Raw genomic sequence first — 136,121 nt, 5'->3', positions numbered from 1 at the left:
AATGTTTCTGGTTCCAAAGCCTTTTGGTATGAAGTTTTATTTTCATAGTCTATGGCTGAAGACCACTGAGCTCAGACCTGCTTGAGCCAGCCAAGGACTTGCAGGAGGAGAAAATATTATGCCTTGGATGTATAGAACAAACTGGATATTCAAGAAACACTCATGCTTAGAAGAGTGTTTAAGTTTGTAGTTTAGTGCTGTTAACAGCACAGGCACACCAAATGTCAAAGTATATTGGGGCTATGTGTACTTTGGAGCAACCCTTTACATACTTACAGGCCTAGTTCAAGGAACTGGTTAATGAGAAATATTTTATTTGATTGTACCCCCTTGTGTATTCTGCCTGATTGTACCTAATTGTACTTAAAAGATAAGTCATTCTTAAAGCAGGTGAGCTACATCTACTCTTTGCCTAGATGTTACACCAAAATGTACCATTCCTGGTAGTTCATGCCCCCTTCCCTGCCACAGCTTTCACCACACCTATTCTTTTACTTGCTGTGAACAATTACAGCCTACTTAATTATGCTGGCCTTTGGAGAATCTTTCTGCACTCAGTACTGTTATTGGTTATACCTTGCACTGCTCATGGTGCTTCTGACTCTCAACCAGACAGTTCCCTTTAACTTCCTAGGGCAAGGGGCACCATCACCAACAAAATGGTAGTTACTTCAAAACTGTATGTCAGGACAGTTCAGCTGCAAGTGTTGGTGAAATTTTTAAATAAGAATGCGGGAGGAATCCAGACCACAAACCCAGCCTGTGAACTCAAAATGATCTTTTGTGAAAAGACCAGGCTCTGTCTTGAGAACAGTAAAGAGTTGCCTTCCCTTCCACTCCATCCATTTCTAAGGCTACTGCAAAAGATTCATCTTCTGATGCATAGGAACCTTCTTTTAATTCCCAGTCATGACCAAATTATATTCTGGTTTTGAAATGACAGGGTCCTTTAGCCTTAAAATTTTTGCTCTCCATCTGATACTTAGAACTCAACCTTGACCATAAATGAAGGCAGCACGTTTTTTTCAACGTGTTTTTCTAGGTCAACAAATTAATCATGCTTAATAATTTCTTGAAAAATAACCTTTCTTGATTCTACAGCACACCCTTGAAGCCTTTGGCCACAGTGGATCCATATTTTATCAATGCATATGGCTAAAGAGGTATAGAGTAGTTCAACTGTAATCTCAATGCCACATCTTGAAATATTAACTATTCCTTATCTCTAGCCTGGTCTAATATGCTCTAGGATTACATATAACCTTTTCAGAAAAGCATCTAGGTGTTTCATAGTTTTCTACAATTAATAAATACTCAAGTGGTCTTCTCAAAAATTTTCATCTAAGAAACAGAAATTCCTATTACTGGCCATCAGCTGTGCAACTTTCTATTTAACATCATGTTCCACTCCTATTTTGCCATTCTCAGGTTAATTCTTTTTTCCATCTATAATATCCAGCCTCTCTTCTGTTTAACCATTCCATCCAGCTTTGTGCCTTTGCTGTTATTTCAAAAAATGGAGCTGCAATGTTGAGCATAATATATTTAGAAATCTAGTAACAATGCTGAAAGCTGAAGAGACAGACTGGTGTCTAGCTGAGAAACCTAAAATAAATGTGTCTTGGGTCTTGGCTTCATCAAAGTTTGGATGCCTTTTAGAAGGAAGTAATCCTAGAGAAGATCTTAGAGAAAGCCTTAGAATCACAGCATGATTTAGACTGGAAGGAAATTGGAGCTCATTTGGCCCAATCCTCTTCAATTAAAGCAGGATTAACTTTCCAGTTTGTTGGTGTTGCTCAGGTCTCATCAAGTTGAATTTTGGATGGAAATTTCCACAGGAGGAAATTTTATCCTTGCAGAGAAAATCCGTGGTGTTACATTATGATTGTATCCATCAGATTTAAATCTGAATTAAAAAACCCAAACAATCAACATTGCTTTCCTTGCAATTTTTCTAAAAGGGTACAGTCAGGAATCACGTACTTAGCATTAACTACACACAAGAGATCAAAATTCGTGGTCCTATAACAGATGTGGGCCTCTTCTTCTCAGAGCTGGTGACTCTTCACGTCCCGTTGTGGCATGAAGCATCAACCATCCCCTTCAGGCAGGTTTCTTATACCATGACTGACATTTTCTAGTCACAAGACAGACATCTTGGCCCTTGTTTAGTGCTCTTTGTTCCAGAGTAACATACCATACTTCTGCTTATCTGTTGGTCCCAGGTGTTCCACCAAGGGCACCCACACCAACACCTGTGTACTCATCCCTCTCCAGAGGTGTGCCACAAGCTCCACTATTATGCATTGGCTATGTCAAGATAAGTATTCCCTGTTGTTTCACAAAGTTTTTTGATGGAGCTTTGCATTCCCAAGGTTTCATTTTCAGGTTATCTTCCGAAGTGTTAGCAGACCTACCCAATGCTTTTATTCCCTCTTAAACCTGAATATCTGAAAAGGGATGGAGCTAAATCTACTCTGTAATCTGAGAGTAGTAGAACCTGTAAAAAAAAGATGCCACTTTCTTTTTCCTGTAGTAAAAGGGGAAACAGTATTCCTTCGGTTTCTTCATTCTGACAAATGGATACACATAATTTTCTCTGTATTTTTCCTAATCCTGTATATACCATTAATTTGCAATTTTCCGGGAATTAAAATATCTTTTATATTTTACTTTCAGCACAGCTGAGAAGCATTTTTCTGTAATCAGACTGCTGCTGTTCAAGCTGCCTGTGGAAGCATTCACATTCAAAGCTGACTTCTTGAACCAAAAACTGTTGACCAAAATTAACAGGATGGGAAATGTGAAGTCAAATCAAAGACTGTAGTCTCACAACTGGAAAAAAAAAAAAGACATATCTCTTTTTTTCATCCAAGGCCCCCCTCCATATGACTTACACTGGCAGGCAAAAAGTGGATTATGATAGTAAAAGTCTCCCTAATAAGAACATTGACATATCACTAACTTCTGATTACTCCTGAGATTAAAGACAATCCTCACAAAAACCTCAGTAAATCACCTTTACCACAGGAGCTGGTTGCAGACTCCTCCAGGCAGAGGGTGGCAGCAGACTCCCACCAGGAGAAGTGGCTGCCAAGGCCCCCGTTTGCAGGGGTGAGCCAGGAGTAGCAGGGAGCAGCCGGCCAGGCAGAGGCCAACAACTGCAGTGGGCAGCTTTGATTAGAGCCCTTCTTATTCTTAATCCCTAAATACAGAAAATCGATGTGTTTCGAAATTTAACTCTTCGTTAACAAACTAAGTAAAAGGGATGGTGTGTGGCTAAGCAAATGTTAAGCTACTACAGGAACCCTGAGAAGGTGAAAAACCTTTACAATACTGGAAAAGGCTTCTTGGTGCTCCTGTCTCAGTGTGTCTGGTTTCAGTCTGATGCTGTAGAGCTAACAGGAAAGAAAAGCAGGCTGAGAGGCCGATTTGTTGTCACTATTGTAGCTACTGTCTGGGACTTGATCTTTCCACTGCTACGTGGAGCTTTTGTCTTTCATAAGAACTCAATAATTTTGTCATTAATTTCCATCATGCACCTATCTGGGGGATAGTAGAACTATCATGAAAACAGGATGAGCTGTCTTAATGATAGTTCTTATTTTTCTACTTAAAATTTAAAAGGTAGGTATTAATGCTGATTGTACAGTTTCTCCTTGCATTCAGTCTTAACCAGAGACTTCAGTGAATTGGAGTTGTTATTATAGATGCAGAATTGAAGTGTAAGTCATTGTCAGTGTGAGTACTTTAGACCTTTGTAGGGCTAATCCAAATGTGTGCAGGATCATAGCATAACAGAAACAAAAAACATTCACCCCTCAGGTGAAATCCCAGGGCAAACCCCCCATCACCTTCACACAGTCTGGAATATTACCTGAAATAACAGAACTGAAAAAATTGTTATGATTCACATAATTAAACACCTGACATTATATACAACACCACTCCACTGAGCTGTTCAGCTGCCTTGTTAAACCAGAGCAGATCTTTTACAAGAATGGTCAAGTCTTGATTTAAAGATTACACACGACAGGAAAATCTATTAGATGTCAGAAATGTGCTGAAGACCTGTTGTTCTAATGAAAAAATGTATCTTATTTCTAACAGAGTTTTATCTTGTTGGATTTCCTGGCACTGGAATATAGTTTACCTTTGTGTGCAGAGTTAAATAAGCTGACTGCATAACACTATCACAGGGTTTTTTTCTAGACCAGTCCCCATTTTTCAGCACCTTGTTTTAGAAGGATCAACAAGAGGGTTCTGATACCACTGTGTACAACAACGACCTTTCAAAATTACCATGCCTGACAGCCCCGAGAGAGAGTTTCCTGACCTGGTCACCATCCAGCTGTGAGAATGTGCTCCACTTGCTCTCCACTAAATCCTTTCCTTATTTACTCTCTTCAAAATTCAATGAACTGTATTAATTTGGGACGAGCTGTTGGTTAACTAACCTCCTGATACTAACCACATGTTGGTTAAGTAAGGTCCTTTTAATGAGCACTTTAAATTACCATTAAATGATCCCACATTTAAACTGCTTTCATAATTTTTACAGCAACTATGAACTTTCTTTTTTTCTAGAGATTGATTAGCACTGGATGAAGAAATGCCTTAGGTAGCACTTGCTTAGTGATGCTCCAGGTTACAAAAAGAGACAACCAGGCCGGGTCAGACCTATGCAACAGCCTTAGGGCTACATTACTAATAATTATTAATAATGTTTATCCATTTGCAAATACTTTTAAAAAACCCTGTGACTTAGCTACTTGCAAGTCTATGTACTGTACCCTTCACAACTTTTGTAAGTTCTAGTGACTTGTTTTTCTTTCAATGTTATGCAGAATTAAGCTGCATCAACGGTCAAACAAGCCAAAGCAATACTGTCAATATTTTCTCTCAAATTATACCAATTGCTGTTATTTAAAAGATTACAGTAGTTTTCTCATATCTTCATCAGTCTTACTCATTATTTTTGAGCACTTCAAAGAGGCAATCTATCATTATTCGGCCTGTGCATTCTTTTTCATACATTCACACCCTTTGCTCCCTGTTTTTTTGCCAATGCCCTCAGATTAGAGGATCATATGTAGCAATGTCATAGTGGCACAAGGACGGGGTCGCTGCTCCACTCTCTGTGACCCAAAAATACTTCACCCTACACTGATGTTTCTTTTCCCTCACATGCTGGGAAGGCATGAGCTATAGACAAATCATCCTTTTGCCTCCTTTATTTCTTAGAAGTTCTTGATGATTCCCTCCTGACACGATTAGAAATGATGTGCCTATAAGTAAAACATACCATGTCATTGGAGAGTTGCATTTTTTGCCAGGAGGTAGAGGAGGAAATGTGCATTGGCTCATGAGCCCCAGGCCTGGTTGCACATCCCATCATATGACATGGCCTGACACCCTTGCCTTCTCCTGTTCCACAAGCCCATCAGGTTCCTTGCTATAATATACCATTTTTTACATGGCATACTGTCCAGGGGTACTTCTCAACAAGGTTGTGAGTCCCACTCTGGCCTCAAAGGCAGACATCAAAGATTGGGTAATCACCTCAGCCAGTTCTTTTAACAATTTCACCTTTAAAGATGAAAAGCATTTGCTTCTTTAGTCTCATAATCGTGGTTTAATACCTCTAACTCTAGAAATAAAAGACCTAAATTTGTTGATCTTTTTTGAGACAGCACCTGTTGCAGACATAGTTTATAATGAAAAATTCTGATAGGAAGATCCTGACAGATCCAAATCCCTTAATGTTGAGACTATTCCTTCATGTATTATGACAAATCCAGAATATGTATCTCTAGTCAGGCACTCCTCCATGCATCCACTTTACTACTTGAGGTACTAAAATAAAGTATCAGAGTGGAAAATATTCTGAAATGGGAATTACATATATCTGTTATTGCTGAATAGTGGCAGGAAAAAAGTAGTCATTTTCAAACCATAATGAAAATAAGACTTACTGAAACAAATTCTTGTATAGTATTACTATGTGTAAAAAAATGGGATACGGTAGGAAAACCCACGCTTTAAAAGAATTATTTACTAAATCCAGGCATATATAAGCATGGGTGATAACCCAAGAAGTTGATTTTTTTTCCTGTTTTTTTTTTTTTCCTGAACTAGGGTATGATATGTTTATTTCTTTAAAATTCTTTATTTGTCTGTTGTGGTTTAGCCCGAGCCAACAACTAAGTACCACACAGCTACTCATTCACCCTGTCCCCCACAGTAGCATGGAGACAAGAATTGAAAAAAAAAGTAAAACTCATGGATTAAGAACAGTTTAATAACTGAAATAAAATATAATCATAATAGAATAATAATAATTGCAATGAAAAGGAAGACAACCAAAAGAGAGAGAGAGAAATAAAACTCAAGAAAGAGAACTAATGCACAATATAGTTGCTGACCGATGCCCAGTCCAGTCCCTAGCAGTGATCAGCTCCTCCTGGCCAGTTCTCCCCAAGTTTATATACTGGAAGTGACATTCTAGGTTGGGGAATATCCCTTTGGCTAGTTTAGGTCAGCTGTCCTGGCCATGCTTCCTCCCAGATTCTTGTGCAGCTTCCCACTGGCAGAGCATGGGAAACTGGAAAGTCCTTGACTTACGATAAGCACAACTCAGCAACAACCAAAACATCACTGTGTTATCCACGTCATTCTCATACTAAATCCAAAACACAGCACTGCACCAGCTACTAAGAAGAAAATTTTCTCTATCCCAGGTGAAAGCAGTGGATTTTCCTGGCACATGCAGAACTGCCTCTGTGAAAGCTTCAGCATCGCTGAGCAGCAGTGTCCCTGCCTGAAAACTTGCCAGGAATGATTCAAAAATTAGGAATCATCCCCATTTATCTGACACATATACAGCATCAAGCATTGAGTGAAATGCAGATATCCCTCCTTTTTTATCCTGGTTTGTACTTAAGTTGGGTTCCTCCTTTCTCTCACAGGATCTGACAGCTCATTGCTATGAACAGTGCCCTCCCAAGGAGGCAGTGGAAAGCTCCAAGCATCACTCCTGCTCCTGGATGCTGATGTAGTTTGATATTTTTTGCTGTTTTTATGATGATGTAGTATGAATGAGACCTGAGACTGGAATGCCATTTTCTGTGATTCACCCTAGCCACAATTCTCCATTTAGTCTGATACTCATAAACCTTAAAATTATTTTAATTATGTTTGTTTAGTTCAATATCCAATAACTGGCAAAGTGAACAGCCACAGCTCTCCAGCACCCCATTACCTGCAGCCTCTGTCACTCTCCTGAGGGGGATGAATTGCTGGGACAGGAGACCAAGTCCCCCATATATCAGGCTACTGCCTAAACAATCACCCATGTGGCAAATGATGGGTCACATGTGGCCTTCCTCTGACAACTGCATTTGCTCAAGGGATGGGTTTAAAGCCTTACCTTCTGCAGATATTTGGTGCTCCTGTTGAACAGATCAGGTAGTTCCTAACGGCATAGTGTAAACAATTAGCATCTATAAAGGCCAGTGAAACCCATTCTTACACGTGTCCCTCCCCATGCATCCCACAGGAGAGGCTCCACACCTGCCTCTGACCTGCACACCCAGCTCAGCAGCAGGGACCTACAGTCACTGCTGAGACACAAGTGATGTGATATGGGTTTGTTTTGCCAATATCATGGTGAAGGATGAAGCCTGTTCTCTGAAATCCTGAAAGGATATCACAGTAGTGCCATAACTATCTTTTTCAGTGCACGCTTTCTTGAGATATTGTTTGGCATTAAACAGCTCTCCAGAACCCAAACATATTTAAAACCAAATATTGACAGACTGCAAAAATGATATGTAAAGGGATACTATAATACATATCTTAGTTTCACCTAGAAAATACAACAAATTAAAAAGAAAAACCCCAAATCACTTTTAATTAATTTTATTTTTCCCAAGCTCTCCTGTCATAGATTTTTAAAAAATAAATCATACGTATCTTTTATCATGGTGTTATTACATTGAATAAAGTGCATGGAATTATTTAGTACACTGAGTACTAGCAAGTAGCAAGAAAATGCTGAAAACCTAAAAAAGCTCTATTTTATTCCAGTTTCCTTTGGTCAATACTCTTGTGGTCTCTTTGCCTGCAACGACAGCTTTTATTGCTGTTACTGTTGTATTACAACAGAGTTACTTGAAAAAGGATCCCTAACCACAACATTTGATGCCCTAAGTGTTATGGGTTGAATTCATGAGATGCCCAGAGCCTGTAGCTGATTTCACCTTCCAGCAAACCACCTTCCTCCTGCCCCGTGCCACACTGTTTGCAAGGGCGGGCTACGTGCCGAAGATGCCTCCACCTTCCAGGCTGCCAAGTCAGGTTTTGTGCACCAGCTCCTCCTGGGCTGGCTCCACGGCAGAGAGAGATGCATGGCAGCCTCTCCACTACCCCTCACACACAGGAGGGCAGCAGCAGCAGCTGTTGCAGCTTGATGAGGAGGGAGGGAGATGAGGAGCAGCTGCAAAAAGGGTTTCTTGGTGAGGGAGGAAGCTGCCCCTCCCCAGCCATAAGTACTCCCCTCACTCGGCAGAAAAATTGGTGAGCAGTGTATTCAGAGCTGTACATGTGCTAAAAATGGTTGTCTTTTCTTTTGGCATTTACAGTGAAAATTACACGAAGTTTAACATTTTCAGGGTGGATATTAAGATACTGTTTCACTGATGATGAATTTTTGCCTGGAACACCACTCACTGGGTAAAATCATGGTGGAGACCTCAGTCTTCCTAAAGTCTAGTCTCCTTTTCTGGCCAGTAAGTTGACTGAATTAAACAGTCACTATTGACAAAGTTATCTTTTCTGCTCTTTGTCCCACAGGTGCCTCTCTCCCCGTTGGCTGAGAGGGTCTCATCTGGTGGAGAAGACCTTTTCCGGAGAACCCAAAGGACAGCAACACTGAAGAAAATGGACACCGTGCCCAACACCAAAGTCAGTCCCAGGTACACATACCTGAGAGAGAAATGATTGATCAGAGCCTATTTCAAAGGCAACATTTGACTAGAAGTCATCAAGAACACATTCATATTCTCATGTGGTAAGGCTGAGTAAGAACACTCTTCCATCAGGAGGAATGACCCTGGAGAGGGGAGTTTGTCAGCTCATCCAGGTCAGGTGGGTGTGGTCTGCGGCCAAGAAAGCATCTCAGGCATTGTCTGATCTCCTCCACTCAAATGTGCTTCAGTAAGAATAGCACTAAAATTTTTAGGGCAATTCCTCTATTTTATGCTTGCCTCATAAAAAGTACCAATGATATCAAAACCATTTGATGGCATTTTTTCTTTTACAGGCATAATGACAGCAACAACAAGAGCAGCAACAATACCATCATTATGTTTTATCAGCAAAAAGAGTCACAACTGAGCTTTTGTTCTTTCCTTCCAATTTTCAAAACATTTTTTCCTGGGGGTGGGGGGAAAGCACAACGTTTTCTCCCATTTTCCTCTTACCCTCGTTATTCCATTCTTCCTTTCTGGTGACACCTTTCATGAATGCATTTCAGATAATTATTGTCCTCTAGCAATAAATTGATAAAGACAACACTGCACTTAAGGCCCTAGATAAGACAAACATGCTTTGTAGTACCTTTCCCTTCTGTTTTGTGGTTCAGCTCCAACATGGAGAAACAATGAGTTTTAATAACCGTTCTACTTATTTGCACATTACCACAGCAGAGTCATTGAAAAATGGGGGAAGCTTTAGCATAAAATTGAGGTCTCAATAGAACCTCAGTATTTTTAGGTGAACAATTAAGTGACAAATATTTCCAGCTGATACTGAAACAAGATGATCCCCTCTCCCCCTAAAAAAAGATTAAATCAAAAGAGAATGCCGAAACCTGAACATTATTGTTAATATTGTTAGTCAGAGTCTTTAATTCAGTTTCAAATCTTTCCACTCCAATTTTCTAACAGAAATTCTTCTGCCAGTGCCAGGCACAGATGCACTTAAAGGGCACAAGTTAAAGAACGAATGGAGAAGAGCTGTTACCTGAGTGCACTGGAGTCATAGAGTCTGCACGCTCCTCTTCCCCCACATCTTTTGCTGCCCCATTTCAGGCAAGTGGTATCTATGGCTACTCCAAAATACACTGGGGCTGGAATTCCCGCTGGGTGTATTTAACAAATAAATAGAGGTAAGAAAGTTACTTTCCAGGGTGATCAGTTCTGATCTAGAGACATGCTCGGGTAGAACATTAAATCACACATTAGAAAAGCAGTGACACTTCCACGCTGTTTGCCTGGTTTGAGGAGACGTGCCTCGTGCTGCCCAGGCACACACCACCCTTTCCTCCCTGTGGGAAGCCAGGGAAGCGTAACAGAACATCAAAAAGCCTGTGGAAGCCAGCGGAAGGAGGGCTGGCCATGATTTGGTTTCCTCACCCTGCGGGACACCTCTGGAGAAAAAAAAAAAAAGGAGATAGTTCTCCTTTCTCAGGAGCAGTGGAGCCTTTTCAGCTTGGGTTTAGGGGGTGTCCTGTGTGTGGGTTGGAGGGGGTGAGAAGGGGGAGAGACAGCGAGGCTGGGAGCCTGTAGTGGGGTTACAAGTATCCTGCAAGTATCCTGAGATGCTGCTGTGGCAGGGACAAACCTGCCACAAAGTGCTTGTGGGTGATGGAAAGGATAGGCCTTTTTTCATACGCTAATGGGATATCCTGGACTCTGTGCCACCTGGGTTGCTGGAGAAGAAAGTAAGCCAGAAGGGAAAAATCTTGGCCTGCAAGGGTGTGAGAAAGCAGCCAACAGTGTTGATCTGCTCTATTTAAGTAGGTGACTTGCTATTATTTTTTTTCTGTGAAGACATAGAGGATTTCAGAATCTCCAGTTCATTGGCATCTCACGGTACCCTTGATTTCAGTGACAACTTAGAGGTGACTCTACCACAAGGCTGCAGCAAAACCTGACCCCAGGCACACCTGTACTCAGAGTAATTCCCTTAGAAACTAATGAAAATTTGCCTGAAAAACAATCACACATTCTCAGCCATAGCAGTTCTATTATGCTTGTTGCTGAGTAAGGAGAGATAAGATGTAATTTTTCATAGTCTGAAGGAACACTTGTCATCTCTATGGATATTGGCCATGTATATCTTAATTCTACCTAAGTCACAGTTATACAATTTAGGAAGCTATTTCATTTTTACAACCCTTTTCCTATTTTTTTTTAATTCATATGATAATTACTTCTCAGTTAGACATTGTTCTTTCCAACAATCAGAGCTTAATTCTAAGATAAATGATTAATGAGGAGGGTATTAAAACAGACTCAAGAGTTCAAATGGACTTACCAAGCACTCTTATTGCCAGGGTATAGATACCAAGTGCAAATGATTTCAAGTGGGGTTTAATGCATCTAAAAATAATAATAATAAAAAAGATGTTACGGACAAATAAAGAAGCAACTGTGAATAATTTGAACACAAATAGAAAGCAAGAGAAAGGAATGTGACTTTTTCCTCCTCGATGTCACTGACTAAACAAGTTACAGAAATACGTAAAAAATGTGATAAAATCAGAACAGAACCTAGGAATTCTGAATATCATATTTTATAATGGTTGTGGATTTTCAGATGATATCAGCACTTAGGACTTACCCACACAGGACAAGAAAATTGATTGTGAAATCATGCATCCATTGGATAGCCTTATTCAGCTAGATAATCTCTGAATTTCAGGATCATGATCCAGGCTAGCACAAGGTATTTAGGCACTCACTTCTCATTGCACTGTATCTAGGATCAGGATCACACCTCCTGTAAAGGCAAATCCTCCAAGCTGTTCTCTGACTTTTCTGAGCTTCCAGGGGAGTCTAACACACACATCAGTCCTTCCAGCTCCAGATCAGCCCTGCTCCAGCCTTCAATTATCACCCTGGCCCACCGAGGAAGACAGGGGTGGTTGGCAGGAGAACAGCTGCCTTTCACAACCATGGTACGAGCAGTGTGTGTATGGACCCACTCAAATTCGTAGGACTCACCTGCTGCTCCCTCACCAGCTGTCAAGTGTGCTGTTTTCCCCAGCAGGTACCAGACTGCCAATTACATCCAGCACGAATCTGAGTACACGCTTGGCTTTTAATGAGTAGTCCCAGTCACATAATTAAACGGGGACATGTTTGATATGTGGGGTAACATATGTGTGTCAATACAGTAACTGATAACATTCCCTGTTGTCACAGTCATTATCTTCATTAGAAAACAGAAAAAAAATTGGGTGGAAATTCAGTTGTCACTATGGATGAACGCAGCACTCTGGAGGTCCAGTCTGTGTGCTCTGAACTAGGATGGGCTCAGCTTCTGCAGAAATTAATGTAATTTGGAATATATTTTTTAAAAAATAATAAAGACATCACAGGACTAGCTCTTTTGTTCCCCACCAGTGATTTTTTAAAATTTCCCAGAACAGCATTAAGAACCCATACTGCAAACGATATTTGGATCATCTTCCTCTAATTTACTGAAAATAGAAAGGACATGAAGGACATTTAAGGAAGAAGGTAGCCTGGAGAAGAGATGATTGAGAGGAGATCTGATGCATACACACATCTGAAGGGCAGGTTTCAAGAGGATGTGGTCAGAATCTTTTCAGTGGTGCCCAGTTTCAGGGCAAAGGACAATGGGCACAAACTTAAACACAGGGAGTTCCATCTGAGTGTGAGGAAAAACTACTGTGAGGGTGACAGAGCACTGGAACAGGCTGCCCAGACAGGCTGTGGAGTCTCCTCTGGGCAGATTCAAAACCTGCCTATACACCAGCCCATGCAACCTGCTCTATGTGACTCTGCCTTGGCAGGAGGGTTGGACTAGGTGATCTCCAGAAGTCCTTACCAGCTCCAGTCATTCTGTGACTCTGTGAAAAGAACACTGAAGTATCATAGTAAAATAAAAAAATTAAAAAAAATCGTGTGCAGCAAATTTTATAATGTCAACACTTTATTCTCTAATGCCCTGGTCGTGAATTATCATCACACAGTCTGTTCCATTGTGGCTTATACAAGCACTGCCATCTATGTAGGCATGACTGTAATATTATTTTAAGCTGTAAGAACAGTGACTTGCTCTCCTATCAGACACACCTTACACAAGCAAGCCTCAGTCTGGAGTCCTTCTAAACAAATCTGAGGGCATAGAAAGGAAAATTGGAAAATAAAACCAATAACTGGATATTTATTATGTGTTCCATAGGATTTATATCCTGCAGAAAAAATCTTCACTTTCAGATGAAAAAAAAAAAGGAATTGTTTGAGCATTTGTATTGTGTTTGCACGGAAACAGGAGTTCTTTGTGATCCTGAGTGATAGCCAGAGCTCTCAGGGAGATCTGAGATTTCCTTTTCACTGCCTGATCACCTGCTATTAATAGCTGGTGCTTGAACAACAGGTATCTGAACTACACGGTGTTTTTCTACAAAACTTTAGGGCTTTCCCAAGTTCCTTGGTGATTGCAATTAGGTTAATACCACTAAAAAGACATTTCAGCAAATGACTCAGTCACTAGCTGTAAGCATATTTCAGTGGCTCCAGTCGTGTAAACCCTTAAAGAAAATGTCACTAAATAGAAAGGCTAAAGGGATTTAGTTGTGTTGGTGCTCCATGGCAGGTGCAATGATATCTGCCCATCAGAAAACATCAGATTGCTTAAGTGCTGGAACTTTAACAGAGCTGACTGAATATTGAATAATTTTAAAAACAGATCATTGGAAAAAGTACTTAATGAAGTCTGCAGCTTGACCTTGGGACTATTTGTTTTCAAAGGAAATTTATTTTCCTTCTGGTAACAGAAGCACACTTTCAATTCAGCCAGATTTTCAGGGAATGTCAGTCAGTGATGGATTACAGAAAAGAGAAAAGTAAGCATGAGCTTAAAGTGGAATTGTGCCCACAGGTCAGTTGCAGTGCAGGAAAAAAAAAAAACAAAAAAAACACCCAAAACCAAAAGGAAAAAAAAGGATTGAACTTACTGAAACACCTTTTATTTAGCTGCACATCAGAGGTGGATGCCCTCAATCCAGCAGGAAAACACATAACTTCTCAATTTCAGTTAAATGTCTCTCAAAATAAAATGATTTTCAACAGCAATAAAAGATTTGGAGCCGAACCAATAAAACTGTTTTGCTGATTTCATATATAAAGTGTTTCAGTATTGTAATTGAAAACCTTTCTAAGCTTTTCTAAATAAATCCATTAAGCAATAAGATTCCCAGGAGAAAGTTCTTAGGGCTGAGAAGTGATGGCAACTCTGTGATTTAAACTTGTAGGTGCTCATTTATGAACATCTCCTCCCAAACACTTAATTTTTTACACAGTGGAGACAAGAGGAAAAGCAGGAGGTTGAGCAATGGCTACAACGGTTTTGAGGCCCTGTGTGGTACAATATCCATACACCTTCCACTCTGTGTCTTATGGATAGGAAGGAGACATCATGTAGAGGGAAAGAGAAAGGAAACTGCCTCCCTGCATAGCCCTATGCCCATATTTATTCAGTGTGTCAGAAGCAACCACAGAGAGAAATCTGGCTTTGCTGCAAGCTCTCAGCTCATGAATCGTCCTCATCTTGGCACATGGACAGTTCAGTGGTGCATAAGCTTCAGTAAAAATTGTCCAAAATGGATTATAATGTGATTGTTCTTGGAGTGAGGCCTTGGGGAGAGAGAGATCAGTGGTAACCCTGCAAGGTCCATGAGGAAAGCTGTGTGGCTGCTGTGGTCTAAGGCGTACACCTCACTGGCAGTGTTTGTCTAGGGCAGTGGAGAAGGATTCTCACCCCAACCATTTCTGAAAGTCTCTGTGTGAATATTGATTTTGGTTCAAGGACTGTGATGGAACCACAGCTGAAGTCACATTCTTTATCCATTTTTTTTCCATATAGCCTATATTGAGCCAGTTCTAGCACTGGCTTTGTCCACGTGATATAAAGGCACCAACAATGAGACAGAGCCTGTTACAGAAAATTTCATTCAAAAACAAAGAGAATTTTGGGGTAAGAAAGCACAATTATAATACTAAAGATTGGTTAGCCTGGGTTTACTGTTGTTTTGTTTGAGAAGTAGAATGTGCTCATCTGGAAATAATTTGGAAAAAGGAACTGAATAAGAAAGCTTTCCAAAACAGAGTGGAGCAGCACTTGGAATCCAAAAATTGCAGAAAGTTGACAAAAATCCAGATTAAGTCCTGGTAGTATTACATGCCTTTTGCACTTTCTAAAATTAGTTTCAAAGCTTACACTCAGTGATGGACAAATAGTCCCAGCAGTTAAATATGTATTGGAACAATCCATTAGGAAAAGCATTTAATAAATCTGCAATTATCAGAACAGAAAAAAAAATCTCTTTCTAAATCAATCTTTGTTTTGAAGAGAAAAAATCTGGAACAGAACCATCATATGGGATAATAAAATGGGCTAGAGGAGAAGAGTTGAGGGTATATAGAAGGTTTGGGTTAGAGTAGCTCCATGCAGTTGTGCATCAGTATCCATAGGAATTGAGGAAAACTGGCTGCTCATATACATATATGTGCACATATTGACACGTACAGAGCTAATTTCCATTTGCAGGGAGGTCATACAACACCATTCTAGTAATGTAAAAGGCAATAAGGGAAGGGGATTTGGATATAAACTATAACTAGGCCTCTTATGTCATGTTTGAAATCAGAAAGATATTGCTGGTAAAGATTATCATAAACACATTGTTGCATTGATGGTAAAAAACTTGTTGCAAAATTTTGAGGATGCTTTTCCATTGTAAAAAAAAAATAAATTTAAAAGCCACCTTGCATAGCTGAAAACATTTCACAATACTAGGAATACTAGGAGGGGAGGGAGACCCAGTCACATACATCAAAACACCTTGAAAAAATTTGGCAATGCTGGCAGAAATTATTTCTTACCTTAGAAGCAGGATGTATCCGGGTGTGCCACCTACTGACAAAGTGTAGGAAGTGATAACCGATATTACTAGAAAATACAGAAACATTTTTGGACACTCATTTCCTTTTTGACACGGTCCCACCACAGCTGAGGAGCTTTGTGAAGATTCAAAGGTTCCCACACAGCTGCAGTTAAAAAATACCTAGAAGAGAGCAGGTGAAAATGTATGAAAACTTAAACGGTGGAGAAGTGGATGTTCAGGAATTGCACATCAAGCTTTTCTGGGTAGCTGAAGGTTTAAATCCAAAGTGGAAATGTTTTGCAAAAGGAAAAGGCTTATTTTTTGAAGGATAAAATTATAAATTATCTGCTGTTGATGAATGTGTTTATTACATTTTTTTTTTCCAAGAGTCTTGGTAGCCAACAGCTAAATAAAACCCCCTCCAAAACATTCTCTGCTTGTGATTTCTGCCAGAAAGATAACTCGAGAAAGTTTTAAATGTGGGTGGCAGATTGCTAAAAAACCCCGAGGAGTTTAGGGTTGAAGAGGACGTGCCTTAGTAAATTTTAATCCACTTACTCTGACAGACCTGGTTGCATTTGGAAAAAATATCACATCACATCACACATGGAAACAAGAGATTGCCTTACGGTGTTTTTCCCACTGCCGTTGGACGCCTGGCAGCCGGCGAGACAGGCAGAAATGTAGGTAACTCCATTTTCTCCACAGATGGGGTCCCAGTCGTTCTTGGAACACGAGCAGCCGGAATTGCACTCTGAAAACACGGCTTGCTCGTAATCAGTCGTCTGTTTGGTTCTGAGGAAAAAGAGAAATTGCGAAGACCTTTTCTAGCAGACGTGGAAGAAATCATTATCAAATCACGGGCTGTGCTCTCTGACAGGTGCTCCTGGCCAGTCCTCCCCTCTGTAGTCCATTAAAGGTTGTCCCTTTGCATCCATGCAGCACTGTAAATTCTTATTTCTCTGTTATCCAAATGTCTTAGCAATATCACACCATCTACTGTGACATGGTAGCTACTTTATTAAGGGTGACAGCTAACAATTTCTATTCATGAATTTGCTTATATTTTCTAAGATTTTAGTTATCTGAGGCTGGATGCAGTTTTAACAAAACTGGACAAACGGCAAAGGGGGGATTGAGTTCCTCGTGGGAAATGGTCTCTGTAGAAGTTAGTGAGGAGTTTATCAGATTGGGATTCAGTTTTGTTTAACCTCTGCTGTCCATTTGAGATTTGTACCAACTCAGTGGGGCACAAACTTGCATGCAGCTGTCAAACATCAGTGTGTCATATTCCACCCCCACACCTCCATGGCATTTTTTTTTGTTCTGACCAATCCTGCACACGAGGTGCAGTGGAGGAGGCTGTGCAGGCCCTCTGCACCTCTGCTGAACTGAGGTCCAATACCTTGCAATCCGCCAACTTCAGTCACCTGCTGCTAAAGACACTAGTGGAGCAGCTCCTGGAGCAGCTGTGCAGTCAGTGCTGGAAACTCCTACCAAAAAGTGAGCTTTACAGAGTAATAGAATGGGCAAAAGTGACCCAAAAGTGACCCTTAGGTGTACCTGATGGTTAACATTATGGCTTACTCATGGTTAATCCAGGAATTCTGAAGTTTTGGGTTCAAAGGCTATTAAACATTTGTTTTTCAGCACACGGAAGCAAGGAACAATTAATGGAATCCCCACTACTGAGCTCCTCACATTTCCAGAAATCCCTAGGCTCAAGGGATGGGTCCCATGGAAATAACAATTACAAAGTAATCAGAAAAATAATCTGCACTTGTGACATGAACCCCTCTGGTTTATGCCACCATCATGAAAGTGTTCTGACACGATGTCCTCTGCAATAGATGGAGTGGTTTCCACCGCTTTGAATCAAATTTCTGGGAAGCGTACTTGGGTCCATCACTCTCTTTTCAAAAATATATGCACTTTGTGGGATAAAATGAGGAAGGAGTTTGGTTTGCAATAGCACTTGGTGCCGTAGGATGCCCTTCCCAGCATACCCGTGGTACGACACGGTCAGTCCGGCCACTTCCGAGTTCTCACAGCCCATCGCAAACAGTGAGAGGAGCAAAAGGTAACCAAAGAAAGACGATCCCAGGGAAAGTTTTGCGGCCCCTAAAACACCAATTCTGAATTTTTTCATGACGAGTCCTCCAGAGAATATGCCAAAGGCCACAGCAGGAATGTTGATAAGACCTGAAATGGGACAGAAAAATCTGTATTAATGAAAACCCCAGCTCAATGGGCTAACTAACCTTCCCAGCCAAAAAAACAGCTGCAGCAATAAGATGAAGGAACAACTTGAACTGATCCTTGGACTGTTACCAAGGTGCTGGAGCTGCTTTTAAAAATTGCTCCCAGGGACATGCTTCAGTGCTAGTTCTTTGACAGAAATAAAGAATTGGATAAAGTTTAGCTAACAATCTTCCAATTTCTTAATTTCTTAATCTAGGTGGTTTTCTCCACTGTTAGTTGGTCAGTGGAGGGATCTGCTCATTCCTAGAGGACTAATTTAATTTTACCTACAGTGTTATGAAATCTGGAGCAACACTTGCTTTTTCTCTCTCTCTCCTTTTTTTTTTTTGTTTAAATGCTTCAAATTGCTCTAGCAATTTTGAAATCTCTCAGAGAGATTGTGATAGAATTTGTCAAAAAAAATAGCAAAAGAGAGGGGGAAAGTGAAATAAACACTGTAAGTTCTAGTCAGCCCTCAGCAAGGGGGGATTTGAAGAGAAAGGAAAAGAAGGAAGAAAAACTACCTTATTGCAGGGATAGCCACTCAGTAAGGATCCTTCCCTAGCCAAGTCATTGCATGCTTTCTGTTGCATGTATTCCCTATGCTCAGTGAAGTCAAACTGTTCTTAATCCCCACTCAGTTTGCACATACCTGAAAGCTTAGCTCCAAAAAAATCTTTAAATACAATTGGAAGTGCTCTACTGAATGTAGGGATTGTTTTCTGGGCTTTCTCTGGCCATCAACTATACTTCAAGATTTCTCCTTGCTTTGAGGAGCTTCGTGCCAGGAAATTCCAGCTTCTATCTTTAAGGAATTAGCACATAGCACAATGGATCAATACAGCTTTTCTGCATATATATACCTCTGTTGCTGTGCAACTAAAGCTGCCCTGAAACAAGGCAGTTCCCTCTGTATTGGGTAGATGTAAACCTCTTTGCTGTTTTAATGCTGTTGAATCCCTGGACTTTAGGAAGGGAACTCAAGCCTGTGTGCAGGTTCAGCAACTGGGCATTTGAGTTCATGATCCTGAAGTCATCTACAAAAATGGCCACCATGGTACCCAAAGGCAGAAGCAGCATCTCTCTTTCTTGTGCTGTAGAGAAGATTTTGGAATATGACTTGCCTTCCTTTTATTTAACCCCAGCCTCTTCAGAAAGTAAGAAATCACTGGCAATATGACATTGCTTTATGGTTAATCCTTTAGCACTCACTGACATGATCTTTATTTTGTTGAAATAAATGGGATGCCAGCAAGGAAACAGATCTGTCTGATGACAAATTTACATAAAGTACTTTAAAATCAATTCTCTTCTCAATTACTTTCTTGTGCTGTACATATATAGTATTTTTCAAATTTCCAGTTAAATGGGAATTAAGGTATCAAATAATGTGAACTTTCACAGTAACTCTTGCATAGATAAACTCAGAGTTAACTAGTGTTAAGGAAGAAATGAAAGAACTTACCTGCTATAAGCTACTACTTAACTAAGGAAGAAATGAAAGAACTTACCTGCTATAAGCTACTACTTAAAGTCAGACAAGGAAGGAGAAGAAATAAACATATCCTAAAAAAATACAATTTTCCCTATATGAGTGTACATGCCACTCCTAAAATGTCCACTTTAAAGATATCAAGAAGCAGATATAGCATTACCTATAACAAAGTTAGTTTTTGAAGATGTTTGCCCGTACTGTTGTTCAATATACTTTGGCTTATATGTCACCATGCCGATTAAAGAATTGAACTGAATGATACTTGCACACAAATACAGAATGTAAACTGGATTCCCAAAGAGGCACTTCAGTGATGGAAGGAAGTCTGCAAGACAAAACAGCAGAAATGACAAGCAGACCAGAGAGAGAATAACTGTTGTGAATAATGCTTTGTGATATGTTTGCACCTTCTAAAAAAAAGGACTGCAGAACGTTTCAGAAGGAATCCATGAAGTTCCATGATGCTCCTAAGAGCTCTCCCATTTCTGGATGGAGGAAAACACTAAGCATCAATATCCCAGAAGAGGTACCTTGTTTTCTATTCCTTCTTTCGATCATAAACCAGGACTGATTTGGTTTCTATGTGTTCTCAACAGCCACAGCACCTTTCAGCTTAATTTGGGGCAGAGACTGCTCAGCACAGCTGACAGTAAGCACAGACATATTGAGTTACAGATTCAAGTACTGAGGGGAAAATGCTTTTGGCAAAGTAAGGCCATGGAAATGCAACTGTGCAAACCAGCTCCTGCCTAAATCCAGACAGCCTCCAACAGTACTGTAGTGAGTCAGTGCCCATCCTTATTCTGATCAGATATTGCATGTGTTTTTCTAATGAATGAACTTACAGAAAAAGGTTTAGCAAAAACCAAAAGTCTTTTTTGATCACTGCTTCTGCAACAGTCACTATCTGTGAATGAAAAATTTTTGCAGGGTTTCATGGGATTTGCTGGCCCACTAGCATAATTTTACAAATCCCAGATGAAGAAATCCCACATGCAAGAGTAGGTCCAGGAAACAATGAGAAGACCCATTATATGTCTGTTATTTAGGTGGAGAGTGACACCTGGGGGGAAAAATCATAATTCTCAGCCCACTAAAATAGGGCCTCAGAAAGTATAAAATTTCAAAGTATAAAAGCCTTTGAGAGAAAAACAACAATCAGGAAAGAAACTCCAGTGATTTGCCTTTTGCCATCTCAGCAATCTTCGTTTGTTGCTGATAAGGTTTGTGTTGGTCCTTGTTATCCTCGATGATGAACTTGGACTGCTCAGAAGAGGTGCTGGAGTCCTTCCTGCTCTCCGGTTTTGGGAGGTGCTTGGGCAGGAACCAGAAGGGGATGCCGGCCAGAACGCTGATCACACCGGCTATCAGGTAACCCAGCCACCATGCTCCCACCCACTGCACGTCCTTGGGAGTTATTGTGATGCTGTCTGGAGAAAGCCAACAGAAAGAAGAAACAAACAGATGCTTTTCGAGAGTGCTGATAACAGGGAAGGTGGTTTTTCAGGGGCTTTCTCTGCAGGAGTCTGTTCCCACCTCACCAGGTTTAACTGTGAGTCTCTGAGGGTGTTACAAGAGCAGCTGTGGGGATGCAACAAGGACTTGTTGATTGCTGTGACACAGCAGCAGCCTGGCCCTGACACTGCTGTGCCTCTTGCACATCCCCAGAGATGCTGCAAGGCCCGGGAGGTGGGGTAGCCCAGGTGGTCACTCCCCGGCTCCCAGTCAGGCTGTTCTGTACAAAAGCCCCAAGGAAAAACAGGGTGGAAAACGTTTTCTCAGGCAGAAGGCAATCAGGAGACCTGGTGCCCACTGCCAAACTATGTTTCCAGGCAACAACAGGATACTAAAAAATGCACACACATAAATCCTGAGCCTCAGTCTTGCCTCCTCCTGGCACCTGCTGTCTCCCCTGAGCCTCCTCCCCAGGGCATCTCTTGGAGGCACCCGCTGCAGACTTGCTGGGACTGAGGAAGAGTCAGATCTTCTAATTCCTCCACAACCATCCTTTTTTGTCAGCCTTTTCTGCATGGACCACTCTATTGCTGTCATCCTTTTTATTTCATAATTACAGAATATGTTGAGCTGGAAGGGACCCATTAGGATCATCGAGCCCTGCACAGGACCATCCCCAAGAGTCACACCATGTGCCTGTTCTACTCCTGTTAGCCCCTTATGCATAACCAGATAGTTCTTGGTCCAAAATAGGAATTTTGGAGCCTGACTGAATTTTTGAAACCCGAGTTTTCTGACTTACCCAGATCTACGAAGCCTATGTCAACATAAAGTTTGGCACACAGGGATCCCAGAAGAAAGCCAAATATTGGCCCTATAATTGCCACTGTCTGTACACAGCCTGGAATAAAAAATAGGGGACTGTTACACTCCCAAGTCAAAAAGAGCACTGGTTCTTCTGCACCTAAAAGCAGAGTATGACATCTGTAAGTGCTAGAAACTCTTTAGCTAAATACATTAAAGTAACTGGAAAGCAAATGGCAATTATTTAAGTGATCACTTTAGGCTGAGTGGGACTCTGAATAGGCTGAAAAATACCATTATTTTGGTATCCAATAATATTTCCCTACACCCTCAGCCAAACTTTCTGAATACTGTGAATTTTCAAAATTCGTCTGGGAAGACTGAATCTTTTACAGAGAGAACCTGAGTTTTTGCCAGTTACCAGGCTGGAAACTTGTCAAGACAGGATGCTGATGGGGAAGGAATTTTTTGGTAATATTCCAGGTGAATGTGCAGAGGTCAGGCAATGAACACAAGAAAGCAGTGATACCAACTTTCTAAAGCCTCAGCACTATTGTTTATAATTCTGCTGGAATCTGGAGGCAATGTTTTGAGTGCCTGCTAAAATTCTATTTTAAGTGCTTGAAAGAGCATGTTTTTATCACCTTCCAGAGAACTGAATGTGCACAGAGGCTCAGCAGTCCACATCCAGAAGAATTAGGAAGATTAGGAGAACAGCAGGAACCTAAGGTCAAATTCTTTCATCAAATTAAGATAATGGAACTGCTGGTATAATTAAAGGGGAACTTGGTCCCTTGACTGTACATGACTTAAATAAATTTTAATATTGGAAATTATGCAAACAAAACAATCAGGGCAAGTTAATTCAATAACACTCCTTCCATTATTCAGAATGACTCCGTTTCCTCTGGGGAAAAATCCATTAGGAAAATAAGTAATATTTATTTTACCAATATATAAGGCAGCGTTCTCTTCTATGGCATAATCATCAATGTATGTAATTCCCAGAGGCTGGATAGGGGTTTCACCTATTCCACGCAAAAGATTTCCAAGTAAAACGTAGATCCACATGGAAGAGCCTGCTTCCTTTTCACATCCTGAATACATAACAAGAGACAGCAATTATATGCTTTTCATAACAGTTTGACACTGAATGCACAGGTTTTCTAAAATAATTCTAAAGTGGGAAAAACAGAAGGAAAACCGGGAAGTGTGGGGATGGCAATTTTAACCCAGTCAGCTTAAGTGGAAATATTTTTAGCACAAACTGCCTCAAAGATACTAGGAGTTCACTGATTTTATAAATTTGTCACCACGTCCCATTTTAGAAAACTTTTTCACTTTTTTCTAACCAAAACTGGGATCCCCTGATGGAAAGATTTGGGAAACATTGATGACAGTGAGTACTGCTGGCCACATTTAATCCACAGGTGTGGGGATGCAAACATACACACATTTTGGGACATATAGAGGGTCTGATTTGCCAGGCATAGGGGAGGAAAGTTCCTTCCCCACGAGGAACTCAATGCATCCAGCAGGGACACAGCTCTGTGGTGTGCAAAACAGGGTCAACAGGCAGGGAGAGAAACAAGAAGCAGAGTCTGCAGGCTGGGAGACCCAGTGGCTCTTTCCAGCAGGCTGAGGATCTGAAGACATATTTCCACTACTGTGTCCAGCTCTGGGCCCCTCAGTTCAGGAGGGATATTGAGGTGCTGGAGCAGGTCCAGAGAAGAGCAACAAGGCTGGTGAAGGGATTTGAACACAAGTCCTATGAGGAGAGGCCGAGGGAGCTGGGGTTGTTCAGCCTGAAGAAGAGGAGGCTCAGGGGAGACCTCATCACTCTCTACAACTCCCTGACAGGAGGTTGTAGCCAGGTGGGGGTTGGTCTCTTCTCCCACACAACCAGCAGTAGGACAAGAGGGCATGGTCTTAAGCTGTGCCAGGGGAGGTTTAGGCTGAACAGTAAAGAGAAATTCTTTACTGAGAGAGTAATCAGACATTGGAAGGGGCTGCCCAGGGAAGTGGTGGATTCACCATCTCCAGAGGTGTTTAAGATGAGACTGGATGTGGCACCAGTGCCATGGTCTGGGAACTAAGGCGGTGTTGGATCAAGGGTTGGACTTGATGATCTCAGAGGTCTTTGATTCTATGATTCTATGATTTCCCAGCAAAGGAAACACCATGACTTTCCATGGACCCCATGGGAGATTGGTGTTTCTGCAAAACACAGAGCTGCAGAAAGTGGCTGAAGGAGAAAGTAAACCTGGAGGAAAGGCTGCAGCCCGAAAAAACTCTTGGGCAGTTATACATTTATTTTGAATAAACTTGCCTCAGTCAGTAGATCTGTCTTTTCTGTGGGAAATATTCATCTGATTTTCTTTTTTTTCCTTTTTTTTTTTGCATTCTGATTAAGTAGTGCATGAGCCTTTTAGAGCCTTGTGATATATTTTAGGGTGCTTATCACAATATTTAACAGAGATCTCTCTCACCTTCATTTATTTTTGCTTGAGACTTTTCCAAGGATGTGAGTGGAGTTTGGCTTTTATCTTGCAGACATGGAGAGATGTTAACAGTCGAGTTGATGGTGGAAGGGAATCTTTCATAGCGATATCTGTTTAAAAAAACAAAGTTATATTTGTTTATAAGAACTGATAAGAAAAAGCAATCAGATCTGTTACTACCAGGTAGGCCTATAGCACTTAAGTGCAAATTTCATCCTGAGTTTAGTCATCACTTCTTCACTGATGCTTCAACAATTCCTAAACCGTGTCAAAATGTGGCCAGTCAAAATCACAGACTAATAAAACAACAAGCTGATTACAACTGAGAGAGCATATACGTTAAATTATTTGCTCCACAGGAATAAGCCCTTTCAGGAAAAATATCAGATTAAGTAACAACATCCACATATGCATATTTCTATGGGGATCTTCATAATCAGTGCCTGAATATTTTAGTGAGCTGCCATTCAGTGTGCACAGCCCAGCTGTAAAATGCTGATCACTTTGCACTTACCGTCCCATGAAGAACTGGGGCATCGCAATTAGGAATGTTCCAGCTGACATAATTAAGCAGCCTGCTCCAATTATTCTTGGCCTGTGAAGCTTTGCTCCAAAGTAGCTTACAAGAATTATGATTAGGAGGTTCCCTTCGAGAGTACAAAAGGAAAACTGAGTTTTACTGCTTGTTGATAAGAGATCCCCTAAAATAACCACTCCTAGTATGTGGTATAGGCAGTGTTTTCAGGGAGAGAGGGCTGATGGTCTGGGGTTGCTCTTTCTCCCTCTTTCCAGGCATTCTACAGGAACCCAATGCCTTCTGTGATAAGAAAACCATAAACTTTTGGATAAACAGCTGGAAAAGAGGAGAAGGACTGTGTCAGCTGAAGAGAGTAAATCACCAAAAAAGCAGGAAAAGGGGAAATCAGAATTTTATATACTTAGGCTAAGATTTCATTCCCATGAGTACCACACTCCAATGAGATAAATTCACTAATCTGAAATCGTAAGAGACAACGTCTTGCTGGAAACTTTAGTACACAGGGAAGGAGATGGACTGGAAAATAAATGTAGATTACAGTTAGAGGTTTGTACTCCTGCTGCTTAATAAATTATAACAGGTAAACACTTGCAGGGGAGGTAGATTACTGACAAAAGCAGAGAGAAAGTATAAATCTGTGCAGGCAAATTCTCATTTAACAGTCAAAATTTCTGTTAGTATTAATTAGCCAGACACTAAGCTTAACAAATCACAAGGACTATGCCTAATTTCTTGTGTTAGCAACCAACCCGATGCTATCCAATGTAATCATACTGACAGTCCCACTGATTTTTACTAGGGTAATCTTTTTCAGTTTTAATGGTTCAAGGAGATTTGTACAATCATTCTTCACAACAAATTGCATCATTCTTTTTTACTGAGAATAAAAATGGGTTTCTACAGCACGTACCAATTTCAAAACTTCCATCAATAACGCCAACCAAAGAGGAAGGGATATCAAATCTTCTTTCTATTTGTGTGATAGTACTTTTTAGATAACTTCCTGACAGTGCTTTAGCAAAATAAACAAAAGACAATGCACCGAGAAATATCTGTGGAAAAAAATTGACAGTGATTAGAATAGGCAGTACAGAAGATTTTACTTTGTGAATTATTTTTAAGCAATTTTTACATTTCCACCTCTCCTTTTCCCAAATAACCATGTCAATATTTCTCCTAATTTTTTATTAAATCCTATATTGCTGGTTTGTTCATTTCTTATGAGCAATATTGGTATATATTGAACTGAACTTGCTATCAACCACTGCTAATTTCAGGTAGGTGCCAAAGGTGCTGCTGCAACAGACAGAGACACAGATCTCCCTCATGATGTTCTAAGGAGGTGGTATCTTACACAGTAAACCATGAGGGTAAATGTTAAGTGTGGCTTGGTGGGGAGGTGAGTTATTTGGGCATTTTTAAACACAGGCTTTTGCAATGGTCTGGAATTGAGAGGCTCTAAGCTGTTCCCACTCAAGTCCAGGGTGACCAGGAGGGAGAAATCTTTGCTTTCTGTTACATGGCTCCATGAGTTGAACAGTGACCTGCCATGCAATTACCTTCTAGGCTCATCCTCTGCTCACCAAATATCTTGCAAGCTGCAACACATATGTTTTCTTTTGAAAAAGAAAACATTTTGCTGGGAACAACCTTCTCCCATCCTTTAGTTTTTCAAAGACAGTTATTTTTGCTTAGTTATCACTGTATCAGTTTTAGCCCATTGCTCTGGATCAGGAGCAAGCTTTGGGAATTAAACTCCCACCCCCTTCACTGTGCTTTGCTACGTACTGCAAATGTGCAGGCTGAAACCCTTCCACACAAAATTAAACTGGAAGATATGTTCCAGACAGGCATTACATTCACTTCAACAGTCAATGGCTCTTCAGTCTCTGGGACAAGATGAGGGCTGGTCTGAAGTATCTCCCCACTCTGAAATGCCTATAGTGGGAGTGCAGGGTCCTCAGCACCAACTGTTCTGCTCCTGCAGAGCTATTGCTTTAATTTGCCTTCACTGAATGCAGCCCTACTGAGTTATGAGCTCCATGGATACTCACACATCATGCAATTGGTCATAGAAATCACAACATTACTTTCTACCTTCAGATACTGGTTTTGTTGACTGAATATGAATACGGGTGTTCTTTGTAAACGGCGTTAAAAAAAGAAACCCAAACCCTAACCAAGAAATTAAAAGGCACAGTAATGTCTCATAAGAATAGAGGTCTAGAGCCTTGGCCTGCTCCTTAATCCTCTCTGAGCAAGTGAGTAGGTGCTCTGAAGTGATGTACTCACCTCCAGTACAAAACTCCTCACAACACCTCATTTGACAGGGCACAGTGGTAATAACACTGGTGCTACTACTACTGAACACAAATTCTTGTGTTAAGATTCAAATGTATCTCTGTGCCTCCCTCAGCATACTTTATCCAGTGCTGGTTATTCCTCCTTCAGAAAGAGTTGTGGGCAAATAAACATACACAACCACTGTCTAGTTCCTATTTCCTACAACGATGGCTCTCAAAGGACTCTCTTGTAAAAATATTGCCATAGTATTTTACATTTTCTGTGTGTTTATGCCCTTGGATTCTAAATAGTAATGTGAAAGTACACATTTTTTTTACAGGAAAGTCATATAGGTAAACTAGAACTTGAAATGTCTCTGTCTCTCTTTGACACAAGTTTATTTACTGGGGTTGCGACTGTCCCAGGTGTGCTCCTGATTTAGAGCTGGGACAGAAAGGTGCACATGATTTCAAATTCTGCTCTGGTTTGTCAATGCCTGTTAGTAAATATTTTACCACATCTTTCTGGTTTATAAAGGCAGTTTTAACACACAGAAAGGCTGATAATTGGTAAAAACAACTCGTTGAATCTACATATTGTTTTGCTAACATATTAGGCAAATACAGACCTGAAGTAGACTTTTTCATAACTTAGAAATTTTTTAATAATTTCGTTCTGACTAGAAATGCATGATCAGAACTGAAAAAGACTTAGTTCACAAAAAAAAAAAAAAGAAAGAGGTTTTCTAACTCCCTACTGGAATGGATTGGTTGTGTCTGTTTGGGTTCCCAGAAGACACAAATTCTTCGGACAGAAAGAAACTGAGCTGAAATATTATTGCTTTTCTATTTTTGGAGCTAATAAGCTGATTCTTGACTGGCTAAGCTGTGACTGAAGGTTTATTCATTGAGGGGATCGGATTATCATTGCAGCAAATGGATGAACAATGACAGAATTACTATTATGCTACAAGATTTAATTAATACAACTCATCTTCTATTTCAAAACCAGAAGATCCCAAATTCATAGACTTCAGGGCAATTATCAGTGATGTTATTGGCTGTATTGGGAGCTGGATTAATATCTGAAAGTAGATGTGTGTAAGAGAGAGAGATTAAAAACAAAAGAAATGAAGACTGTGCAAGATGAAAAGAACAGGGCAAGGCCAAAGACGCATTTTCTGTATAACTCAAATAATTTCATCTCGTCGTTGCATGGTGATTTTTGAGACCTCACCCAAGAGGGTGTCAGCATTTTACAGCCTGGCTTTGGAAAGCAGGCAGGGACAGTAGGCAAAGCACCATGCTGCCTCCTGCACCCAGTGTCCCATGCAGGGAGGAATGCTCCTCCGAGGTGCAGCGGTCCTACTGTCAGGTAGGTACAGCCACGCTATGAGGCTTAGAGCAGGGAGCTTCCATCACCTCGAGGAAGAACTGCTCTGGGGTGAGATAAAGGCAGATACAGTGGTGATACTTCTGCAGTTTCGTTTCAAAGTCATCTCATGCAGAGTTCTCTTGAACAAGGAATATTACAATAATACTTTAATAATATTGCACTCAAAACGCATGGACCGTAATACGAATAGTATTTTTGAAAGCCCAGAGAACTATCAAGGCTACAAACCTAAAAGAGAAATTTGTACTAACAGCTGCCTGTGGTACCTGTCTTCCAAAGCTTTGTTCTTAACTTCAGGTGGTGCAATAAGGAGGACTGAGTGACTTTTCAGGATGACCCTTGAAGATCTCCTAACAGGCAAGCCCCAACCGACAAGTTATACTGGAATATTGCCGAGTGTTAGGCAAACACAGATCTGAAGAAGACTTTCTTTGTGACTTGAAAATATCTTCAATAGTTTCATACTGACTCAGCAAGACATAATCGGAAGTGAAAAAGCGATTTTTCACCAAAAAGAAAAAAAAAGAGATTTTCTACATTCCTACTGGAATATTCAAAAACTCTTACTCTACCTTTATACCTCCACAACATGAGTGTTTTTCCCTGGATGCAGAAGATTCAGATTTGAATGAAGATCGGTCCACAGGCAGGATTGTGTTGTTTGAGAAAAAGCGGGTATTTTCTTTTGATGAAACCTCCATGATGGTATCCTCTGTCTCTAAAGCACAAAACATGGAGAACATTTTAAAAGGGCATCCTATTAGCTCAGCCTCAAAAGCTTGTCATGTGACAGCAACACCCCGCTGTACTGTTTTCCCTACAACAGCAATTATCAGACTTTACAACAGAATCTGACCAATGCACTGGATGTTTAATTATGGAAATTTGCAATCCACTTGCCCATAACAATGGAGATTAAATCATTCTCAGCAAACAGCCATTATCTTCACTCTCTAGCTATCATCAGCATGATTTCATTTAACATTTAACCAAGAACTACCAGCAGACTAAGCAAGGCTAGTTAGCGTTTTAAACAACATTTCATGAGTCTACATGTAAGTTCATGTTTCTAGATGTGACCATGTCTGCAGAGATTTCTCAGAGCTGATCTCTGAATTTCCCATATATCTGGGACATTAAGTAATTAGATCAAAGGAAATCTATCCCCGTTAATGAGGGACTTGAATTGTTTTAGATGGAAACATTAGCTCTAATCGTCTGACGTTAGCTAATGAGTTACACAAGAATAAAGAGGTTTAGTTCCCTTTACCATTTTACATAGAGTCTTAGGGCTCAGTGGTCAATTGTTTCAGGAAAAATGTGAATTTACTTCTTTGCAGGTAAATACAAAGAAGTAAAGAAAACCTAAATGCTGAACTTTGAGAACAAAAGATATCAGTAATTCTTAAATCTCTGGTTACATACAGCAGTACTTTGTTCTTAATTTCAATCTCTAAATCAGATCTGAAAATATTTATGAAATCAGCTTCTGTGTTCACTTTTAAGAAGTACTATGTTTTACAGAACTGCTGCCTGAAAGTATAAATAGGAGAAGTTCCTATTCTTCTGTGTTTATCTAAAGACAAAGATCTTACCTAAGTTAAATATATACATGGTTTCATGTATATGTATATATACTGTGGATACATGTGTTTTCATGGTTTTCCAAGGGTCTGTGCAATAGATACTTGTGTTACCAGAAATGCAAAAAACCATAAGTATATCTAGATGCTAAGATTTACTCATGCAAATATTTTCCTAGGCTCTGTTCATATATGACTTTGGCACCAACATTTTTGCTGAAATCTCTCCATCAAATGAAATAAGAGCTCCTGACTACACATAAGAAACATATTCTCATTTGATACTGCCTTGACAGGGATGTTAATAAATTTCCTTGTCAACACTAGTGAGTATATAGATTTTTTTTTTTAACAACAATAACAAAATCAAAATGGTTTGTGCTTGCTGCACACCCATTGCACCTATTCCTGCTCTGCTTCTGACTTTCTTGTGATCTTGGGAAAAGTCACACATTGTCTCTCTCTGCCCCACTTCTGAACTTGTCCAATGGGTAATGAGAGCATGTACCTCAAATGTACCTCACAGCACTTGTGTGAGGATAAATTCCTTTAAACTTTTGAGCATGGGCATGACAATCACATAAGGTATGCTGCTACATACACACACCAAATACCCTTTAGGTTAAGGTTTTAAATGCTCTGCACATCTACAGCAATTTCAGAATAAAACAAAAAAAGCACAAAACCTGGAAAAGGAAAACATATGTACCACAGCTAAGTGAATTGTCCTTATCTCTGAGCAGAGCAACATCCAGCTAGAGGAAGTTCAGCAGAGGTGCAGAGGGCCTGCACAGTCTCCTCCACTGCACCTCGTGTGCAGGATTGGTCAGAACAAAAAAAAATGCCATGGAGGTGTGGGGGTGGAATATGACACACTGATGTTTGACAGCTGCATGCAAGCTTGTGCCTTGCTGAGTTGGTACAAATTTCGAATGGACAGCAGAGGTTAAACAAAACTTACGTCCAGAAGCATAAAAAACATTACAGTACAAATAACATTGGCATTTATTATCTTCCAAATGGAAGAGTGCAAGGAAAGACTGATAGCCATACAGGTTTTACAGGCTTTAATGTATCCCCAGTTGCTCTTGTGGCACAGCTTTAAGGAGGTGGGTAGTTTTCAGGCCCAGAGCCACCTGCAAAAACATATCTCAGAGCATCAGTTTGGTTGCCCTGACAATGCCTCTGATGGAAGCCCTTAACACATGACAGAGAGCAGAGAACTGTGCCCAGTGGTACTACAGCTGGCCACACTAGTGGCTTTGATCCTTCCTCTTTTCTGCAATCAGAATACATAGGAGTGTTCCACTGTAATCCCAAATTTGCCCTACGCCGCTCAAATACTTTTTGGTGGGAGTATTCATAATACACTGTCAACTGCAGTGAGAGGTCAAAGACAGCTCTGGTTTTAAACAAGCAGACACCTGGATGCCAAGGATGGTCTCTTACTGATTTGGGTATAGTGACAGCCTCAGGTTTTTGCCCTCCCTTTCTCCAGTGACACGAAACATGAGGACAGAGCTCATGTCAGCATTTCCTTTCCAAACATGGTAGATGTGCCAGAAGAATGTAATCATAGAAGCATTTGGGTTGGAAAAGACCTCTAAGATCATCAAGTCCAACTGTTGACCGGGCAAGTCCACCACTAAACTAAGTGCCACGTCCACCTGTCTTTTAAATACCTCTGGGGTGGTGACTCAAACACTTCACTGGCAGCCCGTTCCAGGACTTGACAATGTTTTCAGGAAAGAATTTTTTCCTAATATCCAATCTAAACCTCCCCTAATGCAACTTGAACCTGTTTTCTCTTGTCCTATAGCTTGTTACTCAGAAGAAGAGACCCACTCCCCCCTGGTTACTACCTCCTTTCAGGCAGTTTTAGAGGGTGATGAGGTCTCCCCTGAGCCTCCTTTTCTCCAAGGTAAATAACCCCAGCTCCCACAGCAGCTCCTCATCCGACTTGTGCTCCAGACCCTTCACCAACTTCCCTGCCCTTCTCTGGACACAGACCAACACCTCAATATCCTTCTCATAGTGAGAGGTCCAAAACTGAACACAGGACTCGAGGTAATGCCTCACCAGTGAAGAGTACAGGGGGGTGATCACTTCCCTAGTCCTGCTGGCCACACTATTTCCAATACAGGCCATGATGCCACTGGCCTGCTCCTGCACCTTTAAGATTTCTTTCTTGGAGAGCATCCAGCCTCCCTTGACCCTTTTGCCACTTACAACTACCTCCCAAGGGACTCTGTCAACCAGTCTCCTAAACAGGCCGAACTCTACCCTCCAGAAACCCAAAGTGGCATTTCTGCTGACCTACCTCTGTACTACTCCAAGAACCAAAAGTTCTCCCATTTCATGATCACTGTGCCCAAGACTGCCTCCAACCACCACATCACCCACAAGCCCTTCTCTGTTCACAAATAACAGGTTCAATGGAACACCTCCCCTCATTGTGCTCCCTCATCAGGTGTGTCAGGAAGTTATCTTCCACATGCTCCACAAACCTCCTAGGTTGTCTGGACCTCCTAGAACTCCCTTCCTCTCTGCTGTGTTGTATTTCTAGCAGACTTCCACCATGACATCTGCCTGGTTGCCCTTCCCGCTGACTCTTACCCATGAACATTCAGCCTTATCACCACCATCATTAAGGTCTAGTAATCAAAACACATTGTAACATATAGGACTACCCCATTGCCTCTACCTCCTTGCCTGTCCCTTCTGAAGAGTTTATAGCCATCCATTGCAATGCTGCAGTTGTTCTTCATCACACCTGCAGCGCCTGTTCAGGTGGGACAGCTGCTGGCCATGATCACACCTTATCCCTGGCTGTCACCTGGACCCACAGCCGAGGCTCTGACCCCTCCTTGCATCCCTGGCTCCAGCTGGATGGGGTGTGGGAGCCCTCTCTGGTGGCTGTGCTTCCTATCCCGCGGGAAGCACGGCCGGTCGCTCACCTGTGACACAGCTCTGGCGGCAGCGGCGCTCACCCTCCCGGGAGCCGGCATGTGGAGCTGAGCCTCATGGTCAGGTCCAGGGACGGACTCATCCCTCAACGTGCATGCAGCGGGCTGAGACAAGTCTAGGCAGTTCCTGAAGAGTCTCCCTTCACTCATTCAAACTCCAGGCAATGGAAAAATGTCCTTCCCCCCCCTGGAAACTCCCCCATTTGCAGTAAGCCTCCTTAGACATGCCTTTACTGCGTGTCAGCCCGCAGGCACAGGAGCTGCACTTGCTACAATGGGTGGACACAGAAGGCTGGTACAGAGACTGTTCACCCATGAACCCAGCTAAAGGACATTCTCTCTGAAAGGTGAATCAGCAAAGAGAAGAAGAAAAGCCAAATCTTACCTGGCAGCAGGGATCCCCAGAGATGGTGCCTACTAGTTTTCATAGGTAAGCTTCTTGTATAGCTTATGCATATACCTACATGCAGGCATGGGCACTGTTCCCAGCTTAGAAGGGGGCAAAACTGCAGGGGAAAACCACCTCTTAGAATTTACCCTGTCCAGGGATGTACATCTTACACTGGAGGTAGAGAAAGGAAAAAGCATAAGGGTGGGGGAACTTGTTTTGTCTCTTGTTTTGCCTGAGCATTTGCTATTTGTCTGCCCCCCATCCTCCTCCCCCACCTCCTCACTTTTTTCTTCCTCTATCCCCTCCTATGAATTCCAGGACTCAGGGCACACCAGCAAAGCAAAGATGCCGGGTGCCCCAGATGGAAATCATAAAGAGTATCTAAATGGCTCCCAGGGGGTATTTTTCTTTGCAAGTTGCTGTAAGTTTGATGGGGCACGTGACAAAGCTTTGTGGAGAGGAAAAAGCCCAAAACCCTGATCTTCTTAATTGCTCAGTGCCAGGAAACAAAAGACTTCAAGGGGGAACGGACTAGAAAAAAAAAAAAAAAAAAAAAAAAAAAGAAAAAAAGGGGAATGTGTGGGAAAAAAATAGGCTTCGGGGTGAACAGGTAATTCACATAGATTTCCTGTCCAGTCCCTGGTTGTTCCTGGTATGCCCAGTATGCCCTGCTCCTCCAAACCTGCAGGACAAAGTCCGTGTCAACATGACATAAAACCAGAATGAAAAGATCCATTAAAGGAGAAGACAGAATTGCATGGGAGAGTCAGTCAAGCCCTTTACCACAATGAAAGGAAAACTTTGCAGACTTCATTCCAACCCTGTGTTTTTCCTGTCACAAGGAAATGCTACTGCAACAGCATTTATTTGCAAGTTTGGGTAAAGGTGAAAAACGTGACTAGTTCCCAGTGTAGTTTCTTGAGCAGAGAACCCTGTCTTATGCTAACCTGTAGGCTTTAATTATACAAACAGAAAAGGTATTAAAGTTAGAAATTCTTCTTCCTCTTCCCTTCTTGCTCTCTCCCACCCTCTGCAGTATGGCAGGTTCCCATGGCAGCTAAACCCTCACTCACACAGCCAAACACGGCACCTTGGAGTAGGCTTCTGCTTTCCTAGATTTAATACAAAGTATTATCCAATCCTTCATTATATTATATTTTGGGTTCTTAATGCAGCTGGAATTTTATTACGCTACATGTAATTCACATTTTGTACTTTAAAGTGTCTTATATCCTTATTTGGTTTGGAAACTTGGAAATCTACTTTCCCCTTTTCTAAGAGATATCAGGGTGCCTAATAGTCCAGAGGCATTAATGATTAGGAGAATTAGTGATTATGAGTTCTTTCAGCTTCTTTCAGAGAACAGCTTCCAGCCCATTTCCTTCAATTATTAGGAAAACTGAGTTTACACAATAGGGGATCTGTACTAGTTTTGCCTGACCTTTAATCTTCGTTGCTGACCTTGCCTCTTTCAGTGATTTCTGACACAGACTCCAGTTATTCTGCCACTGGTAGACTTCACTATACTGTCCCTAAAAATAGGTGGGATTCATGTTTAGATTAATAAATTTGTTATATAAATCCCTTTCACAGGTCCCTCCAAGACCCCATTACGCTACAAATCTTATTGATGAATAGCAAGGCATTGTCCTCTACACTAAAAGAAAAATACCGAAAGACTGGTTTTGTGCAGTTTAAGAAGCAGTGCTTTGAAAAACAAGGCCCACAAGATTTAATGCAGTCTTCCCATCTTTTCTGGATTTTTGGTTCATTGTAAAATCTCAGTATCAGCTTTCTAACGCAGTTGGGCTTTTACTGGAATTTCTGTATAGAGTCTTCTCTGGCTTCTTTATAAGTGTGTATAATAGCTTAACTGGAACTTTAATAAAATCATTCTGGGGGAGATATTTTCCATTATGGGAAGTTTTCATACACCTTCCAGAAGAGTGTCACCATTCCTTTACGAACTAATTATAGCAGTTCCTCAGAAACAGCCATACTTGCAAAACTTTCAAGGTGCTCAGAGTAAATGAACACAAGATCCTCTCTACAATTGACTGAGTTCATCTGGCAGAAAAAAAAGTCTCATCCAGGTAGGAATTTATTAGTCTCCCAGGCCTTCAAGGCCATGGATATGACATGGAAAGTCAATGCAGTACCTCATTTATTACAATTCACTAACGAGAACTGAGACATGGGAAACAAATCACTACCAATTTCGATACAGGACATGACACCTCTTATGTGTCCCTTTTCAGTGCCTCCTGCAGCACAGCACTTCCCAAGCACAATGACACAAAACCCACTGGAAGCCTGCTAGACAATCAAACAGGCAAGAAAGGTTTTGCTTTCCCATAGTCCTAAAAGAAATTGCTTACTTATATATACTTATTCTATAATTGAAACAAAGCCATTAAAGCAGCTACAGGACAAAGAATAAGACTAAAGCTTGTTTCTTGCAGACTATTTTCTTTGCATTCCTACTTTGTATTAGTTACAGGAAATTAGAAGCCAGACCACCTTCATTTCTAAAGCACAGGTTAAATTAATTATGTTTACAAAGCCTAGTCTGGCCAGAATGAATAGCTGTGACAAGAGTAATCTTGATACATAAACCCACCAATACACTAACAACACAGGAGGTTTGTGGGCTAGTCTTACAAACCATCCAGCAGCCACAGATCTCTGATGCATAGCTCTGGACCCAGCTGCTGCTTCTTCAGGCACATTTCATGACAAAATGTCAATCTTGTAAAGTCTCAGAAAAAAAAACAAAAAACCAAAGCTCCCCCAAACCCCAACCTGGTGTTTAGAAGCATGACACATTTCCTTTCTAAAAGACATTTTTTAAAAAACATATTCCAAAAAATCTGCTAGAAGGAAAATACTGACTTGTTAAAAAAGAAACTCAGAATGTATAAATAGGATTAGGATATACCACTTCACCTTAAAACCTAAACTTATGTGATTCCTGTAGTCCAACAGAGCCCTAGTACATTCCCGAGTCTTAGTCCATTCCCAAGCCTTAATACTGTGCTGCAAAGCAAAGCTACATATGAATTGTTGGTAGAATGAGTCCTCAAACTACTCAGATTGACACTTGGCCAAATGCTCCTTTACTGTTTTATTTATGCCAGCACTTAAATAGTCCAACCCTGAGCTGCCCTGGATGGACCCACAGAGGAGAGCCAGTCATGGCAGCAACTGCTTGTGTCCCAGAGTGTTGCTGCAAAGGTCTCCTCAGATCCAGATCTCTTGCATCCTTGTCCAGAGAGCAGGAAGCTCAAGGCATCATGCCATTGTTGAGTCTGGAAACGCAGCTGCCAGAATAAAGGCAACTTAGAAAGCACGACAGCTTGGAAGCAGCTGTTTCTTTCAAAGAAACATCTCCAAATACCTAAATTTTAGTGCAATTTAGCTTTTAAGATTTATGAAAAAAGTAGTTTCTGCTAGCTGTGATTCCTAGGTAAATGGAGTCAATGACAGGTAGAAACAGTGAAGACATTTACAGTTAACTAACTGGGCAATCCAGTTTCACTGCCTATATAATTTTAATTGCTTTAGCTATGCTAGTCTATTACTCTGGATTATTCCTTGACATTAATTTTCCTCTTCTTTTTGCTTCCAGTCCTAAGAAAATACTTGGTATGAACATACAGGAGTAGGAAACCCACTGCCAGAATAAACCTTGCATACTCATTCCCCATCAGAGAACCAGAGACAAATAACACACTTCAGCTGCTAGAAGCTCTTGGGGATTGCCATGAGAATTTCTTACCAAAGGACAGCAAAAGCAATAGAAGAGAATTATATTTTGGACCATCTAACTTGTTATTAGGATATGAAGAGGTCCTTCTGAGAAGTCTCATTACCGTGAGGTGCTCATCAAATTATTCCTGACGTTCATATTTTCAGCCCCTTGAACGAGATATAAGGAAGAAGAATTAAAAAAAAAAATAGCAGTTGCACTAAATGTGTTTTCTGCACCCCAACCACAGATCACCTTTTCTATGTATGCTCTCTATTCTGGATGCTTGAGGGAACATATGGAAGCGTGGCCAATGGCTGTACATTACCTTGAAAGCACTTGCAGAAAATAATAGCTCAGAGGTTTTCCTTCCTGAATGATTAGTTAAAAAAAAAAACAACCCAAAGCCCCTCCCATGTTTTAACAATCATTTTCAGAAGAAGAGAAGTAGCAAGTATTTTTATACAGCACCACACTTTGCAAAGATCCCAATGGGCTCTCTGAAACCTGTCTCTGATGAGGGGTAACGAAAAGGACAAATGAGAGATCCGGTGACGTGACATGTCCCTTGGGAGCAGGAAGTGTTTGTACCCACTGGAGCTCAGGGGAGAACTTCTACATAGGAGAATGTAATAACTGAAACTGGAACTTGTCCAGCCACTAGAAATTAATACCATTAATCTTAAAAAAAATCCCATAGCACTTTTCTTAATGAAGACAAATTCTTTGAACTAGGTTTAAACACAAAGATTTTCGCTAGAAATGTGGGAAGGTGCAAAAAATTGAACAGAAGAGTTGATTACACAGAAGGTGTTGAATTTGTAGGATATGATGCCTTTGGCAAGCACAGTAATAAACAATCACCATGTGCAAAGGATTGTGAAAGGAAGTAATTTACCACCAACAAAAGTCACTGTAAACCAAGCCATTGTGCAGATCAAACAGGAACCCTCTGCTTTGTATTTCCTGGCTGCAGACAAGCAGATGTTGCAGCAACCTTTTATCTCCATCACATTTCCAAACCACTATGCCCAAGTCTACCCCAGATTATTTAGTGATTATAACTAGCAGTCTGCCTTGACTGTGGCATAAGCCATCAAAACATTCAGTAAAACTTTAAACTCACATTTTCTCATGAATTACACAACATCAGCATCACCTCTTGAGAGGGAGGCTGCTCAGCAAAGCAGTTAGCTTTCATAGCTTCCATCTCAGTGCGCCCAGGTTTTTAGGAACCCAGTGTGGAGTGGTTAAAATTCTCCCTCAGACTGTGTGAGAGGGCAACCCCAGAGCTACAGACCCCATCAGCCAGGGGAGCACCTGCAAGTTACACACCTGACTGTTATTGCCATTTGCTCTTCTGTCCCTACAGGAATTACCAATGATATCCAGGGAGTCCATGGTGGCACAAGGGATGATGTCGATTTCTATAGGTTTTTGGTAAGATAATTAAAGAAACATTAAAGAAAGCATTGCTAAACAAAGCACCAAGAGTTCGTCGAGAAGTCTATTTTTAGGGAAACATTTTAAGTGGTTTTTAGGCAAGTGGATTTAGCCTCTGAGAGTAATTTGAACACCTGGAAAATGCAACACTTAATTGAGCCACTACTGACTGTGTGTCATGGCCTGCTTTATGTTTCACCAGAGCCCCAGGAGAGGGCCGCTCATGTGTGGTCTCATTAGCAGATTGACTGATTCTGCTCCCTGTTTTATTGCTCATCTCTTCCCATGGGAACTTCTTGCTGTTTGAAGAGCTCCAGAGAGAGTTTGGTGATTTTCAAAGACAAGAGCATTCTTTACCTTGGTAGCCCCTACTCTTTGTGATGAGGAGTATTGAAGGAAAAGTTTTTCTTTGCAACTCCAGTCGTATGTTTCTCTGTGAATTTTAGGATCAATTAATTACATGCTATCGAGTTATTAAGTGTTTGGGACAGACCAGCTGCAGACTTATAAGCAGTTCCCTTAGAATAGGTATAAATACATTTTTAATTTCGTGCTGGCAAAGACCCCAACCAGTACCTTCCTAATCACTCTCTGGTGCAAATTGCCTCGGATGTTTGCTATTCAGAATTTTAGCCAGAGGACAAATAAACTGGTGGGACTTCAAAACTGACAGCCTGATATGTGTCTGATGCTCTTCTAGATTCTGAAATCTGTTAAGCTACGGGAAAAGAGGCTTTGAGTAACTGGTTGAGCCAGATAATTTTTATGCATCCGTTTCAAATCAGTTGGCTGAAGAGCTCTCCAGGGCTTTGGTGAAAGTAGGTAATAAAACTTTAAAAATGGGGAAAACTTTTGACAGATGTAAGATACATTTTTGAAATTATAAACAGTGAGCAAAGACAGCAGCCAGATGTCAATTCCAGTTCACCTAAAAGATTAGCAAAATTTTTCACTGAAGAACGACAGCACACTTACCAACAAAATCGCAAGAAAGTTGATTTCACTCGCTGATGTCTCACTTTACCAGATTACTTCTGTGATTAATACAGGAAACTGTTAATTTTCATTTTCTCTGGAAGCATTAGTCACTCTGCACTACTAAGGCTGAATGCTGCCATGTAATATAGACCACATTCAATCAGTATGGTCCATATTAATTGGATCGAACAGTACACAGATAATTGACGCTGAAATATTGGTCAACATTAAAGAAAGACGTTTATAACAAGGCCTTCCACAGATTGGCTGAGATGCAAAGCATTTAACATGGGATTTATTAGTGATCTGAACTAAAGTGCAGAATTCTGCAGGTAAATACTGCAGGTAGTCAGATACCAATAAACTGGGTCACTGACAAACACCAAGCAGGGCTGGCAGCTAAAATGGTAATTCAATATATGTGAGCTTTACTGGATTTCAGTCAGAATCTGAAGAGGGTACAGGTCATTTGCAGTCTGGTGCTTAAGCAGAAAGCTGGGCATCAAAAGCAAAATTGTTCAATAAAGGAAAAGAAACGCAGCAACAGGATACCACAGAATTATATTTATGTTGTACATTTGTCTTCACATTGCAACATCCACATTGTTCATTTTGTGACAAGTATTTCTAACAATTTTGAATACATATTTACTGTATAATACATTTTACCAAGAGGCACTTCCAGTAATTCTGGCAAAAAGGAGCTTCATTATAGTGTCTAACTTACAAAACAGTAAAAATAAATAATGTTTATCTAAAAGATTTTTTCCTGTACAGAATCTATTTTGTACAAAACATTTATCAGCCATTAACTAAATCACTTAACAAATACTTGTGAAGAGAATATATTAAGTATTGCTACATGTATCGAGTGCAAGATACTAGTGAAAGGAAAAGAATTATTCTGTTTATGAAAATCACTTAAAAATACAAGGCCTTGTTCCTGAAGTGTTTAGAAAGGAGAAGCTTGGTTACAACAATATTGACAATATATAAATATAAATTAACGTATGTAGTACTTAGTGAAAAGAACACTGTGTTAAAAACTGGTGTGTACAAATCCTAAACAAGATGGCACTTTTCTGCATTGCCACTTTGGCTGGCAGTTATTTTTTAAGATATTGCTTCAAAAGAATTATAAAGGTACACAAAACCCCTTTTCAAATAGAGCCGTATAAAATTACACTCCCCCCACCTTTTCCTCACCTTTTGAAGTGAAAAAAAAAAAAAAATCAAGGAGGGATTAAATTTGAAGAACATGGGTGATTTGTGGAAACTTGCTACTAGAGCTGAGTCTGAATAAATATCATTAAAACAATTTTGTCTGAGGTGCGGTGCCCAGGCCAGGAGTCAAACCTCACAGGATAAGATGTAAGGTGACCAAACTCCTCAGTGTTTTTCAAAGTAAAAAAACTTTGGCTGGCCTGTTGTCAATTTTAAACTACAAATTTTGTATTATTTGGACCTAAAGTCTGGTGGGGGTCAAGTGATTCAATTATATTGGCACACCCAAAATTTTCATTCAGAAAGGGTTTTGATCTTGCTAGTTTAATTTCTTGATTACTTTACCGAAATGGGATTTTGAAATTCTTTTTATCACATCTTCTTCATGATATACATACTTCATATTGTTACCCAGATGGTCAAACTGTATTGGAAAACAATCACTTTTGGAAGTTATTTCTTCCACAACTGGAAGCAAAGGTTACAAAATGTGTTTCTGTTGGAAAATGTCCAAGATGTTCTTTAATCAAAAGCACTAAAAAGAAAAAAAAAACTGCCACCCGTCAGTGAAAATGTTAATCTGTTAAACAAACATAACCTACAGTATGAATCACGGCTTTTTTAAAAGTGAACTTAAATTACTTTCCATCATGCAAACATCTTATATCGATTACTCAAGAAAAAAAGACTTAACTTTAGAAAAGTAATGACCAAATGTACGCTGACATGATTGAAATATTAAAAAGATTATCAACACCACATAGCAGTTATTAACGTTGTCTTTGATCTTTTGGGATACCATCTGCAGTATCGAGGTTTACAAACATCTAAAAATCAACATTTTGCATTCAAATACAGATTTTCATTGTGTGTCAGGATCAGGCAGGAATTTTGAAAAGGAAAGACAGCTTTAACAGACGGCAGGCTTTCTACCTAAAGCAGTATGTACACACATGGCAAACCCCTCACTGTTTTCTCTCTGATCAGATCACAGAGCCTTTTTATTTCTCTTTTAGGAAAGCATGGGGGCAAAATGACTAGTGTCAGGGGAGAAAAAAAACACCACCACCAAAACCCCCCAAAACTCAATCTCCTTTAAATAAATACTGAGAAGCAAAGAGCAATTGCTGATTCATATTAATTGTTTTTAAGTGTTCGCTGTGGTAAAGGAAGACCAGTTGAAAACTAGAGCATCCAAGCCTGAGAGCTGCAGCCGTGAGCAAACCACGGCAAGGTGGGTATAGAGAGGGATTACAGTTTTCTAAGGTATTTCTCAAGCTATTTTGACAACAACCTTACGAAATTCAGCATTTGTTCTTTACCTGCCCCCCCAGTTCCTCCCCCCCTGCCGGGCTGCCCCATTCCATCTGGGAACCCAGGCCATTTGCAAGCCAACAGTGCAAGGACAGCTCCCCCTGCAAGCCCAAGGAGAAGCCATCTAACACACACCTGCCTCACCAGGCCTGCAGCACACTCTGTGTTTTGCTCATTTGATCTGATTTCTGCGGTTTTTAATCAGGAGAAGAGAATCCAATCATAAAAGGACACGTGGTCTGCAGCTGTGGCAAAGGCCTTCATACCTGCTCTTATGCTTCCACACAGAAAACAGAATTATTTGGGTTTCTCATCTAATTTGCTGCTGGGATACATCCCTTTCCATACCTGCAGATTTCAGTGGTGCTCCTTGGTGCACACAGATCCCATATATCATCCATGGCAGAGCAAGTCTCATCTGTTGCCCCATTCCCACACCTTGGACGTACTACACGCATGGCTTTGGAAGTAAGAAACAACTGGCACAGACTAGCCATCTGAAAAGCTCAAATAAAAAAAATATGCTTTTTCTTCCTCCCCTAGCACGAAGCAAAGTTTTCCTTAATGAGGGAGAATTAAACAACTTCAGTCAAAAATTCTTCTTGGTTTACCATATCCTTGAGGTTGGCAGTCCACAACCAAGGCCAGTTGGCTTTACCCAAACTCATCAGCTCCCAGAAGCAGCAGTTTTACACATGCAAGCACTCAGGGGGAATTTGTGCATACCCCACAAGTCACATAGGCAAGGTTTCAAACTGCTTGTCATTATCAACAATTATCAACAATGCTTATCATTTCAATTTTATCACAGAAGTATTGTCATCTAGCTCAAGCTTTTGACCCTTTTCGTCATTGTGAAAACAGACTCTCCAGAAATACACCAGCACTCCTCTGCCACCAGGCTCCAGAATTGTCCTAAGAATTCAGGCAGGTGCTCACACAGGCAACATCTGCATCCTACTTGAGAAGGTGTGATGTATTTTTCACCAAAAGAACACCTGCCTGCCAGGAAAACCCCACTAATGGCCTCTGAACAAATCATAATTAGGATGTAAATGGTGGATAACTCAACACTGTTCCCTCCAACAATAGGATTCAATAACTACCACAGCAGGGGCTAAACCCTGCTTTGATTTACCTCCAGAGGAATGTTGTTTTGCTAAAAGAAAGTGATGAACTCCAAAAAAAGACTGGTCATATTAAGTTGTTCTCAAAAGCACTGGTGCTATTTTGCTCTAATTTAAAATTTGACTCCAATAATCAATATTTTTGCTAGTTATTCCAATGATTGCCTAAGAGAGCTGTCATCTAATTTCAATTATTCCCCCATATGTTCAAAACCACTTAACATGATTTTTCTCCAGGAGCCCTGGACATTCTTATTTGTTGATTCACCTAAAAATATGGAAAAATGTAAAAGATTCCCCCACTCTAGTTAATGGGAATAATTATCTTCTCTTTAATGCTGCCACCATTTTGACTAATGCTGCAACATCAAACAGTAATTAAATCTATGGTTACATAATTTCAGTGGGATTACATTTGATTTTGAAAGAAAAGGAAAATAAAGTGTGCTGCATAAAGTGTGTTTCATACTGGACTACAATTTCCTTTTCTCTTTCCCCCAAAAAGGCCACTTTGACTTCCTTCTTATATGTGTACAACACCATCAGCTCAAGGACTAATTACACCAGCCCTGTGCTGCCAGCTGAGGAATATTCAAGTTCTTAAGCCAACACCCAGGCTCAAGACTGGAAAGACCAAGCAATCCTTTGTGCCTGCCTCCCATCTGTGATGGCGTGTTCTCTGCTCTGGGCACTTGCTTCGATTTAATCTCTTGTCCATGAGGCCATGGGATGCTCAACAAATTCTTATACTCATTGTTAAATTGAAAACTTTCTTCCTTAAACACAGAACACTTCAATCATAACAATACTTGCAAAAGCAATAGCAAATATTGTATGTTGCTTTTATGAATTAGAGGTTTTCCAACAGTCAAAACCCTCTTCTTCAGGGAAAAAAAAACCCACAGACTGTCACTGTTGTCCTTCCAACCCACTGGACATTGTCTATCAGATGGATCAGCCTTTAGAATGAACCCCAGTGCATCTGCATTATGTCTCCCTCACTTGAATCATCCGGAGCATCTGCCTGGGGTATTTGTTGTTCAAGCACCTTGTGTCTTCTGTAGATCACAGTCTCAGGTGGACCCAGGTTTGCTGGGCTGCCCAGTCTCACACTGACTGGCACATCTGGCCATTGAAAGTCAGTGAGAGTGGACTAAGACTTGCAACCATCTTCATCAACAGCAAAGCCCTAACCCTCACAGTGTCACACCACACAGACCAAGCAGGATAAAGACTTAGCACAAGTGCTTCATTAACAACTGGGACCAACCACAAACCTTTTGCTGCATTGTACTTATGGTAAAATTTTCAAAAGCAACACAGGCATAGCACCGGGTGTGAACACATCCAGACTATGGTACAGTCTAGGCAGGTGTCATGGGCCCTAGCACTGACTGATGCTCAATTTGACAAAAACCTTTGCTTCTCCACACTGCATTCTACTCTCCAGGGCATTTCTAAAGAAAGATGGCACCAGAATTTCAGAAACAAAAAATTATATCTAAAAAGCATACAGGAATTTACAACTTTCTAAAGAAAACAAATGAAGTTCATGTCCAGCATGAAATGCATGGAAAGGGGGCTGGGAACTGAATTTGCCTAGATTCTAACTCTTACTTTTAGAAGTATATATTTGAGCCTTTTCAGACTTAACTTCCTTTCCAAAATCAGACCATCAAGATCTTAAGAACTAACAGTAGTACACTAAAGGTAAAAGACCTCTATGTCTTGCATCCACTCAAAAGGTATTGAGTAGTCGCAGTCTTGGATTTTAGATTGATGATGATGCAGAGAGAAGTTCACACATGATGCCAGGGTAAAAAATGATTAACAACTATCCTTACATTGATAATAAATGCATTCTCAAATTACACCTGCCCTGGGAACCATTTACTGCCAGAATGAGACCATCATTTGCTGTTGGAGGCAGCACCCTGCACAGTGTGACAGGAATTCCCCAGCCTTCTGTAAAGAATTTCAGTCACAGAGGAAGGCAATCCAAAATACTGCCAAGAGAACAGTAAAATACCTTTTCCCTATTTCTTGCAACTAATTTCTAATGCATGGCTCACAACATCGCATCAAACATCATCTTTCTACTGGAGAAGGTGATGATTTTCAGGGGTGAGCATCAACGTGCTCTGTACATCAGCTAAAAACAAATCCAGAAACACCAGATTCTAGAATTAGAGCATAAATAGTAAACTGTGGTCCTTTGAACATTTTTCTAGAGACAGCATTTTTGGGTTCTTGGAAGCTAAAGTCTCAGACTCCTCCTAAAAGAAAAGGTAATTAAATAGTTTGGGCCTTTCACAGTCTATTTGCATGTTTTCCATTGGCAACACAAGTGTAATAGGAGATGTTACATTCCATAGTAAACAGCATACGGCTATCCAGGAAACTCTCAAGATAGGGACAAAAGTGTTTCTACATGATTGTTACGTGAGGGGCAGAGTGCCTTTGTCACTGCACTGGGAGCTGCAATCACTGCAAAAACCCTCCAATTCCAGGGAACAGCAAACTTCTCCTAGACTAGAAGAGAACAGGATCAGTCACCAAGTGACATAACTGGAGAGAACAAAATATCCAAGAGGAAAAAAACAATCTAATCTTTCTCCTCCTCTTTTTAAAGAACTGAAAACTAAAATACGTCAATTTTTTTCTTTTGTTACTGCAAAATACTGTTTAAATGGGGGTTGCTTTCTCTAGTATCTAACACACTGTTTTACATACAGTATGTACCATAAACCCATATCAACATTGTAAACATCCCATCTAAATCCTGAGCATTTTGGTGATTGGATACACTTAGTTTTCTTTCCTTTTTTTTTTTTCCCCTAAACTATTGCACAGGCTGTGGTTTGGGGTTCACACCACCAAAGGACTACACTAAGTGGAAAACTATCAAGATCTAACCTCCAAAAGGTTTCTGTAACTGCAGGTCAAAAGTTTTGCCTCCTTTGGACTAGAAAATATTATAAACCCCCCTAAAAATTACCTGCTGTGTTATCTACTAACCCCAAAGCAAAAAGAAAAAATAAAATTGTTTTTCACATTCTTGACATAAAATATCTCTGTTATTTTCTTTTGTGTTACATGTAAGCCAACCTGGAAATTTCCTAATCATTGCCTGCCAGACATGCACTTCAAAGACTAAAAATCAGATTCATAAGGAATGGACACCAGCAGATATTGGATTTGATTAGTAACTATTTGGAGTGCAGAAAAAGGTCACCTCTTACCAAGTTAAACAATTGCAGCTATTTCACTAATACACTGGATAAAATCAATGATCATTCTCATTTTAAGCCTGTCAGCAATTTTTTTCACTCTAAAGACCCGAGTTAATCAGACTGTAGCCACAAACAGGCTTGGGTAGCAAAGGAGTATCAATTTCTGACAGCTGCATTGGCAATCTAGAAAGCAAGTTTAAATTAGAAGTTGACACTAATTTTACTTAATGGCAACCAAAAATGATGACTAGAAAAATATAATGATTCCATTTCAGCCATTTTTAGGATATTTTTTCTTAGTTCAACCCTGTATATGCCAGCTCAGAGGAATATGTGGAACTCCACTTACAGGATTTCGCCTCATTCTTGAACACTTCTTTGTAATTTTACCAACTGGGCACCCACCAACACCTGCTGCAATATAATTTTTTCATCTTCTAGAAAAGGCAATATAAAACCCAGTATTAAGATCCAGTTGTGGTGATTATGTACTGAAAAGCAAGAAAAAAAGTGCTTGGAGATGTGACATTTTAAAGCATCTCTGTAAGTTTAATTTTTAAAGGACAGAATGAGGAATAATAAACCCTTCCCATACTATAAGGTATGCATACCACTTGTACAAGAAAAACCCAAATAAAATGATCAATCAAAGTGACTAAAGAGGTGTGAAAACAGTGCAAGGTGGAATTGTTGGAGACTGGTTGAGGTCTTGGAGATATCATTTTTTCTTTTGAGTGAATTCTGCTATGTCCTTTGCCTTTAAAATAACAGTGCAATTTGCTTTTCTGATTTCAGTGGAAAGCACTTACTAAATAGTTCTGCCAATAAGAGCATTCAGAACTGTGCTCTAGTCACTCTCCTGAAAGGCAAACTTTCTACTGCTAAGAGTAGAAATCCAGAATGGGATCATATCAGGCAAATGCAACCAGTAAAAACCCCAAATCCTGTTTTGAGCGAAAGTTCACTCTGACAGAAATGCAAAGCTAAAAGAACCCCTGAAGTAATAACACACATGTTGATTGGCTTTGATAGAGAATGTTTTCCAATGTTTTTGGGGAGGTATCAATAGGATCATGAAATTTGAATGTGTAACAATGGCAAAAAGTGATGAGTGTAATGTCAGAAGTTTAATACAGAAAAGACTTCTACGAACTCTGCCTTTCACAAGCAAACCTCTTCTTAGTAAAGGGCTGCAGGATCAAAGTATAAAAAGTACATATAGTCAAATAATTATTGAGAGATACTGAGCTTTATGTATATAATTCCTTCTGTGGGAACAAGTCTCTAAATTGTGTGGTACTGGTTGGTGCGGCCAGTCCCCAAGAGCATTAATATTTTGAAGCCTTGATTCTATAGACCACTGGCTTCCCATAAGGGTCTATACAAATTACTCAAGACTTTGTGGGGTTTTGAAATGGCTACACTGTATAAAAATGTTTTTGTATTTATTTTTAAAAAAATTATCTTTACAAAACAACTTTTCCCTTTTTTTCTTTTTCTTTTTTTTTTTTCTTAAAGATATCATTATCTACAGGAACCCATAAAAATTTTTCCATATTTACATCTAGATAGCTAATCATTGACAAATATAATATCGTGAAATAAAATATTGAAAGTGAATATCCAACTTTTTAAATAGACATTTGGCTCACAGCATAAACAACAGAGAAAAACAAATGAACAGAACAAACAAACAAACAAAAAAAAGATCTGCTCTTCTTACAGGCCTGATCTTTTTCTTTCTCTTAAAAAAAAAAAAAAATGAAAAAAGGAAAAAAATGTATATCGGTGGGACCAAACATGCTGCTTCTAAGCAGAATGCCAGCAACAAACTGCTCCCATCCAGCACCTCACACTGAAAAACCGAGTTCTCTGAAGGTCATGTGAGTGGTTGCTGAGACACACGAGTGTCCAGTGGATGCAGGACTGGCATCTGTCCCCCACGCTGCTCCTAATGCATTGCCTGCATTGCTCTGAGGAGACAATGGCCTCCCCACTCCCCTTCTTTTGCTCTCCCAAGATGCAGTTTAGCTTTGTTCTTAAATGATATATTTGGTCATTGATGCATGGAGGTGTTAGGTTGCGGTAGGAACTGACAGTGCGCCTCTCGCTTCCAAGGACACGTTTGCTCTCTGTTCCCTCCTGCCCAAACACGCTGCCCCACACAGCCATTCACACAGAGGGCCAGGTCCTCTCCAGGGGAACAGAGCAGTGTGTCACACAGTCCCTCTCGACCCCCTTTGGAAAATACACCTTCCTGGCACATCCCTTTCGCCAGCAGTGCGGGAAGTGCTGAGGAAGAGGAGGAGGAGGAGCCCGCACAGCCGGACAGGGCAGGCTGGCAGCCTGGGCCAGCGTGGTCTCTGTTGAAAGGCTGCTGCCTGCAGCTGGAGTGCAAACTGGGACTTGGAGGCCTATGGGGAATGCAGAGCTCCTCAAAATGGGCTCCATTTCCCTGGTGGGCACAAATTCTCTAAAATCCGGGCCTTCTGTTTGTTGTCATGTACTGGGACACGTGCTACAGCTAGTGTAATAAGAACTCAAACTATGCTATATTTCCACACATCCACTCACACTTGCAAACACCCCCTCACACACACATATGTGTTGGCAGGATATATCAGCATTCATATAAAGCTTTGGAACTTTTATCCCTCAGCATTAAGAGCAAAAGCTACTTAACTGGTACCTTACTGTTAACTGCAAATGTTCTTCAGAAGCAGCATTTCCTTAGATAACTTTCTTCTGTAAATATCACAGTGACCATAATATATCACTAAATGTATTTTGCTGAAGTGTGCAGCCAATAACCCTGGCTATATATATATATTTATATAATTCCACCCACCCCCAAATCTCTTTAAAGAAAGTCTGTAAAAGCCGGTGTTGCAGTGTGAAAGCTTCCTTGAGCATAGGAGTTTAAACAATGTACCTCACCATAAAAAGGAAAGAGAAACAAATTAAACAGCTGTAGGCGCATTATCCCATACTTCTACAGTGTTGTGTCTAAATGCTGTGCTGGCTTGAGAAAGAGTCTGTGCACAAGTCAATCTGTCTTAAAATACTGCTGTAAATATTGTCATTGGTTTGGTTCTACAGTTGTGTTCTCCTCTTCATCCTTCTTGGGCTTCCCTTTCTCCTCCTCCTCTTCCCTGATGGCCTGGATTTGTTCTGAAGATTGGTGCAGTGGGGATTGCTCTGCACCTTGCTTCTCTGACCCAGCTAACCTCTCCTCGTCCTCAATTACTTTCTTCCACATTTTATGGTTCTGAAGCAGGTGCTGAGTGATCTGACAGTAGATTTTCCTCCTCTTGAACTTCTTCTTTCCTGTAAAACACCATGTGACATTAATGTACTGGTTTCTGCGAGAGAAGGAAAAGGGACTGAAGGTGTAGGAAGTAGACAGGGGGTACTATGACATATAGGAACTGGACCAACAGAATTTTAAAACCACAAATTTAAACAGTCTTAAAATTCAGAAAGCTACACCTCTCCAGACCTCTGGGAAAGCAAACTGGTTTCCTGCACAGTTTGAGCCCCAGCTTCATCCTATCCCAGGCTACATGTTGTGCCTGACTTTGCTGCTCACAGAGGCATCTAGTGCTTGAATGATTATGCATAAAGCATGTTGTTGAGCTGTTTCTGCTCATTTAATATCAAGTACTTAAAGACCCTGATCAGCCTCTTTCATAACACACATTATTAAATTCTGTGCCCTCCCCAAACCCAATGGATCCCTGCTGATTGTCTGAGGGAAAAAGAATTGTTTTCTCTACATTTTACCTCTGAGCTGAGCTGTAGAAGGATAATGAATGAAGGGTTACTAATGAAGCATTAGTGATCAAAGGAGGGAACCCACTCCTATGTTCCATTGTCAAATCAGAGATCTACTATTCTACCATTGCAGTGGAGGTGACCTTGAAGCTTTAGCACAATATTGCTTTGGCAGCAGTCTCACCACTGAAGAAGTATTCATATAGCCAAATACTATCAGGGAGCTCAATTGTCTTATTTTGAAGCATCAGTCCCCTGCTGTTAACCTATAAAGTGTTTTTGTCACTGGTGGCTCTCATGGCTCCTGACACAGCTGCACTACAAGTGTTTTGCTCTCTGAAGGGTGTTTTGTTCTGTCAATATAGTCTGTCCAACAGAGATTGTTAACTCCTTAACAGTACAAAGCTTGAAAATTTTCCCTGGTCATTAACAGTGCCACTGGCAGTCGCAGAACTGAAATAACAACCCCTCCAAAGACAACTGCTGATTTCTTTTTTAAAGAATGTGACGTAGGGGAATGTTTTGTACCAAATAAATTTGCGTGGATTAGTATTTGCAGGTTGCCTAAAGTATGTCTGTGTCAGGATCCAAAACGTTTAGCCCTTGAAGCTTTTGAACTGGAAACAAAGGGCTTTTCACTGAGCACAGACCAAATCCAACTCAATCCTTCATTAGAAAGCCCTTGGTTCCCTGTAGGAAACCTTCAGGTTTAGCACTAATAAGGAGCCCCTACCCTGCCAATGCCTCAAGCAGGACATTCTCTCCTGGGTTTCCTGAGTGACCCCACATCTTGTTGCTCTCTGCAGACACCAGTGAGCAGTTGCTGTGGTGTTAAAATTTGTCTGAATACCTGAAGACCGAGACTGTTTAATTCTTACACTTGCATCAGACCTTCAGTGAAAGTACATGCTCCTGTGCAGTAACAAATATTATTTCAAGCTACCTTGAGGTTTTATAACTCTTAAATTTATCTCAACTGCTTCAGTGAATTATCAGGACCTAGTTGAAGTGTTTTCTGCTGCAATTATATTTCTATCTGCCTGAAAGGCATTTCCATCAAGAAAAAGATCTTTACTAACATCTATACAACTCTTCATATCTATGCATCTGATAATTCAACCTCTTATTTTGTTTCACTGAGAAAGTTTAGAACATCCAAAATTTTGTTGATCATTATATAAATTTCTTATGACCTGTAAACCCCCTATATTGACACAAAATATGTCGTAGATTCCTGATTCAGACTCACAGTCACACAGAATTTAGGGAACCTGAAGAAAACAGTTTGTAACACATTGGCATGATTGTGAAGATTAGCAGCCCACATTTGGTAAGGAGGAAGTAGGAAGAATTTGTTGGATATTTCACAGCTTCTGATACATTCATTTTTAAAGTTTTGAAAACCGTAGCCTAAAAACACCAGGCTGACTAGTAAAGTTCTATAGCAGAGTAGAATGTGAAAAAGAAAACAGAAAAAAAACTAAAAAGGAAAACAGAAATCAACTAAAAATGGTCTGTTTTTAATGTGACAACAGTTAATAAAGATCAGTGCTTTTAACCTGAAAAAACCATTGTTGGACTCTGCTAGTGGTGATACAGAAGATAAGTATACAGAGATATGAGATGAAAGGAAACTGGGGATTTTAAAGGTGAGACAGTCCAGTGGATATATGAGAACATCCTTCATCTTTCTTTTTAATACAGCAATAAACATTTCAGACTTTGAAGTCTGGGTTGGTTACCTATCACATACACTTTCCTCCTGGTAGGCAATTCCATAAAGGCCAATCTGCCACAAACATGTGGCTCTGCCTGCTATTACAAAACTGAGGGATCCTAAGATGCTAAAATCAACCTGTGTGTGTGTTATATTACTTAATGTTTGCTGTTCTCAACAACATTTTTAATGCATGAGAACCTGCTAAACCTAACACACATGCAAGTGTGTGTGTGTGTGTGTGTGAACAACAGCAACGATTTCTTAAATACAAACCATATACCTCTGGATTTTACTAGAGATAAAAGGTTAATTCTGTACATCAGGAGACATAGGCTTTAGTCGCTCATGTGACTTATTGCAATCACCAACTCTTTCTGCTTCTCAGTTTCCTCAGCGGAAAACAGGGATGATACTCAGGTAATGGAGGGCATGAAAATGTGTGGGAAAGATCAGAAAAAGTGAGGCTGTTAAAAGAAAAAGCTCTTTATCGATATTTCACTAGCACACTTAAGGTTGGTGCTTCCTAGAAGGGGAGAGAGAGGAAGATGACCCAGAGGAAGGAAAAAAAAGAACTGTAGTAGAAAACTCAGAGGGAGAAAGAATGTGAAAGAAATAAAAAGGTAAAGCATACAGCATTAAACTGATAAAAGAAATAGGTCTACAGTTGCAGTCTTTTCTCTTAAAGATCACTTCCCATGAGTGTCTGGAATCTCCTTTCAAAGTAAAAAGCTTTCCTCTCAGTATGACAAGTACTGGCACTGTGTGCCTTCTGGAGGAGAGGCAGGAAACTATCAGCTTTAGTTACTGATTAGCCAGAAGGGCCAAGTGACACAGCTCCCAGCACACAACGCAGCCATGGTCAGAGCCAATTCTCTCATCACTCTTCTCCACACATTACCTTGGAGAGGCTTGCATTGAAATACTTCCCCTGTTAAAACCTCTTTTACTGCACCAGCACCTCAGACCCTCATTTCATGGTAATTCATGGAAACGAGGAGTGTTTGCCTTGAAAAATCTTCTCCAAATTGTCCTTTATTCAAGTGAAATTGTTGCAGTCTACTAACACCAGTCCTGAAAGAGTCTAGAAAGCCCTCATGCAGAGATGGGTGATCCACCACCAGAAACCTCAACTGAAGGTAGAAATGAGTAGTAGATATGAACTGCACAGTTCCTGAAATCATGGAGTATCTCCATTACCAACATAACTGGCTACATGCCAGCATCTCCAAGGACAGCACAGACTCACTGTCACTCTGGAGAGGCCTGTGTTAACCTGACCAGTTCACAGTCTCTGCTTAGTTTTTTGGCCACAATATGGAACTCGTTCTGTCGAAAAATATAAGCGTGAACAACTTACTGGATTCGGCATTTTCACAAGTTTCCATTTCTGCTGTTTCTTCCTCTTCTTGCTCATCAGTGTCTCCTGATTCATCACTATCTTCTATCCACTTTCCTGGCATCAGCCCCGCTGAGTCATAGGAGTTACATAGTGGTCCCACAATGTGAGTGATGAAAGATTCCTGGAGGTGTGCCAGCTGAGGGGCAGAGCGGTCCATGAAAGGACTGATGGGCAAGCCCAGGCTGGCCTCTTCATCACCCTGGAGATGGAAAATAGCAGTAACTTCTCTGAAGTAAACGAAACAAAACTGTGTCACAAAAAGGTAAAGCACATCCAACCAATTAAAAATGATGAAAGAAAAACAACTGAACTCCAATGCCACTTCCGTAGCACGCCAGCATGACATTGCCACAGCGCCATCGTGTCAAATGGTTAATCAAAGTTACAGCTCTTTTCTTGTGACAGTGCAAATTGATCAAGGATGTTTTTGATCAAGGATGAATTGATGGCTGGGTAGAATGTTGCCCATTGCCCTTGTCCTGTACTTTACATTGCGAGTGTGAAAATTTGGAAGTTTTTATTTTATTTGTTTCTTCACATTATTTAAAAAAACATCCCTTCTGATTTTGTGATTCTAAGTTCCCAGTAACCTTGTAGTCAGCCACCTGTTTACACAGAATGAGACTGAACTTCTACAAACAAAGGCTATCTCACTGAACTAGTTTTCTTACTAATCTTTTCCTTACTATACATAGCATGGAGATTTGGGGTTTGGGTCATAAGTATTGGTTTCCTGGGACTATTAGAATGATCCCTACAAAAGCAAAGATAGCTCAAAAGCAGTAAACCTTTCCCATGAAGCTTTTTGTTAGTTTTTCTTGGAGAGAGAGGGTAGAGGGAAGGTAGAGGAAGACTTTTTTCTTTCTCCTCTCATGATGTAAAATAAAGTAAAACTTTATTGCAGAACCAAATCTGACATACTCACAGCAAAGCTTCTGGTGACAACACTGAGTTGTCAGCTGAGTAGACATGACAAGACCAGATGTCATCTCCCCAAGAAAAAAATCTAATTTACCTAATCAAGCTTGATATATAAATTCATTTTTTAATACAATACAGAGTTCTATATTTGAGAATATAGTTTAGAATTTGGAGATACATTTTCAGTTTCCATCACTTTACAGATTGCCTATATTTATTTCCTTCTAAAGTAAATTTCCCAAAAGTCATGGACTTTGCATCTAGTCAAAACTGTGTCTGTATCTGTATTTGGTGAAGGCCTAAGAATGAGAGCTACATTTTGGAGCATGTACAGCAAATGGCTCACTTCCTTGTGTTTTGTTTGTTGCTTTTTTAATAACCCACCCCTAAACGTTATGTTCAATCATTAGACACAAAATACTATTGTTGACAAAACACTGAAACATGCCATCCATTCTTGAAAACAAATTAAGAAGAGGTGGCAGCTTGCTCTTCTTTACAGCAACATAATGTGAGATTTCCTGTTTTTGAGTTGTCAGTAGTGGGAAGAATGCTGACTGTTGAAATGTTTACAAGTTCTTTTTTCATATTCTGCTAAAACATTATTTATTATGTGAAAAGTCTTGCAGCGTGTTTTTTGTTTCTATTTAATATGTCTAACCTGTCTTCAAACAAGTATGTTGGGTATGTGAAGGGAAGAGAAGGAAACTTCCTGTAACAATATGACACTGGATTTTGGATATTTCCATACAACACATTTTTAACAGAGTTTTATTTATATGGGAGTGAAATTCTTCAAACAAACTGGAGTTTATTAAAAGAAAGATATTTTATGATTTTCACAGCATAGGTTGAATTTACATATGTATGCTTTTTGATAATAATTCCAGGGAAATTCAAACTTTCCATAATGTTCTCCCTTTTAGAAATGAGAATATGAAGACTTTTCCCTTCTCGGAAAAAAATCTGATGATCAAAAGCATGGTGACCATGGTTTGATACACCTCTCGTAGCACATCACATGACAGAAAAACAGATTTTAACCTAGGTTAAATGAACTGAGAATCTAACTTAGCCTTCTTAATGCCAAAAGTAAGTCCAAAAAAGAAAATGTTCTGAGTCCCATTTCTGAATGATGGAAAATAACCCAGATTCCTATTGTGGAACAGATAATGTGGTATCTTCCCACACATGTATCCTCCCAAGCTTAGTTCACTATCCAACACTTGGAGCAGTTACTTCCCTCTGACACTATTTATGTTGGATCAAAGGAAAGTCATATCATTATATCTGACTAACAGGTTTTGTCTGCATGCAGCAGTCACCCACATAAGGTGCGATCATCACCAGAAATGTGAAGTACGATTCATTTGGACAGTTGTAATGAAGAAGAAAAGAATTTCCTCAAAGAAAATTTGGGAGATGAAGGTTGTTTTGGGACACACTCCCTGTTTTTCAGAAAAAATGAAAAGAAAAATGGAACCAACTATATTTGTAATAGACGTAAGGTTCATTGGTTTTTTTGCTGGTTTTTTTTTTCCTCAGGAGATCTCAAATAAATGAAGGAGTTTCAGGTCAGTGTCTGAATTTTGTCCCTTTCCCCGCTTCTTTACATACTCCAGAAGACAGTAGTAAATCCTGTTTGGTTTTTTTCCAAACTGTAAGTGCAGGAAATTTAAAGGAAGCTGAAAAGGCTTGAAAAGGGATTAGTCTGTGACTACAAGTTACTGCACAGCCTCCCCAAGAAGTCTGTGGGATGTCTGGTTCAGTGATTTCGCCTGTTTGCTTCATCTGGAAAAGACAGGATGTGGAGTTTAATCTAACTAGCCCATTCAAAATATGTTCCCACTCAGGAAACAGAGGAATAGTGTGGGAACAGCCCTGACCCTTGCACTCAGCAGGGCTAAATAGGTTATAATGAGAAAAGGTTCAATTAAGGGCTCCCTTACACCTAGAAAGAGAGGACCAGTGCCTGGCTGTACTCCCAGGTCTTTGTAAATCAATCTGTGGTTGTCCTCCTTCCTTGTGCTACCATCAGCAGAGCCTTGTATAATTAGTGCAGTTGTACTGACAAACCTTCTGAAAGCTGGAAGTGTTGTCTTAAAAAATAACAAATGAGTCAGGATCAATGTGTGGGGAGTTTGTGATAAACTGAAAGTCAACGTTACAGTTGGGCTCAGCACCATAAAGGTTTTGTGCGTGTGTGAACACAGATGTGGCCCATGGGGAAGAGAACCTGCTCTGTTTAGATCATCTCAACAAGGATGTCGTGTCCACTTTTGGAGACCACGTGTCAATAAAAGTGTGAGACACCTGGAGTGACTGCAGAAGAGAGCCATGAGAACTGGTTGATATCTTGAAAGGACTTAGAAGTAAGGATGAAAAGACAGTTTGCATGAAAGAACACTGAAAGGGAGACATGATGACCAAAAACAACAAAAAAAGAGGAATGGAACACTTGTTCACCATGATCACTGTATGGATAGACTAAAACAGTTAAGCTCTGTACAAATATCATCATCAGAGGTCTTTGAGGACACACCAGAAGCTTCAGTGACAAGGGACTTTTACTGGTCCAGCAAAAGGATGGATTAGTGTAACTCTAGCCATCCTCTTCTCCCCTATCTCTATGATTTTTACTCATCACCAGCACTATCATGCTCCAGGGCTGTTTAACACCAGACATGCAACCAACAGATACCACTTTGGACACGCATTTATTTACCTGTTCATAAAACTCATTGACGATGCCTTCTGTCCACTGCAGATGCAAATCTTTGCATTTTGCAGGCCCGTTTATGTCGGCCAGTTTGATGCACATCTGGCAAACCAGCAAGCGGTCGTTCTCGTTAGTCCAGTCGATTCCAACATCATCATTCACCTGGTGGGCAGACAAAAGAAAACCATGACAGTAATCCTGGGCAAAAGGATGCATCCACAGAGGAAGTTCAGCCCTGGGATATTGCACAGTATATTTAGCTTTTGAACAAAATCACAAGCATAACCCCAGGCTGAAATTAACAATCAGCTGTAGGGTAATATGTTTAAAAAAATAGAAAAAAAAAAAAAGGTGAAAACCAAAGAGCAATGAGATTAATAATGGAAAATCAGTATTTGCTAGGGCAACAAAAAAATGCAATCTTTCCATGACATTTTCCAAGAAGCTAATATCTAATTGGTGTACAAAGATAAATTACCATCAAATGCCATGCTGATTCAATTGCAGTGTGAAGACACAGGTAACAAGTTTATTTCCCTATTTAATCTAGTATGGCTGAAATTATTTCATAGAATCACAGAATCAGCTGGGTTGGAAAGGACCTCTGAGATCATCAAGTCCAACACTTCATTTTTTTTTTAATTTTTTTTTTTTTTTTTTTTTTTGGAAATCCAGTCTAGGTTTCCCCCCATTCCGTACTCCCGACAAAATCCAGTCTGGGTTTTCCCCCATTCTGTACTCCAGATAAAATGCAGTCCAAGTTTTCCCCCTATTCTGTCCTCCAGGCAAAATCCAGTCCGGGTTTTCCCTGATTCTACACTCCACCAGAAATCCAGTCCCCCAGCCCCTCAAAGTGGTTCTGGGATGCCCCAACATAGGCACCACAAGGTGTGAACCCCCCAAGGTGACACCAGAACAGTGTTTTCTTTATTGCTGTCATACGAGACTGCTACTCAGTCTACAGCTCAAAAGATGTTGAGGGAGGTGGTTTTGCAAAGATAGTTCCATGTAAGTGTTTCATTAGCAGCACTTACCTCCTCAGCATGTTGGCTAAAGGACAAATTAAACAGCAACAAGGAAGTCAAAACTTATTTGTCTTCTGAAAGACCAGTATCTATATCCTAAATAAGACAAGTCATCTTACCAAAGGGTAGCTTAAGATTAGAGATTTCGAAACTCCCTCCATGGGTTCCTATGACCTGGGATGTTTATTTATGTATTTTATCTAGTGATTATGTGTATCCAAAACACATGGAACTGCCCAGAGAGTAGGGAGCAGAACCTGGGACTTTCTCTTGCTCGGAGATCACTAGGCAATAAATTGAAGGACTTCCACAAGCTCTCCATGAACTTTTCCTGAGACACCAGAATGCCCAGTGAGCACAGCTCCTTCTCCCAGAGTTTGTAATAAGCTGGAGGTTAAAAGTCCTGCTACAGGTGAAGAACTGACTGTGATTCTTCTCAAAGACAAGTGGTAATTATATTCCACACATTCTGGGGAAGTGCTCAGCCAAAGAGTTATTGTACAAAAACACTGCAGCAGCAATGCTTCCTCTGGCTGCATTTCAGAAGGGACAAAGCAGCAACTTCCCACTTGTTCAGAACTCTTCCCAGCTTTGTTTTCAAAATAAGATCTAATCCAAATGTTCCAAGAGTCCTAAAATTCCTGGATTAAATTTTATTTGGAGCCTCAAAGTTTTATACCAAACAATGCAGTGCCTAGGTCCCTCAGGTCTAATCCTTTACATATGGGCCTGTGAAAAAAATAAAAATACTAAGCAATATGCTATGAAAAACAAATTAATCTTCTGTGAGCAAAAGTTTGACTGGGCTAAGTGTAACTCCCAATCTAGTCCAGAAGGGAAAATGAAACAAGTGATCTTATTTAGTGCTCAGAACTAGTTACATTTTACTGATTATTCACACGTCTGATTCTGGACCAAGGTATGATCATAGAATCAAGTCACACCTCTTCAGAAGACATCAGGGAAACATCCCCAAAAGATGTCAGCCAACGAAACTGAAATCCATCTTTGCACATTTTTATACAGAGGAATCAGCTAGGAGGTCCTAGGCCTGGATAAGAAACACACTGTTCTTGGTGTGTTTCTCACAAGGAACAAGAAGGCAGTACCAGCTCCAAAGGCAGGTATCTAGTTAACATGCCAACAGCTTTGATGGGTGATGGAGTTTATTAAAGTAACTTGATAGGAGGTGGTTTCCAATAAGTTAGGTTGAAACTGTAAATGAATTTTAAGAATGGTTTCTCCCAGGGTTGTGATTTTATACTCACTGAATGGAGTGTGCAGGAAAGATCTTTAGTGACGCTTCTCTGGGGTTTACCCATTTGAAAGAAAGGAGGAAAGAAAGATCATGCTTCCCTGCATTTGAAATTATGATTTCACAATTGTTATGATCTCCATGCCTTGATGATATAGCAGTATGATTAAATCAATACAAATTCACTGGAAGTATTTAGCCATTAAGAAAACTTCGTAAAACCTTCGACTATTTTCCCCCGAGTCTTTTGCTAATAGGTCTTAAGTGCTGTTGAACAAGAAAACAACGTTGAAAAGGAGGATGTAAGTGGGATTTACACTCAAATAGTCCATAATATCTTTAGCCTTAAACCACTTTCTGAAAACACTAAACATATATAAGAAGAGAAGCTGTGCCACTAAATCTAAATAAGTAAAAAACAACAGAAAGGTCAGATTACTGTTCAACAGAATGTTTTACGGCAGCCAAAAGGACAATCAGAGGAAACAGCAGCACAGCAGCCTTTCTAGAATTTTCGCTGTGCTGTGGCCAAAACGACATTCTTTTCTGACCTTCCACCAGAAACCCCAACCCGAACCTTACCTTGGCATTGAATCTGGCGACAAAATCAAAGTGTTTCTTCAGGTCAGTAGCCAAAATTGCCTCGATGACGAGGAAGCGAAAATGCTTGAACTCCACGTGGTCGAGGTTGACCAGGAAGTTGTACTCTGGCCTCGACATGAAGAGGTTCCAGGCAGCAGCGGCGTGGTGGTTCTCCAGGACGGAGCGGTCGTTGTACAGCACTGCCTGTGGAAAGCAAGGCGGGCAATGGAAAGCTGAGAAACATCTCAGCAAAATCACAGCAGTGCAAAAACGGGACTGACATGGGGGTGGATGCTCGAGGGAGGTTCAGGTTTGGTCGTTTTGTTCGTTGAGGTTTTATTTTAAAAGAATTTCTCGAGGTCTGAGGATGTGATTTGGGCAGGACTAATAGCAGACACCAGAATTGTTCTGATGGTGATGATTTATTGAAAGATTGATTTGAAAAAAATCTGGGTCTTTTATGCGCCAGGGTTTTTGCTTCCTGACCAAACTGTATCATATGACAACAGATAATTCTGTTTCAGGCCACAGATTAATGACTAATATAACATAGGGTTGTGTGCTTGCCTGTTTCTTAGAGCTAACCTCAGTTAACAGGGATTATTGTCTTTGGTAATTGCACCTGACAATTGTGTCCATGTTGGATCAATTCCAAACACAGACACAAGCGAAATTCCAGTTTGCAATCTGACAACACACATTCAGCCTGACAGATTTCTCAGTGCTAAAATCCAAAACAGGTGAAATCTTTACTGAAACAAATTGCATAACTCTCATAAAGAGTGGCAATTTCACTCAGAAGCTAAAGAAGGATGTAGAAAATGGACTTAAGGGGACAACAACCATCCAGGAAACCTCTCCATCTTAGCAGCATTCAGTCTTTTGACAATTTGGTTTATAGAAAGAAAAGCTTTCAGAAATATGCTTCCATGTAAGATAGATATAAGTTTTTTAAGTTTCTACAGAAATATATACACATACATTCCAGTGCTTTCACTTTAATTATATTTTTATGTCACCTAGAGATGAAAGAATTCAATTCTATCCTAAAATATAGAATCTGTTCTTTATCCCAGAGTACACGTTGCTGAAGAAATTCAACTTCACAGACCTAACTGCACAGTAAGGATTTGAGATATTCTGCTACTCAGGCCCAACTCCTGAAGGCAGATTTTTAACACAGCAGTACTTTAACATTACTGGAAGTTGATATTGCTTGTCATGTAAAAGAAGAAAAAACCTAGATGCCAAATATAGGTTCATCAAATTTCAGGTGATATCAGGTTTTAAAAAAGCCCACAAAAACCCAACAAACCAAGCCCCCAAAAGATAATAGGAAGAATTTGATTTTCTTCTTATAAGAATTATTTAAAGCTAATCATCTAACTTCCTTTTTTTTTTTTTTTTATTTTTTACAACCACAAAGCACTCATTTCTTAAAATTAGATTTAAGGATAGTACACGTCTTCTATCAATTTATTTACCTGGCCAGAGTATCAAACTTCTCTATCACAGAAAACATTTTTGCAAGGATGAGAAGTATTACTATCAGTCTATAGACAGAAACTGATACAGAGCAAGTCTGGATGCCAGCTGGGGAGCAAATCTAGAATTTCTGCATCCCTACCCAATTGTCACCATTAAACTATCCTTTTCTCTTTCCTTGTCCATAGAAGTATTTTTCATTACAGTATGCTGAAGTCAGGCAGGTCAGCTATGCAAAGCAAGGAAAGATGATCTCATAATAAAAAGTGACTCAGAATTGCTGAATTCAACTCCCAGCATTGACAGTACCTTCTGTGTAACCCTAGGCAAGCCTCAATTCTACATTTATAAAACTGGGATTATTTTCCACACTCCCCTCCTCCTTAATAGATGCATAGTGAAAAAATACTTTCATAAAAGAGAGCAGCTGCTCATGTTCAATAGAAAGAACAGAAAATATGGTACGATCATGCACAGACTAACTTGCAAGGTGTGGTTAACTATACAAGTTTTTATTTTATTTTAATCTTTCTGTGCCTTGTTGGGTAGAATAATTCTTCCCTTACTTCACAGTTAGAGATTCTGTATCAGTCAGCAGAGCTTTAGCTTCTCCTGACAGAGTTTATCAGTACCTTCCTTAACAGCTCTGCTAACTGAAGGTGTGTAAGAAGACTCTTACTGGCAATCCCTAAGTGAAGCGATTATTTCTGTCACTTTGACAAGCTGTTTCAAAATATTTGGCAGACTTGTGCTTAATGGAAGCCACAGGTACCACTGGCAAGGAAAAGCTGTCATCAAGACCTTCCAAACTTAACAGCAACCCTGGTTGAGATCTATTTACCTGAGGAGCACTCGTTGCTACCAAAAAGGCATTGGTCCTTCCTGGGTGATCATAATCATGCATGGCTGCAGCTACATAAAGAGCCATCAGTTCAAGGGCAGGGATGTTGCCAGCCAGGCATCCATAGCTGTCATCTGTAGGTGTGTATGTCTTCGAAAACACATAACCCATGTGGCCGTGAGTGATTCCACTGTCAGAATCTGAGCAGAAATAAATAAATTAAACCAATAAAAACATCCTCATTGCTTTTTTTCAGTGACCTACTAAAACAGATAGAAGCAACGAAGCCGGGAGAGAAGGAGCAAAATTACAATACATAGCAGCAGAGTGAAAGCACCCTGGCCTCCAGGTTTTCTGACACAGTGTGCATGATCCAGTGCAATAAGGCAAACAACCAGAAAGGAACCGTTTCTGATCCCACCTGGGGATCTTCCAGCCATCCAGCAGAACCTGTTCTCAAACTCTGTAACCTACAATCATTAGGACATGGATTCACAGCCATGCTGGAGCTTTGTGGGTAACTTGATCTTCCCACTTCTTCCTCTAATTTTTTCACCTAGGCTAGTCAATACAAAGTCATCATATAGACTAGTCCAATACAAAGTTCTAGACTTTGAATCTCTGCTGATAATCCTCTTATCAGCCTGTTTTTCAAGCAGCTTGAATACACCTATCAGAGACAGATACTGAGTGAGATGCTTTGCTAATTTAATCTGCTTGAATAGATCTTGCATGCAGTCTAACAATGTCTTTCAAATAACAAACACCAAAAAGCCACAGGACTCAACCCCTGTTATTCCACCTATTTTAGCTCACCTACAAAGATATCAACAATCCTTGCAAATAAATTTTTCCTGGAATAAAAAGGTTTCCCACCCCACCGAAACATCATGAAGAGTTTCACAGATGGTATGTGTGTGCCACACAAACACCAAAACCAACCAAAAAAAGAAACTAACAAACAACAACAACAAAAGAGCAGAAATGGGAGTAGTTTCTGCAGAAAAAACTCTTGCTGTTATAGTAACTCTCTGAGAACTCCCATAAAACACAGACAATTCCAGCAGTTGCTACAGCTGACCTGGAGAAGTTAACATAGAGATGCAAAAAGAACAGTTTCCCATAATAAGCAATCATAAAGCAGCAGAAGATTGGTCTTGCAGGTTGGTTGCCAAATGGTAACAAGTCTTTCTGGAGGCAGTGGGGAAAGGCAAAAAACCACTTCATGACAGCCAAGCAGCAGCAAGTGCACGGCACTACCTGCATGTCCCAGCAATTTTGTAATAGCAAAACAATGCAGGGGTTAAGGATTTAAAATCCTTCTGAAGCAGCATTGAAAAGCACTATTAATACAGTTTGCCTAGAAAACCCCCCCAAATGTTAACAAAGATCTGCTGTTATACGTGACCACAAAGGCTTGCATTCCCACACCATTAAATGTAAATTATTAGGTTTTGGAGGACCAATTCCATTCTCTCCAAAGTTACACAAACATACTTGAACACCTTCAAAATCCATCGTGCTACTGAACTTAAAAGTCTATACAATAACAAGTACTGCAAGCAATCTTCAATTCTTGGCTTTCTCACAGCAAATTTTGTGACAGAAACTTCAAGAATACAACACAGACACTTGCACACATAAATATACCTGAGTCGCTTGCTGACCCGTGGTCATTAATCACAGTTGGGAGCCCCGGGATGGGCTGAGTTGTCAGGTACCACACGGCATGTAGAACATCAGTTGCATGGATTCGGTTGTGATCTGTGATGCAAAGAAAAGGACCGCGCTGTTAAACAGGAAGGATATTTCCGACAGAGGGATATCAGCACCATCTAGTGGGTATCTCGTGCCAGTCAAGAGAGCAGAGGCAAAACAGACTTTTATCAAGAGTATGACAGTTGTTTTGGGTTTTACCTCTTCATAGACAGGAAAAATGGGAAGGTAAATAAATCTTGTATTAGTCAAAATATTCCTCTCTATTAACAACAAAACACATGTAAGGAAAACAATTAAATAAAGGGCTAGATTCGCAAAAATTCCAGACACCAGTTAAATATTTTAAATGAAAAGAAATGGCTCCAGTAGGACAGACAGACAGTCAGATTTCTACCTATAATATCTTCAGGCTATAATCTGCTGCTTCAAGTCCCTGATCTGGTTCAAACACAAGGAAAGATTTGAAATTGGACTCTTGAAAGTCCAAAGCACCTGTCTGGGAGGCATTTCAGGGAGCTTTCCTCAAATCCTTCCCACTGTAGCTGTTCCAATTAGTATTTAATATTTTGACAGAGAGACTATATGACTTCTTAGACTGATGTTTCATATATTTTTCTGTGATCATAGAGAAAACAGCATGTCCTGTGTTCCTCAACACTGGGGTTATCTGCCAGCTAAAAAAGGAAGTAATAACTCCCTCTATTCCCTTGGAAAACAACTGCATTTTCCAGTTGAAGTAGTTTGGTAAATTGGATTTGAATTAGTAAATAATTTGAGGATCACTGAAAGCAGGTTTCTTGGTGAATGAATGGTTCCCACCGAAAAAAGTATCAATATGTAGTTGCAGAAGAACAGGATGCAATCATGTACTTGGTATACTTTGTTTTAGAAAGTTCATCTCCTTTGGTAGCTACTGTGTAAAAGTCCAAGTTGCTTTTGAGGGGTAAGTTTTCCAAGAAACTCCAGTTGGGACACGGGGCTACAATTTGTATCATCAGTAAACAGTTCTTTACCTGATGGCTTTATGTGGTTTCTGGTTTGGAGAGAATTTGCCATGAATTGTTATGAAACAACATGAAACACGAAATACATGAAAAAAACCCCAAACCATGAGAGGCTGCAGTTCAGCACCAGCCTCTTACTAGAGAACCATCCATTTGGTTGTGATGTAGCAGAAGAAAAAAAGTAGGTGCTATAATGAGAGAAGGAAGGCTTCAATACCAAAGTGTGTGGAAAATCCTCAAAACTTTAAGGAAGCATCATTACGTGTTGGGAATTTTTACTTACAAGGTATCTCTCGGTATCCACATTCCAAGGCATGAAAGTAATTCATAAATTCCCTCACTGGTATTTTAAAGGTTTCAAACAGTCCCATGTCTTCAAAAAGCCTGTATGATACCTAAAAAAAAACAACACAAAAGACCCCATGTTGCCAAATAGATCAGAAAACCTCTAAAAATTAGATATAAATCTCCTTCGGTCAAATAACCCCATGAAAACCTGCTTTCCTAGGAGTATTTTCTGAAGTTCACCTGATCCAGCTATAGCTGCAGCTATTTGCATTTCCATAGGAATGTGGCTACACAGCCAGACAGAAAAGCTATTAGTACCAAACAGTCCTCCTCATTCCTTCATTACACCCTTCCAGATGTTCTTCTCTTCCTTTCAGACATATGCCCTCCCTGAAATTTTGCAGGCACCTCAAAAACCTACACACACGATGTTCAGAGGTCTTTAGTGGCCTGGAAAAAATTTCCCCACAAACTTCTCCAAGGAGCATCCTTGACTTAATTCCCAGAAAAGTGAGAAACGAGTGAAGGACTGACAAAAGGGGCAACTATTTGGATTCTATGCATTATCTCCTTTCCTTTGCTCTCATTTTGGAAATGAAATGGAAAAAATGACTTAAACAGGATTCCAGAGGCAGCAAGTGGCTTAGGAAGCAGAGCTTCCTCAAGTCTTCCTGCATGGAAAGATGACTGCAAACATCCAGGAGAGGATATATGGGAAGGGAGAACGGGATGGATCAGTGAGGAGGTGTTCAGGAAAGATGAATGCTCGGAAATGCAGACAGCAGCTGCTGCAAAACGGGCACCTCTGAAGACAAGTTTGAACCTGACATACAAAACAATGGGGCACAGTAAAATCACTGCCTGACCTTTTCACTTCTTTCAGAAATTGGACCCTAAAGCCTTTCAGCTTCTTTATTTATTTACTGCTGTGAGTTGTTCTGTCCTTTTGGTGCCATCTGTCTGGTAATGAACCGCCTAGAGCCAAGCAGTCTGAAGCACATTTGGATTGATGAGTGCTTATACGATAAGAAATGGTTCCAAATTACCTTTTGTGTTTTACACCTGAATGTAAATCAAACATCTACCCACAAATGTTTCTTTCTGTATATTGTGTATATAAATTGGGACCTGTGAGCTGCACCTAAAGTTCAATGAACATAAATTTCAAATGCTCCTCCGCTGTGGATTTTTACAGTAAGAACAGGAAAAAAGGATATGAATTTGCAGCATTAATGATCTTCCCTGTCCCTTTCCTCACAGCCATTCCCTAGCAGGAAAAACCTGCATGTGAACTAACTCTGGCAAAGCATTACAATAGGCAGCGACGATGCAGAGACAGGCTGAGTGTGATGTCTGACCCCATCTATGATGACCCTCTAATGACCAATATCTTGCAGTTGAGGTTCTGCTGGTGGCCTCAGCTCTTATTTCTGTTCCTACCATAATTTACCGTGCTCTGGAAGACATGAGCTTAGAATAAAAGGTAGGGCCTACAGAAGGCAAAACTTTACTCTCTGAAAAACCCCATGGGACCCTCCTGTACTGAGGCAGAGTGAAGAAAGTGACTTTATGTATAATTTGGTTTATAATCTGCATAGAACACTATTTATCTATCTGGAATCATGGCTTAAGTTTTTCACCTACAGAGAGTTGAGGAATCTTACATTCTAGTTTTGTATCAGTGAAATGTAAGCTTCTTATTTCCATCAAAATGTTTTTGTATAAAAAGAGGAAACATAAGGAAATATTATTCTGCATGACCAAACCTTACTGTTCTGTACTAGCAGTACTGGACAGGCATCTCAAATAAAGCATGTCATAAAAGTATGTTTTTCCTCTCCTTGGATTTTGAGAGGTGGGTAATTTCAGAATTGAAAAGAAGCAAAGTTGACTGTAATGGCTATGAATGACAGCTCTTCCACAGCCAAGAAACTCATTTCTACATCTCGGTTGTTTTTCTGTCTTTCTCTCTTAGAAAATGGAGAGAAGTCAGAGGTAAGGGCAAGCCAAAAGGAGGAAAAAAGGGCATTGATGTCTTCCACAAAGTCAACTACCTAACTTGCCTCATTAAAAAGAAAAAAAAAAAAAAGAAAAACTGTGCACCTTTGTTTATTCGTTGTTCTGGATTAAACATTTTAAAATGCTTCTGTCTTTTTAAATCTGTTCTTCCCAACCTGCATCCTCTTTCATGAGCTCCCTGGGAGTTAGAATCCCATGGGCTGAGCACGGTGCCCTTGCAGCCAAGGTGTGGTCCCTGCTCCAGGGACAAGCCCAGGGAAGCTCCAATGGCTGCCAGGTGCTTGGCAGTGGGTGCTCCACAGTGCCCCTTCCCTCCAGCCTCCATTTGCTGCTTGTCTCTGCCACGATTGCTAATGCTTGACTGAATCATTTATAACTCAGATATTTCTGGCAGTGCTGCCTGAAGAAGGACAAGCACTTCTGCATGATTTGTAATGGAAGCTGGTTTGGAAACGGGGCTGGTTATTCACATGTAGCCCATCTCCTGGCTGTTGCAGGCACACAGGAATGGCTCTCCTGTAAAGTTTAGATTAGCAATTCCCTTCTCATTGTCTGCAGGCAAACCTCTTGCACTCCTTTTTTGTCTCCTGTATTTGCTTTCTTCAGATGTGTGCTTCTTTGAAGTGGTTGGCACCCATCTCCAGCTCTGACAAACACAGCTCCTCCCAAGAGCTGCTGTGGTGATCCCAGGAATATCCCATCCCCCAAGGATTGATCTCCCTTGCTCCTTCTGCAGTTTCTCTCTGCAGAAGCCATGTCTGACAGTGAGGTGAGCACACTGGTACCACCCAGGGACCAGCTCCCAGGCCCTGCAGTGATGCCACCCTGCCCCTGACACTGCTCCTGTACTGCCAGCATAGAAGCACCTCCACTTCTCATCTCTATGGGCCCAGCAGTAAAAGCTAAACATTGACTTTAGCCTATTCTTCTTTCATGGTATTTGCTTTCCAAGACAAATAAGTTTACTTTCCACAGGTTTTAGTTTTATAGGAGCTGTGATGAGGGTGTTAAGTGTGACTGAAGTGAGACTGAATGTACGTTCCTCTCCAAACCCTATCACGCACATTTAGAGTGCTTGCCACTGTACTTTGCACAGATGCTTTTGTGGTCACTGACTAGTTTAGGGTATTTTTATATGTCTAAATCAATTTAACATTCCAAAAAGAAGAAACAGACATCTCAAGCAGCTTTAAAGATGCTAAGCCAGCATTTGCTTTCTAAACTGAATGCATCCCTAGAGGCACGTGTCAACTCTGCTTTGTTCCGTCCCATAAATTTAACCTAGCAAGACAAACATAGTTAATTCAGCTTGTTAATTTACTTTTTTTTTTTTTAATGGATGAGTCCATTTAATAGCAAAATACAGAGAATAAATCATTAGACCTTTTGTTTTCCCTTGTTTAAAATATCTCAGGATTTACAAAATACAAAAGGAAAAAAAGTACTTTTGGTTAAAGAAGAAGATTTATTTACTTTTGTTCCCTTATTTCTGAGAGTAATTTCATAAGAAATATCTGAGTAGGTGGGGGAAAGAACTAAAGGATCTATGTTTTATGAACAAGGTTGAACTTGCTACATTCTCCTGTTGGGGAGTGGGAGTTATTATAAACAGCTGTTACTGAAAATGTTGAATTTTGATCACAAATATTATTTATTACAGCTTCTCTTTTATTTTACAGGCCTCATTTTGTGGTACTGTGAAGTGTATAACACCCTCAGAAGCTGTGCAAAAAGATTTTGGGAAGAGAGTGTGAAGCTTTAGAGCAAATTGAGGGAGGCACAGGGGAACTGTCCCCAGAGGCACAGAACTCCATGTAACTTGATAAAGTGCTTAAAATCTTTAGAGATACCCATGCAAAACCAGAACAAATTTTGGATCACCCAAACTGTTGGTTAGTCATGCCTTTAAAAGAAAGTTCTGGCCTTGTGTTTAATTTATCATTCTATTATTATTCTACGCTATCAGAAAAAAAACCTGACCAATATGATCCAGAAGAGTATTTTAATCACACACTCACTGTCTAGTGCAAAAGTGCCTCAATAACCATCACTGAATTTATATCAATACCCACATCCAGCCACACTTTGCCTATTTCTCTAAAATTAACCTAGAGACTTGGCAGGCTGGTCAAGCACAGATGTTGTTTGCCAAGCTACAGAACACTAAAAGGCAGACAACAGAATATATTTGAATTCATGCCATGGTTTTCCTTGTTGACCACTGGATAACTGAATAGAGCTGAATAATAGGTAACCACCAAGGGACTGTGATTTGATACAGCACTCTCTGGTGCTTGTTACACTGAGATCTGCCTGACACACTAACCTCTGTGTTTGTGGGGGGTGTTAATTGTCCCTTATTGTACTAATTAACTTTATCTCTTCTCTCCAGCACTCATCACTACATAATGCCTTGTAAAGTGGTACTAGTTCACTCAGATTCTCTTGGGCTTGTTTTCCTTCCATCCCTAAATAATAATAAAAATTATTTGCCTTTCCTGTTTAATAATCTTCAATACTTCCATAAGAAAAAATGGCCAATTTGTCAGTGTGCCAGGAAAAGGGGCATAACAGAGTAGAAAGTTCAGCCAGGAAAGTGATTATGGAAGTGACACTAATCCTGCTGGGTAGAGACAGGCTGTGTCAGTAACTGGATTCAACTCCCAGAAAGGAATAAAACCCTGATAGTTCTGATAACTGAAAGAAAGACTAGCAAGTTCTCCCATTCTGAGTCATAGCACATTAGTCTTCCCTATGTAATAATGATATGAATTTTCTATCAAAGTTCTAACTCTATAAAAATGAAGGAATATAGCAAGGACTATTTTTCCTCCCATTTCCTCCAACTCTGCTCTCTTGCACAGCCTGACTGAAATCTGTATAAAAGAGGAACAAAGCTCTGTATATCCTGCACCAGTTTGCATATATTTACTGTTCAGTCCTCCCATGCTGTACCCTATGAGAAATCCTTTCACATAGAACTCAGTAAGGGGTGGCAGCACCTTCTGCAGATAGAAGAGAATATTCAGAAATGTTTATGTAAACTCACTGGCAGAGGGCAGCAGGCAAAACAGGTGTGTGGTTTACCCTTTCACATTTTTAAATTAAAAAACACAGACATTTAAAAGTAAGGAATGTAGTGAGATGGAGTTCATATTGTCAGCTTTGAATTAGGTGACAGGGATCATGATTGGATGACCAACTTGTTAGGACAACGGGTCTTAACACTTTTGTGTCTAAATCTGTCAATATTCTAAGCCAGACACTGCAGACAAGATACACTTCTCACCTGACTGAGAATCCGACCACATTTCTTTCCAATTTTTTCCACCAAATCAAAGATTGGGAAGTTCCAACTATTTAGCTGCTCCATCAGGGGATCCAGGTTGTCCATAACCAGAGGCTCAGGAGCAAGTACAGGCTTGTCCTGTGCCAGAAATCAGAATAAAGGGGAGTGTTAGTTCAGTGAAGCATCTCATGCAAAACATTATGCTCTTATCCCATTAGCGTCATCTGTAAGTCGATGGTACTTTACTCAGCTCAGCGGAGATGTCCTCATTTCTACCAGCCCTGCAGCAAGTCACTCTCCTTTATTATGTGTTTCACTTGAATGAATAGGAAATTCTGTATATGAACCATCAGTGTCTGAACTTATCCATGAGACACATTCATTCATTCACTCATGGGAATCATTCATTCATTTCCAAGGGAATCTGTCTTCATTGTAAAATTTGCTGCAGTGCAGAGGGAAAAGCTCTCGGTTTCTACTTCTCCATCAGGACTCATTCATTACAATCCCACAAGGCTAATGGAGCTCAGTCCAAGTGAAGACCTTTGTTTCTTAAACTGAAACCTACCTGGTTTCCAAGGTCTGCAAAAAAAAAAAAGATGGATTGTGCCCCACCTTTCAAATTTCTCCCTGTATACTTCCTAGAATCACATTTTACTAAGAAACTGCAGATGAGTAAATGCCAAAACATTTCAAGCTAAATGCCTTCTCTCAGCATGTCCAACTCCAACAGATTACAGTAAATTTTTCAAGAGCTCATGCCAACTTCAATTTATTAATTCAGTTGTACAACGAACTGTGGAAAATGTAACTAAACAAAGCTTTTCCTCTGCATCTCAACCAAGCTTACAGCTCAACACAGCAGCTGTATCAGCACTTGTTCACCATACTGCAATGTTCTTATGTGTAAGGCATGTACCAATAATAATATCTTGCAGCACCCTCAGAGCAGTGTTCATTTATTTTAAAATAAGGACCACAGTATCTATTATTAGTGAAGACTGCAAGCCCATTGAGAAGCTGAAGTGGCTGAACGGGAACACTATTTATCATGCTGCTAGTCAGAGAAGATCATTTCTCTTCCTTCCAACCCATTCCCTTTAAAGGAAACTAACACAGAGGTCAAACATTTCAGAAATGCCTAATGCTAGATCCACAAACTTTTATCCATCAAAATAGATGGTTAGTGTTTCATCAGCGGCCAGTGCTTAGCGGCCCTCACACATTTCAATGGTTCCTTTCCATTCTTGAAAGTTAATCCTCCTGCTGTAATTGTTGCTTAAAACCATGATCACACTCTTTAGACAGCCTTAGGGTTTGTGTTTTTTTTTTGGGGGGGGGGGGGGGGGTGTTTTTTTTTTGGGGGGGGGTGGGGTGGGTGGGTTTTTGACAGCTTTCAGTTTCGGTTTGGCCTTTTTCCCACTCTGCATCAGCGTACACTCAGTCTATTGTGCGAGTGGGACTCAGACAAGCTACCTCAGGTGGTGTCAAGGGATGCAGGATGATGGTCTCAGGTGTGTAGGACCTACAGACAGATCCCTTCCGTGTCTGCTCCTTGGAGCAATCTGTCTCGTCATCGTTCTGCACGATGTCGCTGCTGTCGCTGTTGTTGGTCTCGTAGTCAGAAGTGGCTTGGGCAGGATCATCTGCAACACAAACCACAGAGCTCGGTGTGCGAGCGGCAAGAACTCCACGAAAGGCACCCCATGACCTTCCAAATAACAGCAACAGGATCTCTGACTCATAATACATATGTGCTGCTTGGCTGGGGCTGAAGCTGCACAATCTGTCCAAAGGCATATACCCTGCAGAGTGTAAAAAACGGGACCAGGGATTGAAGAGTAAAAATATTTTGAGGGTCATTAATTATGTTGATTAAGTTAAATGAGGGAAACCATATTTCTTTTATATTTTAACTCCATTTTTCATTACCATTTTGTACATGTTATACATACAAAAAGGCAAGAAGCCTCAAAGCCTCACCTACATATATTCTCCCTCTATGACAGACAAGCATGTCTGTTCTTTCATTACTGGATTTGAAGGAACAAGGTGTTTTTGACAGACAAAGAATTACCTGTTCTGTTCAGGGTGTGTGTGGTAGCATCATTTCTATTTAGTGTCCCATCACCAGCTTCTATTTGGTTATAGGGTCTGCCACAGCTGAAATACATCAAGAAATATGCACAGTATAGAGAACCACGTACATCAGACAGTATTATGTAAAATTATTTCCTGCTGACAGTGTAAGATTATGTCATACAATATAAGCCATGGTCCAGGGTGCATTCTCCAGACAAAACTACAAGAGAGAGCTGAAATTTTATTGGAACTCAGGAAAATAAAAGGAGAAAAATAAAAAAAGACCTTGAATTAACTGGCCACCACCATTAAATCTGTGTTGCCAAGAGTAAGCCCGTAATATGTGATTTTCATTTTAAATGAATTTTTTACTCTCTGAATTAATCAGTAAAAAAAGAAAATAAAATTATCCCCTGGTTCTGTACTCCAGCTGCCCTATAAAAGTGACAACATACCAAGTACATAAGAACCAAGGAGGCATTTTGGACAGAACTGTGAATTCAATACCAGCTGGAACATTTCAAATTATAATGTCCCAATATGACTGAGTCTAGGACCTGAAGAAACAGTGGTGTATCACGAAAAAATGAGAGACCATAACAAATCTGAAATCTCATTTAGCAGTATTATATCAAATCTGTCCCCAAAAGACTGGCACTTTAACATTTCTTTCTCTGGTTTGAGTCAGTATTTTGAGGCATATCTCACATATAACAACCTTTGAAAAGCAACTATTACAAAATTATTTTCATTGGTCAAACTTTGTACTAGAAACTTTGTACCATTTTAAGTTCAACATGTAAAAATGGCTGAAATCCTATGCCAGAGGGCTTTTGACTGGGTCATCCAGAACACATCCTGGAACTTGATACGCCCTGCAAACACAATGAATCCCTGAAAGACTTTTAAATAAAAATGCAAATCTGTCTTCAATGATACCTGTACTGCATAGCCAAGCAAATAAATCATGTATCACTCAGGTTGCTAAACAAGATGAAAAGAAGTATTAATTTCTCTGTCCTGCGTTCCTTGTGATTTCCATAAGATCAAAGATAGAGAGCCTTTGATTGGGTGTAATGCCACAAGGCTTTTGCATCACTATGAGTGCACCTCTTTATTTCCTGAACATATGCAAACTCACACTGATTTAATAAGTAGGGTCCACAAAGCACTGTACTGAAATAAAAAAAAAAAATGACTGAGTTACCCAGCAGCACACTTGAAATCTACTCTGTGTTGGAACTAAATGTGCTCACGCAACTTTAACTCAATCCCTTCATGCACAGGCATTATAATACCCTCCTTGACTTCAGGATTGTTTAATATTTTTTGCACAGGATTCCTGCCTCATCCACTAAGCAGAATTAATACATGATTACTTATGAGTTATTTTACTGGCAATGCCTGGTGTATGTTCTTGTTTACTGTGGTCTTCAAACTGCGCTGTCCTACCACATTTCACCTTGTTAGTGAAAAAGAAATACAGCAAAACTGCCATCTTGATGTCACTGCCTGGGTGGATCTGACTTAAAACACTGAACCCATCAAGAGTTGACTTCCTCTTTTGTTGTAGGGGGTGGGATTGGTTTGCTGGTGGTAGAAGTTTGCTGACTTGGCACTGCTCCCCAGCAAGGCAGGGGTTTTGGCAGTAAACACAGCACATTGTACACCATGAAGACTAGCAACCTGCTATGCAAAAGCTCAGACATTAAAAATTTACTTAAAGTGTGTTAGTTTAACTCTCACAACTTGTTAACCCTTTAATTTCTTTGGTATTTGAGATTTTTTGTTTTGATTTTGCTTTTTAATTGTGTCTACATTACTAATGGCTGCATTATTTGTATGCTGTTAATTCAGCTTGTTATCTGTGGATTTGACACCTCTATATACTAATGGCTAGAAATGTGACAGTGCTTGTAATTTTTCAACAGGGACTTAAAGACTATTAGCACCAGTAGGTGCCAATTCTATTAGCAAATGACATCATAATATTTTAAATAATATGGGGTTTTTCAAATAATCAACAACAAAGTCTGTGTCAGCAATGTAACTATTTGCAATGCTTACAGTCTAAGCTTTTGAAAACAAGCAAACTGAAAACCCAGATATGCTATATAACCTACATAGATCCAATAAGACAGCATCCACATTAAAGTTAACGAGCATTTTACCAGTGATTACAATGAAATCAAAGTTTGGACATATGAAGAAAATATATTTCATCACTATCTACAACAACCTTACATATATTTTTTGGACATTTTTATTGCAACTGTTAACCGTTCTCTTTAATAGAAGGCTTCCAGACATAATTATTACTTGTGAAAGTAATAATATTTTGTTGAAGTAGTAATAAGGACACAGCTTAATAAGACAGTAGTACCTCTTTGTTATATTCTGTTGTGTAATACAGTTTTCATTTCAAATGAATCAGTCCAAGTCCCAGTTTTGATATAACTTTAGAAAACTTTTAAAAGCACTTAAGTTTCTATTTAGTTACCTAACCCCATCTTAAAAGCCTGTTGGGATTCCAGTCTGAACTGCAGTGAGGATGACTCCCTTGAGCAAACTTGCAGTCTCAGTTTTGACTTTCTCACACCCCCTTCCTTGCCCTGCACGCAGTGTCCTGAGACACATCCACAGCCAAGTGACTGGAGTCAGAAAGGAAAAACCATTTCCAAAGATAGTCAAACTTGACAGCATTTAACCCAGCCTCAGATGATGTGCTGTCCACCAGCTGGCCACTAATCACAAATCACTCACTGCTACGACCAGAAGTAACATCTAGTGAGTAAGATAACCCTGAAACTGCACTGGAACACGTTCAGGAATACCAGTGTTTCCCACTGTTCTGGACAAATATTGCAAACTCCACTAATACAATTTAGCAACTGAATCCTTTCTGAGAAGATAAGCAGAACAACTTTCTTTCCAAAATGCTGATTTTGCAAAGCAGGATCAGCCTGTGTTATCTAATAAAGGGTTACTTTAAAGTGCGAAATTAAACTGTGTAACTCTAACTCTTAGTACTTGAAAGGATTTATCTGCAGTTGATTTCTGAAAAAAAATCCTGACTTTACATAATCTGACTCTGCCTAGGGAACACAGGATCAACTCCTCCTCAGAGAATGCTCAAAATTGTGTAGCCTTCAGGAATTGTTGGCACATCTTTACCAGAATCCTACAGGCCAGGATCTTCTAAACCCTTGCAGTCAGATTTTTCTATCAAACATCAGGTGCCTGCTGTGGAAGACTTGGCCTGTGACCTGAAGGTGACTATTCATATTAGGGGGCATGGCATAAAAAACACAGGTTGTTAACATGAAATCCAACTTTGGGATCTGCAAATCACTGGCAAAGAATTTATTTATGAATCACACTGTCCATCTGACATCAGTAAAAGCAATAAATGTAGTTAAGACTCTTCCACTTTAAAAGCATTTTGTAGCATCAGTCTACACAGTAAGCCAAATACTACAAACTTGAAATGTCAATACAAAATACTGCAGTAAATCACAAAATCTTGTATGTGGGCCAAAAGAGCATGTTCTTGAGAACAATGTGAAAGTAATCCTACTCATGTCAAATTACAATCTTACCTGCTGCAGATGACAGAGGGGCTGATAACAGGATCTGACAGTGGAGGTGCACTCTGAGAAGAAGTTAAGACTTTGTGTGGCTTTAAGCCCTGCTTGGTGTCAGTATCTGTAGAGTCTGGAAATGACACAGAAGATGTTTTTCCAGTAGGACTCGTGGCAGGGGTCCCCTGAATTGGTGAATGGCACGGGGAGGTGAGAGGTGAAATATTTGGTGGGATACCTGGCAAGAGAAAAGCAGAGTCTTGTCAATTAACAGAAGTGGCAAATGGTTGCATTAGTTCACTGTGCAGAAACACTCCTCTTGAGATGCACAAGTACCAGCACAGCTTTCAAACAGAAAAATAAGAGAATACCCTGCTCCACTCTGAGCCAAGCCCAGGGCTGTCAGAGGGAGATGAAATTCCATTAGTATCAGCCACTTCTACCTGCTGAAGATCTGGCTCAAAATACAAAGCATATTTTCCCTAGAGCAGGATGCACTAACTGGCAGGCATGAAATGAAAAGCATGTGTTAGTGGTGTGACTATCGGTATCAACATGTTCTACTGACAGAGACACCAAACTCCAAAGTTCCCAGACCCATCTGCAGATGCCAGATCCATCTTTGTTTTGCTGTCTCCATCTGTAAAGCCAGGACAAGAACAGTTTACATACATTCCCAGAAAATTTGGATTTTTACATCTTTGAAGACAAGGAATAAACCAAAAAACCAATTTTTAGTGATTGTCCATCATATAAAATACTGCACTTCTGGTGCCATTTCTGCATTCCTCACAGATTTTGGCCTTGACCTTGTGCAGCTTGAGTTTAGTTTTCAATATCTGTTGCGCACTTGCAACCATTACCTGTACCAGGTGGTATTGTTACTCCTGAGCTAGAGTATCAGGAACTGCCAATATCCACGTGTGAGCACTACTGAGATGTAGTTCTCTCTGACCTTTATTCTGTCTAAGCACCACTGCAAAGATGAAATGCATCAGCTGGTCCAGAGCTTGAAACAAAGTGCCACCTTCTTTTTGAATCCACTTTACATTTGTCTAGTCTCAGACAAAATTCCAATCAAAGCATAGAGGGGCAAACTTAATCTATCTTGAAAGGAAATGCACATAAATTGAGTTACCTCCTGTTCTAAAGTTTGTAGGAACTCAGCCCCAGTTAATTTACCACATTTATCTTCAAAGCCAAATGATAGAAAGACCTTAGGAACTTGAACTGGTTTTATGTTTGAATTGTGCCCACTATCTAAATGTATTCCAGACACAAAATTTATCTTAGAATAAGGCAACATGTTGCCTTATTCTGAGTTTACAAAATACTAACCTTGTAGGATATATGTATATAGTTCCAGTGTTTTTCTGATAGCAACTTTCTGTGATATGAGGCTAAAATATGATTTATTTTTGACAATCCAAGAGTTAAAAAAAAATTCTGACAGTTATGGAGCTGTAATTTGGTGATATCTAACATCTCCTCAGTTTTGATTAGGGTATTTCTTCAGCAAACATGTGGCATGTATTACTCTCTTAATTCAGTGACTGAAAGTAGGATATTACGCTTGTCTTGAGATCAGAAAACTACAGCCTTCAGAGCAATTAAAATGTTATCAGATGGCCATGACACAGGGAAATTGCTTTCCAATACAGAAAACCTCTGTTTCACATTTACGAATTCATTGAGATATCGGCTTTCCATCCAAAAAAAATATGTCTTTAAAAACATTTGGCAGTCTGTTAGATGTGCAGAAGATTGAGTTGGATTATTATCTATTTTTGAGCTACATGTTATCAGGTAATATTCATAACCCTTAGAGGATATGATTTGGAAGATACAATACATATGGTCATCTTTCAATGGTTAAAACAAGTCCTGGGAATTTAAACAGCAGTTCTCACAATAATGTTTCTAATCACACTTGCTTTTCTACTGCCAGTCTGGGCTCCTGTCTCCTGACATATTTTTTGTTGTGTGTGTTTTGGTTTTTTGTTTGTTTGTTTGTTTGTTTGTTTAAAGAGTAATTTTCCAGGGTAGGTGACCACAAATAAATAAATAAATAAATAAATAAATTTGCAAGAAAAATGCAAACCTATTTTCAATAATCAAACATTTAACCATTACTGGCAAACGTGAGAGTAAATGTGTCTTGCTACAGCAAGGAATTTTGAACAGTCAAGATAAGAGAAGAATAAAAATACAAAGAGAATTTTTTAAGTACATCCATCTGCTTAGGTACTCCTGAACTTCTTCATATGTGCAGTGCTGAAGATATAAAACAGTGACTTCAATGTGATGTGAAATGACATATGAAAACACTTGATTTTTTTTGCGAAAATAGATATAACTAGCAGCTGTTTTCATGCACAATTAAAGACACATTTTATAAATTAACAGATTTACAGATTTAGCTAGATCAACTTCTACTAATAATTATTGTATCTTGCCAATGGAGCTAATATATAAAAGTCTAAATAGTATTAACTATGGCAAATGGAAATAATTATTGAGTTGGAACATGAAAACAAATCATAACTAAACTGCATGATTATAAACAGCCTAAAACATTGAAATATCAATCTTCTACACAAAATGCTGACACAAAACTTTTATTCCTCTCCATCAATACCCCTAGGAATTGCTTGAGACGGAATGGAGATCCCCCTTCATCATGTGGGAGCTCACGTACTTGGGCAACAGAGATGAATATTAACATTTTCTGAAAGCAGAATTTACTATATGTACAACTGACTGATGGGGTTGGTAAGTGTTGTTTTCAAATACAAAATATTATACACCCCACCCCTTTCCCTTTTAATTTGTTGGGTAATCTCTGAAAATTACAAGTCTAAGTGTAATATTTGTTTTGTTTTACAACAAACTCCTGGATTCTTGGTACTGTATCTCCATTATTTTCCAGGTTTAATTTTATTCAATTGCCTATGTGCCTATTACCTTTTAAGATAATACTGTGTTACTTAGTCTTCCCTGTGATAACACAAAGCAGCTGCTGTACAAGAGGAGATGTTGTACAGTTCTCTTCAGTTTGAAAAGGAGATGAGATGCGACAGTGCTAGGTATGCAAAATAATTGTGCAGCTGTATCTTCAAACCCATCTCTAAGCTGGGATTCTCTGACTTTTTCAATGTCAGACCTCAGGTGTGTATCAATTTCCACCTGATAGCTGGGTGGCCAGTATCTCTGAGTAACATTATCTCAACATTATTCCATGTTTGGAAAAAACCCAGGCTGGTATAAAAAAGGGAGGCCTTGTGATAATTTTGAATTACGAGTTAAAGCATGAGTAAACATTATATTATCCTGCATTTGTACAGGGAGGAGAACCACATTACTGTGGATTAAGGCTGCTTCATGGTTGTCATATCAAACATTTAATTATGAATTCCAAAGTCACCTTCTCAATTTCTTTCCCTAGTTAAAACAGGAGTAATGGGGTTTTTTTAGAGTCTCAAAAAGCAGAGTGAAAAGCCCCATATTTCTCATCTCTAAATATCAATAAGAACTACCTGTACTTTCTCATAAATAAATATACAGAGATAGACAGAGTTACAAAGGTTTTGTCTTGGATATGTTTGCACAAGATGGGTCAGTTGCTGCTTACAGCTGAAAATGGCATTATGCATGTTGTGCTTCAGGAAATCTCAGTCAGACAATATGCACAGACAGTTAATGTCATAAATGTTACAGAAAACACTCTGTTCTCAGCCCTGTTGTAGTCAAGGGAATTACATGGATATAAATCACAACACACGACACAGTTTTGTATCACACTTCTGCATCATGTCATGACTAACCTCTACAAATCAAAAAGTCAAAACATTTACAATGGCATCACTGTGAGCTACAGTATTTTAAGACACTGTTGATTTTTCCTAAATGCAGGAAATAACCATATTATATTGATGGAAAAATAAGAAAAGAAGCAGATTGGACAGAGAACAAAAGCAGCTGCACTTGCTAGTCATGGGGAGCAGCTAAGTGAGCCTGACAGAGCCATGGATGCCCACTCACCTTGCCGGCTCTGCCTTTTGGCATTCAGGTGGTTGGTAGAAGACATGGCATAGGAGGTGGAGAACGACCTGCTCTTTGTGATTGTCATCAGAATTGAGCTGTTCCAGGAGTCAGGGCTGCAAAACCAGAGCACAAACAAGCACCATTCAACACAGGAAAAAGCCTCAATGGCAGATCTTAAGAAGTTAGGAGCTGCAGCAAGAAATATGTGATACTGGGATAGCACAAAATCTGATATGGAAAACAACATCTATGGGCTGGCTGAACTGCAGTTTGTGAGGTGCTCAGTACTGTGTTCAGCAAAAATATTTACAATGCAAACACTCCAAAAGCTGGGCTTCCTTTGCTGCTGAGGCCTCTTTACTTTATTTATACAGATGCCTTCTTTATATTGTTCTGACAGTACACAGAGGCTCACAAGTTGACTTGAAATAAGTTAAATTTATATTCTCTTTTAACACCTCCTTAAAAGAGCCAGAAATGACACAAGTTCTCAGTCCAACTAAAAGCCCAGCCTCCTCTGCTGCTGGTGCCACAGCAGATACCCACCAGCCCTTAGGGCACTGGAGTTGCTCCTCAGGAGACTGGGGAGGTTCAGAAGCATTTTTCCCTGCATGGCCATGGCTCCTGGTGTGCCCCTTCACACTCTAGCCAGCTGCATCCCCAAACAAATCCTACTGACAGACCCTGAAGACATTGGTCCAAGAGAAACATACTGAGGGAAAATAGGGGGCATTTGTCTCTGGGTGTGGAACAAATGCTTGTCCCCTACAACAGCATGGGCCAACGCTTTCAGCCTCCAGGCTAGAACTCTACCAGAATTCTTCTGTACAGTGAGAAAACTGTATTTATGATTGTTTTCCCAAATGCCACTCATCAAATTTCAGCTGCTTGCAGGGATGCAGCACTGGCTCCTATAGAGCAAGGCCTGTGAGCCCTCTGGACAGATCCACCAGGCATCTCAGGCTCCACGTCCCCCCTCACAGCCTCACATGCAAGTGATGAGGTGACACGCAAGCCAGAAGACAGCCTTTTAAAGTAGCCTAGCTCCAGCTGACCTTGAAAAAAACTTGAAAGAAAAAATAAGCACTCTGAAAGAAAAAAGCCACATAACACTGTGTTACACCTCTACAAACATATTGTTTTGTAACAGACGTACTACCTACAAAAGTAATTGCTGGCTGTCTTCATTGGCCCAAATGCCTATAATCTGTGATGAAATGAGACAAAGAAAGATTCTAGATGGTTTTTTAAAAATTTTCTTTGTTTGGTTTGTTTTATGGTTTTATTTTGTTTTTTAGTTAACACAAAGAATATCACACACTGGTCCACTGTAAAGTTCAAGAAAAACCCCAACAAAACAAACCAAAAATCCCTTAACCACATTCTTTGACTCCCTAAGGGAGAACCACTGGATACAGAAGTGACTGAGGGAGAGAACGTGTAAGTTCTATTATTTTTCCTGTAGCATTACAAGCCATAAGAGGACCATGTCTTACCAGTTATTGACATAGGGTTTGAAAAATACAAGATCACTAATCTCAAACAGAGATTTAAGGGGGGGTTTTGCAAATTTGTGACTATAGAAATCTAGAGATGATGTTCCAGGTTGTGAGGAACAAGTTGAAGATTTTGTAACTGTGACATCTGCCACAGGGAAATCCCAGTGTCAGCCTCTCTCCTACCCCTTCAACCTATGAAATATTTCTTTTTCTGTGACCTGTGGAGTGCCTGAATTTGGTTTGGTACAGGGGAAGTGGCAGATAATCAAGACTTTTTTTCTCTTCAGTTCAAAATTGAAAGAAAATCTCTCTTGGTCTGCCAAAACTTTTAAAGCTAGACTTATAGGATCCATTTTTTCCCTTTCTGGAATACACATTGTTTCTCCTACTGTAAGAGAAGTACTACAAACAGTAGGCTGGGAGGCTTGACAGAGCTATAATTATACAATTGGCGACATTAAACATAGGAAGAATTGATAGCCTGCTTAGTTGGCTCATCGTGCAGAGTTATATAACAACTGCAGGAAAGGACCAACAATAATATTTAATTGCTCTCCTTCTTCCTCTGATTCCCTTCTTGGGGATGCTTACATACTACGTGAGACTGGGATCAACAGCATAAATCAAATAGACCCTGGGAACCACAGGTCGGTGAGTGAAGAGCGTTTCCATTTGGTTCTAGCTTTTACTGAGATACCTGGGACTCCTCACAAAGGGAATTTTGGCCAGCCACGTATTTTTCTTGCAGTGCACTTTGCAGGCTGCCTTGAGCACCTCGATGCCCTGCATGAGAGTCTCCTCTGTGGGAATGGTTTATGCATCTGGAGGAAAGGCTGACCCTGGAAGAATGCAGCTCTCCAGGGCTGTGTTCACCCAAGCTATTTAGCAGCCAACACTGGTGTTCTCAGGCCCTCTCAAGTCCCATGTTTTTCTCCGCTACCGGTACCAAATTTTGAATTTCAGAAAAGCATGTGAGTCTTCTGATAACATGACTCTAAATTCTCTTCTTGAATTTAGTGCTTTGGTTCTGATCTTTCTTTCCCCAGAGCAAAGCACGTCTCCACATTCTCTCCTCCATCTCCAAGATGATAACCCTTGCTGAGGTTGGGGAGGGGACCTGAACTTTATTCTCTCAGGGTAGCACCACAACTGACTGCCCTCCCCCCTACTTTTGAAGGCTCTGCTCCTCTCTGACTACAGCAGAAGAATATTCATGGAGCCAGAAAGGAGGAAATCCTCTTGAAATAGCTACACAACATGATCACAGTTAACAGTGCCTGGGAGCCAAGCCTTTCTTGTCACAGACAAGAGCTCTTTGCACAAGACTGACATCCATTCTTCCTTCACTGTCTGCTACTGGATTACCTGCCACAGACCCTGTGGAGGGTTAAAAGCAGCTCAACTCAGGCTTTATGGTAGCATGGAAATCCCAAAATGTGAGGTACATAGGACTGAAAGCCCTCAGACCTCTGCAAATGCCCTAAACAAGTCATCTGCTGGCTGCAAGCAGCTGAGCAGACACAACTTCTCTTTCTCCATTCCATGAGAAGACCACGTATTTTATGATACTGGCTCAGGGATCAGGCCCTGAGAAGAATGGAGGATGGAGAAGTGCTTTATGAACTGGTTTAATGACAGAACCACATCACTAGGTGTGTTCTTAGGAATGGCTGGGTCACTTGTTAAAATTTTTTCTTGGCTGGGCAATACCCACGCAGGAAACTGCTGCATATCAAGAAGAATTCAACCAGATATTTTGCCTTTCTTCCAATCTTATTTTGCACTTCTGAACTTTGTTAGCATAAATAGATTTTTTTTAAAATCTATTTTACTTCCCAATAATACGAATAATTTTGGCACAATCTGACTAAACTTGGGAATGCTGCTTCTTTGGCAACCCAACTTAAAGAAACATGAAGCAGTAGTTTTAACACACTTCAAAGCCAGCGTTTTTGAACGAGGGACATCATCACACAGAACCAAAGAAATCTGCCCAAACAGAAACATAGAAGAGAGAGGAGGTAATTTGTAACCTGGATGAAGATGATTCATGGGGTTTGATGCTGGCACTGCGATCCCTTCTCACCGGAGCTGGCTCCAGGGTAGGTAATCCTGTGGCTGATGTTGTTGTGGTCCAAGTTGAGGACACTCGTCTCAGCAGTCCTGGGGGCAAACTTCTCCGTAAGCGCTGAGGAGAGATCAGTTGCTGAGAGTTTATATCAGCTTACAAACCCTTCAAAGGTGCAGAAGAAAAACCGCTTCCATTTGATTAATTCTGCCTGACAACAACTAGGGAGGTACTGTAAATCTGGATTCTCCCAGGTATTGGGGTGCCTTCTTTCTACTCAAAATAACACAGGCAGTGTTTTAAATGCTTGCAGGGTCTGGACCGTCCTCCCTGTTTCAAGTTTTAAAAAAGGTCTACACCCATAGCCCCATAACCACAGAGGTTTAACATTTGATGTGGCCAAAGGCAATTAAACAAATTAGCAGGGCCACAAAAGTGATTGGAGCATCTGGCATAAAAGGAAAGCCTAAGAGAGCTGGAATTCCTCAGTTGGAAGAAGGGGCAGTTCAGAGTGGATCTGACTAATGTATACAGATACCTGAAGGGAGGGTGTAAAGAAGATGGAGTCAGGCTCTTTCCAGTGGTGTTCAGTGATAAGAGGCAATGGAGCAAAAATTGAAATACAAGAAATTTCATTTGAAGGTAGGAAAATATTTTTTACTGTGAGGATGACTGAATATTGAAAGAGGTTGCCCAAAGAGACTGTGAAGTTTAAATTCATGGAGATACTCAAAAACCAACTGGACATCCTCCTGAGCAGCCTGATCTAGGTTGAGCCTAGAAAAACCCTGTGCATGAGGGACTGGGTATAGATGATCCCCGGACTGGACTAGACAATCTCCAGGTGCATTTCCAACCTCAACTATTCTATGATTTAAACTGTCATGAATTCTGAGAATCAGAGATTCAAGGCAAGAAAGGCTGTAAGAAAAATAAGGGACAGGAGTTCCAACTTTTTTCCTGCTATATCTCCCCAATCCAAAGGTCACTCACTGAAATAAAACTCATTCTCTGGCATATGATGTCTCTTGATAAGCATAGAAAAAGCATCATTATTTACAGCAGATTTTTTTTGACCACCCTGCATTTTTATTTCACCTGATTCTTCCTTTTCTCCACTAACAGGACTCACATATTTTTTGTTAATTTTTGAAGACAGTGATAATAAGGGATAATGATAAAGAGTCTTTTTGGATCCAGATTTGCTGTTACAGATGCTATAATTTTGTAAGATGTTTCTCTTGTAGTTCTCATGAAATGTTTATAATTAAGAACTAAAATAAATATATCTCTGCAATGGAGATCTTGGACTTTGCCAGGGGGTTAAGAAATATGAGATGGAAGAGAACTGTGGTTCTGAAGCTCAAACTTAAAGATAAATATGTTAACATACTATCTCCTTACCCAAAATAGTATCAGATGCTTAAGGTAAAGACCCTAAATCTATATTTATACAGGTAAATAAAGGACTGCAAATAATTAGTTTTATGAACCATAATACATTTAGGTCAGTGAACTCCAGTCAAATTAGTTCTCTGTAGCATTAGCTCATTTCTTCATCATTCATTTGTCTTCTCCTCATAAGGTATTACACAACAGCAAACTGGTATCTGCTCCCTGTGTTTGCTCATGTGATGGCAGTGTTCTTCCACTTAACTTTTCCCCTCAGAGCCCAGAGTGCAGCCATGATAGACATGTTCACCAAAATAAATTGGAAAATGTGGTTAAAAACCCGTGAACCTCCATTTCATACATACAGCTGCTACATAGGCAAATAGGGTAATAATTATCACCACACTAAAATGTAATAAAACCAAGAATCACAAGTGTTGAAATTTGGATACCGGGAAATGCCGGAATGAATGCTGGCTGTGCCATTTAAACTGTAAAAACATAAAAGCATTTGCCTGTGCAACGTACTCTGCCTGTATTTAATTTTAGAAGGGAGACTGCAATACAAAAGCATTTTGGTTTTGTTTCAAAAGTGAAATGTAAGCCTTGCAGGACAGCTAAATAGCAACAAACATACAACTCAAACTACTTCAAAGCTGATATGTTCTCTCTAGCTGTTCACTTGCTAAAAGTGGGTAGCTAACACTGGTTATTTCTTGTCAGATTCCTGAGCATTTATAAAGCCATCTGTCAAAGCAGTAATAGATTTTTTTGGTTCAGTCTTCTTTTTCTTCTCAAGACCACTTCTCATGAGCTCACAGTAGTTGTCATACTAATGACTGTGATAATCTGTTTGTTTGTTTGTTTGGTATGCAACATTTTAAACTTGATCCAAAGACCTGGAGGTCACCAATAGGGAGTTTTTCATTGACTACTATAGGTTTCACACTTCTGGCTAAGGGAAGGAAGAAGAGACTGAAATTCATACAGAATTTCAAATTCCAACCTTTAAAGTGAGTAAAAAGGTCCCTCATATTACTGCTTATTTCCCCAATGCTCGTTGTCGACAATAGTCACCCCTCATGCAGCAGCTCAAATCTTTTGAGTGGGAGGAGAGTTTCTGTGTAAGAAGTGATGGGGCAGACCTGTGAGTCTGTATGATAAAAGGCTTCTGCTTGCTCTTCTCCCTGTCATTTCTTCTCCCAAGCTCCAACCAACAGCTGCAAGAAAATATGCACACCATCTGTGTGATCTATTCTGTGTCGAACACCATCTTCTAAACATGCCTGAACCAAAGTAAACCTGGCTGTGAGTTGAGGGATACACAGGAATTGTGTTACTATGAAACCAACGATAGACTAGCTGTCCTTTTCCAGTAGGCTGTCATTGGTGCACAGGATGTTAATCTGAAGCAAACAAGTAAAAATCCCAGTGATGTACCTTTAGGGAGAGCCAAGTAACAAGATGATACACAGGCTCCAGTGCTCACCTTGGGAATGGCCAGTTTCTCTCCTTTCTCCGGACATTCCTCTGAGTCGGAGCAGGTGTAGTTCTCACTGAAGGACACCAAAGGATTCACCCTTGGTTTGTGGATGGCCTGGAAGGTTAACTGAGTGTTAAGCAGGTTGCTCACTGTTCTCAGCGATGTGCACACGTTGGGGGGCAGTGAAGGATCGGCCAAAAGGTCTGTGATGAGCCCATGTGCTTCTCCCATGACAGCGATATCCACTGTGATACTGGTACCAGAAGACTAAAGAAGAGAAAAATAACACATGTAAGACAACAGAAGTGAACAACTTCTGCTGAGCACTATCTAAAGCTGTGCTGAACTCTCTTCACAACTTTTGTTAAAGTGGTTACCCGCAGAGTGGAAAAATAATAACATGAAATAATTCTTTAAATAAGGAGAATGATGCTGAATAGATTGATCATCAGGCATAATGCTCACAGTCTGCAAAGACTTTGGAACTCCATCATATCTGATTTCATGGCTTTCATCATCTGCAGCTGACAACCCATCCGAATGAATTGTTCAGGTTCCCTACAGAGACATAGTCAATGGCCAGGGGCTATTTGCATAAATAATTTTGGAGACATAGCTTAGGATGGGATGGGAGGAGTCTCTCTTGACAGATGTCTGTCTACTCACTACAGAGGCATCTAGAACAACTCACGTTCAATGCTCGTGCTTGGTTGAATGAAATTAATGCCAGGCATATACTGAGATCTTTAAAATATCACCATGCAACTAAACTACAGTATTCTGGTATGGTGGCAACAACATTCTTCTCCAAGAAATTGAATATTGGGCAGCTATACCAAATATGAAATGGAGTAAAAAGTGGATTTTTCAAACCTTGTTTTATTCAGATGGAAGTGATGAGAATAGCTACTCTACAGACTTGTATGACCAATTCAGATGGTCCTTACTTTCTCTTGGGTTTGAAATATACACCTACTTTACATATATCATTTAGGAAGAATTATTAACAGATGTATAAGCAGAACCAGTATCAGGGACCAGCTCCTATCACCGGCAGATCTTACGCACCCCAACCACGGATATAATTGATGTGCAAATGATGCAACACAAACCAACTGTGGCCCAGGAAAACTGTCTTCATATGTGCAGTCCATCCATCACACACACAGGTAATTTAACACAGCTGTAGCACGAGGCTTCCAGTGCATGCACGAGAGGGTTGATTCGTAAATGCATCTTTGAGTTTCTCCAGAACTTCCCCACAATCAGCAGCTTCGACTACCAGCTGTCTTGAGAACCAGTAGGGCAATATATTGGCAATAAAAGAAACAGTATATTGCCAAAAGCAGGAAAGTTGTCAAGTCTGTGAATTGACAGCTATATGATACAATTGCAAAAGACTGAGGATCTTTAAAAACCTACTAAAAGAACAGTGAGACTGGATGCACACAGAAGCAGAACAACTAGAAAGGCAGGACGCATATGGAATTTCAATGCAGCAGTGACATTTCAGCCTCATTAGCTGGTGTACCAAAACCTGCCATAAATTCTGCATGGAATTGCTAATTCAAGGCACTCCAAGAGTGACCATTTTTCCTTTGCTGTGTTTCTGACACATAAGCTTAAGCCTGCTGCTACTGTTTGGGACTTACCAGCAGGTGTACGTGCAGTTTGCCAGAGAAATCATTCCAGTAGATTTCGTACTAATTTACTTTCAAGTATTTCTTAGAAAAAGCTAAAATACATGGATTTCTAAATGGTGAAGTTATGTCTGTGAAAAGATCATATGAGTTTTTTGGAGAGGCAAACAAACAATATGGAGAATTGGTCAGACTTAGCAGGAGGGTGATCAGAGCCCCATCCAGGAATGACTCACCAGTGACAGTGTTTATGGACCTCAAAACACAAAGAACAGTGTAACACAGCGTGACACTGCTTTGTTCTCACAAAATGCTTTACAGGCAACAGAAAAGTATTTCTGAGGAAAGTGAAATATTAGCTGAGTGCAGCTAAACTCCTCCCCATTTGTGTAGTGTGGACATCAGGTCCCCTTGGCAAATTGATGTTTCACTCCACTGATCCACTCCTCGTGTCCTACTTCTCGCTATCACGGGATCCCCTCCTTGTGTCCTACTTCTTGCTAACACAGAAGTAAACTGAAGAACCAGAAGACAGGCCTCCTCACTCACCATCCTCTCATGCAACCAGAGAAAGAGCTGCTTCTTCCCATATTTCTTTGCCACGCTATGAAATAACATAAACCAGAAGCCGCTTGATATATTGAAGTGCTATTTCATCCTACTGAAAAAAATTAATGTCTGAACTTAATTTAATGGCTCTTTCATTGCTTAACCTCTCAGGAGTGCATGCAGAAGATTCTGGCAGATGCTAAAGAAAATTCTTAAATTAAAAGACAAGGCTTGGGATGGGAGGAATTAATTATCTATCTTAACCTCAGCCTTGAAAAACAGACCAAAGGGGAGTGAGGGACAATATGTCATTCAAAACGCCATAGAAGCCTCATATTTTCAGCAAAACTGCATAATCTACAGTTTGAAATTCTATTAAGCCTGGAGCCTGGAGTTGTTGACTGCCAATCAGAGACAGAGATTAATACTTCAATGAAGTAAACAAGTCTGACTCAGCGGGCTATAAGCAGAGGCCCAGATTTTGTACAGCAGTACTAATATTTTGCAAAGCAGCCAGCATTGTTCTCCATGATTAGCACCAAGTGGGGAGAGGGAGAGTCCTTCTCTTCTCAATGGTGAATTTTCTGCCACATGGCCTCTAACACATGAGGATGCCTTGTCAGGTATCTTGGTGACCCCACCCTGACTCTGGGACCCAGCAGATTTGTCTGAATCATAACACCAGGTTGTGATGAGTTCTGCCAGGACCAAGTGCATGGTAAAACCCATGCAGCCATCCACCCATCCATCCTGCCTGCACAGAGTACACCCAGCGAGGTCAGCACCATGCCTGTAAGGAGATCCACACTGATTTTCCCTCACCAAGATTGAAAATGAGACGTGAACCCCGTCAGCACAGTCCAGTCAGGGTCACCACAAAACATCAACACGTGCAGCATGACATGCTGCATTGCACAAGACTGTGAAAACATTTTACACGGTTCAAAAACATCACTGTATTGTACTGAGCTGCTTTAAATTTGTGTATATGATAGTTAGAGTATTGTCTGAACTGCTCATAATACTTAGAACGCTCAGAATGAGGGCATGTGTAAAAGAACAACAGACCAAGCTTAAATCCCTCTTGAAGAAAAAAGCACAAGAGGGTAAACACTGCTCTAATCCACCAATTTCAGTACATTTACACACATCCTAAATTGGAAAGGTTTATAAGTTGTAATTTAACTGCACAGTACTTGTATACAGGAAAGCACCTTCTTTTCCAAACAGTTTGAATATTTCATCTATCTCAGGGTGAATTTAGAGCACTGCCAGACTAGTCTGACTAGATAAAATTACAGGTATTTAAAGTATTATTTTCTAAAAAAGTTACAAATTGAATGCATGAAAACATTTTAAAATATTTCATTTTTCAGATTCACTACTACAAAACAGTAGAGAACTGCATATACTTTGGAAACCATTATTCAGAAAGTAAACAAAAATGCCTTTCCTTAAAGGGCAAGAAAACCTGGAATTTACTTTAAAAGACATATGATGATGTGAAAGCAAGACATTAATTGGTGAAAATTTTAGACTGATGTAATTGTACATGCACACATTTGCACACATATATATGCACAGTGTCTTTTTCAGGGTAAAAGTGCATATAAAATCCATGTTCAGACTTTGTAAGTAGTTTTCTTCTTACGTGCATAGCCTCTGCATGAACTGATTTGGATTCTTTCCAAACCACTTTACTCATTGCATAAAACAGAACAACAAAGAGCTAAGCTAAGGTGAATTTAATTGCACATTGGTCAGTATGCATTTACTCATCTATGCCAATAATTGTGAATCCAGTTGTCTCCCATGAATTTTGGAGAAGACTGGCTTACTGTTCAATTTGTGACTTCACTCCATCCCTGATTTAAGCAATGTCATGCAGTGACTAAAACTGAAATGCTCTAGGGCAGGAACAAACCCAGATCAACTAAGCATGCTCACTTTTAACTAAGATAAGGAGAAAAATTAATTCCTTATAATGCTGACAAACAGTGGTTTAGGCTGTGGTACAACCTGGAATTCCTAACTGGGTCCAAATGCGCTTGCAGCATGTTTTGGGGCTTCTTTTCATGTACAGAAATAAATAAAAAGGGTTTTCTCCCAAAGAACGCATATAAAAAGTAAGATGGCCAGATCACAGTAGGATGCATCAGAAACTGGGGACAGACATGGATAGTTCACAGTGCCAACTGTGCAATCATCTAAGTTTGCGTTGGTGGGAATTTACAAGAAAACTCTGATGTGCCAAGAAGCACATACACTGCTGCATCTGCAGGACCAAACCATAAGCAGCACGTCCCACTATCACACAGACAATTTTTGTCAGGGCAGGAGGTTTATCTGCAAGGAATATTCTTAAATGCCATATGAAAACAATATTCTAGCAAATTTAAATGAACACTTAGAATTTTGGGGTTTGATTAGTTTGTTTTGGATTCTGTAACAGGACTAGAAAATAAACTTTCAAAATTTGCAAAACCTTTGTTGGGTTTTTCTATTACATTTCACAAAATCCCATTAATTTTCTTTTGTTAAACTATATTATGCATAAAACTCACTCTAAGAATAGCTATTTACTGGCTAGGGGGAAAAGCAGATAGAACTGTGTAGGAGAAATGAATTTAGGAAAATAGGAATAACAATTTCCTTTACCCATAAGACCTGATAGATATATTTAGGTTATGAATTGTTTCTGTTGATTCACCTGTGAAGCAGATTTGACATCCATACACTTAAGAGATACCTTAATGCAAATAAAAGTCTTTCCCCTCCCCATTGATATTTTGTATATGATTCTCATATGACTGAACTCAGCCAGCCTAACTAAAAAATACTGTTCTTTCCACCCTACAAAAAGGATGATTATCATGGCAACACAAAATCAGTCAAAACTTCAGTATAAAAAAAACCCAAAACCAAACCAATTATCTAACACAAACCACAATTCATTTCACTCAGCCTCATGTTAGGGAAAAAAAAAAAATCTTTGTTTGCTGTGGCTTGTACAAGGAAAAGCACTGTAGGCAGAGATGCTGGCCTTTCACCACATTACACTCAAGAACACTCTGTAAGCAAAAGGATGGGGGAGGCGAGGAGGAAAAAAGAATTAAAATAAGCAGCATCCAACGTATCTTCAATCTTCACACAATTACAAGCAACTATAAATCAACATTTGATGTAGTTTCCAAGTCACATCATAAAATGTTCAGGCCAAGATGTCTGGAAACAAAATTAAAAGCAAATATAATTCTCCATTATTTTAATGTCCGCAGAGCAATTTGAAGGATAAACATGAATTGGCTTCTATGGAAATAATGAATCATTTTAAAGGCGCCACAGACTTAACTACTCCACCTTCCACTGAATGACTAAGGAGAAAGAGAAGCGTGCACACAATTCTTTGACATTTCACTTTTCTGTATTAAAAGCTGCAGAAGTCTTTTTATTTTTATTTCTCTCTTATTTTGTACTAACACAAGATTTCAGGTTTTCTCTTCTCCGGTGAGCAAACGAGACGTTTACGAGAATCTTTTCTCCGGCTTATTGAGGCGCAGCATTCCTACTGCTCTCTGGAGGTGAACCAGCCACAGGCTCTGCAAGGCACACTCTTTGCTAGGGCTGAAAATAGCATCTTCCTGTTGTCTCATCACATTGATCAAAGAAAAACCTTTCCCAAGCATCAGTGTGATCACTGGCTTTGCTATTGAATCTTTAAAGCACCTAGAGCCAGATAACTGTAAAGCAGACACTGAAGCACAGAAGATGATCCCATAGTGAGGGAAGACTGGATCTTGTGTGAGCCATAACAATTTTGGTTTCAACCCTGGTTATAAGAAGCTTGGAATGGCACCACCATAATAAGAGCAGACTTTCCTGATAAGAATTACATTGAACTCTGATTTGCAGAGCAGAAAATGCCACGACTGCCACATGCAGTGTGACTGTAGCCTGAGCACAAGATGCCAGAGTCCAAGGATCACGGAGCAGCCAGAGGAAATTTTTAAAAGTAGTTCTGCAAACACAGGATCTAATGAGATGGGTCTCACTAAGGACTTACACCTTTTTGTCCTCTCAGCAGTCACTGTATTGCAAAGACCCCCTTCCTCAGCAACCCCCTTGAGGCCACACAATCAGCAGGAGGCAGCCCTGCCTGAGGCTACACGTGCATGTTGTGGAGCAGCCTTATACAGGGCTCTCTCTAAGCTCACACTATGTTAAACTGCCAGTCAACTACTACCAAGCAGGGCCACTGATTTGGACCCTCCTCTGGTATCCCACCATAGGCTGGCATAAAACTTCTAGGAAGGTAATAATCTCTGAAACTTCTTCCCATCTGCCACATTTGCTTGAAACCGTCAGAGAGGAGCGTGATCATGTAAGATTACTTTCTTTGGAAAACCAGAATGAAAATAACAGCATTCTTTAAGAAAGAGACACTGGTTTGAGAAGGAAATACTTTTTTTCCTTTCTTATAAAACCCATGGAATGTATCACTGTCTATAGCACACTTTGTCTGGGGCGGCATTCGCCATCCCCACATCCTGCACCTCTACTTCGGGTGACACTATTTAGAAAGTTCACAGTTACAGCTGACTAACTTTCTTCCATTACAGGGCCTTTCAGTTCGTGACAGCTTTGTCAGCCAAAGAGCTCAGACTGAAACATACACTGCCAGGTATTTGTCTGCGGTGAATTATTTCAGCGTTTGAGAAAAATTGTTCAGACATTTACAAGAAGACTGTTGGAAGTTTTTATCCATGCTAAAAGTTCTTAGTAAACTGATACCATTTAATCTGCAGCAGGCACTGAAGGTACAGCAAGGCCTTTTGCTTTCCCTGTCCTGATATGTCCAGATTTGGTTATATAGCCTCTGGGAAAAACAGAACCAAAGTTAGCCTTGCATGACCTCCATGGGTTGTCAGAAACCAGTCACCAAGCTGCCTGAGGATGCTGCCAGCCCTAAGTGTGCATGCCTCTGCATGCACATGTGGGTCCTCGAGCACTGTGCTCAACGTTCCAAAAGGACCACATTTATCCAAACTGCACTGTCAGTCTGCAACTCAGAGTTACACCATGGTTATTCTTCGCTCTTGCTGAGTGATGATGTCGAGGTAACTGCTTGCACTGATAACACCAGGCTCAGGTGAGCACCTCTCTGGGTGGACCACAGCTGCTCAGAGAGAAGTCTGTCTCACTGCTTTAGCAAAGACATCTACATTAAATTAAAAAAAAAATGTGGGAGATTTTTTTGCACATCATACTCAATAGACAAACTGACCTGTTGAGAGAGAGAGAGAGAGATACAGAGAACACATTTGAGTTCTATGAAGTTTTGGTGCCATCTGTAACTTTCAAGGCAGACTATCAGTTGCTACTTTCAGGTCACCTAGTAAGCTTTTCCAGATTTGTTACATGTGCCAAAAGAAAATATCTTTGTGGACACTGACAGCCAAGCAGCAGTAAAAAGATAGATGCAGAAATAATCTGAAGGAGTGGGAGGATTAGATTTGGTAAGATTCAAGGCCTACAGACTAGGAAAGTCTGCACCCAAGTGGATGCAAATTCTGGTCACAACCCAATGCAACTTAATTCCCTGTCATTTATATCTGACAGAAAGGACCTCCAATTAACTAACTGCACTGGTACTGACATAAAGTAGTACTTAATTTTCCACATTTCCCCCTGCCACAGTAGAGCACAGTTGGAAAACTCTAGAAAGTTTAGGAGAAGGGGGCAAAGGATTGTCCCCAGAGTGTGGGCCATGGGGAGCAAGGGGCATTCTGTAACCAGTTGTACACGTGCTCTGCCTTGGGCTCCTGGGGAAATCCCAGCTCAAGTGAAGACACTCAGGGAGATGTGATGACCTTCTGCATAAGGCATGCCACAAGAAGGATCCAGGGAAAGCAGCTCCTGGAAGGAGGCAACAGCACAGGCTGAACTTCCTGGCTAAGAGCCGCTGGTCACAGCTTGCAAACCTTGTGGAAACTCTGACACTATGTTTGATGTTCTCAGCAGAGCCTTGGGGACTCAGTCACCCAATTCCAAGGGACTTTCCGTGCTATTTGGCTGCCTAAAACCATTAAACTATCACGATTACCCCAGCCCGGAGAACTACTTGACGACGTAGAGCGGATCACAGCCAGTCACAAACAGTCAGGGTTTATTATTTAAAAAGTAGACACCACTCCAACTAAACCAGGAACTTTAAAAATTATTGCTTTTCATTAAAACACAGCAGATGGGAAAAATTAAATTCTATGCGGGGCTCAAATCTGCTTTGAATAACACAGAGTGAGGAAAACAATTCTGTACTTCAGAGACTGTCCTCAATTGTCTTACACTATTGTTCTTCAATTTGTACATCAGATGGTCACAAATTGGTGGCTTGAAGCTGATAGTTTGTGTTCATGTGAAGCAAACAGTGACAACTGTCTTCAGCCTCAACTTGAGCTGCAGTAACACCAGCTGGGACCCAGCAGGAGCAGGGCACTGGGTGCACACACAGCGGAGGATATGCCATCTATTAATACCTGGTGATCTTACCCATTTGAGTTTACAGCTCCAATATCCCCGCTTAGCACGAGAAGCTATTTTAATTCTACGGTGAACTAAAACAGAGCAGCCAAATACACAGCATGAGTTAAAAAAAGATCCACTGAAAGCAATAATCACCATTCTGCCTCCTGCGTACTAACTAATCCTCCCACATTTTCAACTCGACAGTCTCAGTTACACCAGAACAAAGCCAAAAGAGCCCTATAATGCCGTATTTTCTCCCTTTCAAAGTATTTCAGGCTCTTTTGGGAAGCAACTTGAGAAGTGACATCACAATTAGCAGCAAGCTGCAGAAATAGGCGTGAAAATAACCCCAGCTAAAGATTTCACATCCACCTCAGTCTTTCACTAACTCTTTAACAGTATTAAGAAGAGCATTACTAAATATCATTAAAAACATAATACAAATAAATTCAGCTGCTAAATTAAGACAAAAGATTGGGGGCAGGGAGGGAAGAATTTCTACAGAGGGCATCAAACGTATTTTCAATTGCTAAAAAGGAGTTGCCATCAGGAGAATAAACTGAAAAGAGCAAACTCAGGGAGGTTTTAAGACGGTTTTGAGTGTTGAAAACCAGAATAAATAGAAAATTGGAAACTAGGAAATAATCATCAGTGAAGCTGTAGATGAAGTGTCTTTAACATTCAGTCTGTTCTTACTGAAATTATGGTAGGGATTTGGAAATGACAGCAGGAGCCAGATGTATATCTTTGGCCATGTTTTGCATTTGCTGTAGCAGCAGAGCACAAAGACCTCATGAAATTCTCCAGGCTACCAAGAACACTAATGATATTTAGTGGTCCATTTTTAAGAACTTGCTTTCACTGAAGCCAAAGGCAGGCAGAGATATTCTACACCTCTTGAAAAGGATAAATCTTGTGCACACCAAAGTCAAGAAATAGCCTCACTTCAACCAAATTGGCCAAAATTTAACATTTTTTTTCTTCTCCATCAGACCTTGTGGTTTGCATTATTCTAGTTCTTCTGATTTTATGCACTCACACTAATACCAGTTAATAGCCATCTAGTGTTACAGATGTCTCCTCCTCTTTCTCGTGACTTTATGTCACTAATGAACTCCTCTGTGAAAAGAATTAATCATTTTTTCTTTAACACTTGGCTTTGGATTCTTCTATTATGACTCATTTAAGAAAAGCAACTGTAGCCTTAGGGACTTGCAGCCCCCAAATCCTTCATCATAGCTGCTGCAGAGCTGCAATTTCCCTAAAGAACAAGCTACTTCAACATCTAAAGCCAGGACCTGCAAAAGGCACACTAAGCATGCACTAGATGTGAAAATCCCCCACCTTTCCTAGATTATTTCAGTAGGTAGGCATTTCAATGAAAATCAGAACGGAGAGAAACAATAATTCATATACAAGAAAAATAAAACACTATCCCCTACATGTCTTCTATGATATTAAAATGATTTTTTTCACTTAGCACAGATATAAACTGACAGACTGGCAAGCCCTGAGGACTGCTTTCAACCTACTTCATCCTTGACCTGCAAGGACCAACTTAAAGACACACTAGGTTAGTTTATACCATGGGCTTATTCTGCCTTTGCTGTCACGAATGAGGAAAAAAAAAACCACATTTGCCTGCTGAGATATAAGGTACACAGCTGATCACAACAAGTCAGTGCCTGCATCAGATGGCCATTTCCAGCCACTTTGTTACAGCCTATAATCTACAAACTGGATGCTAAAGGCTCTAGGGTTTTCTAAGTCATCTCAGCAATCTCTGATTTCCTTCATGAAGCTGGTGACTGATTTGTCTTGTGCAGTTTTAACCTAAGAAAAGTCTTACTTTCAACTCCTGTCTTTTAGGTTGTGAGCAGTTCTTTACTTGCATTTTAGGAAAAAAAAATAAAATGCATATAATATTCCCAATTATGACATCCTGGTTGCTTCTCAATTCTAATTAGAGATTGATTCAATCTGTGCTTCTGCATCATGAATATCTCACCATACTGAACTTTGACTGTCTGGCTCAGGGTCTGCACTTTTTTATAAGGGCCAAACACTTCTGTGTTTTTGGAAAGCCTGGATTCAAACTCACATCTAAATTTAACAGCACCGGCTTCTCATTTACAAAAGGCAACAGAACCATAGAGACCAAAAAACAGACACAGATCATGAAGCACTGGTGCTTATGCTGGCAACCCAACTAGACAATGATAACTCTCTGCAGTGAGTTATGTTTTCTGCTTGGATGTGGATATTAACCAAAAAAAAGAATCAACTGTTTCTTTTTTTAAAAAATGTTAAATCCCCTTGTGAGGCTGAACTTTAGTGGTTCATCCACATCTACTCCGGTAAGAAATCAGTGATGATGCACCAGTCAGTGCAATAGAAGCACTTGCTACTACTGAGTGGAGTAGGTGGATTGAATCTGAAAGGACAAGATGACCCACTGAAACTCTATCACTAGGACTGCTGGTGAACTGCCACAAGAGAAACATGGAAATTACAGCAAAGAGAAACACTGAAGTTACATCAAAAGAGAAAAAGTAAATGCAGCCCACCTAAATTTGCACTTCATTCTCAGCACACAAACTGCCTGACACAGCAGCAGTACTGACTCTCTGAACCTTTAAAGTCAAATGCCCAAAGTCCTATTAGGGTCCTGTTCACAGGTCCTGGCAGAGAGGTTTAAAGTCTTCTATGACTTCTTGAAGGAGGTATAAAAAAGAAGCCTCGACATACAAATCTCTCTTTTACCACTGAAAATCAACCACTTTGAAAGACGCATAGGTACAAAGCCTTGATATTTTAGCCCAGGAGCAATCCTAATAATTAGTACTGAACTATTTGCTGATGACACTTCAGTTCTAATCACATGATTCTGCCACAGAGCTCTCTTACACAGAGAACAGTGGCGTCCTCACAAACAAGAAACAGCAGTTCAAACTAGGCAGCTCAAGGATTCTCACTGTATTGACAACTTTAGAGAAACACAAAAACCATTTTGCACTCTGACAGAAAAATTATTGGGTTTGGAATTTCTGGCAAAGGAAAGGGTTTGTTTTGGCTTTGCTCCAGCAATTTTAAAGCAGTTTTATTAAAAGATAGGAACAAGAATTCATGTCAACTTCGCAAAAACTTAAATTTTTGCTCTGAAAATGATGAAACAAAATTCTTCCTTTTTTTTTTTTTTTTTTCAAAAAGCTTATGGTTTCTTGTCGTGCAGAACAGCCTGGTGTCCCATTTGCATTTTTTGCTGCATTAGACTTCTGTAGAGCCTTAGTGTGTCTCTTGTGCTCAGAGGCTCATTGCTGAATTAAATGGGATCCATAATGGATTAGACCCTGGAGATTACTTCAATATTCAGGTTTGTTAACACTAGTGACCAAATGCAGGGTATGGAAGTTAAAGGTCTCCCTCCATAGTCAGTCTTACTTTGAGAGGTTAAACTCAGAACAACAATGAAAAAAGACCAGTTTCATCACAAGAAAACACTTTACTTCATACCACTGACCTCGGTGAACATCTCTCATCGCAAAGTTTTATGCAAACATATTTGTTAACAAGTTGAAACAGACCACAAGCAAAATTGTTTGCCATACGGTGCTCTGACAGATCAGCTGATGAAGCATATGGATTCAGTCTTCCTAATTCTGTATTATCTCTCTAACTGCTTCAATCTGAGTGTTACAAGTGGCCCCAGATATCCTATTTATCCTATTAAGGTAAAATAAACACATTAATTGCCGATCAATTCTCCTTCATCTGCTCCAAATGCATTTGGTGAGATTTTTTGGCAATAACATTAGGAAACAACCTTCTCTAGAAAGAAGAATCACTTCACTTAAATGATTTCTTCTTTTAATTACTGTCATTCCTGGCAAGATGCTAACACAGAACAGAAAATGTGTATCAGTAATGCTGGCTCAACATATTGGTATTTTGCCAGGAACGTGAAGCCTGCCCTTAATCTAAGTAAAAAATTATTTGTATCCATTTCCTCTTTTAATGCAAGCTACAATTGCCATGGAAGGTAAAGCTGAAGCACTCTGTATGACGTTACAGCAAAATGAAATACTCAACCAAATTAAATACGCACAACACTTTTACCCATCTGCCCCTTTATTCTTCAGCGACAGATCAAAGAAACGTGTTTGATTTCCTGTCGATAAAATCAAGGTGGCACAAGAGGGCAACGTGATGAGGTCCCACTTTGTTCTGCTTTTTAGGAAAGATGCCTTCAATTAGGATGGCGTTTTTCTGACGTGATACAAATATGCCTTTAAGCCATAACTAACTGTATAATGATCCAATTCTATACAGAGTCATAGTAACACACCTCACACTTACACATGTTAATGGCTCAGGTTAAATGGAGGGAGGGGAAATAACTGGGAAGAAAGGAATTAACTTTTAGCTGGACTTTTTTTTTTTAAACAGAGAAGAAAATGAAAGATAAAAGCTGTCTCTAAAGACTAGTATATCTTTTGTGTATAAAGACAACCATATGAGCCCATGCCAACTAAAAACAAGCAGACAAGACAAGTTACAAGTAAGATTTCATATTTAACTCTGAAGCCTGGTTTGGGTGGATTTGGGTGTACTTAGTAACCAGTCAAAAAAATATAAAACCATGTTCTGATTTGAGGTAAAATTTAGGGGTTTCTACTCTACTTTAAGGGCTTGCTTACGTGACCAGCCTAAATGTGAACCAATTAAAGGACATTTCACCAAGTGCACAGGATAAATTATTTTAAATAAAACCTGTCCATTGGCAGACTACTAACCACACACAGTAACTATTTTTGCTCGTAAAATGACATTCATTTAGCTCTGTACAAACAATTTATGAATCCACCTTTAACACAACACAGCCTTTTCTCCCTGCACCAAACTGACAGCCGTGGAAAACCCCGCACGGCTCCAGAGCAGCAGGCTGAACTCTGTTTCCCCTCGGGCAGCAGCAGCACTGGTGATGATCTGGACGCCAGCCCTTCATTACTGATGAGAACATAACGAGAAAGGAGATCAGAGAGCAGGTCTTCTGCTGGAACTGAGCCATGGCCTCACTTATAAGCCAAGCAATGCAGAGCGGGAGTTCCCAGGAGGATGGAGCAAGGAAGCCCAAAATGTCACTCACCTAAGGGTTACTGCCTCCTGGATGGTCCACTAGTGTCTCATGGGGTCAATGGCACAGAAAAAGGAGAGGGGGCAGGAGACAGGGTTATGCAGCACATCTATGAGGACATCCAGCTGCAGAAGTGAAAATAACAGCAGGAAAAGGGGACGAGAACTTCGTGGTGGGGATGACAGTGAGAAAACTACAGAAGACCTGGTTCCAATACATATCCAAGGTTAGAACACAACTACTTCCCTAAATGAGCACACTACCTAGGATACCTCATGCTAGGTAACAGCTTAAATTGAGTCACTGCTTCAGGAAAGGGTATAATACAACAGTCATAGCACAACTGGGCAGAACTTTTCACACAGGGCATTGTGATCCTGCAGCTTTAGGTGCAGAAAAGCCTTTCCCAGGAATCACCAGATGGCACTATTCTTCCTTCAAATTAAGGTTGTAACTCTGCTGTGCATGTGAAATGCTATCATTGATTTGGGAGGAAAAAGATCTCAATCCATGTTTTTTATATATATTAGGCCAGTAGTCTCTCACTGTTCACATTCTTTCCAATGATCTTGAAAATCTTGTACAAACAATAAAGAAATTACTGTATCTGGGGGAGGTGGAGGGAATCTCATAACATTTTGAACTGACCCTTATACTAAAATATTCCACAGTAGAAGGACTACAGACGTTTCTCTAGGAACACAAAACTCCCCAGCAATACATGAAATGCCTGACAACTGTATTAAGAGAGCAGAATTTCTTGCAGAGAAGTAAGTCAGACATGTAAGGATAACATATACATGCCTCTCTTCTCCATGTTTTATTTCTGTCTGCTAACAGAGCTGTTGAAGACACTAAACTCCACTATAATTGTGCAGTGTTTAGTATGAAAATATTCCCTAAATTTGGTTTAAGATTATTGTACTTCTCTAAAAAAAAAACCAATCTGTTGAGAGTATCCACATAACATAATAACAGAAGAGAGAAAATGGAAGTATATTAAAAAATGCTAATAATGAGACATCAGCATACACATACATGTTAGTGTAAGCATGCTTTCCTTCAGTTTGTTGACATGATTTGCAAAAGGTGCAAAGTATTCACATTTGCACATTTGGGTATAAACTACAGAGGCTGTGGAAGTAAATCCAGAATGCAGCTAATTTGGGCTGGAAGTACAGAGTGGGTACATTCATACTGAAGTCTCAAAAGCCTCGGACCCTAGACGAGAGTGAGTGTTATTTCTTTTTGTTTTGTTTTGTGTTTAATGCACCAGAAGACTTGTCTGAACTCAAGACCTTACAAATTGATAAACCGAGGGGCAAATTAATCAGCAGAGTGACTCCCCTGACTTCAGCAGGAGTCGCAGCAGAACTGAAGTTTGCCTGCTGTGCTCACGAGCCGAATTCCCTCACAAAACAGATTTTTGTTTTTCTCTAAGCAACTCTCCCCCCCTTTCAGCTCCCTAGAAGTTGACAGGCTGTTTCCTGCTCCACGATCTGTGAATCACGACGTGAACGCCAATCGCTGCTCCCCCGTGAAATTAAATTAGGTATCGGAGCACAGCGTGAGCAATAAGTTTCCCTGAGACGCCAGCCCTAAAGAAACTGTACCCTGTCTTCCCCCAGCTGAAGAATGGAGTTATGAAAGCAGGGTCAAGTTGGTTATTACTCTTCGTACTCCCCAACATCAACCAGTCTACTCTGAGCCAGCTCAGTTTTCTCTGCTTCCTAGTCATGAATACAGTGGTACCAAATTTAAAGAGTCCAGTAATTCATTATATTTATTTGTGTGTTCTTCTGTAACCACTTAACACCATGTGAATTGCAGCAATGCTTAACACACACCGAACACCATGATAAATCACCAGAACTTAGTGCATGTCATACAGCTGGGAGATTGGTAAGACAAGGGTAAGCAATATTAGCACATGGCTTATCAAGCAGGAAAGGGGAGTATGTGATGCTGTTTGCTTCAAAGTGCCTTTCAGTAGCACTTTGTTAAGCCATAAAATATTCACACTTGGAATGATCACAGGGTTATGTTGCCTCATATTCTTTTTTTCAGACAGATGGCCCTTGGTAACTTACACACATCTTTGTCACTGCAGTGTACACTGAGCAAGAAGACACCACAGGGGTACATCTGAAACCTGAAATTGGTAGAAAATCAAAGAATAATAAAACTTGGTTTGTGAGCTCAGATTCTCATATTCTGGAGCCTATGGTAATTTCAAATAGGTTTAGAGGAATTTTAGTTCCAAATCGTGATGTAGGTGTCAAAACCAGACTACTCAGCCTCCTTTCTGCATCACCACCGAGTGCTCCAGCCAAGGTACTTTACATTTGCTTCAAGGAAAAATGAAAACTACTCCCACCTTTCATTCTCAGACAGAAATACACTTCTCCCTTTAACCAGAGAAACTACTCTAAGGACCAGCTTCATAATCTGCAAGAAGCAAAAGTCTTCATGCTCCCCAAAATTAAGTCTGGCTTTTCTTTCTCCAGCACTTATGTGTTCCCTTGTGAGCCTTGCAGGTTCCTCCAGGTTCACTTCTCCAAGGTCTCGGTCTACTAAAAATCTAATCACAAACTCTCCCTCTTCTGGGTTAGCTGCCAGACAAGGGGTAGTATTGAAGTTACCACGTCAGTGAGAGATTGTTCTGGCCTTCAAGCATTGCCATGTCCCCTGCCCAGCTGCTCTGGAGATGGCTCAAGCACAGCAAAGTAAATTGGTTTAATCTTGTGCATCTGGTACTGAGTTCCCAGTCATCTGTTCAGGGTATAAAGGGACTCTGTTCCATTTCATTGATCATGTCACAGTCCAGCTCTAGTGATAGAGCTTGAAAGCTTCAAAATCTAATCCCTGATAGCTCTTCTTCTCTGCCAATATTTTTCACAGTGTTGGACTTGTATGTTTGTTCCACAATTTACTGAGTAACCTGCATCTGAGAGACTGTTAGTAACCCTCTTAGAGCTAACCTGTTAGTCTGTTTATTACCCTAAATTCACAAAAGTATTCCTTTGTCATTTTAAAAAGAAACCCACAAAACCTCTGCAGAGCACAACCGTCTAGAGACTTTCAATATTTCAACATTAGCCAAATGAATGTGAAGTAAAACCTTCATCTCTGCATGCCCCTTATAGGATTCACTTAAGGTAACAATATCCCACAGAAGGCTCTGTGGATTGCTGGAAGGTGCAGAGCACTCTTTGCCTATACAGTGAGCAAAAGCTTTAGACCACTTCTGGGAATGCAAATGAATGGAATCCACGTGACTCCGGTAATAAAAGGCTCCTGTCTCTTTGCAAAGCATTGAAATGCCATCTGGCAATTTTGTTGACGTCAGCAGGCGCAGAAAAACAACCACTACCTCCCCCCAAAAAAATCAAAAGCCTTGGGCAGGAGGGGGAGGAACGCAGACTTCCATGGTGCGGGTGCACTTCGGGCTGGTGTTCCTAAAAACCTGCAGCAGCGCTGTCAGCCCAGAGACCCTAAATCTGCGGCAAGCAGCAGAGCCACTGCACTACCGTCCCCTGCTCTTGCCACGCAAACCTCCCCGAGAAAAAGCAGTGTTTCTTGCTCTCCCTTACGCTACTGAAGGTTTTCAGAGTAACTGCTTAAGACTCTCACAAGTTTTCAGTTCTCTCAGGGGAGGGGAGCTGTTGCGAGCACACGGCGTAAATGAAGAACGCTGTGCATCCAATCTCTCACCTGGCAGAAAGCAGGAGTTTGTCACCTTGTGGTGCTCTCTCTCCACCGACAAGTCCCAAAGCACACACAGAGGGCCAGTGTAACCTCTTGCCTCTATTTCATACTGCTGAGCAGCCGTGGGTTCCCTGGCACCCTGAATTCAGAGGCTCCTACCAAGCATCAAACAACACGCACTGTATCCTCTCTGTTATCTCGCCTTGTCAGGTTGCTGAAAGTTTGTGCATGAGGAACAAATCTCTCAGTGTAGACTACAGGGAAAGACACACAACTTCTAGCAATACAGCAGTTTCTTTGCAGGGTATGGAAGATGCACCACTCATTTGGCTACTTTGACTACATTTTGTGCACACTGGTCCGAAACACAATGAAAGAAACTCTGTAGTATTTTAAGTGAAATATCACACAAACATTTAATGATGACAAGACATAAATGACCTAAGATGCTGTAAGAAAGATGTTCAAATCCTGCAGGAATAATATTATAAGCAGCAGGTACTTATTTAAGTTATATTTCATAGAAGGTACAATATTGCTTTTAAGTATTACATGCCACCTGGTACAGAAAAAATGCCAAATTTTCCTGTAAAATGCCAAAATTCTAAGCCCATAATGTAAGTTAACTTTTCTGTGATGAGCTAAAATAATACTTATGAACATGTGTGCATGCAAGTGAAGCAGGCATCTCTTCCACATCGAAATGCACTGCTTTAAAACAAACAGTGTTTGTTTTAAATGTGTCCTCCATGAGACACATTCAAACCCTGAAGAAAGGAGCTTGTAAGTTACTTTTAATTAGGGATGAGATCCATTAATACTATTTCTCAAAAACTTAGGAACCAGAACCACAGGGGATGGGTGACAATGAGGAGGGGGAGATGGAGGAGGCTGACCTGACACCTAGGGCCACAAATGTTACATGCTCCAAGTTGTCTCACTGAAGTGGTGCAACACAAAGCACATTCCTAAGGCTCTGCAGGATCAAGGTCTCACTGACTGAGGTATGCAAACGTGCCTGAAGTAATAGTCCTTTTTCTTTCCCCTGTTCACTCCCCCCCCCTTCTCCCTCCTTCCCATCTCCTCTTACTGAATGAAACCGAGGCATTTTTGCTTACAAAACTGCTCTTTGAATTCCTAATCTCTGCCTCAGTGTAATTTTTTAACAGCAAGTCAAAGCAGCACTGTGTAAATAACTGCAAGGAGACAGCTCTGCCTGGAAACTGGAAAGTTTTACTTGCTCACATCTTAAGCCTGAAAGCTTATGCTCAATTCAATTAAGAAAATTTATGGGTAATTCCACAGTTTCTTCCCAAATCCTTATGTTCTCAGGCAGCCAACCCAGAAATGAACAAAGCCTCTGACAACTGACTCCCTTCTGCTAGCACATGGGCAATTATGAGGAAAGTGTGCATTTAATTGAGTTAGTTGTAAATCCTGACATAGGAATGAATCAGAGGCTGGAGAAGAGATTCCTTGGTGCCATTTCAGGTATAATCACTTCTGCTTAACATTTGTTTACTGACTTCATAAAATACATGAACAACAAAACAATCCTTCCATACTTTTACAGCTATTAAGCCTCCGCTTGAAGCTGTAGGAGAATAAACTTAAAGTTACAAAGGTGACAGACAAGGCAGAGATTTTCTGAATTCTCCTCCTGTCTCTCAGGTCTGCATCCCATCAGGTCTGTTTTAAATATAAAATATTTTCAGAGTGCACAACTAAATCCCACTCAGCGATTCTGTTCAGAGCATTCTCCAGTAAAGCTTATGTACAGCAATAAATAAGAAATTTCCATGCCTTCTTTCATTGGTCCCAGGGTAGTATTTCATTGAACTCATAACAACTACAACCCTTATATCTAAATGGTCATCCTGAGGACTGTGTTATCTTTAAAAAACATCAAGATGCCTCTCCCTTCATTCCAAAATATCACTCAAAAGAAAGACAGCCTCCCTGTTGTCTGTATGACAAATGTCTGAGAGAGTTTCACCCCCTGAAGCTGTTGCAGACCCTGGAGCTCCTCAGCTAAGACAAGAAATGGCTATTGCTACATTCCCAGGAGACTCTCAGAAGCTCCACTTGAATGAACTTGCAGCTTCTGGATAACATAATGTCCAGAGAGATAGCTAAAATCCAGGATTCTGAAATTATTCTCATTTCCAAGATTTGTGAGGATTATTCAGACACTGACATTCACTATGCATACATTAAATGTGACTTATTCAGAGGGAGCCTGTCACTTTGGCAACAGCACATGGTGTGGGAGGAAAGTGGTGCCACTTGCAGATCCTCCTCTACAAATATTTGTTTGTTCTTGTACAGGTAGAGTTTCCTATTGCTATTTCCTGTTTTCTAGTTGCATTGTTCTGCTCTCCAAGCAAGTCACCTCTCTTTCTCTCCACATTTTTATCAGTCTTGTATCTTCCCCTGCCAGGCACACCTCAAAGTTTATTTGGGACAATTCACCTCCTGTTCCAAGTACCACAATAAGCACAAATACTCAGGGCTCAGGGAAGGTCCTTGCCCCTTTGCTGCCCTCCTCTCTCTCTTGGGGATCCTTCTGTACTTCAGCTGAGACTAGAGCTGAGCCAGCTAAAAGCCACGGAGGCCCAACCTGAGCTGGGAAGTTTCGATTCGGCCGTCACTGGAATAAATCCAGCACAGCAGGCTGACAGGTTGCCCTTCAGGTTGCCCTGAAGGATTTTCCTAAGCCTGGAGGTCTCGTGGGCAGTAATTCAGAGTCACAGAATCATACAGGTTGGGCAAGACCTCTAAAGATCATCAAGTCCAAACACAGACTGAATTCTACATTAATTGCTTTCATTTCTTACGTAGCCCCTGTGTGCATGAGGTGGTGAGGGGTCAGGTCTAGTTTAACCTGCATTAGTCTGATCCCTGCAAACTCAAAGTCATTACCTTAACTGAAGTTAAGTTAAGCAAAACTGGAAGGTTTTTAAAAATGCTTCAGACTCCTGAATTCAATATCGAGTTGTGAATCAAAAAATTAATATAAACACAAGGACATCCCTGTGGTCATGCCAGTTGAGATGATTCCCCTCTCCCTATTTGTGTGCCAGCCCCTTGCTGAGAACTCAGCATTTCCCAGTTCACAGCTGATAGCGCCCTAAACACCTCTGGCAGTGGAAGGAACGTGGCCTTGACACAATCCGGGCAGCCCCTGCAGACCCAGCGAGGGAAAGTAAAATATGGAAATCCTGGCCTCCTGCACTGAGGGCTGAACTGCTTGCAAGGTGCCCTTTTGTCACCCTCCTGAAGCTGAGAGCACCCTGCTTATCAAGTGTGTGAAAGGGTCCCGTGGAATCCTCACTGGCTTCCCCTGAAGGCTGTGCATCCTCATCCAGGGACAGTTTCTCTGAGTTTTACAACAATGCTATAAATCACAAGAAGCTCAATCAAAGATTGTCAATGCAGGTTCTATGCTCACATTTTTATAGGCCATTAGCAAACAAGCTAATCAAATATTTCCACTTGGCTAAAAGTGCAAAAACGTTAACATCGTGTGAAGAACAAAAAAAACACAGTCTCCAGATAAAATCTTTGTACTAGGATTAACAATGGTAAGAAATTACAGGTCATTCAAATACCTTACTGACGTAATAGCTATGCAAAGTTGTGGATCACTGAGGGTGTATGATCTTACCTGCTCCAAAAAGATGCCAAAGAGAAAAAAATTAAAAACACAGGTTCCCATCCAGCAAGTTAAGCAGGCATTTACTTCATTACTGAGTTACTTCATAGTGGCATTACTAAATTTGGTTCTCATTCTAAGGTCCTTTAATATCTTTATAACAGCCTCCAGAACCTATGCAGAGGTGTGTACAATTATAATTATTTGGGAGAACAGAGTTTTGAATGGTGACAGTGGTCCTCATTAGGAGAAGTAACTAAAAGTTTGGTTTAGCCACAATTTTTATTATCACCACAGGAAGAGAGAAAGGATTTCAAGGTAAATGGGGAACCACCAGGAAGCCACATGCAGACTTCAAACTATAACTGTGCCTAAGGTCAAGTATTTCACCAAATCAGGGCCACTGCAGGCAGGAGCTCTGTCAGTGCATCCAGTGTTATCTTATGTAGAAACTCAATACTTGTAGCTAAGCTTTGGCATTAATGCCTTCACTTTCCAGTTTCATCAGGAGAAAATTACTCCTGACAAAGGGTAGCTGATTCACGATTGTGAACTTGCTTTTTTGCTAACCCCTGCATTCTCTGCTGTGCTAGCCAATCTAACACATATATCATCCTAGAGAGTTTTAAATTTAACTTACCACTGTGTTGAAGTCTTTAGCGTGGAGCAATGTGACAGATTTTACCAACACTTATTAAGAATGAAAAAAAAGAAGGAAGCAAGCCATAAATAAAATAAAGCACTGGCAAAGGCTGGAATGCAATGAATACATCTGCACTTAAAGCAGTGGCCAAACTGTAGTGCTTTATCATAGAAAAGTAGCTTGAAATAACTTTTCAGTGTATTTGATATATGATACTGCTCTTTTAAAACCAAGACTAGAGCAAGTTTGTGAACTTCAAAGTGAAGTTGTTTCCGGTGGGAGGTTTATTTTGTTATGAGCTTGACATGCTGTAGCTGTGACACTGAGCAGAGTTGCAATGTCAGGGTTCAGGAAGTTCACCCACACTCTAATGACAGGAGATCACATGAGCCTGACTGCAAAAAATGTCACGGTTGGGGGGGTTCTTCCAAAGTTTAATTTCCCAAGCATTTTATCTCACACAGATTGCACAAAATTCCCCCTCCCCCATACTCAAATCTCAACACAGAACGAGCACTGAAGTGAATGTTTGGATTTCTTTCTGTCCGGTGTATAATAAATCTAATTCATGTAAGGCAGTTTTGGCACTAAGTTATGTATTTGCACATTTCTGTTGGCTTAAGTCACACTTTCTGTTAGGAAAGCTGTTCAGAAAAGGTTTATTTCCTCCAGTCTTATAAATTGTTGGCATAAACAACCATTCAAAAATTCAACCTCAGTTATTTGGCATTCTAATGCTTTACACTGAAACCCACAAACTTGGGTTTCTTATTAAAATCTGTGTCTGAATTTAAGAGTATTAACCTTCAAATTATTTAAATTCAAGCTAAGAGAATAAGAAGAGGGTGGAAGGCATCTGACAGCTACACTGCTCATTTCCACTGCTGTCTCGCTGGAGAGTAGCACAGGATAACCCAGATAGATGAATCCTGAACTGGCAGGAAGATGAGACAGGGAGATACAGTCTTTTCTAAATTTCCCTCTTCCATTTCTATATGGGCTCCTCTGCAAAACAGTGTGCCTTCTCTCAGCATTATCTCCTTCTTAGTCTTAGTTCCTTTCTAATTCAGGTTTTATTCTTTTTAGGGTTTGGGTTGGTTTTTTTTTTTGGAAGTGGCAGGAAGGTCTGCAAATAGTGCAAATATTTAAAAAACCAAGCTACACAGTAACTTCAGAGAGGAGTGCAGTCAGATGGGGCAAAGAGTTTGGTATGAAAAACCAGAGTACTTTGACAGTGGCACAGATTCACCTGAGTCATGCCTGCTGGGGGCCACAATATCTCCAGTCTGAAAACGAGATGAATAAAACATGCTTTCAGTCACTGACTCATACACCTCCAAGCACACAAACTCTTTGGCATTTCTCCCCCTCTGAAATAATGCAGCAAGAAAAATAATGCAAACAAACAACCTAAGGAAAATTATTTTGTACTTCACAAATTCTGTTACAGAAAGAGGATTTATATACAAGAAAAGTATTTGTGCATGCAGCTGGAAGCGAGCTTTTTGAGAAAAGTACTGAAGCAATGACTAAGTCTTTTGTGTCTTAGTTTACCTAAAACTTGATTAGCACATTGACATGCAAAACACAGACACTTTCCAAAAAGGGTTACAACACATCTACCACGGGAAAAGAAGCAGTGCCAAGACGACATCATATCATTCCTAGTTTGCTACAAACTCAGTAACTCTGGTCAGTTAGCAGGTCCTTAAATGATTTTCCTGACATCTTTGCTACGTCATCTGAGACTGGTAAATCAAAGGCAGCTTTCTTTCTGCTCCCACAGCTTCACTGGTGATAAACACCCTGCAGCTGGCTATGGAGGCAGTGTTGGTAATAGTTTACAGGCAGGATTAACTCTAGTTTACTCGTCCAGAAGATTTTTTTTTTTGTATCCATACAAGAGAAAGCAGAAGGAGAAGGCAGACCTGTTGGGTCAGGACCACTTTTCAAGTAGCTGCCAGTGCTGTGCCCTGAGCTGCACGTTCAGGCAGTGCTGAGGCAGCAGGTGACAACACAGGAGCGACTGCCTGGTGCAGTTTTCTGCTTAGGGACGTGGAGTTTCCACATTGTACAGTACCAAACTATTTCATTACAGCACAGAGACAAGAGGCTTTGATCTCAAGCAAGAAGGTAAGTGTTTGTCAATCAGCACGAGGATGGAGTTTTGCACTGTGTCCTGACTCTGAGCTGCCTCTGGTTTTCTCACCTGAGCAGACCTGCTCACCTTGTCTCCCCAGAGCTCCCACAAGCTCTCAATTCTTGATGTGCCATGGTAGATACAGCCACACTTCTCTGTAACTTGCACTTACCCTGCCATACTATGCTGCTTTTTTGATTTTAGCCGTGTTCAGGTGGGGTTTTTGTTTGCTTTTGGGACAAAATTTGCTCTGCCTTCTATGAACTATATCCTCTGCACCCTGTGTCTTCTTCTCATGTAAAGAGTTGCAGTTTAGTAACCTCTTCCCAACTGTCTCAAAGATGAAGGGGAAAAAATGAAAACACAAAAGGCAAGCAAATAGTTGAGCAGATACAGATAGCCAAGGTCACTGACACTTGCCATAAAACACAGATGGTGGGTGGTTTAATGGTGATGCTTACAGAGTGTGGTACAGATATCAAATCTAACCAGGAAAGATCTCTCCATTCCTTGAAGCAGACAAGCCAGGTGAGCTGAGATATTGGATGTGTTATTGAGGATATCTGCCTGATTCAGTATAGGCTGAACAGTTCCCAATACTGAAGCAAATTTGCCTGTCTACACATCAGTGTACTGCCAGAATCAATACTCTTCCCAAAACAGGTTGAGTTTGGTAAGTTAGGAAGGAAACAAAGATGGCACACTATAAAGAACCCTCTAATCTTAAAAATTACTGGTGTGCCAGCTGGATTCAAAGACATTTGTTTTGCACCCTCTGCCTATGTTCTTTAGTTGTGTTCACCACAAAATTTTACACTGTTTGGAAGTCTTTGACAAAAAACCAACTCAAAACACCACAAATCCCCACCCCAAAACTCAAGTAGTGACTAGGCACTGTCATTTGTAGGTAGACTAAACAAATCAGAGGTGGGGGAGATCAAAACTGAGGCAGAGAAACAGATTCTTCTGTACCACATCTATTCTATGAAGGAATAGAATGTGATCTGCTGCCTCCCCCAGAAACCAACATGCCTCACAGCAACAATGGATGTTTAAGCATTCAGAACTTCTATCAGATCACAACTTCTCTTTGAAAACAGTTCAAAAACATTTCACTCCTATTTCTAATAAAATAATTTAGATAAGAAGACATATACTGTATCCAATACTGGGTTCACAGCATTGAAGCAGCACAAAAGATGGTATCTGCTTTGAAATCTGTTTTGCCTCCTTGCTGTGGTCACATGTTCCTTTTATTCTTTTTAATGTTGATGTAATTATATTAATTTTACCAGAAAACAGAGGAAGGGAAGGTGATCTAATTTCAGTAGGAATGTCAAAGGAAATTTGTATCTGCTGTAACAGCAACTAATGATGTGTCTGTATCAAAGAAATGTATTTTTTCAGTCATCCTCCTGCTGGGAAGCACAAAACTTCTCCTGGAAGACCTAAATCTTTGATTTGTGTATTTTACATGAATGCTACCATGTATGTTATTCATTTTACATTTAATCAGGGAAGTAATCAGTACAATAATTACAGATATGTGATAATCCACAACTAATGAGCACTCCTGGAAGTACTATACGCTCTTACTATGTCAACAAACTCCAACCTACAGCAGCCAAAAAAATTAACCAAACAGGCTAAGAAATGCTCTAGTCTCAACTAAGTATTCTTGGGTGGAAATACCAGTTATTTATGACAGACTAGTAGATAGAAAATATCTGGCATATCCCATTCTCTGTTTACACATTGGCAGTATTTTACTGAAATAAAGTTAATAACGTAGTAACCCCTCTTCCTGTCCATCCCTCAGAGCCCTTCTCCTGAAACAGCTGAAACCTCTTGGCTACTCTCAACCAAGTCTTACAGCAAAACAAAAGCCAAATATATTTCAGATCTGGCAATGACCATCAGATTTCATGGGGGGGGTAATCCTTGGTATGACCTCTGAAGCAGAGAGGGAAAGGCTTCAATTTGAAGGTCAGTGGTTACCTGGCCTGGCCAGCCCACCCCTACCCTTGGTTGTCCAGCTGACTCCTAGTGGATTTACAGTAGTGACAGGGATTAGGGAATTGGGGTGTATATAGGATGTGAAACATAAATCACTGACTCATTAGGTTTAATTAGATTTTCTGCCTGTAGAGCAACCCATTTAGGTTAAGCTGTAATTGCAAACCATTGAAACCTAAATGATTACATTTACACTAGGAGTGCTGCCTAGCTGATCTCCTTCATCAGCACTTATTCTGTGCTCCAAAAGGGAAGAGTTGTTCTTTCCTAGGATTAGTACTTTCTGGTTTGCCTTCTGAAAGATAAAATAATTCAATCAACAGAAAATTAATCACTTAAAAAAAAAAAAATCCCAAAAGTCATTACTCCTCAGAAAACTCCTCAAACTAAGAAAGGAGTCATGTGATTCACTGGAGTGCCAGAAGACCTGGAGCTGCAGACCCTTCTGCACTTCTCCACAGGACTGATTATCAGGGAGCAAACAACAAGTAAGAATTGGTTTTAAAATCCAACAGTGTAGACATGTTTAGTGGTCAGGAAGTAATTTCCAGAGCTGAAAATACAGGCTCTGCACAGATGCTGCTTCTGCTTTCTCCATGGCCCATCCTGGAACCAAAAAGCCCAGCACAACACACACCAAAGCTGTAACTGGTTCTCCAGAGCAGGTTTGTCTGATATATCAGAGCCAAATAACAAACAACAGAAATAAAATTTTTGTAACATAGACATGACACATTTCCTTAGGTTTTAAAATAATTTTTTTGTATTACATAAGATGGCTTTTTAAATGCAGCAGACACCTACATCCCTCCCACACGCCTACATATGTGGTCTATCCATATACCTATGAAAAATATATTATTTAAACGTTATTCTGAAGAAACTCCAGTTTGACAGCAGAGCAGGGAAAAAAAAAAAACTTGCACCAAGCTGCTAGATTTGTCCCACAATATGTGATAACCCTTGCAGCTGATAAAGGGATGGGATCTCACATCCTTTCTTAAAGTAAACATTATGGGTTGTTACAATATTAAGTCATCCCACATCAGAAGCCTCAAATGCTGACACTCTCCTGCCGACCCTTTGCCAGAAATGCCTTGGAGAATGTCTGCCAAAAGGAGGACTCTGTATCTGACATAACCAGCTCCCAAATCAGCAAACACAGCTTGGTGGGAAACACTTCCCAACGCAGGTTCCCCATTTGTTCTGGGTTACAAGGCACTACAATTATTTGATTTCAATCATCATTTGTGCCATGCACCAGCTGAGACTTGAAAGTGTTACTTGCCTTCCCCTTAAACACTAGGTAGAGAAAAGAAAGCACATTTCAGCAAAGCATGGGGGTAACCTCCTGATTACAAGTCCAACACCAAAGTTGTAATATGAAAAACAAAGTAACAGAATAAAATTCTTGACTGCATTGGAGCAGTAGATTCCTCTTTACATCAGGTAATATATGGAGGAGAGAAAGATGACTGGCAATTTACTCCATATCCTGAGACTATTTGCCCTGGAGAAGGCTTCTGTTTTCCTGATCTCTTGTGCAAGATAAAATATTCCTCCTACCTTTTTCTTCAACTACTTTTTCACACAGCTAAATGAAATACAACTTTAGGGAGGAAAAAAGGTAATGAAAACTCAGTTCTTATTCTCTAAAACTGGAATTCTTCCTGCTCCCTTTTTCTCTGAAATTAAATCATAAATCACAACAGTTTTGCCAACTTTTATCCCTTTTCTATTTGTTAATTATAATCTATAAACATATGTAACATGAGGATGTGTCAGGGTCCAGGGATCATGTTTTGAGTTTCTCAAAGGCCAGGTCAGTCTTAGAAAAGACCATAATTAATATTCCTATCAGTGACACGTCACAAAAAGCACAGTCAGCAAATGCCCACACAACAGACTACTGGGATATCACACCATAAATGCTGGATGAGGGGTGATGGATAAAATTCAGCACTGAACTAAAGGTTATACTCCTGGGGACTAGCAATGGGAGCCAGTCCAAATTCAAAGATTCTCCATTTCAGGTGGTCAGGATCCTGTTCACTTACCAATTCATGAACAAACACAAGGCATTGATACAGGTGCAACAAGAATGATAGTTCATCTAGCTTGGAGGCATTGCCAAGGTTAAGTTGGCCCATGCCCTGCATTAAAATTGCTTCCATAAAGAAGAAAAGATGGGTCACTGTCACAGTAGAAGGACCAGAAGGCCTGATATGCAAACCAGACTCACTTATGAAAGTCTGCTGCCTCCCTGGGGACAGTTAAAGATGTGAAGAGAAAACTTCCTCTTCTGATGGAGCCTTCAGACGTGTTACTGATCTTCCAGGCAGGCAGTGATGAAGTTGGAACGAGAAGTCTGAGGACAACCAAGAAAGACTTCAGGGCCTTGGGGCAGCTGGTTAAGGGTTGAGGAGCACAAGAAGTGTTTTCCTGTATCCTTCCAGTTGCAAGGAATGAAGAGGGAAGAAACAGGAAGAGCCAGCAGATCAATACCTGGCCCTGAGCCTTGTGTTACTGGCAAGATTTGGGGTTTTTGTTCACAGGTTCATTTACACAAGACCAGGCCTGTTGGTAAGATACGGGGTACACCTGTTTTAAAGGGGAAAAAGGATGTCATTACAGGAGTTAGCAGGGATCACTGAAAGAGCTTTAAACTAGATTTGAAGAGGGAAACATAAAACCAGGCTCCCTGGAGATAAGAATGGAGACAGCACACCAATGTTTGAGGGGTGGTGTACTAGTGAGGTCTTTCCATGTGCAGTCCTGGTAGGGTTAGGGGATGGAGATCCATGCAGCAGCAAAACCACAAGGGTTATTGAAGGGTTGGAAACCATGAAAGTACCTGAGAATGGTCATGTAAGAAATGAGGCTTCTTCCCTATAAAAGATGTTGGGATCAACAGCTCGACTGAAGTTCACCTACACCAATGAACACGGCATGTACAAGGAGCAGGAGGGGCTGGAAGCCATTGGGCAGCAGGAAAACTCTTCAGAAGGGACAGGCAAAGAAGGAGAGGCAGTGGGGTAGCCCTGTGTGTCAGGGACTGTGGCAATTAGGAACATGGTTTAGTGGTGAGTTTGGCAGTGCAGGTTGACCGTTTGGCTTGATGACCTTAGAGGTCTTTTCCAGTGTAAATGATTCTGTGATTCTATGAATCTAAATGGCTTCTGCTTTACAAGAGGATTAAAAATAAGTTTTATACCTGATTTATTGCCTTTCCTTTAATCAGGTACCTAGGCAGACTCTAATTTATATTCAATTTATGCAGAAAGTTGAATTCTGCTTAACTGCAATAAATGCAGGAAAGAGCTTTTAGATAAAGGAAGAAAATAACCTATAGACTAGAAAAAGCAAACCCTATCTAATGTAGCAGACTGATGGCTGAGAGGGGATATGATTGCTCTTTAAAATACCCTAGAGAGCAGGCTTGTTTATGCTACAGGATAACATTGGACTGTTACAAATGGGATGGACATAAATATAAGCAGGAAATTACCACTACAGGAGAATTTAGGAGGGGAAAAAAAAGCAAAGTAACAGTAAGATAGACATTGGATTAGGTTTATGAAAGGATTTCATAGTGCTCTTTTGCTAGCAGAAGGCAGCATCGGAAGTGTCTTTGCTCGTAAACTAAAAAAATAAATACTTCCAATTCCCATCTATTTCTTGCCTCTACAGTGCATCAAACATGCACTTGTTCCTGGCAGCAGGAAAGTTCATACAGGAGAAAACCATAAAGAGTTTTGTGTGTGGTCTCAAAACTTAAACCACAGAGTCATAAAGTGAACAACGTCAGGCAAATGGTGACGTCAAGGTCTTGAAACACGTTCATCCAGGGTAAACAGCTGAAAAGTCTTCTGACAGTTACTGAGCCCAGAAGGTGAACCTGTGTAACAGCTGAAGAGATGAATTCACTGCCACAGCACAAGACAGTTCCCTGCCAAGTGTCCCTTTGACAACTGAGTACACAGCAAGTGCTCCTGTGGTGGCAGCAGAAACCCACAAACTGGGCTGCTATCCCCCAATACCATTCCCATCCCCACAGCACACTCAGTGCACAAAAGAAATCTGGATACCTTGGTACCAACCATATTCTAGATACTGACAAAAAGTGAAAGGCAGTCAATCATTATGCAAAAGTCTCACTTGATGTTAATACAATATCCTCACACAGAAATAATAAATTTAGGCATCATCTGGATGGCAATACTCACTGAGCAGTATTTCCAGCTGCCAGGAACTTAGAAATCAAGTTATACTCTGCTAAGGCATCCAGAGCACATTATACACAGGGAAGCCTATTTCATACCCCTAGGCACAGTGGCTATCCTACCTGATTTTCACAGTTTTAACCTCCTACTCCTTTTATAATTGAGTTCCCCTCCACCCCAGTCCTTTTAAATCATTCATTCTCATTAATGAATCATAATGTAATAAAATAAAAATTCATGGACATTTTGGTGACATTTTAATGGAAAGAAGACAAATAAAATAAAGTGTAAAGACTATATTTTTATTAATTGGAATAGCAATGCCAAATTCACTATGTTCTCTGGGTGGGAAGCCAAAAAAACCATGGAAAACAGTAAAAATATGGCCACATCATCTGTTCTGATGTTTCTGTGAAAGTACTCTTGCAGAGATGGACATTTGCTGTCACCTGAGTAAAAACCAGTCATAATCAGTATAGCACTATGAGGCCTCATTTTTGGTTTGTAAATTATCAATATTCTCATGTAAAGTAACAGGTTTTGTGGTATAATAAAGGTCACAGGATCTGTCTTATAAAATATAATAGCAACAGAAATGGAAAAATGGCCTGAATAGAAAAAAACCACAACAAATACTAAAAGATCATCAGCATCAAAATGAAATTATAAAGAAGTTTAAGAGACTCATCTCTTGTTTTATTTTCCTGGTTTAGAGAGCATCACTAGGTTATGATACTATCAAATGGCACAGTGAAAGAGTTGAGTTTATATACAGCATAAAATCTGATCAGAGCATATCAAATTATTAAAAGTACTAACAGATAGACAAGAATAAGAAGAACAATTAGAAGACTTTTTTCCTGAACTGCAAAAGGCACTTTTTTGTACAGATGGGTGTTGCAGGGATTAAGGTTTAAATACAGAGAACCTGAACCACATTTTGTGGATGGGAAAAGTTCCGTATCAGAAATGTTGCAAAAGGGAAAAAAAAGGTTGGCAAGGCTAAGACAACTTTGCTTCATTTCAAGGACCTAAACAGAGCCAAAGATTATACAAAGGAGGCCTGAGAGGAATCTAGAAGGGAACCAGGAGGAAACATAGTACTCTATGCTTCTTATGATTAAAAAAGTAAAGATACATTTGAACTTTTTTGAGGGATAAAAAAGGGATATAGGCCCTTGTACAGAAGAATAGCATCAAATGTGGACGTAAAGATAAGTTAATGAGTGCTGACATGCACTCTGGTCAGCTGAAAACGTGTCTGGGATGCCAGTCTGGATGTAGTACACAGCAATATCCATTAGGGACTGGGCAGGCATTACAGTTGAATGGGAGCAAGTAGTCAAGCTGGGGACCGTGAAGTAATATCTGGAAAAATGTCAATCATATTCCTGAGCCAAAAAAAATTGCATTTAAAGCAGACCCATGATCAACATGCCTAGAAAATTTTATAGCAGCGTGAGAAACTTGTAGACATGACTAAGTTCCAATTTCATTGTAATGGCCAAAAAGGTCCTTTGACGTGATCAGTATTACTCCAACACATCAGGGAATACGAATGGGACAGATTTTAAGTCATTAGCTTCATCCTGGGAGGGATGATCAGACACGTGAGAGAAACACAGAGAACAGTCCTCCAAATGAGATGAAGTGCCACGATGGGAAGAACCATATCAGTTAAAATAGTATTGCTTATTTATCTCCCCAGTAAAGGCAGTTGATATCAACAGACACCAATTCCTAATTGAAGAGAAATAGGAGTGCACTTTGGAATACCACCATAAGAAAAGTCTGATCTAGGAATTTTTCTGCTCCTTTATGTGATTGCTACCTCAAGTGGTTCCTTTCAGAGCACACAAGAGATGCTGACAAGGGAGGGTTCATCTACCCTACTACAAGGACTCCAAAAAGTCTGACTTGAAGCAACAAGGAGAGTGCAGATTCCATACCCATTACACAATAAACACCTCCCAAGCATTGGAAAACTGAGGTAGAGTTTTCAGTGAAAGACTCCAGACCATTACAAACCATTTGGGATCACCAAATCCTTTCTCTTGGGTCAGTTGTTAATATTCTCTTGACATTTAAGTAGAGCACTTCCCTTTGGCAATAACAGAACTATGTGTGCCATATTAAAATATCTTGGATTTGTTTCTTTCTGCTCCTATGGTGAGGACTTGTTAAAAATTCCTGGACTTCAGAACTCCAGCAATAATTCCAAAACAAAATGTTGGAAGTACATTTTTTTAAATGCCTGCAGCAACAAAAATAGCACATCCCTAGGACCTCGAGAATCTCAGGAATCTACCACCCAGTTGTATAACTTTTGCAGCTTCTTCTTCCAACCTTAAGACTCAGTGTTGGGGGGATGGAGAAGGAGCATCACAGCCTTGAAACAAAGGTGCTGTCTATGCAGTCCCAAAGACAAAGGGCTACCCCACATCAAGAGATTTAGAGATTCACTCCAGAAAATGTGTCTGGTACAGGACAAGACAGATTCACACTCCTCTTAAGGAACTTCCATTCCAGTTTCTATGTTTCCTCCTCTCCCATGCTCTACTTGCTTTTCAGTAAAAAATGTACACTGCACAGCATGAGCCTAAGCATGGGGGGGGGTGGTTATCACAACTCAGCTGCTGGTGCACCACTGTCCAACTGCACTGTGTCCTTTGAGGAGAGAGACACGGTGCTTGTGTTTCTCCTCCACCAACACCAAGCTGCACCCACCATCGATGCTACGTAGTGGCTCAGAAAAAAAAAAGGTAGTGTCTGTCTGTAAGATGGGAGGTGGCAGCTCCACAGAGAAACCACATGTACAATCATACATTTTCACAACTCCTATCCGGACAGAAATGAGTCAAAATCTACAGCATGATTTTGTCCAGGGGCTGTTTCTGTGATGAGAATGCAACCACATCAAAATCTCAGCAACAATCACCATTCTGAGGCAGTGCTGTCTCAAAGGCAACACTGATCCTTTAAGATCCTAATCACTGACTTCAGCTATGCATCACTTTCACATCCCACAGAGTTGTAAGGAATAGAAAGCAGTACTGCAGATTCTCTTGTCAGCAAAGCCTCCCTCCTTTTCTGCATCTTAATGAAGAACTTAATATAAAATAATTATTTGCAGATTGTTCACTCAACTCCAACTGTTAATTTGAAAGAAGGAAGTACATAAAACCCTCCAGGAGTCCTAAAACACAGTCTCTGTATGCAGAGAGTTATTATTTTTAGGCACCTAAAAAAATTGGTCCATGATAATGTGACACAAAAGCATACTGCCATTCCACATTTCTATCATATCCATCACCTAACTTTGAAGATTCAGGTCCCCCTATCCTGAATGAGAAAACTGAAAATGTTGCATGTGTCAGGCTTATTCTGAAGCCGAGGGCACATATGTGAGAGTAGCATATGAACTTTCAAAACCATACAGGACAGAAAATTTCAAATTGTTTGTCTGCCAGATATCAGAAGAATAACAGACAGTATTAACAATTATATTTTCTCATTTTCAGAGAAGTAAGCTCTTGTGCTTCAGATGCAAAGCTACTGGAAACAGAAAGAAAGGTTATCTGGGTTTCTACCAAAACACTATCCATGTAGTCTGAAAAGGGATTACAAGTTTTAAATCACTATCTTGGTAGCTGGTTTTAAATATTGCTCCAGCTCTGTTTGGAAAAACTTTTTTCCTGGCTCGTCTTCTCCATCTCTACAGCTTTTTTTCCCTCCTCATGAATTTTCTGTGCTTGTGGCAGGAGGTGTAGGGAAAACAAAAGGTATCTCCAAGGATGTAAGCTCCACAACTTCTTTGGATAACCTGTTCCAGTGCTTGGTCACCCTCAGAGTAAACAAGTTTCTTATTATTTTTAAACAGGAATTCCTGTATTTCAGTTTGTACCCACTGCCTCTTGTCCAGTGACAGGACACCCCTGAGAAGAGTCTGGCTCCATCTCTTCAGTCTCTCACATCAGGTATTTATACACATAGATGCTCTTGAGTCTTCTCTTTTCAAGGTTGAATAGTCCCAGCTCCCTCCGTCTCTTCTCACCTGACAGATGCTCCAGTCCTGTAATCACTTCTGTGGCCCTTTGTTGGACACACTCCAATATTTCTGTGTCTCTCTTGCACTGGGGAGCACTGACCTGTACCCAGCATTGCAGGTGTGTCTCACCAGTGCTGAGATGAGTAGAAGGATCACCACCCTCAGCCTGTCAGCAGTGCCCAGTGCAGTCCAGGATGCTGTTGGCTTGCTTTGCCATCAGGACATGTTGCTGGCTCATCTTCAGCTTGGTGTCCACTGGGACCCCCAAGGTCCTTCTGTGCCAAGCTGCTCCCCAGCCAGTCCGTCCCTGCCTGCAGTTACTTCTCCCAGGCATGGGAGGACTTTGTATCTCCTGCTGCTGAACTTATTAAGATTCCTGTGAGCCTGGTTCTCCAGCCTGCCAAGGTCCCTCTGAAACAGCAACACAACTTGCTGTAGCAGCCACTCCTCCCAGTTCTGTATCATCTGCAAATTTGCTACAGGTGCACTCTTACCATCATCCAGGTTATTAACTTTTTCAAGCTAATTTCTTTTCCTTTCCATTTTTGCAGTTCAGTAACTGATGCCTCTGTCTCTCCTCTAAGGGCTTGTCCATTCACTAACAGCAGCTTTTTTTTCTCTCCTGCATAAAGGTCAGCAACTCAATAATTATGAACTACAGATTAAAAGATCTGGTAACCTCCAGACTTCCTTTATGGACTGTGAGAATTCATACTGCTCTTGTAATATTCAAGGTTATTCAGGAATTGAAAGTGGAGCAATGCAGACCCATTACACAATGAACCTTGATCTGTAAAATCCAACCCAACATGAAATTTTGTTTTTTATGACTTGACTTTAAGATTTACTCCAGCTCTAGCTTATTCAAAAATCTCAGGAGGCTGCTCCAATAATTCATTTTGAAATTCTGAACACTGATCCATCAGACACAGAACAAAATTATGGCTTACTACTAAAGTCAAGAAAAAGAACATCTGCTGTTGAGAGCAGAGCTGATCAGCTGTGAGCTTTTCCACTGGGAAAGTCATAAAATGAGCTACTAGAGAATCCAGCATGTGTTCTTGTAAGGAAGGAACAATAGGAAATACTTTCACTTATTTATTCTTTAAAACTATCCCAGAGAGCAGCAATTACAGTATACATACCTTACCCAGCAAGGACACAAAGCACAGGGAAAAAACAAAACAAAGCAAAACTCTTAATAAAAATGTCTTCAAAATGAAGTTTCCATTACAGAGTGAACTCATAGGTTCATTTTGTCCTTGTTAATGAAGGCATCTTCCAACATCAATGGCATTGTGGAAAGTCTGTAAGACAGGTTAGAGCAGCCCACATCCTCTAGCAATGCTACTATTAACATACCAGTGGAGGCATATTGGCTGAAGACTAGGTGTAATCCCTGTTCAGTAAAAAATTAAGTACATTAATCATGTTCATTCCATAACTGGGTTCATCTCTGAATACAGGAAGCTAAAATTTTACAATGACTGTGTCCAAAAATTTGTTTGGGAAGGTGACAAATACCTGAAACACACATATGCAGTAAGTGAAATCTAAGGTGTTACTGGAAATGAAAAGAACACCTTGTGGCACAACTCTCAGCCTTTAATAGTTGTCAGGAGCAAAAATCTATCATCACAAAAGCTCCAGTGCTACATAGTTTTAATGTGGGGTGGTTTTTTTTCCATTACAAGCAAGTTGGCTGTATCATGCATTATTATGTAGGCCATTGCTTCCCTTCATAAGACCCTGTTTTCAGTTGTTTATTACTTTTTCAAAACTTTAAACATTTGCACTGATGTTTCCCCTTGCAACAGTTAGTCTGTATTTGGAAAATTTTATCCAGCATAGCCATTTCCAGGAGACTAAGGGACACTGTTTTACTCATTATTAACTATTAAACTCTTTGAGATGCACCACTCTGGTCTCAGAACATTCTCAGTGTAAATTTGTTTCAGAGGTTGACACAGAGATGCCCGTATTTTGGCAATTTGAAGAATTTACAGTTTGAAAACCTGCAGAGAGTTCTAGCTTGAGGACTTGAATTTCAGCAGATTAAACGCTCTGAAAGTCTGTAACTTTCTTTATGGGTCTTAAAGGTTACCAGCAACTTAACTGTCAGAAGCCAATAAATTTTAAATCCCCTTAAATCCAACAAACAAGTATAACTGAAGACCTAAACATTTTTCCTAACAGTTTGCAACTGGAAAACTAAAGAAAAAAAGAACAAACACATGAACAAAATCTCTTAACCTGAGGACCATAATCCTCTAAATTTGTAAAGAAGTAATTGAAAAATATAAGCTGTAGCCAGGAAATTTATACTGTATAAGAAACAGGGATCTGAAAACAAATAAATACACAAAACTATTAAAAATGCCAAAAATGAAATGATGAAAACTGCCAGGTACACTGTTGTGACAAGAGAAATGCAGGGAGATTACAGGGTATTTTAGGAGTCTGATCACCCCAGGGGAGAAAAAGATCTGTTTCCTCTACTCCAAAAGATGAGAGTTCACAATCTCATCTTCTCAATTCAATTGCCTTAGTCACTCTGTATCTGCACCACACAAGTAGACATGCACTCTCCAGTCTAAGGCAAAGCTTGGCAAAAAAAAAAAACACCAACAAACCAAACCCACTGTATCAGCTTCTTTCACTATCTCTGCTTTTCAAAATACTGAGTGTCAAATAGCACCATGCCTAACTGCTTATTTTCTTACCATGCTGCTTCAAGGACTCATTTCACCAAGACATGATTTCAAACTGCTTTTTGCACTTTTCCAAACTGCACTCATCTGCAGCATAGCTATTATCCTACAAATCGCAGCTTTCCTGATCTGGAACTTGCTCACTGAATAAAGTAAAATACAATTTGAGTACTGTCAGCAGGCTTCTGTTCTGTGTCACACAACTGGACTGCCTGATTATCACCAGGACTTGCACAACAAACCTGGGGAGATTAACAGTGGACAAAGGTATTCAAGAAGAAAGGCAGCATTTCTGGAAATCTGTATCGAGCTCCTGCTTAGCTACAAGAATGTTGACATGACAGAATGATTGTCATTATCGAGCTTCCAGTCCACCCCTGTCCCACTGCCAATCATTTTGAGACAGAGAAGTTGACAGAGAAGGGGATACACAGTGGGTCTGGCACCATTTTAAGGTTTTTCTCCATCCTACAGATGACGGATATGGAAGGTTGCAGGAGGTTTGCCCACACCTGTGTCACAACTGCCAGTATGACAGATCTTGCCTTTTATCCTCCTGCCCCCCCACAGCCCTCCATCAACACTTATTGCAATTTCTCTATCATCCTTCTGGCTTTTGTGAGTCGCTATGGATTTTGCCATTTGCCAGCACGGAGCAATGTGCAGCCCTGAGACTCCCCGCCCCAGCTCTTGCCTGGCCAAAGCCATGCCAGATCATGAATACATTCCTGGTGCTGATCCTTCTGAAATGAACTGGTATCTGTTGTACTTTGGAAACATTGGTTCTGTGGCCTAAATGGACACCTTTACAAACCTGACTGCCCAAGGAACCTCTCTGGTCACATCCTGAGGCGCGGTGGTGATACACTGGCAAGCAAGAGGGATCTCTCTCAAGTGTCATTACCACCCTGTTCCCCTCCTGCACATTCCTCAGAGCAACAGGGTAGAAAGCTTGTGGGACAAACAGAAATGGTTCCACAGTCGCAGCTTAGTGCCTGTGGCTCAACTCCTCCCTTCTGGGAGAAGCAAGGCCAAGTCTGCGTCAGGTTGTTTCTCTGAGATAGCTTTCTGCTCCACATCATTCATTTGCTTCATTAGAAGGCAAGGAAGTTTTTCATAGATCATTTCTTAATCCAAGCCTCAGCTTTCTGCACCTTTCCTGCTGTGCAAAAGCAACTCTCCTCCCCCAGCCACAGCTCCATATTCCAAACAACCCACAACCTTCCCATGAGGTCTCTTTCTCATAACATCCCAAACTCCACAAATCTCTGCTCTGCCACTAAAGCTTTGAAATCTTGTCTGCTGAATGAAAGGATAATGTAAGGTTTTATTAACAATGAATAACTGTGGAAAACCACAGAAACATTCTTAACAGAAAACTTTTTTTTTTTTGTAAACTGTTTTTAGGTAAAATTAGAGGGATTGAGTTGGATACAAGGATCACTGCTGTGATTTGTCCCAGCAGAAATTCTGATTCAGGCAGGTATTCCCCATGGGCCTTTCTAATGTGAAAGTGTAGGGAGAGATGAGCTACAAGTGACAAGGCTGTAACCCCTGGGTGCACGGATTTGAATAAACTGGAGGTACAAGGGGAGCTGGGAGCTCCTGTGGTCACTCACAGTGCTGCTCCTGTGGCCCATCTGACTGATGGCTGGCTTCTTCTAAGTAAATGCAATGATACAAGGTAGTGCATGACCTCTACCTTGGCTTGCATTGCCTCTCCATGGCTGTCTATGTCTGCTGTTCTGCTGCCACTGAAGCCTACTCAAGAGACCACGTGTTGTGGTGGTGATGCCATGGGCGGGATGGCTCCCACCACGTGCCATAGCCTGTCTGGGAGACAGGTTGTACAAAAAGAATAACTAGGCACAGCCCACCAGGCACAGGCACTTGAAAGGGGAAGGAACTTCTTGGCTCCTGCTGCCCCTGGCTCTTTTGCACATTTTCCTAATCCACAGGCAAGCTGTGAGCCAGGGACACTCACAGTCCCGCACCGACAGCTCCGAGGCCTCCTCGCCATAACCATTCCATCATCCCCTTCTCCATGAAGAGCTTCACGAGCTTTGCACAGAGAGGAGGCACATACCACGAACCCCTGCTGCACTGAGGTTTTCACTCAGTTCACTGATACTGCCCTGCTGTGAGCCAGCCTCTGCCACGGCCTCCCTGCACAAACATCCACGCCTGTGTGCCACATTCCTGCCTGTGGCCGAGGTGCAAGGACTGCTGTCCTGCAGAGCCTTGTGCTTCCTCACCAGGAAGTTCCCAGTGAAGCTGGCTCTGGTTGAACCTCAGCAGTGCCATACTGCTGTCAGGCTGCTGGACAGCAGCAAAAAGTCTGAGTGTAGCGGACACCTGAGAGAAAAATAAAGCACAGGAGCTCCAACACTGTCTTAAAAATATCAGATGTGTTGTAGCCATCCTCATGGATGTACAGGGGTTGTAAGTGAGGACCATTCAGGGCACAAAGGCAAGATGCAAGCAGCAAAAAGGTCTGTGGCTGAGGTGAGCCACTAGTAAAAAAATTAAAACAATAAAGAAAAAAGAACTATGCAAACCCACAGTTTCCAGTCCTGACAAAGTGAACCTTGTCCACTTCTTTACAGCAGCTTTAATCCATCAGAATTACTTTATACATGAACACACTGAAAATATGGTGGCTCCATGATGTAATGGGATATCAGACTGACTCTCGGAAAATCCCTTGATTTATCATTTCACAGTTATGACTCAAGTCATAACAGGATCAGTTTATCTGCTGTTTAGCACCCTGCATGGGCTGTAGGCTCCGGGAGTTTCTCCCACCCACCATATCAGTGGTTAGGAGCAGGATATTGCACTGTACATGCAAACTGCCTCAGGCATAGCTGTGCTGTAAATCACTGGCAGGTGAGAGAGGCATCACTTCACGGGCTTTACACTAATCCATCCCAATCTAAACTGGTGACTTAATGGTACAGAAAGCAGTACCGCTGCTTATGCTGCTATAAGCATGCATTTCTAGCTGAAGAAATATTACAACATTTATTTATCTGCATAGTACATTCCTTTTAACTACATACAGCTATATAAATCTCTACAGCAATTATTGGTTATGAGGTTTTTACACTGCTGTATAAATCTAGTTCCTGTTTTTAAATTCAGTTTCCATCATGGGATAATGTGTGAAGATTTCTCCTGTCTTAGGAGCAGTATCAAATACAACTTATGCTCAAAGGCTACAGCTCATGAAATCTACAGGGAATTTCAGGCAGAGGGAAGTACTCAACAGCATTACAGCAAATATTTAACACCTCTGGCTCATCTGGTTACCACAACATTTTAAATCCATATCCATTCAGTGAAATCGTTCTTAGTTACAGCTCTCAGAGATAAAAAATTAGGATCAGTTCAAGAAACAAGATCCTCAGGCACATACACCAAATAAAACCAACAGAGAATTTCCCCCTAAACCTTACTGAAACTTCAGGAAAGACTTTCAGGTAATATGAACTGCTGGATGGACAAGAAAGAAATGCATTCATAAAGCCTTTCTTTAGATCTATAAAGGTAAATCCTTCTGAAATTACTGAGAAAGTCATTCAAGATTCAAGCCCTAAGAGACTAAAGTTTGATGAACAGACGTTAATATACAACATTTAATTCATCACAATTTTGCTTAAATTTACCCATGAAAAATACTCACAGGATAAAACTATTCCACATATAAAAAAGTATAACTAGATCAGACATTTCGCATCAACTGAAACCAAGTAGATCTAATTCAGGTTTCACACTCAAATCCACTTTCCTCACCCTTTCACACACACAAAATGCAAAACACCAAGGATAACATTCCTTTGTCATATCGGACCCTGGGAACCATGGAAACTTCTGTGATGTAGTGTCTGTGAGTGTAAGTGATGCTCAAAAAATCAAAAATAGAATTATGTAACAATACACCTCCAAACTCCTTCAACCTTCAACAATATTGTCTATAGACATCATAACTACTCTTGTTTTGCCACTACCTTTACTTCTCAGCCTGCTCACACTTGTCTAAATGGTTCTGGGTGTACTTTGGTTTGATGTAAAGTATGTAAGATGAGTAATAACAAATCACTTAATAACTTTTAAAAGACAGAAAGTGTGTTCAAATAGAGTATCAGACTTCACTGTGGACTTACAGTTCCCATGTTCTTAAAAGTCAGATCTGCTGTATTATTTTAAACAAGAAAGAAGATCAAGCCAGAAATCCCACTTTCAGAGCTTGATTTTATTTCCTTCCTTTAGTATTTTTTTTAAAAGTGGTAGTACAGTAAGCCAGTTTGGAGAGGTTTTGTCATTTGTTAACGTAAATATCTTTTATCTACTTTCAATAGAGAAGTAACCTACAGTGTTACTACTTATCTTTCAAAATATAATATCATTTCCTCCAGGTTAGCCTAGAACATAGTAAGCCAGTGCTTTAAGGACCACAAAATTAATTTGCTGCAAAAGGCAGAGGTATTATTTTTATACAATAACTTAGGAACAGGATCAGCCTAAAACACTCGAGAAGTTGCCTTTTTGGGGTTTTCATCTTGCACAGTAACTGCATTTTCCTACGAGGCACTGTTGAGCAAGGAAGGAGGAGAACAAGCAGAGCAGCCCCAGTCCACTTATGCCAGCCAGTGTAAGGAGCAATGCAAACAGCCAGGCAAATATCTGTGTGTCTGAAGCTGAACATCATCTTCCCCCTGTTAGTTTACCCTCAGTCAATATGTCCAGATTCACACTTTGCTCAGGTCAACCCCATCTATGTGCATCACTTACTGAGTCTCACTCTCCTAAAGTGATACATGGGTCAGGGAAGTTTCCTTTTTTAAAACCCTCCAGAAGGGTTGAGGGACTGATGATGGAACAGATCCACAGCTCAGTGCAGTCAAGCACACCTCACACCTAGGTAAGGAATACTTATTTTTCTCAGACCCATCATACTGTAACACAGTATGATGCAATGCAACATTAGATTACAGTGATTAAAATGAAAAAGAAACGCTGGAAAAGTGAGGCTGAAATACAGCTTTCCTTTGAAAACATTGTGTCTCTACATCTTAATAGAAACAAGATTACAAATTACTCACTTCATCAGAGAGCATTTATTTACCCCTCTTTTACCAGGAGATTTTAGAGAGTCTGACTGAACTGGATCAATTCAATTCCATTTCAATACAACAGAAAGGCATTCATCAACTATGCCTTATTATTTTATTGTGAATTATGATGTGACATAGTATTTTTTGACTAGTAATAGGTCTGAGATCCCTAGATGTTCTCAGTGGTCTAATTTAGCTTTAAAATTCTACAATTCTATAAAACATGGCATGTAATTTGCCTTTCCCTTCCTTTTCTCAATAAAAAAGTGTAGAGAAGGATGCTTCTCAAAAACTGGGAAGCATTTTTGATGTTCCATCCTTCTTTCTGTTGAAGAATTTTCCCCTGAATTTCCTCTTTATCACTGATAAGTGCACTTCTTCATAGTCAACCGTTTTATAAACAGAAAACTGAGCTGAAACATGTACTAAGCAAACACCTCCACTTCCCTTACAACATTATTTCTCGAATTATTTTTTTTTTTAGTGTCTTTACATACCAAGTAAGATACTGAAAAAAAAATTCAGAGAATCCTGGAGTGCCTGGATCAAGAAGTACTCCCATTCATCTCATCTTAGCCCTACTTATGGTGACAACGCTTGCTCCAAACAAAGCATCCCACAATTTTTACATCTGCTTTGCCCAGCAGATGTTTACAGATTTTCTGTTTACACCTGCTTTACTCTCATCCTTGTTAACCATACTTGCAATGACGCATCGACCAAGATGATCCTGAAAACGCTGAGGTTCTGCCAGTGCATCCGTGGTTTCATACATACATACAGATGTGTAAGATATGAGATGCACCGAGGACATGCACCGAGGAACCCTTTAACAGTAGACTACACTTTTCCTTAGCCCCTCACTTTAAAACACTCCTAAAGCCTTTAGAAAAGTCTCATTTTTGAGACAGGAAGATTCTGTTGGTTAAATAAGTCTGCATTAGTGGGCTGTCATGGCATCTCCACATTCACAAGCACACGCTCCTGCAAAATCAGCTTTATGAACATTTTGCAGTATTTATCATGGAAATGACAAGTCATAATCAGCTGGTTCTCTCTGTGTGCAGAGGACCCCAACCACCCCCATCAAATCAATGTAAAACTCTTTACAGTGGCACTGCAAGAGTAGACAGAGACACAACAGGTTCACCAGAGCACTGTACCTGGTCAGCAGCGGGAATCGACTCCCACCTACGCTTCAGCAAGTACAGAGATTTCCGGCTCATGGTTTCGAATCTGCTCTAGAGGCTTTTTCCAGACTTGAGAAAAAGGCTTCTCCCAAACCAGTGTCAAGAACCTTATTTCTGACTCCTGTGTTTCATTGCAGATGAGAGAGCTCCCCGATGTACACAAGTTTTTGTGAGCTGCAAGGCTGAGAGCGGTTACACCCGAGCTTCTCGCGTTTCTCTAAAGCATCTGTCTCCTCACAGTGCCACGACAAAGGGAGTCAGTGGAGACAGAGAACAGCCAAGCTTCCACTGACGAGCCACCTCGTAAAAGCCTGAAGTAGGTAGACAACACCAGACGCACTCAATCTGAAAATAGCTGTTGCTTAGGAACTGGAGGGGTAAAATGCAGCACCTCAGATATATAATTGAGAGCTTTTATATTTAAAGAGAATTAAAAGCGCTGGACCCGTGTTTCTCTCTCATTCTTTTACAATGCCGGAGGAACAATCGCTCGATTCCACTGACTCCTGGGGCTACGCCTACATCTCCAGCAAGCCAAACAAGTCCTGATGACAGAGCAACAAATTACTCCCACACATTCAAGGTCCCTCGTAAAAACGTGTGCACAAAGCGTGCCGTGGATCCCACCTGAAACATCTTAGAAGTATCAAGTACCGTGCTTCAGTAGAATGATTAAAATACAATTTGCATAATTTTTCTGCAGAGCAATAATATGCCAAGGATGAATTCTGCTAGTCACATTTTCTTGTAGCATGTGCTGACATTACAAATGGGTATGAATATTTTCCCCTCACATGAGTGACACGATGTAGTTCTACAGACTGCATGTGTATATTTGAGAGAGATTTCTTTAGGTGGATTAAATGTTCAGGAATTTCTTTAATTTGGAATTCAATTTTGAAGTTTCAAGCCTAAATTCTAAATTCTAGCCTGTTTTAAGTTTGCAAATTAAGGATAGAACAGAATCAAATTCACTTTGCCCTTTCTGTTTGATTTCAAATCCATAGAGTAAATTCTCTGCGTGAAGCACTTACAGAAGGAAGTGTTGTCTTCAGAGAAGAAAAAGGGAAGGAAAAAAACCCCAAGTAGATAGCCAGGAACTCATTGATCTTTGCAAGGCAACCTATAATTCACTCTAATTACAGCAACCTTAATAGTATAATTATTCTAAAAGAAAAGGAATCCTACAACATGCACACATACAGATATATATGTATGTGTGTGTGCACGCACGCAATATATTAAAAAGGGAAGTGTAATGACGGTGTAGAAGTCAGGAGCAAGTTAAATATTGTAAAGACAGCTTTTTACTTGTCCCATTTACATTCTATTGAATTGCAGATGCTTATCACGAGACAAACTCCTGCAAACAGAAATTCCCACAAGCCTTGCTGTATTTCATTTGACATCCATCACTACCTGTAACTACAACACTTTGCATTTAACTCCTACATGCAGAAAGGAACACGTTTTCCAAGTGGGTCATTAAGAAGTGTGACATGCACTGTAGTAGTTTGCTCTCATGTTTCAACACATGCCATAGAAAACCTACTTGCTCTTAAAAAAATCTTCACTGGATCAGAGCTTTTTCAATGACTCTCGGAAGAATAACTTTATGAGTTCGTATGTGGATTTTAATTTTGCATTAAGTAAACCAGTGGTTCCACCTCCTGTTCTCACAAGCAACGTTTCTAACATTCACATACATAGGTGGCTTCCTAGGATCTATCCTCCCACTTTCCTCTCATTACTCTGCATGAATTAAAAGATCATAGAAGATTAATAAATTGCCTCCCAATAACCTAACCTTAAATCCCTTCCTGCTCCCTACTCTCCCCTCACTGCTTGCTGGGCAGCACAGGTTGCACTACCACTGTCCAGGAGAGCCCTCTTCTCCCAGGTCCCATTTCTGTGCTGATGGAAAGCCCTCCTGACCTAGGGAAACACCATAAGCAACCCTGTGGCAGATCCTGCAGGTAACTGCCACTTTAAACACCTGATGTGTTAGGTTTGAAGCAGAAGTATACCTAACACATCCCTCACCTTCATTTTTAAGCAACATCTTGTTTAACAATGGGTACATTTATTAAAGACTCAAGCTGGCAACAATGCAACAGAACCACAAAAGGATAAAACAGGTCTTTTATATTAAGGGTAAAAATCAGAACCTTCTAAATTTCCGATAACCTCTCAGGGAACTACTTAAATTAGGTTTAACACTCTTTCTATCAACACAATATTCAGAGCCATGTAAAAGAGATAATCTGAGGCTACAGTGGAATAACTGAGGCTTATTTTCTTCCCTCTAATGAAACTTTTCTTCCTTGCTTCTTGTGACTGGGTACTAGGATAGCACGCAGTAATCAGAGATCTTGAGTCATTTTGGGATTGTTTATCAGGAACTGTAGTGATAGGACAAGGGAAAATGGCTTCAAACTGAAAGAGAGTAGGTTTAAATTAGGTGTTAGGAAGAAATTCTTTATTGTGAGGGTGGTGAGGCACTGGATCAGGTTGCCTAGAGCAGCTGTGGATGCCCTGTCACTGCAAGTGTTCAAGGCCAGGGTGGATGGTGCTCTGAGCAACCTGGTTTAGTGAAAGGTGTCCCTGTGAATGGCAGGGAGTTTGGAACAAAATTATCTTTAAAGTCTCTTCCAAACCCAAACTGTTCTACGATTCTAGGATTTTCTTTTCCCACCTTGTTATAGATCCTTTAACATTTCTATGGCACGTCTGGATCGTTGTACAAGGTATCCATATAAAAATCCTTCACCTCAAGTAAAAGCAATTCCAAAATACCAGATCCCTAACTTATATAATTTCAACACTAGATGGGAAAGACTGCTTTACCCAAGCAGGAAAATTCCTGAACACCAATACTGGTAGCAAAGTCTCATTCGCAGCAATTGTAATTCTATAGATAATTAAAAAATTTATCAGGTGATGCCATTTACACTACTAGCAAAATTTCCTTTCAGTGATGTGTCAAGGATGAACCAGTAGCTACACATGGCTTTCCTGCACCTCCCCACACAATTCTAACACCTTGTTCAATAACAAAAAGATTAGTGGTGAGAGGGCTATCCAAGTTTTACAAGTTTGTCAGGTTTGAAAAAAAAAAACCATCAAACACAAAACATACACATATTATTTGAAACTGCATCCCTTTGATGTCCTGATGGAGACAGATGAGCAAGAAATGCTTTCTCAATACATCTAATCCATCTTTCTGCTACTTAAAGAAACCTTCTGTTGCGTGTATCAGCTCTGTATGAATCACCTGTTTGGATCACAGCTCAAAAATTATATTAATGAAAGCTGTCATGGTTTTATGCTTTGTTCCATTGATTCAATCCTGCAAATATTAACAAAACGAACAACTTTGCCAGCGTCAGATGGAAAACTTTCTCGAATGCCTCAAATTTACCAAAAGCCAAAATGAAACACAAGATGCTGAGTAACTGACCTGTGAGCCTCTGGGTCCTCGTTTGTGATCCCATTCAGAATGCCCCATGAGCTGAAAACCAAAGAAAAGCAGAGGTAAGAGATAAATTGCACTTATTAGCTTTAATTGAAACATTCATGCTTTTATATCCATGACACATTTTCTTTAAAAAAGCAGGTTAGCTTTTACCATTTATTTCACACAGCTTTTAGGTTCGTAATGAGGATGAAAAGATTTGGGAGTTGTTACTATCACATTGTACCTTTACATTCAGAGCCAAAACACATTCGGCATCACATCACTGCTCATGCCAATAAAATTCCCACTGCCATAGATTAAACTTTAGCCAGATGTTTAATGCTGATCTGGCAGAAGGACAGATGATATAACAGCAAGGAAATTACCAAAACCAGGGGACATTTGATTAAACAGCACTGTATGTTTTATACCAAGCACGATAGTTAGTGACAGCTTTAGATCTGTTTCTCCACTGAATTATGGCTTTTTTTTACAGCTACTCAGAGATCTCTTCTGAATAGTGTTTGTTCCTATGCACACAAGCATTGCTTAATGCAAATATAAAACCATATGAATGAACGACAGGAGGGTTAATGTGACATGTAATGATTTACACTTATTAATATTTTCTTGCTCTTTTGTCCCAACATTCTTTCCCAAAGAAAATGCCTTCTCCCAGGTCAGAGGAGGAGATTTACAACCTACGCTTATTGCAGAACATGTTTCCAAAACACTCATTCCAAGACAAGAGATTAAAACTCCTTTGAAAAATGAGGAAAGCTGCATGCACCTCATATGATGAGGTTTTTTTATCTTCTCCATCAACTGTTCCTACTTATCCTTTCCTTTTCCAAGGAAATTTTAAGTTATTACTTACAACAATCTACCTCCATAACTAGAGACAAACCATGCATGCAGATAGGCATCAGAGATCAGAAATGTCACACCATATTTTTACCTGATACGGCCTCATGACTGGCCTCCGCATTTTAGTGTAATTATTTCCTTTTCCATACACTGTTGGTGGAAACACTGGCTGTGCCAGGTTTCCCTGTTTACTCCTCTATACTGTTATGTTTGCTCACTACTGGTGCAAAGCCAAGATTTGATGTTTATGAAAGCTGGCCTCTCAGTAAATGACCAGCATGCAAAAAGTACAAAGAGATGCATCTACCAAGGGTTATATTTTCACAGAATCTCAGCCAAAACCTTCATACCTGTGCTTCCTCCAAGGCTCCTGCCACTCTGGACTGAGAAAACCTCTTCAGTTTTACTCCTCAGCCCCTATGCCTTGTGAGGAAGTAACTCCCACCTTCTTAATTTACTGGGCTAAAGGGAAATTAATTTAGCTTGAGTCTGACCACCTGTGATTCCCAGCATGATACCTACAGCTTTACCTACAGCTTCCTACCAGTGAAATTAGCACAAAAAATATGCCTGTTATTTCACACTTAAGGAAAAAGTATTAATGTTACAGGCCTGCCTATGACCACTGTGGTTCTCCAGGCTCTACAGGCATTTGGCAGCACATACCACACCTTCAAAACCAACTGTAGCATAAGAAAACTCCTTCCAGGTTTTGCATGCTCCTACCCTCACTGAATCCATAGTTCACTGAAAAGCAAAGGGCTGCTTTATTATTGCCACCAAAAATAAGCAGTACAGTCAAGGGTCAAGCTTGGCATTGTTGTTCCCACTAGAGGAGGTACACCAAGTGTAGGGATGCTCCCAGTCCAGCCAATCCCAGGAAACCATACTGACATGACCTGGGGTGGTTACTCAATCCCCAAACCCAAATCAAGTCCTCCTAAACATTCATTCTTCAGGTATGGTTTGTTCACACTGTTCCCTGTTCCTGCTTGGTGCTTCACATCTCTACAGAGAGCTTTCAGCCCTATAGCCAGCTCCTGCTCTGATCTGCTGCTCCTCTTCCTCCCCAGCTTGCAGGTGCCTTTTGTTTCCCTATCTCTAATCATGCTCCTCTATCCAGTGTGGGCAATTCTGGGATGCTTCACAGACTGGATGTTGCAGCAGCAGCCAATGTTACAGTGAAAAATGACTCCGAAGGCTGTAACAACTCACCCTTGCTCCATTTCCCAACGTCTAACTATCAACATCACTTATGGAAGTGAGGCCAAAGTCCCCAATAAAGCAACAAGTCACAAATGCATTGGAACCAACAGTGTGACCCCTTGCTTATTGCATCCCAATTTTATAAGCAAACTCCTCATAGCAAATGACACAACCCTCATTCCATTTAATTTCTCTACAAATGCGCCTTTGTGGCATCAGCCACGTTTGTATTTTTTCCGACAGATCCATTTTCCCCACTGTAATTTCCACACCACTGTTCTCTCTCCCTGTGCCAGGATGCCCTTCTGAGTTAACCCTGTGGGCTGTCACAGCTGTCATGGGGTGAAACAATGAGCACAAGGAAGCAAAGGAACAGTTCTAGGACGACAACAGACCTTTGCCAATTTTAAGCCATTTTCAAGCATGATAGTAAAATTCATGACCTAGGAAGCCACTCTTTTC

General features: G+C 40.4%; 2 protein-coding genes across 3 annotated transcripts; both read right to left on the bottom strand.

Annotated features, from left to right (window-relative positions):
• Nucleotides 1-8,698: 8,698 nt before the first annotated feature.
• Nucleotides 8,699-29,347, bottom strand: LOC103760730 (solute carrier organic anion transporter family member 1C1). Of its 2 annotated transcripts, XM_018080235.1 has the most exons (14): nucleotides 29,204-29,347; nucleotides 25,864-26,005; nucleotides 24,930-25,062; nucleotides 24,404-24,525; nucleotides 22,865-23,011; nucleotides 21,913-22,011; nucleotides 20,840-21,085; nucleotides 19,816-19,980; nucleotides 17,926-18,121; nucleotides 16,549-16,714; nucleotides 15,918-16,099; nucleotides 11,320-11,384; nucleotides 10,024-10,141; nucleotides 8,699-8,985 (listed from the first exon to the last, which is right to left on the bottom strand). In XM_018080235.1, exons 1-14 carry the CDS (start codon nucleotides 29,330-29,332, stop codon nucleotides 8,763-8,765), a joined length of 2,133 nt encoding a protein of 710 aa, XP_017935724.1. In that variant the 5' UTR covers nucleotides 29,333-29,347; the 3' UTR covers nucleotides 8,699-8,762. The 2 variants fall into 2 exon arrangements, with proteins under 2 accessions (XP_017935724.1, XP_017935723.1); XM_018080234.1 differs by lacking the exon at nucleotides 22,865-23,011 and having other exon boundaries at nucleotides 29,204-29,332.
• Nucleotides 29,348-47,166: 17,819 nt separating this feature from the next.
• On the bottom strand, nucleotides 47,167-133,637 carry PDE3A (phosphodiesterase 3A). Its single transcript, XM_018080860.3, has 15 exons — nucleotides 133,590-133,637; nucleotides 86,834-87,094; nucleotides 83,918-84,072; nucleotides 80,383-80,498; nucleotides 76,360-76,579; nucleotides 72,756-72,841; nucleotides 72,155-72,324; nucleotides 70,679-70,816; nucleotides 65,366-65,477; nucleotides 64,010-64,123; nucleotides 62,360-62,559; nucleotides 60,034-60,237; nucleotides 57,178-57,333; nucleotides 53,490-53,730; nucleotides 47,167-49,965 (listed from the first exon to the last, which is right to left on the bottom strand). The coding sequence occupies exons 1-15, from the start codon at nucleotides 133,635-133,637 to the stop codon at nucleotides 49,718-49,720; spliced, it is 2,469 nt and encodes an 822-aa protein (XP_017936349.1). The 3' UTR covers nucleotides 47,167-49,717.
• Between the last annotated feature and the right edge of the window lie 2,484 nt (nucleotides 133,638-136,121).

Source organism: Manacus vitellinus, unplaced genomic scaffold (assembly GCF_001715985.3).
Source record: "Manacus vitellinus isolate BGI_N305 unplaced genomic scaffold, ASM171598v3 scaffold_5_pilon, whole genome shotgun sequence".
NCBI classification, from domain to species: Eukaryota; Metazoa; Chordata; class Aves; order Passeriformes; family Pipridae; genus Manacus; species Manacus vitellinus.
This window is presented reverse-complemented; position numbering and strand designations above follow the sequence as displayed.

Bases quoted from the DNA above. Each gene is read 5' to 3' on its own strand.
- LOC103760730 (XM_018080235.1), bottom strand. From the start codon at position 29,332: ATGGAGGTTTCATCAAAAGAAAATACCCGCTTTTTCTCAAACAACACA. The intron at 22,012-22,864 runs GTAAAATAAATA...TTTTTATTCCAG, and splicing joins GAACGCTGCCTTATATATTG to GCTGTGTACAGACAGTGGCA. The intron at 18,122-19,815 runs GTAATGCTATAT...GTCCCATTTCAG, and splicing joins AAAAACTAACTTTGTTATAG to GTCTTATCAACATTCCTGCT.
- PDE3A (XM_018080860.3), bottom strand. From the start codon at position 133,637: ATGGGGCATTCTGAATGGGATCACAAACGAGGACCCAGAGGCTCACAG. The intron at 87,095-133,589 runs GTCAGTTACTCA...TCTCTTCTTTAG, and splicing joins GAGGACCCAGAGGCTCACAG to TCTTCTGGTACCAGTATCAC. The intron at 76,580-80,382 runs GTGAGTGGGCAT...TTCTCTTGCCAG, and splicing joins CAAAAGGCAGAGCCGGCAAG to GTATCCCACCAAATATTTCA.